At 38.9% G+C, this 123,468-nt stretch overlaps 3 protein-coding genes across 3 annotated transcripts; 1 reads left to right on the plus strand and 2 right to left on the minus strand.

Moving 5' to 3' along the window:
* Positions 1-1,199: 1,199 nt before the first annotated feature.
* LOC118569845 (cytochrome P450 2K6-like) lies at positions 1,200-18,341 on the minus strand. Its single transcript, XM_036168103.1, has 9 exons — positions 18,156-18,341; positions 15,888-16,050; positions 14,749-14,898; positions 11,868-12,028; positions 9,768-9,941; positions 9,011-9,152; positions 8,025-8,209; positions 5,041-5,182; positions 1,200-1,396 (listed from the first exon to the last, which is right to left on the minus strand). Exons 1-9 carry the CDS (start codon positions 18,339-18,341, stop codon positions 1,200-1,202), a joined length of 1,500 nt encoding a protein of 499 aa, XP_036023996.1.
* Positions 18,342-30,869: 12,528 nt separating this feature from the next.
* Rhag (Rh associated glycoprotein) lies at positions 30,870-62,494 on the minus strand. The gene is made up of 10 exons (XM_036166987.1): positions 62,350-62,494; positions 47,232-47,415; positions 46,876-47,026; positions 44,304-44,451; positions 43,926-44,092; positions 37,561-37,698; positions 36,388-36,509; positions 34,391-34,464; positions 33,975-34,048; positions 30,870-30,944 (listed from the first exon to the last, which is right to left on the minus strand). Exons 1-10 carry the CDS (start codon positions 62,492-62,494, stop codon positions 30,870-30,872), a joined length of 1,278 nt encoding a protein of 425 aa, XP_036022880.1.
* Positions 62,495-85,450: 22,956 nt separating this feature from the next.
* Positions 85,451-100,653, plus strand: LOC118570097 (cysteine-rich secretory protein 2-like). The gene is made up of 7 exons (XM_036168477.1): positions 85,451-85,519; positions 89,171-89,287; positions 93,391-93,478; positions 95,844-95,986; positions 96,468-96,565; positions 98,501-98,589; positions 100,526-100,653. The coding sequence occupies exons 1-7, from the start codon at positions 85,451-85,453 to the stop codon at positions 100,651-100,653; spliced, it is 732 nt and encodes a 243-aa protein (XP_036024370.1).
* The last annotated feature ends 22,815 nt before the right edge of the window (positions 100,654-123,468 follow it).

Consider the following 123,468-nt stretch of genomic DNA (forward strand, 5'->3'; position numbering starts at 1 on the left):
ATTGGCCAGACTCCTTGCCAACTTCCAGTACTTTTCCATGGCACACCCCACTGTGGAAAGCCTTTCCGCTTTGCTCTTCTGCACAGTTGGGCTCTGACCAAGTTCTAGCCTACTGCAATCAAGTCTTACATGAAGTCTTCTTTGTCTAGTAGGAGCCTCACTTAGATAAGAATCAGATGAGAGCAGGAAGAAGCACGTGCATGGATGGTGGGAGGCTGCAGCTGGCTTCATAAAAGCCAGAGATGTCTTTGTGTCTGGAGAACAACATGGCTTCCTTTGTTCTGCTGCCAGGGTCCCTTGTATGTGACTTCACTGGGACTTTAGAGCACCGAGCACAGGCGTGTGACTGCACATTCTGGATATGCCAGATGAATACTTTCCTTTTCAAAGCAAGTAGTTTCATTAGTAATAATGTGTGTGTGTGTGTGTGTGTGTGTGTGTGTGTGTGTGTGTTTGTGTGTGTGTGTGTATGATGTATATGTGTAGGTACACATGCCATGGCATGCATGTGCAAGTTACAGAACAACTTTTATGAAATTGATTCTCTCTTTCTACCTTTATGTGAGTTCTGGGGATCAAACTTATGGTGCCAGGCTTACATGACAAGTTCCTTTACCAACCCCCCTGCCCCACATACCCATCTAATAGAACCCTGATTCACAAATACTTTCTGATCTCAGCGAACTGGCTGTACTCACAACCAATTACCTGTTGTTAGCCACCATTTCTTTATTCTCAGAATGTAAATAATGCCTTATGTTTAGTGTGTGCATTACCAAGAGTTGAGTTTTCCTTACTGCAGTTGTGATGGTATTTGTAGATGTTATACCTTGCCCTGTACACAAACACCATCTATGACTCTTGATTGGTGATCCTTAGATGTCTCATGGATAAGAAGTCCATGTCAGTTTCATGTTTGGGTTCTTTTTTGTGAAATTATCTGGTTTTTTTTTTTTTTGTTGTTGTTTGTTTTTTTTTGTCTTGTCTTGGGCAATAGTGGTAGGGAGCTTTTTTCCACAGCAGTTAGCAGAGAATCCCATTCTGACTTGAAATGACAGCCCTCTGTGGGAAGGTGGCTAACGGCAAAAATAATCATGAAGGGTTTAGCCAAATACCATAGCTGTAGAAATGAGGGAAAGGAAAGCTTTTGTGCCAGGGACCGCAGGAAACGCCAAGAACTGGGGCAGCAGCAGTAAAACTCACAGAGCTGAGGCTCGGAGCACAGCACATATCTTATGAGGCATTGGCTGGATGGTAAAGCCAATGTCTGGGGTTAGGTCCAGGTCCAGATGGGAGACTCCAGGGGGTGGTTGGAAGGTAAACTTCTGCATGAGACTGGAGAAGAAAAGGAAAAGTTCCATTTTTGCCAGCGGTTCACCAGCACACATCCGACGACCTGGAGACACAGACACCATAGGAGGTTTCAAGGCATCAGCACAAAAACCTGAACAACCCCGGACAAAGACAAGACTAGAGCACACATTCCTCTGCTTTGGAATAAGTGGATTGGTCATCAACTTTTTCTGAGCTTTATTAGTTTTGTTTCAAAGTAAGGCCTGGAAAAAGAAATCCAACAGCAGCTTTAATGATGGAGAGAAGCAATTAAACCTAATAAGTTATCCTCATTAGTTTTTATTTTAAACGATATAACCTAGAGAATCTTGGGAAGAGGCAACATCAATTGAGGAATTACCCAGTTCAGATTGGCCTGTGGTCACATCATCTCTGAGAGGTTGTCTTGATTGATGGTTGATGTGGGAAGGACCAGCCCACTGTGGGTGACATCCTCCCTAGGTAAGTGGATATAGGATGTGTACAATATCTGGTTGAGCATGAGATAGAGGTGGAGCCTGGAAGCAATGTTCCCCAAAGGCCTCTGGCTCTAGGCTCCTGTTTTGAGTTTCTGCCTTTACTTCCCTCAGTAATGCAATGTGACCTGGAAATATAAGCCTTTCCTCTCTAAGTTGCTTTCTTGGTGACGATGTTTACCACAGTAACAGAAAAAGAAAACAACAAGAACAATATTTTAATTTGAAAATATTTGTGACAAAGTCAAGTGCAACACATGATCATGTGTAAAAGCAAGCACATGATGTGTCTTCTAAGTAAAAGCTAGCCCTTCAGACCACAAACTTAAGTTTAATATCAACAGGACAGCTACTGAACTTGGCTCAGAGTTGGCTATTGTTCTCCAGAGATTTCCTGTGTAGCAGATGACCTGCAGATGAATAGGTAATTGTAATACTGTGTCACAAGCCACGAGGAGACCTGTGGAAAGATAGCTAATAAGGCAGGGAAGGCTCATTCTTTGATTGAGAGCTTCATAACTAAGCTTTGATAGAAAGGATGAGAAATTTGCCAGGTGATGGTGAGGGAAGATGAAGATGAGGAGGTCCTTGGGTCATTCATGGGCTGGATGAGATTTGACTCTCACTACACAATGAGCACCAGGTAGATTATAATTGCATCAGAGGAAGGAGCAGGAACTAGGTCACAGTGATCTTGAAAATGATATTAAGCTCCAGAAGCATTTTGTTAAGAGAGACCCAACTGGTATAATTCTGAAATTGTTTGGGAAAATGAAATAAAATTGTAAAAGGAAAATTTTCTAGTAGAAGCTTATTAAAACAATAGGCTCTTGGTAGTTATCTGTATTTCCTAGATTGTATTGTTTGAAGAATGATCTTACTTTTAGATGAAATATAATCAGTTTTTTATTCATTTTGTAGATTGAAGAAAACACATTTGAATGAAATGTAGCATTTTACATGTAAAATCTGATTTCAGTCCTTCTGAAGAGATAGCAGGTCTATTTATCCTGCTCCCAGTGGGAGGGCTTTAACATGTTGCTTACATTATGCCCAGTACTTTTTGTAGTTAACACAGTTGTAGATCTCTGGTTTTTGTTTTTGTTTTTATTTTTTTTTTAGCATAAATCCCAAGTGTACAAAATCATGGAAGACTTCTATTTTAGAGAACAGAGGGAAAAGATGTCATGTTAACCTTTTGGTTTATTTGAGACCTACAAGGAATAGAATAGCTCTCCATATAACTGTGCATTTTCTTATTGGGCACAGTAATGAGGCAAGATTTTTATGGGGTGAAAAGTCATGGGTATTTCCCGTTCTGTTTGGAAATGTCCATAAAACAGCTAACCACTCAGTCCACAAGTAGGTTTAATGTCAATAAGACACAGGTATTATTGTGCTTGGCTTTGAGACTGCTATTTATTCTTATGGGCTTGCCTGTGTAACAAATGACCCAACAGGTAAACGGATAATTATAATACAGTGTCACAAGCTGTGGAGGAGTCTGTGGAAGGGTCAGCTAATATAGTTCGGGGGTTAGATCTTTCCATCTCCCAAGAAATAAGGACATAATTGAATGGTGTTTAACAGGATGGTAAATAAAGTAACTTGGGATGTTAATTATGACCTTCTGTTTAAGCTTCATTGACCTTCATGGTAAACTCTGAACAGCCCAACAAGATAAAGCATGTATTATGAGAGATTACAATCATAGCAAGAGAATCTTATTATACATGTAAATCTGAGAATGATCTCTGGATACAATTAAAGGCATTTAGATCACAAAAGCCCTTCAGGACTTTGAACAGTGTGGCTGCAAATGGAAATGGAAATGAAAGGAAGGGGTGCCTTCTCCACAGCTAGAGGGGTACAAGGACAGGGAGGTTACAGCTAACATAAAATTGATGTATGTTTAATATTTTTTTCTTATAGTTTAAATTTTACTTGTTTGCCTATGGCTAAGAAATAGTATTGAGCTGGGTGTGTTGGAATGTTGCACAAATACTAATTGGTTTTGTAATAAAAACCTGGAGCCAGATATTGGGGTAAATGCTAAAAGATCAGAGAGACAAAGGAACAAGCCACTAGAGAAACTTCTTACCACTACCAAATCCTCAGGTTGAAAGGGAGGTGAGATCCTGTCTCCACAAACCCTCAGAATGAATTCCTCTGAGTCCTCAGCCAAAAGGGCATGGGATTCCTCTATCCTCCTGCCTTATAGTCCTTTCTCTGCACAGCCACATCACTTCCTGTCTCAACCTTCCTAGCGCTGGGATTAAAGGCATGTGACTCCTAAATACTGGTATTAAAGGTGTGTGCCACCAACACCTGGCTCTGTTTCTCTTTTAAACTGGAGTAATCTCATGTAGTCCAGGGTGCCTTTGAACTCACAGAGATACAGATGGATCTCTGCCTCCCTCCCAAGTCCTAGGATTAAAGTTGTGTGCCACCACTGCCTGGCCTCAATGTTTAATTTAGTGGCTGGCTCTGTTCTCTGATCTGCAGGCAAATTTTATTTGTTAATGAGTACAAACAAAATATCACCACAATGGCACATGCTTTTAATCCCAGTACTCCATAGGCAGAGGCGAGTGTATCTCTCTGAGTTTGAAGCCAGCCTGGAATACATAATGAGTTCTAGGATGGCCAGGGCAACATAGAGAGTTCTTGTCTCAAAACAACAATAACAACACCACCAAAATCTGATCAAATAAAAAAGTAGTATTGTTACTCTTAGCTTTCTTTAATTGAGATCCACAATAAATTCCCTTTTTTAGATTTATTTTTAATTATGTGTGCGTCTGTGTGTTGGAGTGTAGGTATGTGCCAGCAGACTCCAGAGAGAGTGGGGACTCCTGAAGCTGGAATTACAAGCAGATATCATTATCAAATGTGGGTGCTAAGAACCAAACTCAGTTCCTTCACAAAATCTCTTTTAACTGCTGAGCCGTCTCTCCAGCCTCATAAAGAAAATTTTGATTTAACATTAAATTGAGTAAAATCCCTGAGTAGGCTCCTCATCCTGAATAAGGAGGACGGCTGCTTGTTTAAAGGTCTAAAGAGGCTTCATAGTGTGTGTAAAAGCCAGCCAGGTTTGGATACAATACTGATTACGGGACCAAAGCAAAATTGGAGGTAATTGTCAATAGTGCAAACCAAAAGACATGAGCATAATCTGGAGGTGACATCTCTCTTGCTTTTCAAACTAGCTGTGTTAAGTAAGGCTCCTTACCCACTGAAAAGGGCATGAAAGCATCTCTCTTGACAAACTTCCCCTCGGAACTGAGGAAATGAGCAGGATTAAAAGTGTCTGGTGTTTCCCACTGCGTCTGATCCCGAAGTACTGACGTCAGCAAGGTGATGACCTCTGTGCCCTAGAAATAAAAGTGCTGTTAGTGAAAAAGATTCAATTTCTTCCTAAGAGGTTCCTCTGCAATGTGTTATAACGATGGTCGGCAAATTTCCAGGTAAGGTGTGTTCTTGAAGGAATACAGTACTCAGGGAAGGCTTTAAGTTCAGTAATAGGATGTTTGTTTTAGTCACCAAAGTTTTCTTTAGTTTCTAACTAAAAGCAGGGCCTGAACATGAACCTTTAATGTGTATTGGTTATGTGATAACAGCATGCTATCTAATAGGTCCCCCTATGTGGCCCAAGATGGTCTTGAACTCACTATGTAGCTCAGGTCAGCCTCAGACTCATGATCTCCAGACTCTTGTGTGCTGGATTTACAGTATGAGCCACCACACTCAGCTTGTTAACTTTTAATAAATTCATTTCTAAGTCCACATGGGGGGGGAGTTAAATGGTCCTCACTGGCATTGTAAATTGTAGGTGAGAAAATACAAGTGAAAGAACCTGATAGAATTTCTGGAAGGTTCAATGGCTTGGTGAAGATTTGCTCTTTTATCCCCAAGTTTCATGATAGTGAATGGCAAATAAAGGAAGATTATATGGAGAGATTCTAAAACATAAGCTTCTCTGTTTTTGTGGTACCACATGCTGTAAAAACAGCTTTCTATAAATAAAGGGGGTTATTTTAATTGTATAGAAAAAGACATTCTGAGAATGAGAGTACCCAAACAAAATAAAATAATGACTAAACACAAAACTCTGAGCAATTGGCATGGTTCAGACATAGGAATGCTTGCTTGGGTATACAACATCCAAGCTTAGTCATCAAGGAATAATTAAATCAATTAAAGAAAATATTCACTACTTTATCTTGATAGCTGCATCTTTAATGAGGCTTTGGATTATAATCTCTTGGTTAGCCATTTTATCACATAAAGTCTTTGTGATTTTTTTTTTTTTATTCAAGTAGACAATTGAGTAAAAATACTTTGTTTTAAAGCTTGTGTGTAGTGGGTAACCATTCCAGCTTTGATCTGGAAGTTTCAACCCCCATTGAGGCTTAGGTAACTGTCACGCCTATAAGGCAGGGCCGAGAGAGGACCCTACAGACCTGAGATCCAGATGTGCCAGCTCTCTTGGTTCCTGGACCCTGGACGCTGGAGGTAGACTGAACAGAGTTCTCCAGAGAACAAAGCTCGACTGTGCTACATCTTTTCCAGACCCTGTTACCTATCCCTTCACTTGTGAGTTACCCCACAAAATAAACCTCCCTTTTAACTATGTGGAGTAGCCTTAATAATTTCACCAATACTTGTGTATCTATCTATCTATCTATCTATCTATCTATCTATCTATCTATCTATCTATAATTCATCTCTATATCTATTTATATAGATTATATGATGATGTACTTTCTCTGCCTCATAGAAAACATGTTAATTATATTCATTTCACCAAAGAGCTGACTGAGATGTGCCAAGACTGAGCCTATTTCTTAGTAGCACAGCACATTAATTAGATCTCCATGTACCTGTAAAGTCCTCTTGACAACAGTGTTTTACATGGATTTTAGCACAGTAGGTGGCTAAAACCCAAATCCTACCATTATTACTGTTTCTTGTGGATCACATTTAATATTGTTTTTCTGTTTTCACTTTTGCTATGATTTGAAGATGGGGAGAAACTTCACAGCTTGTCAAAAGGATGTGGTAAAACTTTAGGAGATAAAGACCATGGGGAGGTTCATCCTTATACCAGTGGAGATATTCCTTCTAGGGGACTGTGGGACTCCAGTCCATCAGTCTTTCTCTGTTCACTGGCTTCTCCATACATTACCCTCAATGTCATCTACTGTCCCCACCAGTTCAATTTCAATGGGGCTGGTATGCCTAATCTTGGATGTGAACTGGCAAAACTCTAAGCCAAATGAACTGTTTCTCTGTACAAGTCAGCCGTCTTGTATATTTTATTATAGTAATGTGAAGCTGACCACTGCCATATTGCTTGCATTTTTTTTTTTTTCTGTTTCACTGTTAATTGGGTTAACTTAGCTCAATAGTGTACCTAACATAGGCCGAGAAGAAAAGCTCCAAAGGTGAGCACAGTCTTGTTCAAAGAGTGTTCCCAGAATGGGGTGCAGTAATGTAGGGAAAAGAAATCCAAATAATCAGTAGCTTCATGGCTTTATGCAGACATGGGCCCACCAGCAGTGCTTAGACTAAGTATGGAGGAAAAGAATTGGTGCCATATGTGTATCATAATCTTCTGCTCACGCTTGACTTCAGTCTAGTTTTAGGAAGTTATACATACATCTCTTCAACTGTCCATAGGAGCTCAAAGGTTTGCATGAAGAAGGTGCCTGGGAATAAGTGTGCATGATTCCATGGGAGGATGGGATTGAAGCATGGAAATGTGGATGAAAGAGCCTGCCTGGAAAATGGTCAGAGCTCTGATCCTGACAGTTTACCTGGAATCCTGGCTCCTTCAAGGAGCAACCTTTCATCCCAGAAAAGGCTTACGTTCTCTGAATCCCACCCCCCTCCCCGCAGTTATAACATAAAATAGGATAACAGGTCACAAAGGCTTAGAGAATACCTGTCATCAGTCGCATACACACATTCTCATTTCTCTCTCTCTCTCTCTCTCTCTCTCTCTCTCTCTCTCTCTCTCTCTCTCTCATACACACACTCAGTTATCTTATTTTGAATGATGAGGAGGGAGGCAAGGGAAGAGTCAGTAAAGGAGAGGGAGCAGGGTGGAAGGAGACAGGTGTGCCAAGACTGCCACTGAACTTCAATCTCGGTGTTCCCGCCGTTGCCAGCATCTGGAACACACCCTCTTCTCTCTCCTGCGTGAGCCCTTACCTTTGGAATATAGTAGTTCTTAAATACAACGTCTGTGGTTGTCTCATGGGGTAAGCTGGTGGGCAGTATGTTAGCAACCCTCTGTATTTCGTGAACGACAGCGTCTGTGTAGGGCATTTGAGTTCGGTGCTCAATCCGAGGCTGAGCCGAGCCCACAACCTTGATGATCTCATCATGGACCTTTTCTGGGTACAATGCAATTAGAGCTTAGCGTTCTGCCTGGGCATGGATTCAAATGATGTTACACGCTTTCCTTGCACAGGAAAGTCAAACCCAAACGTTCTCCCAAGTTGAGGGCTTTTTTTTTTTTTTTTTTCTTCTTCTTCTTCAGCATCCTTCCTACTTTCCCCTTCTGTTTCTAAGGATTCTCTCTGAATGAGCATGAGAAGATTTCAGACTATCTCAGGGGCCTTAAGAGCAAGCCTTACTTTCTTTTAAAAGGTTTATTTAGTTTTCAATTGTGTGTGTGTGTGTGTGTGTGTGTGTGTGTGTGTGTGTGTGTGTGTGAATGTGAGTTCAGGTGCCCATGGAGTACAGAAGAAAGTGCCTTTGGAGCTAGAGTTAAAAGCAGTTGTGGCTGGGCAGTGGTGGCTCATGCCTTTAATCCCAGCACTCGTGAGGTAGAGCCAGGTGGATCTCTGTGAGTTCGAGGCCAGCCTGGTCTACAGAGTGAGATCCAGGACAGGCACTAAAACTACACAGAGAAACCCTGTCTGGCGGGGGGGGGGCCAATTGTGACTTGCCTGGTGTGAAAACTGAGACCTGAGCTCTGATTCTCTGCAAGAGCAGTATGCACACTTAATTGCTGAGCTATCTCCCCATCCCCAATGCTCCCTTTCTTATTCTCAAAGGAAACTAACCATGCAAGCTATTGTCAACGCTACAATTTATAAGTATCCACTATGACTGTAGAATTCTGCATTTTTGATTCCTACATACTTTTGTTTTCCTTCATTTGGATAATGCTCTCAATCTTAGTGACTTACCCTGAACCTCAGGGTATCTCATCATGAGTATAATTCCCCAGCGCAGTGTGGAGGCAGTGGTCTCAGTTCCTGCTGCAAACAGATTACTAACAAGGGGTAACAGATTTTCTTCATTGAAATAGTAAGCAGATGTATTGTTTTCCTAAAATGGTAAAATACGTCATTAGTCATGGAAGAATTTCACAAAGGTTAATTGTAAAACGTTACCATAAATTAAGAATAGCAGGTATTGCATTCTTCAACTTAGAGGAATTCCCCTTTATTACTGAACTTGAGAATGCAGAGTATATCCCAGATGCTAACAATGGTAAATAAACTAAAAATAACAAAAGCTATTTTTGTTTAGGAAGGTTACAAGTTAGTATTTAATTGAGTTATTAAAACATTTCCCACATTTTATTATAATATTGTGAAATACTATGTTCTCTTTAAATTTTTTCTCTTTAAAAATTTATATTTCTCTTTAAAAAATTTTAACAAAGTAATCTTTCTTAGATTTAGCAGATGAAATACATTTCAAGATTGTAAAAACAGAATATTTTTAAAAACTAATGTAAAAGATCTATGTATCTTTTCCCCCAAAGAATACTATGGAAAATGTATGCAAAATATAAATAAATAGCATTTTCAGATTCTTTAAAGTACACACTATTAATCTGAGTCCAGTTGTGTGTCTTCTTTGAAGGAATGTTTTGCTACTAGAAGTGATTAGTTAGTGAATATTGGCTAAAGAATCCTCTGAGAAAAACACCATTACCTCCTGCTGTCTGAGCAGAAAAGCATCAATGAGACTTCTGGGATCATTTTTGTCAAGATTATGATGGTGTTCTAGGAAGGTCATCCTTATGAAGGAAAATAATTCATCTCTGTTCCTTATGATCTTCTTGTGGCTTCTTAGGAGAAATCCCAAAACAGGAAACATATTAAAAAGCTAAAGAAATATAAAAAAGTACTTTAAATATGAGCACAAACCAGTTGGGATAATGTAAGTGATAATATTATTGAAAAATTATAGAAATAACACTTTCAATTTTTGCCTCAGCTAACAATGATAAGCAGGATTATATAATGATGCTTTTTCATTTGTCAAAATTAGGCGATCAACAGTGAATCTTGATACAGCTCATAATCTCTGTGTGTGCAGAGTATTTTGCATATTGTATCTGTGGGGTAATATAGTTGAAGATGATATTATAAGATTTATGCTAAGAGTGATAGACCCAGTGTTTTTCTCAAAAAAAATCTTATGTGAGTCCTGGTAAGCAACTTCATTATTTTAATCCTAAGCAGCACAATAAATTTACTTATGTTTCCTGTAGAATCACAGAAATACTTCAGTTTTTAATAGTCATTATCTGTAGATCTCATCAATAAGTACCAGTTAGTCAAGTGATCCCCTACTCTTAAAAATGTTCAAAGAAGATTTGACAGGGCCACTTCTTCTGTATTGTGTACTGTAAAGACATTCTTGAACTCCTTGACATAGAAAAGGTGCACCAGGTACACGATATTACTAACTTAGCTTACATATACTATTACTGGTTGGTTTGTTGTCAGTTAACCACCTCCTGGCCCAGATGCCCCTGGAAGAAGACAAGGGTGATACCGACTGACGACAACTAGATGTCAAGAGTTCTCAGCTCAGATGGCCAGACAAGGAAGGAAGAGAGCAAGGGATGCTGACAAGAGAGACAAGAAAGGTCTCAGGACTGTGCCAGATTTCTTGACCAGAGAGGCAAGGCTGAGCATAGGCAGACTGATTGCCTTTGTTTCTCTCCATCCCCTCTTTTCCCTATTTAATCTGCTGGCTGGGGATGAGATATAAGACAGATTTTTTTAAGGACGTGAATAGCTCTCTGAATAAAGCTAATTTTAAAGACTCAATACTTTTTTTTTTTTTAAATCTACAACTAGTAGGCAGCAGTAAGCTTTGACATTCTAGGTACAACTTTACTGTTTGCTAAAAATTTTCAGTATACTTATTTTAGTTAGGTGAAATCTGATATTTAGCCACCTTCTCAAGGGAGTTCGTGACTTCCCCAGATGACTTAGTGAACAAAAGAGACAAAAGATCTCATCTAAGGCTGTGTGAGATAGCTACCTTTGCCTGTCCCAAGCACCAGTATTGAGAGGTGATCTACATTTATAGTAAAAGCCTAAATTGTTCCAAAGTGAAATGATATGGTTGTCTCTACTGGTACTATTCAACATTTTACAAAACTCTTTTTTCCCCCTTGGATCTGGAAGATGAAAGATGTAAATTATACACACATCTCACATGTATGAATTTTTATCTGCATGTATATCTGTGCACCACTTGCATGCCTAGTGCCTACAAAGGTCAGAAGAGGACATCTGATCCCATGGAATTGGGGTTACAGGTGGCTTGTGGGTCCTGGGGATAGAACTAAGATCTGGAAGAGCAGCCAATGCTATTATCTGAGTAGCCATCTCTCCAGCCCCCAGAAGACAGAACTTACAATGATAAAAGAATCATTGCTGAGCCACTGTGAATGTGGGTAGCTCAACATAAATATTGAGGTAGTTTAGTTGAGCACTTCCTTTCTCTTTAATATGCTTGTTAGTTCTTCTTGTTAAAACCCTCTTTCCTAACTGAATTCTACTATACACTTATGTTTAATTGATGCTAAGTTCATATCCCATGAATAGTTGTTGGTGTAGGTAATGAGAGATGGCTACAATTACAATCCATCCATCAAGGTATTTATTGCAGTGTTTTGTGGTGACAAAACCATCAGGTATGCTAAACAAACATGTTTGTCATACCATTAACTCAGAGTGCATTAACAATCAAGTGAACCTCAGAGGAACCAAATCAAAAAAGGAAAAAAGTTACCACAATTCTCGGGCTTCCAATGAGTTTCACGTTTTCACCAATTAAAGATAAGAGTCTCAGGAAATGGGGGTCTTGGTAGTCAAACCGTTTCCCAAGCAACACGGACACAATGACATTGGCAACAGAAGCATTCAGTACTCTTTTGATCTCAAAGGGTTTTCCTAGAAGGCAATTTATCAAGCAGGTCAGGAATAGTAGTCACACACACAGCACTAAGCTACTTCTAGACTGTTGGGACAGCCTATCCAGTGAAGAGTTTCATAAAAGGATTATTTGTGATTGTGTCTTTCAAGGACATGAAGTTTACAGCTTTGACTAATGCCCGGAATTTACCACAAATGCTCAGATGGTCACAAAGAAAATTAAATGGAAATGTGAAAGGAAAGTGGGCATTCAGCTCAGCTAAAGAAAGAATAGTGAGGCAGAGGCATCGTAATATTTGTGTAGGTACCTTTGTAGTGCAGTGTGTGGAGTGGAGGTTGTTAGTACACAGTGTATGAGAAAATATCATTCACTATAGTAGGCTGCATTGAAGTTTGGGGTAGAACATTCTATACTACATTCTGATATTTTCTGCATCTCTGAAATCTATACAGCGTGAAATCAGACCTGGTTTCATAGGTTTGTATCCCTGTCATTGGAGAGGCTGAAATATTCAGGGATTCTTAGGCTGTAGAATAAGTTCAAGGCCAGCCTAGACAACCTAGTGGGATCCAGTTCCAAACTAAAAAGTAAAAGGAGGTCAGTAGCTGTAGCTTAGTGATCATGTGATTGATTGCTCAGCATACATGGACGCAAGGTTCATTACCCAGTTACATCCTCAATACATATAAACAAAACTCTACTTGGATTATGAGGCTATTAATATGTGTCAATAGGTGAACATTTATTTATTTATTTATTCATTCATTCATTTATTTATTTATTAAGAATAACATTCAGTGCATTGCAAGAGGGCTTTATGAGGTTGGGCACTAACTAGCATGCCACCTGGGAAGAGGCATAATTATCTATCCATTTATTTATTTTTGAGGCACAATCTCAGTATGTAGCTCTGGCTAGCCCAGAACTTGCTTTGTGGCCAAGCTGTCCTTGAACTCATAGAGATCCACCTGCCTCTGCTTCTTGAGTGCTGAGATGGGTCATGACTTACAGTCTTAGTTACTTTTCTGTTGCTGTGAAAACACCATGAACAAAGCAACGTTTAAAAGAAAACATTGAATTGGCTTACAGTTTCAGAAAGATTAGAGCCTATTACCAGGTCAGGCATGGCAGCAGGCAGGCATGGTGCTAGAGCAGGGGCTGAGAGCTTACCTTCTTATCCTTTAGAAATCTTAAAGTACACTCCCAGTTACCTTCTTCCACAAGGCCACACTTCCTAATCCTTCCAAGACAGTTCCCCCAATGGAGGACCAAGTATTCAAATGCATGAACCTATGTGGACCATTCACATTTAAAACACCACAAAAGATAAGTTAACTAGAGAACAACAAATTTGTTTGGTCACCATTCTGTATGACATAGGCCTCTTTAGATTGGAGACATGGAAAGGAAGGGTAAAGTATCCATTTCCCGCTTTGTTTCCATGAATCAGGAGAGTTAAGCGAAAACATGATTGGACACAAAGGGTGTGATCTCATTGTAATAGACTCAGTATTGGAAACCCAGGGAGGACACTCAGACTCCTGCTGTCCCTCTTCCTATTGCTTCTGGAGCAGAGCGTCTTCAAAAATGGGAGTCTTGGGATTGAATATCATAGGTCAGAGAATTTTCTGCATCCAACTCCAAGACAGAAAGGCCAGTGAAAGTTAGAATGATATTCCCAGTTTGCCTTGAGCAAAAGGGTTTCCTCGAGAGAATTTTCGGTTTCCATAGCATGGCTTTGAGAGGAGATATCAGAAAAAAAAAAAAAAAAAAAGCAAAGAGGCCTGGAGACTGATTGCCAGGCACCATTTGGGGTCTAGCTTGGCACCTGCTGGTACACCTCTAATGGCTGATAGTTGGCAATCATCTTTTCAAGTGCCCTGGTGTGTGATACCTCCCCTGGACAAAGCTGAGGACTTCCTTCGTGACAAGGCACCTTCCTGCATTAAAGACGAGAAAGCATTATAGCCGAAGGAAGGTCAGGTGACGTGCAAAGATAACAGTGAAATATGATACACTAGAGGATGACCTGGGAATCTCAGCCTTGAGGGGTAGTGGCTCTCAGGCATGTACTACTGAGCCAGCCTTCTCTCTGATTTCTCCCTTCATGAGCATAGCTCTACTGCCTCCTCTATCTATCACCCACCATCCTGGCAACGGCCCAGATGGAAGGCTCTACTGTTCCGTTGCCCAAAGCACCTTTTATGTGTTCTCAAACTAGCCACCACGGGCTAGTTTTTAAATTCCTTTATATAGGAGACCAAAGGCCTAAAAATGCCTCTGTGTGTCCCCAGATGCTATGTATTATGTCAAAGTTAATTTTTTTTGAGATGTAAAGATTGTATTACGGTTACGAGAACATTATTGTACATTATTTGAGAATAAAAGTACAGAATATTTTCAAAATACTTTCAGTTTAAAATTAATTTTATATAAAGTAAATTTTAATTGATTCATATATGTAGGGGAAATAAGGGAAAGAGGAAGTGAAGGAGGGAGAGAGAGAGAGAGAGAGAGAGAGAGAGAAAGAGGGAGAGAGGAGGAGGAGGAGGAGGAGAGAATGAGAGCAAATGTTTACTTTTGACATGAACAGTCAAATTGGAGTAGCCAACATTGGGATTTGTGTGCCCTTGGGATTTTTCTACAAGTTAAATTATGTCAAACTAAATGACTAAATATTCCTTTTTTTAATTTCTTTCTCATGAAAAATGAAATGGCTTTTTTTTGCTCTACACACCTTGGTGAGATTCAAAATTCTGCATGAGATGACGGCATTCCTCTATAATAGTGTCTTCTATAATCTGTTTGCCCATGCCAAAGTTCCTTAAGGTGGTCAGGCTGAATCTTCTCATTGTTTTCCAGGTTTCTCCATGAGCAAAGGCGATTCCTTCCAGAGAAAAGAGTGTGTTTAAGCTACCCCCAACAGTGTTAAATTTAATGCTCAAGGACAGATAAAAATTATAAATAAAAACTTTGATTTTTTTCCCTGCCAGAAATAAGGGAAGAATGGATTGATGGTATAGTCTAATAGTAGTTATCTAGCATATTTCAAACCCGAATGTCTCAGCAAGCTAAAAAAGAAAACAAATGAGATGCTCCCCCCCACAAAGGGTAGGAAGTCTCCGATTTTCCATTTCCTAGAGGATTTACTGGAGAAAACACCCTAAATACATTCCCTTCTCTTGGAAATACACAAAAATCTTTCTGAAAATCAAGCCATCATTTTGTATTAATGTCCATATCACTAGAATGTCTTTTCTAAAGATCCGAAGACATGCCTGAAGTGATCAGGGAGGTAAGACCCTCATTTCTCAGCTCCTATGGAAAGATATGGGCCTAACTTTAGGGGGGAACTTAGCCTAACTTGTTAAACTAGCTTTTGTCATAAATATGTAGTAAATTAATTTTTCTTGGTATGAGTCCAATGAACAAAAACAGTATCTTGAGTCTTAGTTATTTTTTTTTTTTAATCTGGAGAGCATGCAATGTGAACATCAGCTCTAGTATAAAAGGCATTTCTTCCCAGTTTTGCAGTGGCAGGTTGTGAAGCAAGTTCTTCTCCTGTAATGCTTATTCAGTAAGAAGGTGTCTTCTTCAGTCATATAGCAAGGACTTTTGGATTGAGAAAACATTTTGTATTTTTTTTTGTCAATAAATTCCGTACACAATTTTTTTGGGTATTTTATTCTTATATCAAGCTAGGTGTGAATGAGGTGTCAATGAACCACTGTAAACAGATTCACTATTTTCCAGGGAGAAAGACTAGTCCAGAGCATAGAAAACCATCAAAATAAAGAGATAGGAATACATAAATAAAACGTAGTTGATTTAATAATTTTAACCAAAGGGATATATTTGAAGTGTAAGGGTCATTACCTTTTCCATTGAAAAGTCTTTCAAATATAGGCACTCGAGAACGCTCCCCAAACTGATTGCCGTAATTAATAAGGGCATCTTTCACCCTCTCATAGCCAGAAAGCACCACCACCTTTCTCGGCCCCATGTGAATGCTGTAAATGGGGCCATATTTCTTGGAGAGCTTTGGTGTACAAGGAAAAAAAAAAGCAGAGAAACAACTCAAACGTCACAATATAATAAAAAGTGAAGGTGATCGTGACCTTGGGACTGCTTTGCTAGGGTTATGCCTCCAGTCATCAAGGCACCTGGAGCCACGCTGATGACCTTCAGTTGGTAGTCCCTGGGCTCTATTTGATTTCAAATTTGAGAGTAAGAGTCTTCTTTTACTACAGAAGGACTCATTGTCTATCCCTATTATGTTTTTGTCTGAAAACAGAAAATGCCCAGCCAGAACTCTAAAAAAACCATAAGACTTCTTTGGTACCATACTGATATATTCCATATAAACATCCTGTTTCTTAGGGTATGCTATGATGTTGGGTAGGGCCAAGTTAATTCTCCATTACTGCTAACATTTTTTTATTGAAAGAAACATTTCACTTTTCTTTAATAATTGAGAAGTAGCAGAAGCCAATGTATATGACATCCTGCCTTACTCTCACCTCCGTTATAACCTTGCCTGATGTAGATATATTATTCCTACTGAATAGAAAGGTTATTCTGTCTTCATGAGGCCACACAGTAGGTGGTGATGCTCAGCAAGGGCCACACAATCAGTGGCACACCAGCTGAGAGCCTCTGGTCTTAACCTAACTGAGCTTTGGAGAAGAGTAAGATGACAACTTGGAATACTCCTTTACATAGGAAACTTGACTTGTTTATAATTGCAACAGAAATCAAAGGATGGCTCAATGATTTAGAAAATTAGTACAATTAGAATTACTATTTCAGAAACAAATTAAAATGGGAATTTGAGAACAGAGTGTCTTGTTTGAGAACTACTTTACATAGGATAGATTAGCTCATGTCAGAAAAATAATTTAAGGATTAGTTTAATAAAAAAAGAGTATAGGTTATGGAAAAGCGTTGAAATCTCCCTTTTTGTAGGTAGAAATCATTCCGAACAATGGCATATCTGTGGAAATGAGAAAAAAATGAGAGAATATGTTGTAAAGAATTTAGGCTGGTTAATACATAAGCACAGGACAAGAATAGTCTAGAAATAAAGGTGAGGGACACATAATTAGATGAAAGGGTTTGTTGAAGAAAGATCTCATTCTTATGAGGAATTAACCTGATTTTGGATTGTAGGAGAAGGGGCCACAAAGTTGTTTTAAATATTGATTTTGTTTTTAGAAAGTGAATTTCTGGAAGTATATTCGTATGTAAAATGGAGATTAAAAATGCCATTTTATTTTCCCCCAGGTTATTTAGAAGGAGTATGTTAAATCCCCATGTTGATTTATTAAATAAAAAAGAATACAACAAATTTCAAAGTGTTTTTACTTTTGTGCTGATTGAGGTAAAGTTATAGTCTCTTTAGATTTTAAAATTAAAACGTTACAAATTCTATGAGAACTCAACCCAGAAACACTTCAGAACTTAAATTTTAAACTTTATAGTTAATTTTCCAGCTCCAAGAGTTGACATTAGCTATCCTTGTAACCAATAACTGTAGAATTTTTTCAGTGAAAAACTGGAGGAATTTAGTCCAGTTCTTGCACCAGCTCTGTAAGCTGAAAGACCGTGATACAAAGGGACAGAATCTCAACTCATTCATCACATTAATAGAAGACCTGGATCTAAACTGTTGGATCCGTAATACAGATTCCCATCTTATTTATGAAAGAGTTTTGAGTAGTTAACTTGAAGTTTGCAGATAAACCAATCATCAAAACTTAGATGTTTTATAGTAGGTCATATATGAAAAAAATCTAGATCAAAACATTTGAGGTGAAGATTATATGCCATAAATACTACAGCATAAAGTTGCCACTTATGTCCTTGAATCATGTTGGCTAATCTACACACACACACGCACACACACACACACACACACACACACACACGTACAAATTTCAATGTGTATATGCATTTTTAAGCAGCTCTGCTAATTTTGAAATCTGATGACCTCAAAACATATATATGAACTATTGTTAGCACATGTAAGCTATTAAACATCTCAGTTCAAGAATGATGTAGCAACACACACACACACACACACACACACACACACACACACACACACACCCCAAGCGAATGATCACATATGCCTTTATGTCTTACCTCCAGCATGGTTTGATATGGCCTCTTGAGGTTGAGCATGTGTAGATTTCCAATAACTGGCCAAGGTTTGGGTCCTGGAGGAGACTGTAGTTTGGATGCTCTAGCCTTAAAGACTTTACTATTTAAAATAAAAATGAGTATGAGTCCCAGAAGTGCAAGTATAGCCGAAGAATCAAACCCACTCATTATCTTAAGCTGATATAATTATTAAAGAATTAGAGATCTTCCCAATTACAGTCAGATAGACTCAACACTTCTGATGCTAATCAAAGACTTCAAGGTGCTGCTAAGGTTGCTATAGCCACTGTCTTTCACCTATTTTATAATTAAGCCGAGATAAACCCTGTTCTGCATCCTTGCCCTGTTTTCATCTTTTACCTTTCCTCTTTGCCCTTCCAGGTCAACTTGTTCTGTCCAATAAAACCTAGAAGGATTTTCTTTTCATGTAAAACTGGGATTAATCTTATGTTTCCTGATAGATAATACACGCTTAATCCCAAACACAAAGTCCACACTTCCACAGTGAGATCAATTGCATTGTTTGGTAAGTAGAGTGAAGCCTGATCTCTAAACGGGTGGATAGATGTGACAGCCACATCAAGAGCTTCAAGTTTCTTAGACTGTTATGCGATCTTATGTGTCCTTCCCTTTAAGGCCCTGGACAGGGCACTTGTTAGAAGCTTAGTAAGCACTGAGCACAGACTCTCGTTCAGGTCTTCAGTAATCTCTTCTAAAAACATTTGAGAGATTGGGGCCACTAGAAGGAAATGGAGGAAAGTAATGGTGTGTGGGTATATTCAATTTATATTATACAATGATACAGAACTTTTAAAGAACATTATTAGATATTTTATTAGTGTGTTCTAATTCTAATAATTGGCATTATTTTGATAATACACACATAGAATACAGTTTGATCATATTCTATTTCCCAATTGCCCCCTCTTTTACTTCTTCCCACCTCCTACTGGCCCCCTCCTTTTTAAAAATTAATTAATTTATTTATTATGTATACAGAAGAGGGTGCCAGATCTCATTACAGATGGTTGTGAGCCACCATGTGGGTGCTGGGAATTGAACTCAGGACCTTTGGAAGAGCAGTTGGTGCTCTTAACTTCTGAGCCATCTCTCCAGTCCTCCCCTCCTCTTTCTAAATAGTCCCCCTTTTACTTCATGTCTTTTAAAAAAATTCAGATTCTGTATACGAAAGAAAGCATGCATGACTTCCTTCAAGTTGACATTTTATTCAATTCACATAATTTTATTCTTTATATCTAAATAGTGCTTTTTTGTATATGCATATTGCATTTCTTCCTTCCTTTCTTCCTTCTCTCCCTCCTCCTGCCATCCCTCCTCTTTTTTTCTCTCACTCTCTCTTCCCTCCTCCACCCCCTCTCTTTGTCTATTTGCTTTTGCATTTTATTTATCGTGTGTGTGTGTGTGTGTGTGTGTGTGTGTGTGTGTGTGTGTGTGTGTACACACTGTGTGAAGGTCAGAGTATGGCTAGGGGCAGATGATTTCCTCCTATATGTGGATCCTGGGGTCATCACATTTGGCAGTAGGCCCTTTTACCTCCTGAGTCCTCTCACTGACCTCCACTCCATGTTTTCTTTATCTATTTACATATTTGTGGTGCGTAGGGTGATTCCACAACTCAGTTATTATGACTAATGACAACAACCATGGGAGGGATGGTAACTATTACACTCTGACATTTACTCCTTTAGGTATGCATCCAGGGGTGGGTAGCTGTATCATATCATCTTGCTATATAGCCTACACTGGACTTAAGCTGGCAACCTTCCCATCTCAGCCTCTGGAGTGCTGGGCTTACAGGTGTGCACTACTTGTCTGTTTGCATAACCTTTATTGAGCCTTTACTTCTCAGCTAACACAGAAAAACATAATGACAGCACAGCATATAAGTAACTGAATCACTTGATGAATACTGGGTATGCAGCCCTTGGTGTACATTGAAGGTTCAGAATCTGCCGTCCATCCTTTTCCTTTCACTGACCAGCTCTCTTGTTTGTGTCTTCATTCTTTTCTGAAGAGGACCTGTCTTGTTATCCCATTTGTCATCTTTCTTTGCGCTTTTAACACGAGGGAAGCTCTCTCTAGTTCAGTTGTTCAAGAAAGAAATGCACATTTTTCCTTTCTGCGTCAGAACTGTGAAAAGGAAGTTGGTTAACAGGTTGCAGCAACTAATGTTAATGCACACTGCTTCCTTGATGGCATTTCCCCTCATTTGTTCACTTGATACCTCTATAGTTCATATTGAGTTTGTCATTTTGTCTCTGCATCAAACCAAAATTCTTGAAAGTGAGTATGCTTCCTTTTTACTTTTCATTTTATTTATTTTTTGTTTTTGAGAAAGGATTTTACTTTGTGTCACTTGCTGGCCTAGAACTTTCTATGTAGACCAGGTTGGCCTGGAACTCACAGAAATCTTCTTGTTTCTAACTCTTGAGTTCTAAGTACTGCAACTGAAGCCATGCACCACTGACACTTGCTTTCCTTCTGAGAGTCTAGGATGTTGGTACATACCAAGCACGAAGTACCTTTATTACTAGTCTCTGGCAAAATTCTGGAGCACCACAGCCATAACAATTTTGGTGGTAGACTGAATTTCACAATGTTACACTTCAGTTGCTATACTAATTCACAGCTGTGAGTGTGATGACACTAAGTCTTGTAGCTCCTGCTAGCAGATCACTGAACCTGGTTGTGTTCTCAGGAGTGCCTGGGAAACAAATAAATGCTGAGGATGTGTGCTGGCAGCCTTAGGGCAGATGAAGAAGAAAGATAAGAGGGGGGGGGGAAGGCATGCTTTGATGAAATTTTTGTTTTGATACTTCTATATGTAGCCAAGGCAGAACTTGAACTTACTATGTAGCCCAGGCTGGTCTCAAACACATGATTCTTCTTTCCTCAGCCTCCCAAGTGCAGGCATCACAGATATGTGCCATCATTTCTGGTTAAACCTTAGAGGTTTGTAATGGAAAATATTATATATTGTTACCTACCTAGGGCTATTCATAAAATAGACACTAGTATACTTAAAGTAGAGATAGTAACAACTGCCTTAAGCTGTTCTTGTTTATATTGGTTCTGGAAGTATTTCTGGCTTATATTTAAACCAGGCTTCTGTTTCCTTTAAAATGTGTGCATCTGTATTTCCATACTGTTACACTCTGTGTCATGGGAGTTTAGCGAACCTTCTGTTCATCACATTCTAAATACACAACTTCACCTGTTAAATAGTAAAGTAGATGTTCATAAAACACAGGATCCTTGCTCTCCATCCCCCCTAAACCCTAATAAGACAACGGATCATTGTTTTGAAAAAGTCTACAGCTTTTATAAATACACCATACAAGAGTGGTGCTGAGATTTTGAACATCACCCAGACAACTCATCAAAATCCTTATTTGTATTTCATCTCAAATTTCTTTTGACATCTAGTAATTTTCCTTATATGATTTCTTGTGATATATATATTATGTTACCACTAATAATACCCCTGGTAGTTTTGTATTTTTATTTCCTATTAATGCCTCACAATGTAAAAATAAACTAATTTTAACTAAAAGTAAAAAGACATGCACCACTGTGCACAGCTACTTTCCATTTTAATGTTTAATGTCTTCACCACAGCGCTTGGGACAGGACTCAGCTCTTAATAAATATCAAATTAGTAGTTAGATTAAAATTGAATGAATGATGCATTTCACACTTTTTCAAGAGTCACTCTTAGTAACATTGAACTGAGATGAATCATGTGACTATATAAAACAAACTCTGCCATTGTATGGGTGAGGACAGTGAGCACAAATAGATCAGGAGACTTGGTAAAAATATGGTTAGCTATTTATTTTAGCATGACTTCAAAAACACGGTTTAATGACAAGATATTAAATATTTCTCACATATAGCTGCAAGTCCCTCTAATTGGGAAGACTTTGGACTGCTAGATCTCAGTCTCAGATAACCCCATTTGTCAAGCAGTGATGAAAATCTTCTCAATCAAGTCTTGAACATTTGGACAGTTTAAAAAAAGGCAGCTATAGGCACAAAACAAAGGATAGCACTTCTTTGTACAGAATATACTTTGTACATACAATGTTGTTATTTTTTATGACCATACTATGATTATTCAGTGTTACAAATGAGGAAATGGAGGCTTTAAGGAGTTGAGTGATTAGATCAAGGTCAGTGAGAGGATTCAAGTTCACCTGACTTGAATGCTCCAGATCTCTATGACACTTTGCTAGATCCCCACTCCTAATGATGAACACAGCTGGCTCACATCTGGCCATGATTAATGTAGTACCTGGAGACTGATTGTGACAAATAACAAAGAAATATGGCCATAACTATTTCTTAATTGTTTCTCTGAATGTATAGGCTAATTGCTGTATATTATTTCCTGGCATACATCAGTTAAGAAAGCTGGGTGTTTCATGCTTGGACTATTATTAACTCTCCAAAAAGAGAAGTGAAATCTCTGACCATAACTTAGTATGCATTCTCAAGCCTCCAAGTCAGAGAAGGTACATGTTAGTTGCCAAGGGCTGGCATAGAAAATGACAGGTACTGGTTGGAAGAAACATAGGGACATCTTGTCCATGCCTTCATGGATTCTTCCTCCATGTGTGACTGTATTCTGATCCTATAACTCCTGCCATACTGAAATCCATTAGAGGTAGTTAAAAGACACGGTCAAGTATGGAGTCATGGGAGGTCACAGAACTGTCTGGACATAAATTGGTGGACTGAAAAGTTTCAGGGCTAAATGTGGTAACTTAGGTAAAGTTGTCCAATTGTTGTTTTCCCATTTTTCTTTCTTTTTTTTTTCTTCTTTTTTTGGTTTTTCAAGACAGGGTTTCTCTGAGTAGCTTTGTGCCCTTCCTGGAACTCACTTTGGAGACCAGGCTAGCCTCAAACTCATAGAGATCTGCCTGCCTCTGCCTCCCGAGTGCCACCACCGCCCGGCTCCATTTTTCTTTTTTCATTAAAATGTATGTAAGTGATCCCAAAGTTCTTTTTGGACTTCCTTTATATGCTTTAAAATGATGTCATACTGCTATGGAGGTCATTCTGATTATTTATTAACGTGTATAATGTCTACTCACTATCACCTCTCAAACACTATTTGTTTTCTGTATTCATGAGGTATGTCCAAAAGCTTTTCTTCCATGAACTCCAAATATTATACTTTGGTAATGGTTTTTTGGACATAGAAAAGGTCTGCTGCAGCAGAGAGACTAAAATGTGACTTTTGACAGACTTGAATTTGAATTCAAATTCTGCTTTTTCTTAGGTCACTTGTGGTAAAGTACTCCACCTGTCTGCAGCTCAATTATATAATATGATTCATCCTGAATCATAGTTATCAAAACTGAAATATATAAAAATAATATAATTTACTGGCTAGTTGTCAGCCTGTGTTAATGTCTGGAAGTGTTCTATAGTTTCAGGGCACTGAGTAAACAAATTCCCAACTTAAAACATCTTTGAATCTGCATTGACTCTTAAAACAGCATTGACTCTACATCTTGGTAGGTTGTACATTATAGGTTAATTCTCTATAACATGTGCTTTAATTATTATTATTATTATTATTATTATTTGCTTTAATTATTATTAATCTCTCTCTTTCATTACATCTAAGACTATAAGTCATAGAACTCTTACTTTTTCATTTAATGAGCTACTTCTGTAAACTTCCTATATTATTTGTCTTACTGTGATTTTTGTAGCTAACTTAGAGACATGTACATGGTGGGCAAGCACTGTTAACTGAGCTGTAACTGAGGCAGGCCATCTGTAGGGGACTAAGATGTCAAATATTGTTAAGACTGGCAAGTGTAATTAAAGTTTGGGTTTTCCAGTAATTTTTAAATGTGAAGAATATACCCTGTTACTCACAAAGTTCAATTATCAATAAGCTGGACTTCTATGTATATTTGTTTACCCTTGATAAAATACCTACAAGTGTAAAGGTTTCCTTTCTTGTGAATTTTAACCTGATTTCATTAATGTAAGTACATTGCATAATCTATGTAAGCCCAACATTCAACGGCATCTATCAAATTAAAAACAGATCAATATAGTGAAGTGAGATTTTAATTATAGTGATTATTATAAAGAAAAGAAAGGGATTATTGCTGTAATAAGAGGAGGGACTATTGAAATAGGAAGAATGCTTTGACTAATGGTGTACAGATGTTAAGTAACCAGTGCAGAAAGAGTTGGGTGTACAGGATAAACCAGTAGAAAGATTGAAAAGTGGGTCAGAATGTTTGTTTGCTACCATGTGCCAGACTATTCTCTGGAGAGGTTTTATGTTAGAGCAATATGAGGAGGAGCCACAGTTTAGAGGAAGGAGAAGGGGATTATTCTAATTGATCAGTGACTTAGCAGTTCAGCTATTCATTTGTGTGGAGGGAAATTTGGGGGTATGTGCCTGGCCTTGTCATAGGTCAGCCAAGGGCCGTCTATGAAGATTATATAAGTCACAAAGGGAAAGATTTAAAACAAAAATAAGCTGTTATCTGGAACACAAAGTGTGAAGTCTTCTTCTTTATCCTCACTGTTCTCATGTGGCAATCTGTAAAATTCAGATTCAAAGCCCTGCTATCTAACCTGGGGCCTGTGAGAAGCATGTTAAAAGAAAGTAAGTAGGGAAATGAAGATCAACATGTAGGTGGGTGTTTATTTACTAATGTTGTGTACTAACAGTAATAGTCTATCTTTTGTCGTCTAAAATTTCACAAAAGAGGCATTATTTGAAGGCAATGCCTTGTTTCAAAACCTTTAAAGGTGATAAAGGAATTTGACTAGAAATCTGAATGAAGATGCCTTCTAGGCTTGTATGATTACTGTTTTAGCTGAGAGTTTCTAACGCTGTGACAAAACATCATGACCAAAAGCAACCTGGGTTTATTTCAGCTGACAACTCTCAAATCTTTACTGTGTACAAGAGATTATTCCACAGCAGGTACATGCAAAATGAATTGAAACAGGAGGTAGACCTTAAAGAGGTGTGTATGTGTGTGTGTGTGTGTGTGTGTGTGTGTGTGTGTGTGTGTGTATACATGTATACATATATAATACATGTTTATATTTTGTGTGCCATCTTGTTTGACTGAGTGCAGTTTTCTGTGTTCAGTTGTCTTTTTGGTTTTTGTTTGCTTGTTTGTTTGCGTTTTTTCTAGACAAGGTCTCTTTATATAGCACTGGCTGTCCTGCAACTCACTATGTAGACCAGGCTGGCCTTAAACTCACAGAGATCTGCCTGCCCCTGTACCAAGTGCTGAGATTAAAGGTGTTCACCATTACAACCAGCTATTTTTCTTTCTTTTTAAGAAGCTTCTTTAACCTGCATTCATGTACATTATATGGTTACATACAACACTGTCATAGAAGACATAAGCAGTGCTAACATTTGCCATGAGCAAATAAAAAAATCTCTCTTTCACAAACCTCTCTTTACAGGAGCCCTTTGCCCTTCCAGATGCAGCATTTGCCACTCTCTGATCGACTTTCTTATTTACGTATACATAGAAATATATAAATATATTTTTATAGATACATCATTGATTTTAATGTGAATACTATTATGTGATTTAAAAAATTAGTTCTTTGAGAGTTTTGTTGCACCACTTAAAGAAATAAAATCTTATATGTGTAAACACAAATTTTGTTATGCTTTCCCCCTCTTAAGTTATCAATTACATTGGGAGAAATTTACAGTTTTGAAGCAAGTGTTATAATTGCCACCATTTTGTGTGTGAATATTTAGATAGTCTGAACTAGTTGTAGCTGCAAACATACGAATATAGGTTCACACATTTACATCCTCTATTTCTGACAAAAGAGAGGACCAGGGAGAACACACATTGCAATGACAATGAGCACATACATCTTTACCTCCCCGGAGGTAAGTGCCACTTGAAGAACTGTTAAAGAAATGGCTGATTCCAGAGCTCACCTGGGCAAAACACAAAACAAGCACATAAAAGGAAGGTGTAGAGAGTGTCACGAACAGGTCTATGTTGGCCAAATCAGGGATAATTCCATCTTCACAACAATTTTATTATGTTTTGTTAAGAATTGAGTAAGAGCTGGGAATGGGGCTGGAGAGATGGCTCAGAGGTTATGAGCATTGATTGCTGTTCTTTCAGAGGTCCTGAGTTCAATTCCCTATAAACACATGATGGCTCACAACCATCTATAACGAGGTCTGGTGCCCTCTTCTGGCACTCAGGCATACATGCAGGCAGAACACTGTATATGTAATATATAAATCTAAAAAAAAAAAAAAAAAGAGCTGGGAATGATGGCACATGTCTTTAATCTCAGTACTAGGGAGGTAGAGGCAGGTAGATCTCTGTGAGTTCGAGGCCAGCCTGGTCTGCAAAGTGAGTTCAAGGCCAGCCAGGGCTGTTACATAGAGAAATCATGCCTCGAAAAGCAAACGAAAGCAAGCAAGCATAAGTCTCTATGGGTCTACGTTAACATATGAACACACAGAAAGACTTTCAAGGGAAGAGGCAATGACACAGGGACTGTGGGCATTTCCCATTACCTCCTTACAAAGACAAAGTGAGAAACTGTTGACTTATTGTGAATGTATGTATGCATGTTTGTGTAGGTGCTAGTGTGGGAATGGGTACATGTGCACAAGGGTGTGCACATCTGTGGAGGCCAGAGCTCAAGATTGGGTGACATTCCTCAAGCAGCATCCTCTTTTTTTTTTTAACATTTATTTATTTATTATGTATACAGTGTTCTGCCTGCGTGTATACCTGCAATTACAGATGATTGTGAGCCACCATGTGGTTGCTGGGAATTGAACTCACAAACCCTGGAAGAGCAGTCAGTGCCCTGAACTGCTGAATCATTTCTCCAGCCCCCCTCTCTCTCTCTTTTTTTTTTTTTTTAGATGTGATCTCTCATTAGCCTTGAGCTCAGCAAGCAAGTTAGGTTGGCTGGCCAGTGAGATCCAGGGCTCTACACACCTCTGTCTCCCAGCACTGAGATTACAAGAGTGTGCTACCACACATGGCTTGGGGGATAGAACTCATGTCTTTGTGGTTGTGTGACAAGTATTTTACTACGTTACCTGCCCAGCCTTCCCCAAACAGGAAACTGTAAGGTAGAGAGAGAGGAAAAAAAAATCAACTTCATTCGTGTTCAAAGAACAACCATTAATGATGAAACAAGTTCGAAGCCTGTTCCATTGAGGAGGATGCAATTCCGTGCAGAGTCTCACCTTTGCAATACTGGTGTTAACGTTGCACAGCCCGAAGGCAGTTTCTGCGGAAACACCAAATAAATCCAAACTGGAGACACTGTATGTGTCCTGTAGTTTTCAAAAGTTTCAAGATCATGAAAATCAGAAAAATTGGAAGGAACTGTTAGATGTTGAGGGACTGAAAAATTTGAGACCTAGGGGAGGTGGAATGGCTTAGTGAATAAAGCCATTTGTTGGACAAGCCTGGGAACCTCACTTCAACCCTCGATTTCACATAAAGGTGGAGGGAGAGACTCCACAAAACTGCCCCCTGCCCTCGACAAGTGTGCGGTGGCACATGTACACACCCACATCATATACCACATGCACAATAATGATTACTTGGGATCCATCATGGGAGTGAGATACAACTCTTCACTTGTGCTTTTCAGGTGGTAGTGAGAATTTTAATTGTTTGTGAGGCATGGGAAGGCTAGTTAGGAACATTTATTCAGACTTGCCTACTATAGGGTGTGTACAGTCTTTTGCTATTAAAGAACACAGAGATCTTTTTCTTCAGCTGGTAATCCAGGAGACTTGTATCCTGGGGACTGCGCAGATGTCTGACTTCTTAGGAAGAGAGTTCTTTTGTCCTTCACATTGTTTTGTAGTTGCAGTTGTTTTAGCGAGGGGTTTGCTTTGTATTTCAAGCTGGCTGAGAACTCATGATCTTCCCACCTTGTATCTTGAGTGCTGGGATTGCAAGCATGTGCCACCATTCCAGGTTGCCTCCCTAACTGCCATTCAATGCACCTCAGTAGTTTGAACTTGACCTCCTGGACATAGTTACATCAATAAACTCTACCTAAAGCAGCTCCCCCACCACACACCAGGGAAGATAATAAAAATAGGCAAATATTTATTCTGAGTAAAACTAGTTGGAACAAAGTAGAAGTTTTGAGAAAGCCCCCAACCCCAGCTCATTCAGCAGCTCTTTCTCATCTTCTGCAAAACCCAGCTTAAAGGCTGTGGACACAAGGGCTGGAGAAGCCTGAAGATATCTACAATTTCTCAAAGTTGTTTGAAATTGCGTTTAATAATAATGGGTCAGTCCTTCAGATTTAGTCAAGAACAAAGAATAACAAAGGCTTCCTGAAACTGATCACCTAAATAGATCTTGAAATTTTATTCACATCCATGTACTGATACAATAGATTTGATATACTGAATTTTGTTTTGGAGTTGACATGAAAGTGATGTTATTTAAGTATTTAAAAAAATAGGGTTTAGACTTCAAACAAGTTAAAAAACAATTCCTGCAAATAAACATCATTAAAGTAATTAAGTTTTCAGTATATCACATACATACTTGTGCATAACCAGACTACCTTCACATAAAATTTTGTTGGATATACAAAAATGGACATACTCTGGGTAGATGAAGTGAATAAATATGATGAAGATGGGGACGGTAAAGATTGGGAGAATAGCTTTCTATGTGAATGTCAAGATAAACTCAGAGCAGGTTTACAAAACAACAAAACTGAAGTTACTTGAGTTTTGAGTAGGGAACACAAATTTTCAGAATAAAATAATTTGCTTACTTTCAGAGAAAATAGATTTAATCTAAGACGTGTACCACAACTTTCATCTCATTTATTCATATGGTAAAGGTTCCCCCAACAAGGTGAGGAAACAATCATTTGTTTCTATGTATTACCCATGCAATCCCATCAAAGACTCAGAAAGTGATGGAACTTAGCTTGTATTGTGCGTTTTCTAGGGTCCAGCTCCCCAGCCTGTAAACTTTATAATGATAAAGGAAAAACTAAACAAATACTAATAAAGTAGTAATTATGAAAGGGATTCACTACAGTAACTTTAAATAAATTTGCTGAAGACTACACTTTGTTATTTGTTCCCAATAAAAATACTCTGTCCATCAAAAGAAAGGCAATGAACTACTGTGAACAAGAGAATGTTAACTCAGAGTTTAAACAAAGAAAATTTTAGTGTTCTAAGAGCTGTATTAAAAAAAGGTAGGCAAGAGTGCTCACAAGCCAGACATGGATGCTGTCACAACACGCTTCCAGAGAAGTCAAATCAACTCTCTTATAATTAAGTGTCAGATATTTCTTTGTGAAGGTCATCAGAGGAAGGGACAGTAGATTTTGCTTATATGACACATTTGAAAAGCCTGTTTGAAAGAGAGCCTGGTGCAAGAAGTCACCTGCATTAACACACAATGTATTTATGACCCAGAATCATTTTCACCTGAAATAAAATATTAACTAATTCATGTTTGTCTGTAGCTTCTAAGTGCTAGCCCTTCATTGTGGCAGGGCTCACAGCCTTTTGGCACCTAGAAGCTTCCTGTTAAGATTTCAGGACTAGGGGATTAAAAAAAAAAAGGCAAAATATCCCAACATGGAAAAATGTTACTTGATTTTTATAAAAATGGTTTAATGTGACTGTGCCAGCTACCATTTCTAAACTCAGTGCTTTCAAAGTTATACTATGCAAAGGTCACTTGACTTCTATAGTGAATATTTAAGTCATATATTTGAATTAGATATGCATTAAGTATGAGGTGTGTGTATATGTACTCATTATGAAAATGGATTTCAGTCATTATATAAAAGCAAGCTAGAGACAAATACCTTATTTAATAATAATAATATTTAATTATTCAAAATTTTATACAGATAGCTTTTAAGCACTTACTACAAATAATAACCATACAAGGAATTAAGAATAAGAATACGCAGCAACAGTGTCATATTACTATGACTGTTTTTAAGATTTAAAAAGGCTCTAACTAGAAATTAGTATTACTTTTTATCGAGAAGAATTTCATTTTTCTAGTATCAATTCTTTAGTATGTCATTTTATTGACTTCACCTTTATACTTTTGGAACTGAAGACATGTTATGTATATTAAGAAGCTAATGGGATGGTGATGAAATAATGTAATAAAACAAGCCATATCTAACTGGGAGAGGAAAGGGACCCAGCTGGAGGGGGGGAGTAATCACAAGGAGTGCAGCAGGTAATGGAGTGAACAAGAGCAAAATAATGACACATGTGCATAAAGATGCAGTGATGAAAACTATTATTGTACGCTAACCTAAAAAGTGGATGAAGCCTTACATGATTAAGGAGTGTCAGTTTCTATGTAAATCTATCTCTTTTGCAAAATATCAAGAATGCAAACATTTCCTTGCAACTAGCCACGAGCAAAGTCATTCCTAGAGTCCAGGATAGAACCAAATTGATGATCTGTTTTATGGGCAATTTCCTGTCTATTGAGAAATCATTTGAACATCAAGGAATAATGCCCAATATAAAGGCATTTCTTCACTGGCCATTTGGAGCCTGGAATGTATCTATTGCTGGCCCTGTGTCTCTGGATACTACATTTTGTTTGTTTCAGCTTGACTCTTCTTGATAATGCAGAGGACGCAGAACGGCATTTAGACTTCATGCTCCAAGTGATTGTGATTCATGTGTTGAAAGAAGAGATGGTCAAGTTCTCTGAACTTGGGAACCTTGAAAAGCAAAAGTGATAGTGTGACACTTCATGGTTCTTTCACTGGCCTGTCTAAAGTTAGTACTGAAGCAAAGGTGTTTTCTGTAATTAGTATCTAAACTTAGAAAAACTGAGAATAAAAATATTTGAATTAAAGAAAAATATACAAGAAAATAATTTATCTCACCAGCGTTGGTTGCATCCCCTGTTTCCTGACCCAGTTTCCCTAACAATCTGTTGAAGCACCTATCCCACACAGAGAGTTCAGGAAATGGTTTTGGAGAAAGCAACCACGGACTCAAAAGGCAGAATGTGGGGCTGGAAAGAAGCTGGAGTTTGCTAATTTTAGGACCTTTGGATGTGTGCTCTCTAAAAGCTGTCAGCCTTACACATTACATTTGCTTTTTCCTACTTGTACACATTGAATATAATAATATGTCATGCTATTGACTCGTCTTTTAATATAAATCTTTTAAAAATTGTTATAAAGAACATAAGTGGTATTTGCTGGTTAAATTCTATGTATGTTTAGTTTCTACTTTCGAAAGTATCTTACCTTTTGATGTGTATTGTTTTTCACTTGTTTACCTTAATTTATGCATATATGTGTGCCCACACACGTTTGTGTGTATCATGCATGCACCCATGGAGGTCAGAAGAGGGGGATGCTTGGGAACTGGAGGTTGCTGTGGGCCAGCTGACGTGGGTGCTGGAAATTGGACTTAGGTGTTCTGCAAGAGCATCCAACTCTCTCAATAGCTGAGTGTCTCTTGAGCCTTTAACTTTTTTCTTTTTCCTGGCACTGCTTTTCTTTCTATCTATGAGTAGAGAGTCTATGTAGTTTTATAACACATATGCTACACAAGTGTTGGGTCATAAACAAAGCTGTGCTCAGTGGAGTTGAGACAGGTGAGTGAAACTCACTTCTTCTTAGGCACTGGGGAGGTACTAAGCACTGTTTCACACTGTGAAAAAGCCGCTAAAATTTCTGTTAATGATAAATTTTTAAGGTTATTTTATAGCAATTCCTGGTGTTTACTTTTCTGTAAGTAAGCAAATACATTAGGGATAATGAATATGCGTCTTAATTGGCAGCTTTTAGGCATTATTATTATTATTATTATTATATTATACACAGTGTTCTGTCTACATGTATGCCTGCAGGCCAGAAGAGGGCACCAGATCTCATTACAGATGGTTGAGAGCCACCATATGGTTGCTGGGAATTGAACTCAGGAGCCCTGGAAGAGCAGCCAGTACTCTAAACCACTGAGCCATCTCTCCAGCCCTTTTAGGCTCTCTCTTAACTGACTGGCTAGCTCCCTTCATCAAAAAGACTATCAATCTAACAGGCAACTGATCTACACTTAGTTTTTCTGATGTTATTAATGAACCTAATTTCTCATGCACCAGCTTTCTCATGCATGCTGCAGGTGCCTTGAAAAAAACTACAGAAAGGTTGCTGTGTGGCCCCAGCCAGGGTTATTAGAACCAGTTTGCACAAAGTATTTTGCTACCAAAAGGCACAATAAATTCCTGGTGATTCTGTGCCCACTTCCATGCTGGCCAGAGGGGAAGTCTTTCCTCTGGTGCTAGCAGAAGGAATTATAATGGCTGGTGCTATGAGGTAAGGCTATGGTTTGTTCAAAACTCCAGCCTCAGTGGGCATGATTGTTGCTGGAGACAAGGCTGCGATTGAACGGAAGTGTGGCTGTAATTGATTCAATTAACCCTTCTCAGGATATGTATGTGTGCTGCTCAGCCTCACCCAGAGATCCCGCTGAGAGACACTGCTGAGTTGCCTCTCCTGACATTGTGTATCAGACCAACAAAGGGCTTCTCTTGATGGGCCCTTCTTTCAGTTAGTTCAGTGCAAGCTGAACTAATATGAAAGTAGCAACAGAGTCAGCAGAGGGCACTAACAGCAAAACAGCAGAATAGCCGTGGCAAGCGGCATGGAGGATTTTTTTCTTTTACTTTTTTTCTCTCTTTTTTTTTTTTTAAAGGTCTCTCTCTCCATAGCCCTGGCTGTTCTGGAACTCACTATGTAGACTAGGCTGGCCTTGATCTCACAAGAGATCCATCTGCCTCTGACTTCTGAGTGCCCGGGTTAAAGATGTGTGCCATCACAGCTGGCGTGGCACTGAGAATTTATCAGCTGGCCCTCCAAGCTGTGTAAGAAGCTGCTGGGAGGCTGGAGATACAGCAGTGGACCCAGCAGCAGATCCAGAAGTGAGCCTGGGAGAAGAGTGGGATTGGTAGTGCTAACCTCTACCCTGACCTCAACGCCTAGAGATGTCTGGATTCTACTAAATGACTGGTTCTGAGCACCCAGCTTTCAAGATGCTATTTTGTGTCTGGTGTCTGCTTTTCAAAGCAGCTTTGTTTCCAGAATGCCCCTAGCAGGTACCAGAAACAAAATTCCAGAGGATGACACTCTGGGTACTCATTCCAGTGGCAGCCACGTTGTTGAGAGAGTGTGTCAACTGAAGAAGGAGTTGGATAGTTCAAAAACAGCCATAGTAGAAGAAGGTGGCCATCAGAAGGAGAGAGAGAGAGAGAGAGAGAGAGAGAGAGAGAGAGAGAGAGAGAGAGAGAGAGAGAGAGAGATGGCCAGAAAACAGAGCTAAGACTAAAGAAGGAGAAAAGACTATGAGGAACCAGAGAAGGGGACCTAAAGTCACTGGTCACCAGAAGAGTTTAAACAACAACAAACATGATCAAGTCTCCTGGGCCAAGGGTCTCAGAGCCCAAAATGAGAACTGGACTGGCCACTGCAAAGGGTGGATGATTAATCCAAATAAAGGTCCCAAGACTCTAGCCCCATGTAAGGCCTGTAACACTAGAGGACACTACTTGCCATTGTTTCTACCTAGTGGCTGTTCCTGCAGGTACTACCAACCAGAACAAAGAGCAGAAATTGCTAGAGACCAGCATTTGAAGAACTCCTCCTTGCCTAACCATAATTTTGATCTGGAAGAGCTAAAGAGTCCTTGGCCATCGTGACAGAACCATCATTTATATTCTCTTTTTGAGTTCTGTACATTACCTTCCAATAAACAGAATCATCATAGCAGTCCTCATCAGGGGGCTGGTCACAGCTACATAACTTCATAAAGAGACCTGTGAGGGCAGAGGGAACACAAATACTGATGAGGGCAGGCTACTTGCTTACTAAGTATTAAAATACTGTTATGAAAATACCTCCTTTAGCTAACATAGCTAATTGCCAGAACCTTAGCCCAGTTTGGGATTTGACCAATGAACTGTGTCTTTATCATTTCTCCACAAAGTAAATGGAGTGATGGGGTACTGGCAAGAGTTCACATGGCTATTATCCCTACTTTTTTGAGATAATTTTACAGTGATCTGGAAGTCTTAATCCTTCCATGTTAATCTCCCAAGCAGCCATGGTTAAAAGCATGTACTTCGAAACCCAGCTAAATGTTCACTTTCGATGCAGACCTGTAACCAAGCCTCCAACAACTGCTGAGCCAATGGAGGAACCCAGTGCTGCTGCCTGCATGGCCACGGCAGACCTAGGGAAAGCAAATATGTAGCGTCAGTTATGCCTCTTTTCTTTTCCTTTTTTAAAACACTTGGTCATTCACTCATTCTGGTTAATGAAGCATTCTTCAGAAAGCATTTAGGACTTTCAAAAAATTGATCCTTGATTTGATTCACTCACTAAATATCTATTGAATATCAGTTCTTGAACATTTATCTCTTCCAGACAGGCTAGGTGGGATAGTGTCTAAAATAACATGGTTACCATTTCCTCACCACTTTAAATAAAACATTGTAGTGAAATTAGGTTCATTAATAACATCAGAAAAACTAAGTGTGGTCTATATGTTAGGGAGAGGGCAATGAGGACATTGGAGAATACACTTGTAATGCCAGAGGCAGTCACTTTGAAATAGAGATAATAAAATATCATTGGTTTGGGGAGAAGTCTCAGTGTGTAAGGAAGCTTGCTGTCAAGCCCCATGACCTGAGTTGAATTCCTGACTCCACATGGAGGAAGAGAAGAATTGATTCCTGCAAGCTGTTTTCTGACTTTCATATGCATACTATGACATGTATGTGTTCATTTGCATACACACACACACACACACACACACACGGCAAATAAATAAATGTAAAATTTAGGGAGGACATTATAAGTTGGGGGTGGAAGCATGTGATAAATGGCTTTGAAATATGTAAGGCTGCTAACTAAACGGCAGGTGAACGTTGTATGTAGTTGTATCATTAGCACAGTGCTTCTCTCAGTGAAGGCAGGCAATAGAGTTTATGAAAGATTAAGGGAGCAAGTCTGTTTAAGAAGGTAAAAGGAAAAGAGTCATTAATGGTATTTTCTCATTTATGTCTTTTGGAGCCTGTAATGTTAACAACAACAATAACAACAACAGCAACAACAACAAGGTCCCACCCTCATCACTGTGTATTTTCACCAACACAATTACAAAGCATTGGACCAGAGGCAAGAAACACCCATTGGCTTGCTAACAGGGAAAGACCCTAGGTGGGACTCACGGATGACCCAGCCAAGGAGAAGTGGATGAGATCTTCATGAGTGGACTGGGTATAGGGGGGTGGCAGAGGGCAAGGAGTGGGGGATGAGAGCGGGAAATGGGAGGGTCGAGCTGGAACAGGGACAGAGTGGAGGGCAGGGAAGGAGATACCATGATAGATGGAGACATCATGGGAAAAGGAAGAGGCAGGGTTGCTGGAGAGGCTCTCAGAAACCCACAAGGATGATACCACCTTGGACTGTTGGCAGTGGTCCAGAGGGTGCCTAGACCGGTATACTCTGGTGACTGGTTTAGCAAATACCCTAACTATCATTATAGAGCCTTTGTCCAGTGACTGATGGAGGTAGATACAGAGATCCATGGCGAGGCACCAGTCTGAGCTCCGGGAATCCAATCGATGAGAGAGAGGAGGGATTCTTCAGGTGGGAACGTTGAGATCACGACAGGAAGAAGTACAGAGAAGACCACCCACACTATTGGAGTCCATTGAGCTGTAGACTAGTGGCTGTGGAGCCCCCATGGGACTGGACTAGGTCCTCTGGATATGGAAGACGGTTGTTTGGCTCAAACTGTTTGGGGAACACCCAGGCAGGAGGACAGGGATCCATCCCTGGTGCATGGGCAGGCTTTTGGGAATCTGATGCTTGTAGTGTGGCGCCTTGCGCAGCCTTGGTACAGTGGGAAGGGGCTTGGACCTACCTAGGCTCAGTGTTCCAGGCTCTGCTGACTCCCCATGGGAGACCTTAATTTGGGGGATGTGGGGATGTGGGGTGACTTGGGAGGGAGGGCTGGGAGGAGGGAGAAGGTGGGATCTGTGGGTGGTATGTAGAGTGAGTAGAGAATTTTTAATAAAGAAAAATGGAAAAAAGAAGAAAAATTGATTTCAGAAAAAAAAAAAAGAAACACCCACTGGTTTTTACTCACAGATTAGACTTTTCCAAGTATACGACCACAATGCTGGCAAGGCCTCCCAACACACCAGGTAAGCCATGCAGGTTATGGACTCCACATGTATCTTTGATCATCAGTTTATTAGCTAACAGTGGCTGAGGTTGTAAAGAGAGGAAGGTCAGTATCTTGTAAGGCACACAGAACTCCCTACTGAAGCAAACAGCTGTGTAGAAGAATACATTCACAAATCGTTATCATGCACATAAAAAACACAGTGTGGTATTACACATTGCAAATATATGGTTAAGATGTTCCTATAGTGAGTCAAATTACTGGCTCCATCATGTCCACATTTAATCTATATTCATTCGTTATCGTGAATTCCAAACACAGTGTATTAAAAACTATAGTTCACATACATATTAAACTTCAAAGTTTTTTTCCCCTCTAAGTCTGCTCTCTGCTGCCCTGCATTCTACCTCATCTCTCCATTTGTGCCTCTACTCAGAAGAGGCGATTTTATCTAAGGCACAGTTTTCCTTTGATATCGAAATGCACCCATATCAAACACTTTAAATACATTGGTGATAAAACAGTCTTTAGTGGCTGGATTGGGAGGAAGTGACTTCACCTTCTTACCTTTATTTATTCTAATAAAATCTCAGATGCTTCATTAGAATACAAAGTCCATAAACAAACAAACAACAAAAATAAAATATTCAGCTGGTGGCGCACGTCTTAATCCCAGCACTTGGGAAGCACAGCCAGGAGGATCTCTATGAGTTTGAGACCAGCCTGGTCTACAAAGTGAGTTCCAGGAAAGGTGCAAAACTACACAGAGAAACCCCGTCTCGGGGGAAAAAAAAAAAAAAATATATATATATATATATATATGTGTGTGTGTGTGTGTGTGTGTGTATACATATATATATATAAAATTTTATATATATATATAAATTTGTTTTTCCCTCGGGAACTTCTCTAAAGGAATTAGCATAACCCATGCTAAATTACTAATAATGAGTACCAGATTCTCCCCTGCCACACAGACATCCAGAAGAGGAGAGTGGGTGCATGGCTGCAATGTGAGTAGTATTTCTAAAAGGAAGACAAATGGCCTCCAATGAAAGGTATATAGGGAAGGAAACGCCACTGATCCCACACGAGAAGACAGTGATACAGATGTACTACATCTACCATACATACACTAAGGAACTTGTATCCAAGCACGGAGATGATTCCTGCAACGCTTCCAATGGTCATAGCAGCGTAGGGGGGGATTTTCATGTCTGCACATGTGCCCACAGCGACACCTCCTGCCAGAGTAGCGTTCTGAATGTGAACCTGAATGGAGGCGGAACCATGAGTGAGGAGTGGGAAATGAGGCAATGTCAAAAAGTCAGGAGGGAGGCAGAGTCCAGTGGACCTGCATTAGCCATTGGTTGAAAGACATGCTTGTACACACACACACACACACACACACACACACACACACACGCACACCCTTTCCCCTTTCTTTTTCTTTTTCTTTTTTTCTGAGACACAATCTGGCCAGAAATGTCAGAAGCTGGAGAAAGAGAACTAATTTCAGCTTGCTGGAATTCTCAGAAGCCACAATCTGTCTGGTCCACCCAAAGAGTAGTAGGCTATCTGTCATTTTAAAAAGTAAACCTGTTGAGTATGATCTTTTAAAAAAATGTATTTGCAGTTTTCTCTTATGACACAAATTGTAAAGAGCTGAAACATATGGTCTCAACCTTGCTTTAAATATGCACTATAGGGGTTTCAGAGATGGCTTAATATTTCAGGGCACTGGCTGTTCTACCAGAGGACTCTGGTTCAATTCCCATAACCCACACAGTGGGTAATAAGTGTCTGTAACTCCAGTTACAGGAGATTCAGTGTCCTCCTCTGGTCTCCATGGACACTGCATGCATGTAGCACACAGATATGCTTTCAGGCAAGATATCCATAAACAAAATAAAAACACATAAATCATATATACATAAATACAGTACAGCATTCATTTCCTCCCTGCATTGGAATCTGAGTTTTTATTTTTATTTTCCCTGTGTGACCATTTATTTAGCTCCCAGGCAAAAAACTTAAGGCAAGTTGGGTTGAACTTAAAAAAAAAAAAAAAAAAGATGTTATGTTACTTTTTGGGTACATAGAAATTGCAAAAATTACTTCAGAGAATTTCTAGATATTCCTTGTCTGTATCGCTCCTGTGTCAGCATCTTGCACAAACAGTAAAATAAAATGATCATTATTTCAATACTACTAAGGATCTCTGTAGCTGGAGACCTTCTCTCCAACTCCCGCCAAGCCCTGTTAGTTTGACAGCCCACTTATAAAATAAACACACAGACACTTATATTATTTAAACTGCTTGGCCATTAGCTCAGGCCTACCATTGTCTAGCTCTTACTCTTATATTCAGCCCATTTCTTAGTCTATACTTTGCCACGTGGCTTGTGCCTTATCGGCACCTTACATCTTCCTTGTCCTGGCAGCCCCTGGCAGTGTCCCCTCCTGCCTTCCTGTTCTCCCAATTCTCCTCTCTCTTAGTCCCTCCTATACTTCCTGCCTGGCTACTGACCAATCAGTGTTTTATTTATCAATCATCCACAGCACTTCCCCTTTTTCTTTTTTCCATCTTCCATTTTTCAGATACCATTGTATTCCTTCTCAGGTCTTTAATGAGATTGAAGACAAGCAGTTATAGTTATAACTTAGTATATATATAATATCTTAGATGGAACATATTAAGTATTAGATTCAGGTTCTTTAGGATAGGATACCTTTTGGAATGTTCTTTGTAACATGCCATTTACCCACGCTCTAGACTTCTCTGGATTTTAGTATGTGTTTCTTGCTTGATATTGTTCACATTGATTGTAGTTCCGTCTTACCTAGGTCATTATCCCTCATTACTTCTGGACAATATTTGAAAACCATCCCTGTGTATATAGTCTTGTATTAGGTTAGAACCTTCTTATTTAGACAAAAGGGGGAGAAGTAGTGGTTAGCCATTCCAGCTTTGACCTGGAAGTTCCAACCCCCATTGAGGCTTCTGTAATGGTCACGCCTACAAGGCAGGGCTGAGAGAGGACATTGAAGACCTGAGTTCCAGATGCTGGAGTTCTCTTGGTTCCAGGACCCTGGATGCTGGAGGTAGACTGAGCAGAGTTCTCCAGAGAACACTGCTGGACTGCGACATACCTTCCCCAGACCCTGCAACCTAACTACCCATTCATTTGTAAGTTATGTCACTAAATAAACCTCCCTTTTAACTACACGGAGTGGCCTTATTAATTTTACCAATAGATCTCATTTGGATTTTTTTAATAAATAATTTTTTCTTTATTATTATGTGTTTTAAATTTTATACATCAGCCATGGGTTCCCCTGTCCTCCCCCCTCCCGCCCCCACCCCCACCTTCCCCCCAGCCCCTCCCCTCCATTCCCATGTTCTCCAGGATCAAGGCACCCCTGGGGATTCATTTAAACCTGGTAGATTCAGTACAGGCAGGTCCTGTCACCTCCTTCCAGACTGAGCAAAGTGTCCCTGTGTAAGCCCAAGGTTTCAAACAGCCAGCTCATGCACTAAGGACAGATCCTGGTCCCACAGACTGGATGCCTCCCAAACAGATCAAGCTATTCAATGGTCTCACTTATTCAGAGGGCCTGATCCAGCTGGGGGCTCACAGCCTTTGGTTCATAATTCATGTGCTTCCATTCGTTTGGCTATTTGTCCCTGTGCTTTTTGCCATCTTGGATTCAACAATTCACGCTCTTGCAGACCTTCCTTTTTCTCGACAGTTGGACACCTGGAGCTCCACCTGGGGCCTGGCTGAGGATCTCTGCATCCACTTCTGCTGTGGATATTGCTCTGTGTAAATAAAGTTCTGATTGGCCAGTGGCCAGGCAGGAAGTATAGGCGGGACAAGAGAGAAGAGAATTCTGGGAAGTAGAAGGCTGGGGAGACACCACCAGCCGCTGCCATGAGAAGCAACATGTAAAGGCATTGGTAAGCCGCAAGCCATGTGGGAAAATATAGACTAACAGAAATGGGTTAATTTAAGATAGGAGAAGTAGATAACAAAAAGCCTGCCACGGCCATACAGTTTGTAAGTTTCTATGTGCTTTCTTGGTTGGGTCTGAGTGACTGTGGGACTGGCGGGTGAGAGAGATTTGTCCTGACTGGGCCAGGCAGGAAAACTCTAACTACAAGTGGCGCCCAACGTGGGGCAAGAGTTTCCACCTAAAACCTGAAAAAAAAGATTCTAAAACAGAGCTAAAAACAGCTTCCTAATTGTCTCTCTCAAGTTAGCGGCAGCCTGCCGGTTTGAGCTACTGTGGCGGGTTCCTGGCGTGTGCGTCTGACCTGCAGTGCGGCGGGAATGAGGAATCTACAAGTGGCACTTTACTCTGCTGCGTGGTAGATTTAGCCTTTGCTAGTTTAAAAAAAGAAAAAAAGTTTCTGGGCTATGCACTGCTTTGATAGAACTGCTTCTGATAGTTGATGGTACACATGGCTCCAGACTCTGAGCTGTCGGTAAACTGTACCACCGCCATGTTGAAAAGCTGAGGTGGGCGGAGCCAGCAGCCACAGCAACATTTCAGTCTTACAAAGATGGACATTACACAGAGAATCTGGTTTGTCTTGTCTTTGGGATTTTTAACTACAGAAAAAGATTTGATTGTAAAAGCTGTTGAGTTAAATAAATATGTAAATTTTAAAGGTACCTTGACTTCAAAATTTGGATATAAGGATATGTTGCTTTGGAAAGGAGTCTCTGCTTTTGTTTCCACAGAAAACCAGAGGCTATGGATTTGTTCCAGATTAAGATACATCAGGTTTGATCAGCCAAGACCACCTGAAAGGTCTCCAATGACACAATGGCCCAGATGATCCGACATCCAAAATGGTTTCAAGGCAACTGGCTCAGAGGTTTACCCTCACAGACTACTCCATAATCCTAAAATTTTCTTTATGTCCCCATAAGATACAGTGCTCCCCTCCAACAAAAAATAGTAAGAAAAACTACGCCCACATTCCCGAAATTATCAAGCTGGCTTTGGAGATGGAATTGGCTCACTCCTTCTCTAAACCCAAACATATTGCTAAAATAAAAGGTTAAGAGATTCTTATGTCCCAAATCATAAGAGCCCTCTAGTGTGGGACAAAAAAAACCCAACATTTTTATTTAAATCAGGTTGATTATAAATGCGATCTCTTTCTAAAGAAGAAAAGGGGATAGGATAAAGTTATAATAGAAAAAAAGGGTAGATTAATAAACTTACTTCTAAAGAGCAACAACTTGTTTAAAATGTTTTACATTGGTATAGATTTTAGTCTATTGATACAAACTTAAAGTTAATTTTGTTATACTGTGTGTATATTTCTAATCGTGTTTAAGGTATTATGTTTGTATAGCTCATTTTAAATTGTAATGGATAATTAAAAATAGATTAATAATTAGTCATCTATGATAATCATACTCGTAGCTATGTTAGTTAAGTCTTCTAGATATACATAGACATATTTCAGATAGATAGGTAATCTTCAAATACTTCAAAGACCTACGGAATATGGCATTTAAAATACTTTTAAAATTTAGACTTTCTGGACAGTGAGACATATCTGCTCCTGGCAGCACCGATTTACTTCAAAAAGGAGGATGGGCATTGAAGACACTTCATATCTTATCTTCACCTTGGCAAAAATAGCCATTTGGACAACAAACTGTTCTTGCCTGGACTGCTTGATCGACTGGACATGCAGGACCCATAGAAAGGTGACCACTAAACTTTGCTTGAAAAAAAATGGTCCTTCAGGTTCCTGCTTCACAGAGGAAACTGCCCGACATTCTACAGGACACAGAGAGAAGTGATCGAGAGACTCTAGCCCTGTGGGCTGAAGACAAATGCCCCAACTTTACAAAGGAACATTAGGTGACTGTCCGGGCTGCCAGCTGTCTCTGTCTACTCTTGGAAGACTCCTGAATAATGCTTACATCCTTCTCCCGGTTCTCAGGTAATATTATATCCTTCTGAGGTCTTTGATATGGTTAAAGACTAGATAGTTATAATTTCCTCAGTTATGATACAAGATAAGTTAGATATAAAACCTTAGACTCACAAATATAAGATAGATAGGATATCTTCTTTAATACTGTAACTATAATTCTTGCTTGATAATTGTTTTGTTATGTAATTGTACTATGTAAAAGTTAAAACCTTCCTTAAAAAAAAAAGAAAAGGGGAAGTGCTGTGGATATCGCTCTGTGTAAATAAAGTTCTGATTGGCCAGTGGCCAGGCAGGAAGTATAGGCGGAACAAGAGAGAAGAGAATTCTGGGAAGTAGAAGGCTGGGGAGACACCACCAGCTGCCGCCATGAGAAGCAACATGTAAAGACATTGGTAAGCCGCAAGCCATGTGGGAAAGTATAGACTAACAGAAATGGGTTAATTTAAGATAGGAGAAGTAGATAACAAAAAGCCTGCCACAGCCATACAGTTTGTAAGCAGTTTGTAAGTTTCTATGTGCTTTCTTGGTTGGGTCTGAGCGACTATGGGACTGGCGGGTGAGAGAGATTTGTCCTGACTGGGCCAGGCAGGAAAACTCTAACTACACACTTCCATCAGTTATTGGATGAGAGTTCCAAGACGACTGTTAGGGTGTTTGGCCATCTGATCACCAGACTAGGTCAGATCAGGCTTTCTCTGGACCATTGCCAGCAGTCTACAGAGGATGTATCATTGTGGATTTCTGGGGACCTCTCGAGCACTCTGCCTATTCCTGTTCTCATGTGGTCTTCATTTATCATGGTCTGTTATTCCTCATTCTCCCTTTCTGTTCTTGATCCTGCTGGGATCTCCTGCTCCCCTAAGCTTTCTTTCCCTCAAATCTTGCCCTTCATTACTCAAATTGTCATTTTCCTTTTCTAGAGTTATATTTGGGATTATTGTTTATGTTTTTAAAATCTTTCTTAAAAAACATACATGTCCACAGTGAAATATAATCAAAGCTACCTCTTGCTTTCCTCCTCCAACTCCCCTGTATTCCCCTAACATACACCCTCCCTACTTCACAATTTTTCCATCCCCACAAAGTCCAGTTGGTGCTGCTCAAACATGGGAGGGTGTGGGGCCATCCTCCAGAGGAATGAACTCTATCAGTGACTACACAGCATAGTTATCACCTGTGAACACTTGCAGTTGCAAAATAGAACCAACACCCACCATCCTATTCTTTGACAAGTCAAGTATTGAGGGAAAATTTCTATGGAGTTAAGAGCAGTTAGTTTTAGTATGAAAGAAAAAAAAAGCCTTTTATGTCTGAGTTTTACATGGCTGCATACCCGACAAACTGCAAATTCCTTGTCTTCAATTTAGCAGAGTAGATAGTAAGTGAATTAATGAAAATTATTTTCAAAACATTCTTTGAAGTCTGTTGTTTTGTAGTTTGTCCTAGGATCCCAGCTCAAAAGCATAATGACTTTATTATCCAAGCAACTGTTGATAACTAATGAAGCTTCCATTGGTTTAATATTGACACTTACCATATCCAGCCTCCCTCGGCGTTCAACAAGGCTGGACAAGGCATAGGCTACGATCACACAGGCAGCAAGGGACAAGTATGTGTTGATAATGGCCCTATACTGGTTTTCTCCAGGTTCAGCAATGGCTGAATTAAAGCTGGGCCAAAATATCCAAAGGAAAAGTGTTCCTGTAAATCATAAATGGTATTAGTTATTATAGAGAAGATCATGTTAGAGGGTACTTTGCTCTGGAATTTGATGTCTGTGTTTTTAGCCTTCATCATCATCAGCCAGGAGAACAGGGAATACTGACCCACCATAAAACAAAGTGATCACCAAAACAGGCCTTCTGAGCATCTTTGGGTACAGATAAGCATCAGGTAAGTTCATTCTACTCACCAATCATGGCAAACAAGTCAGAGTGATACACAGACTCTTCATTTTTATGTTCCCTTCGGAGGCCAGGGCGATATAAGACACCTGCTACAGCTAAGCCAAAGTATGCTCCAAAAGCATGGATTGTCATTGATGCCCCAGTGTCAGAGGCCTGCAGGGACAAAATGAAATTTGCATAAATGGAGGTGAAAATGAGTCTCCTTACAGAAAGCAGAAAGACAATGAAATAATTGCTTGGGGGAGATGTTAAAGAAAAGTTAAAATGAGGTAGTAAAATAAGAAAAAAAATATGGCAAGCTCTTGAGACATGCAAAGGTGAAGTACTTCTTGGGATGTGATGCTAAAAAATTACTGAACATCCATGAACTTTAGATTTTATAAAACTGGGATAAATTATCCACTTAATAGAATTGTGTTGGTGCTTAGGTTAGACCATATTCCTAAAGAGCCAGGAATTTACTGGGCATGCAGTATGTGCTAGGCTATTTCAGGTTTAAGAGAAATTCAGTGAACTATGAGGTATTGCACCTGATACAAAATAAAAATGATCCATATTTATTTGGCTTTGTAGCTAAAATTCATTTAACTATAACTCAGACTTGAACCTTAAAAAGGCCAGTCCTGCCCACATGGTTCTACTTTCTGTTAGGTACTACGTGAAGACCAGCTGAATTCCAATACTGACTTGAGAGGCATTTTGTTCCCTTTTTAGGATCTGATATGAATTTAATCAAGTACTCTCTATTTTGTGCTTCTAGAGAGAAAATTCAGGATGCTAAGCCAGGAGCAAATTCTTATGTAAACTAAGGTAGAAAAACGTCACAAATTTATTTAAGAATTTCAAAGTGGTGCAAGTAGAAGAATCTCCTGGTTTGCTCCATATTTGACTAGACAAAAATCCAGTGCCCTTAAAGAGCAGCTTCATCCATTTGAGTTCAGTCTTCACTGTAGCACATAAATGTCTTCAACTTTCAGCTTTGCTGAACACTTCCATACAGAAACCTTTCTTCTCTTTACCATATGTCTCCAGGAGAGAGATAGGGGACCATTAATTATATTTGGACTTTACAAACACTATGTAAGTCTGTGTCCCTCCATAAATGCTCACATATTTGTAGTAAAAGAACCCTTCTCATTTCCTTCTCAGAACCTATCAAATTAGTTTTCACTTCAGCAACACATTGAGCATGCAGGGCCTCTTTCTGTTAATTTCATCTTCTTACCTTGGTAGCTACACCAGTGTCTGGCCAACTATGCTCATCAATTGTAACTCAAGCTCCTCCTGGAGCTGTCCCCTACCAACGAGCCTCTGTTCTTGAACTTCCTTTGGCATTCAGTGCATGTCCCTTCCTTAGTGATCTGTAAAACTCTAACAAACTAGTGTTGCTATCACTTCCTCAGAGAATTCTTTCCTTGATTTTCAGTCTATACTCAATAGCTTTCTCAGAACCCCCATTTCCCACTATGTATTTTCCATGTCTTTGAGTAAGTGGGCATGTTGCAGTTTAGATATGCAATGTCTCCCAAAGGCTCATGTGTGGGGAAGCTTGGTCCCCAGTGAAGTGGTGTTCAGGGTTGTGGCTTTGGGAAGTAATATGAAGGAGATTTGGTATCTTCAATGGATGTATTGACTGAAGGGTCTATAACTGAGTAGGCAATTTGGACTTGGTGAAAACTGTAGGAAGCATGTCATTAGGAGAATGATTTTGTCCCCAGCCTCTTCCTCCTTGCTTCCTGCCCACCAGGAAGTGAGCAGCTTCACTCTAGTGCACACCACCAATGTGAGGATCTGCCCACCTACGGGCCCAGAAAACAAAACAAACAAACAAACATAAACAGAGCTAATGGTCTACTGATTCTGAGCATATGAACCAAAGTGTTTCTTTCTCCCCTTAAGTTTCTCAGACAATTTATCACAAACATAGAATTAGCATAGAATGGATATATAATTATTTGGCTTTTGTCTAGCTTACTATACTTTAAGCATTGTAAAGATAGAAATCTTAACTAATTTTTTTCTCGTAAATCACTAATACTTAGTTAAAATATTAGCTCTTGAATCAACACAAGTATAAATAGATGAAAATGTACATCAGTATAGTCAGAAATAATCTATTATCTTTGAGGGAATCAGTAACATTTTCATAGAGAAGACAAAAATTGAACCTATAGAAGGCTTTATATGGCACTATTTATATAGTCATTTAAATATAAGTGGGAATTATTTACTGATATGCAACACAGTGTAGTAAAATGGGTGACAGAGTTAGGAAAATGTGGCTTAAATCCAGACTCAGACTCGGGTGAATCTTTTAGCATCTGTGATCATTTGACTGTGGATTAATAGTAGTAATAATAACACCTACCTTCTATGGCTTTGTAAAGATGAAATAAAATAATGTGTAAGTTGCCCCACTCCATTTTACAATAAGAACCCCAGAAAGAGTGGTTATTTTTTTTTTTTACTACTGCATCTGGTGGCACTCCTGTAGACATTTACCCTTATTTGGAGTGGGCTCCCATAGCACATGGTAGCTAGCACTGATAGTCAGAGCACAGTAACTCTCACCCTTACCTTAAATTCTTCAGTAACCAGATATTCATTGCCAGCAAAGACAGCAATTTCTAGAATTGTCATGACCAACATTTGGATGGGGCTTGTCTTTCCCAGGACAGCGCCAAAAGAAATCAGAACTGTGGCTGTACTGAAGTCTGCATTTATCATACTGAGGGCGAAAGGAGGAATAAAGTGAATGAAGAGTGAATTCACATTGAAACGGTGCAGTGTATTGTAGCTTTGAATGGGCATTAATCCCACAACATCATGAGATTTTTGCCTTTGGATTTAATTGTCTCATGATTTAGGAGTTAAGATTTCAACGTATGAACTGGAAGGCAAGGGCACAAGCAGTCACATTCAAAGATACTCACGTTTTGATTCCAATGTGAAAACTTTTTCCTTTGTTGTGAAGGATTCCCTGTACAAAAGTACCCCACTGAAGGCCCAGAGCAGCAAGAAAAAGATTGAAACCAACACCACTGAAGCCATATTTCTTCAGGAAGGTCATGAGAAAACCAAACCCAACAAATATCATGACATGCACATCTTGGAATACTGAAAAAGAGAAGGGGGTGGGGAGAAAAAGCTTTGAATAAAAAATCCCAAAGGGTTCTGTTATAGTAGAAAATGTTCTCACCTTTGCATAAACTGCAAAAGGAGATCACTGTCTCTGTTGGTATAGAAAGCAGGCTGAGCAAACCATGGAGAGTAAGCCAGTTGGTAGCCATCTCCCAATGGCCTTGGCTTCAGTTCCTGCCTTCAGGTTTCTGCCTTGAGTTCCTGCCATGACTTCCCTCAGTGATGACCTGTGAGATGAAATAAACCCTTTCCTGCAATTTCTTGACTCAAGGGGTTAGGGTGTCTTCATCCTCTGTTTCCATGAACTTGAAGTAATGACTCCACATATAATAGACAACGTAGTAAAAGTCTGATGAAAAAAATATATTTGAATGAACTAGTCTCCATTTTTCAAATTTATATAATGGTATATACATTTTTGGCAATTTCAGCCAAACAAGAAAATAACTTTGTAGCATTTTTAAGTCCCCTCAAAGCACTGATTCAACATGCAGGCTTTTTCCTCTTGTGGAACAAATACTTGACTTGTCTGGAGTTCAGGGCTTAGCCCTCCCAGTTCTATTGTGTGGCTGCATGATGTTGCACAGGTTATGTAATGTCTGGGAATTCCAGTGTTACATCTGCTAGGTTGAAAGACCCTACTTTACAGGCTTATTTCCAGTGTGATGACTTGTTTTTAGAAGACTCATATAGTTCAAATGAATCATAATCAAATATAATACAGCCAACATCCAGATTTTGTCCTCAAGAAACTTATAGGTGGAAAATATAACATTTGAATGAACCATATAAAATCAATTTTAAGCAATGAAATTAATATTGCTATAGGATTTTTTGTAGACCTTTTGTTCAATATTGCTCTTTGTTTGGGTATTTTTTTGTCACCCTGGTTTGCTTGTATATTATCATTTCTGATTTTGTGTTTTTGTGCGTTTTTTTGTTTCTTGTGGGGTTTTTTTGGTTTATTTATTGTTTGCCTGTTAGTTTGTTTTCTAAAGAGAGAAAAAGAAAGGGAATGGGGTTGCATGAGAGAGGAGTTGGGGAGAACCTGGAGGAGTTGGGAGAAAGGAGTCTGACCAGAATCTATTGTATGATTTTTTTAAAGTAAAAGAAGAAATGACATTGATAATGTTAGGAGTATTGGCAATTTCTTACCATTCAATTTTATATATACAAAATAAATCAATTAGATAAAATCAAAAACATGCAAAAGCAGAAAGAGAAAGTGAAATATTTAAGTGATGGATGGGCATGAAACATTTCAGCCAAGATTCAAACAGAAATAGGCACACAGAGAATATGTGTCTAGAAATCATGTCTCAGAGAAAGCTCATATTAGAGACTAATTAACTTACAAAAATGATAGAGTCAATATTTGAATTCAGGCCTGAGTTTTCCCATTGCTCCATTGTTTGAGCAAGGTAGGAGTGTCAAGACACCCAAAGCAGAACACTGGCTTTTTAGGAGTGCAGAGATTCCTCACTGGATGTGTCTTCTTTCCTCCATTCTACAATCAAACTCAGAGGCTGAGAGTGGGAGACCCTGGTCTCCATGCATGCTTGCCTACTCTGTTGAGGTTGCTAAGTGCTGTCAGATTCACCATTTAGAAAGGCTTTTATCTCCCATTTCGCCTGGTTCCTTTGACAGAAGCCTCACATTCTGCATTCACTCTGGAAAATGCTCTTATCTTGTTGGAAGACACAGCCCTTTCCAGGGCAGTGTTCCCTGAAGACTTATTCAGGAGGACATTCTTTCTTCTTGGGAGGGAGCAGACTACCTGATGTTGTATGAGCCCTATTTTAGAGCCTGCTGTGGGATTAACGAGGGCCCTTTACTTCCCAAATTTGTCTCCTGTTGTTACTGATCTTTTCTGTACTGTCCTCACTCTGTACTTTTCTTAGGAGCCCCAGAACCTGGATAATTACTGCTAGACAGCTGTCAATGAGTATCAGTCTGTGAAACATTTGAAATATAAGTGACCGTGTGTATGCATTTTTAAAAGTTATCTTACCACCAGTTAACTCTTCTATGTTTATATTTGATCATAGACTCCATTGGAGTGCAATTAGAAAAACAAAATAAAACCAACCAACCAACCAAACAAACAAACAAACAAACAAACAAACAAAAACTTGCATGACTCTTCCTAACCATGACTTTGCCAGATCTTTTCTGGAACTATGTTACCTCCTCTTTTAAGGAGGGTTTGCATTAGATATTGCCCAAATGGTCTTCTAGTCCTGCACTTTATTTATTATATTTTGGTTTGTGATTAGGGGCACAAAGCTCAGTTAGATTACTTGTTTGGAATTGTAATGCTAGAATGAACCAATCCAGGTTTATTTATTTAAATGGTTCGTCGGTAATTGCAATGTGAATACAACATATCTAAGCCACATCAGAACTCCCTTCTTTATGTTTTTCTTCTTCTTTCTCCCTTTCAAATAATGCATTGAGTCCCACTGTTGTAGGGCATTGCCCGCTGGACCATGGACAACCCACTATGGGTCACAAATAAGAAGAAAACTGACTTTTCCTCTCCTATGTACCATCAACTGTAGGTAGCTCCTCAGCTGGAGGTGGGGGGGCCATGGGTCCCTTCCCTTTTATGCTGTAGTGTTGACTGGATTAATTTTATGTAGGTCTGTGCAGGAAGCCTTAGTCACTGTGAGTTCAAAACTGCAAATGTCATGTCCTGAAGACATTGTTTTGAAGCAATCTTCTCTCCCTTCAGGCTCTTACAATCTTTCAATCCTTCTTAGGTGATGTTCCCCCTTTGGGAAGAAGGCATGCTATACAGATGTCCTATTTGGATACTTTACTGGTGTTTTAACTCAGTGTTCAATGTTTTTCAACATCTTTTATGTTTTTTTTTTTTTTTTTTTGCCTTAGAGTTCTTTTGTTTCCTTCTGTAATCTACTAGCTTTAAAGTGTTCAGGAACCAACTCATTAAAAATATTTTATTTAAATTTTTAGTGTCTCCCGTTGGTAAGAATTATCCTGCAGGCTCTATTTTCATTCCCTTCTATGGTAAACTAGACATTTTATGTGTGGCAAAGGATTTCACATTTGGCCTCCAATTTGTGTTATTACTAGTTCCTGCCACAAGAGGGCAAAAGCACCTCGTCTGATACTGAAATCGCTAAGGCACTAATGGGGTCCACAGTACTTGTTTGATAGGTCCAGATCAAAGCAGGTTAGGTGGTTAGGATTGCATTTAAGAGCTTGCGAATGGAAACTTAGTTTTATGCAGCAAGGCTCTGCCTTTAAAACAATAAAGTGAGCACTCTGTGGCGAAGGATGGGGGTGGGATTTATTCAAGGATTTGCAGGTTGGGGAGATTATTTTTCAACAAGTTCTAAGAGTTTCCTAGCTGTTTCTCAATCAATAGCTCTCTGCATAGGTCTGATTTTGTGCTGAAAGAGCACTGGTCAGTATTTGGCGACATATTTGGTTGTAACGATCTAATAGAGTGCAGTGAGGTACAGTGAGGCAGAGACTGGGACCGCTGCCAATCATGCTACGTGCACAGATCTCACCACAAAGTTTTCTAGCTCAAAATTCTAGCTTACGCCACTGTTGAGAAACCCTCATTTGAGTTAAATCAGATAAAAGGTAGTGGTGTTGTAAAAGTTCCTTTTTGTTTAAAGCGGAAGTGCGCTGTCTTATAGAACCCAGGATTACCAGCCCAGAGATGGCCATATCCAAAATGGGCTGGCTGGGCCCTCCCCCATCAATCCCTAATTATAAAAATGCCTTACAGCTGGATCTTATGGAAGCATTTTCTCAGTTGAAGGTCTTTCCTCTAGTTTGTGTGTCAAGTTGACATAAGATTAGTCAGCACAGATGCTAATATCTCATGTTACATTTGAATTTCTTACTAGCTAAGTGCCCTTGCACATTCAGTAAATTTTCCTAAGCCCAGGTTTCCTAATATGTAAAATGGAAGTAATTTCACTTTATAAAACTCTGCATGGGTCTGGATCTGGCTTTTGCTTATCTCCTGATGTCTCCAGTACTTGAGACATATTGCATGTTAAGTACTGAATGAGCAAGTTAAACTTGTGAGTGCATAGGACAATAAGCTTTTACTCTTTAACTTTTAACACTGATCTGTATTAAGAAGATACTACTCCAGGGTCATCCTTAAAGGAGGTTAGAATATTCAAATATTTTCAAACAATTAAGTCTGTTTCTTTGTCCTGATAGATGTACTGTTGGAGATTTAATGAGTTAATTCCAGTAGCTACACTTCCCCCACATTGCTTCTGTGACTTTAAGCTGACAGTGATTTTTCATGGGTATCTCCAGCAACTGTTTCAAGCTCTGTTACATTGTTCAGAATAAAGGGAAATAAGACATTTCATCATATTTCCATGGAGTAAACGTCTTATCCCATGGAGAACGTATTTTTATCCCTTAGAAGTTGGTTGACCCCAGGCTGGAGAAGACAGCACAGTTGTCAATGTGCATTCTCTACGACCACAGAGATTTGAGCTTGCTTCCCCAGAACCCACATCAAAACCGGAATGGAGCAGAATGTGCTGATAAACTCAGCTCTGGAATGGAGGAGACAGCAGACTCTTGGGGGCTCACTGGATAGCCAGCCTCATCAATGATTCAGGGAGAGACCTTCTCACTGAACACAAGGTGGAAAGAGACAGGGGCAGGAGACAGACAATGGCAATGTTTGCCTGCAACCCTTCCTTCAAGAGGACGAGGACCGCTGCTGGTGGAAACCAATGTTTTGTTAATGACTTTGTTGGAGACAGTAGGCTTATGTTGATAGATGAATCCTGCATTCTAAATTGAAAGTTCGTACTGGGTATGTACTGTGGTGGTTTGATCATAGGCTTTAAAGACAAAAGCAAAACAAAACAAAAACCTAGTGTTTGATCCCAATTAACCTTCCTTCCACCAAACATCTGACTTTGGGAAAACTGCTCAATAACTTTAATTCCAATGTTATTAAAGGCGTTTGTAACATGTGTACTAAGGGTCATTTTGAAGATGAGTGAGTTAAGTGCTAAATTTGCCTTATACCTTGGCCAAATTCAACTTTGTTCTGGTATTACTATTTGAAATTTACTTATTTTTATTTTATGTCTGTGAGTGTTTGCCATCATGTGTGTCTGTATACCACACGCAGGCCTAGAGTCTGTGGAAGCAAGAGAGGGCATGAGATACCCTAGAACTGAAGTTGAAGAAAATTCTACACTGTTCACAGGTAGTTGCTGGGAATCAAACTCGGGCCCTTTGCATGAACAAGTGCTTTTTGAAGTTCTATTGTGTGGACTTTACAGGTCGTTGTTATGACTTAAGCTTTTTTCTAAGGAAGATGGGACACCATAAGTGGTTCTGAGCAGAAGGAAGAAATGCTCTGGCTTTTACTTCAGTGGGATTACTCAGGCTTCTGTAAATAGATCTGAGGATTGGAAGGCAGCAAAAAAGAGGGAGGCCAGTTCAAAGGTTCTTTCTACCAGATGCAGAAAGTGATGGCATCTTTGACCAGAACCGAGAGAGATTCAAAGAACTCCTAGGTGGGAACCAGTTGGTGACTACTCCACTCTTACCATGACAAATGCTGGAGCATTAAGTCTACTACAGACCATTCATCTGCCACAGTGCCCTTGCTACATCACTCTTCTATTGCATTAAATGCAGTTCTCTTGCCCCTCATATTTCCTTGGCCATCCCATCTATTAAATGCATTAATACCACTAAGGAAACAAATTCTTCATTATCCTTTTTCATTTTTTCTCATCTATTCATAATTCCTAATCTTGAGTTTTTTTTAAATTTAATTTTAAAAATAAGGTTCCAAATGAAACTGTGTTGACATACTAATTGTGTCTTGTATCTTTTAATACTTTAATATTTTTTCACTTAACATTTGTGACTTTCTTCATAAATTAAACTTTGTCATTTGTATTTAAAAAAGAAAATGTGCTTTTAACCACTGAACAATCTATCTAGCCTCTACTTATTACTATACATTGGAATTTTGGAAGTCTATACATTGCTTCAAACAAAGGGTTTGGCTTTGTGGTTGGCACCAAAACCTGCCAGAATACAGCCATCCTATTTGTCACCATCATCTCCACCTCCATCCTCCCAACCACAGTCATCGCCATCACTACCACCATCATGACTATCACTCATTACTAACACCACCAGCAACAGCAGGCACAGCAGCCTACCTGTCATTACTAGTAATTTAGCAGCATTCTATTTATTTTGTTAACTTGGCTCTATTTTACCTCCATGTTCCCTTTGTAGTAGGATATCTTACAAACCCTGATAGTCTAACAATTTAAAAATGGAACTTGTTCTAGCTAAACCTATGCCACCCAAACCAAACAAGATGAGTTAAAGTCCTCATTTTCCTTAATTTATATGCATTTTTTTTTCTTCTCAGAATGTCCTCTTTGTCCTACACCAAGCACGTCTTTTCCTGGAAATATTCTAAATACCACTCAAGAATTAATCCTTTTCTCAGTGCAAAGGTGCATAGCTATTACTTTTTACTGTATCTGTTTTGTTTATATTATTTATTTTTTTCTGCTTTGTATGTTCACTTATCATTTTTCAAATAGACAGAGCCCATCCAACTATATACTCCTTCAGGAAATGTAAGACAAGTCTGATTATTAAAACAATGGAGTGAAATCTCAAACAGATACAGAACACCAGGTACATGACATAAAAAAAGGAGCAAAAATTTCTTCTCTGGGGGCAGGGCAAAGTGGACCAAGAGAAAGAAGGAGAACAAAGAGGAGACCATTTCTATCCCTGGCCTCAATACCCCACTACACACATGTGACTATGTACTCCATCTGTGTGTATATGTGCATACATCCAACAAACATGATTCTCAAAGTACATTATATACTTGTATGAAAATGTTCTTCTGTTGTGGGAATATACTGAAAATACTTCTTCCCTTCATAATTTGAATTTGCAACCAAGTTAATAATGTGCTTTGGGACCATTTAAAATATTTACTTAATCTGCTTTCCTAGTGTGTACTCAGCCTATTTAAATTTAATTTGCCTTTAAGGAAACATTTTGGGTCTGTGCACTCAGGAGGTAGAGGCGGGTGGGTCTCTGTGAGTTTAAGGCCAGCTTAGGCTACAAATAAATAAATAAATAAATAAATAAAAAAGGCTGCCTTGGTTCTGGGGGAGCCAGAGCTGTTACACAGAGAAACCCTATCTCAAAACAAATGAACACCCAACAAACAAACAAAACAAAACCCTAAAAACAAACAAACAAACAAACAAGAACATTGTATTCAATTTTCCCTGTAATCAGCTTTAACAACCTAAGTTAAATGCATAGCTTTAATTTAAAAATATATTTTTCCATGCTGCTGACCTGAAATGATATATCTGTGAGTGCTACAATAATCATTTGCTGAAAGTTCCAACAATTTGAAAGCAACTTTAAAGAAAACAAATGTCCCACAAATATTGGAGACAACATGTGGATATGGGTGATAATATCTGTCTGAAGTTTTGAGTACTATTCTGGGTCAGTTGGGGTCAGTAAGGCAACTTACGTTGTTGTGGTGGTTTCAATGAAAATGGCCCTGTAGGCTCTTCTATTTGAATGTTTGGTTCCTAGTTGGTGGACTGTTGGGAGAGATAGGAGGTGTGGCCTTATTGGAGGAGGTGTGTTGCTGCTGGTAGGCTTTAAGATTCAAAAGCCCAGGCTCTCTCTGTCATTCTCTGTCTTTGTCTCTTCTCTCTCTCCCTCTTTCTCTCTACTGCCTTTGGATCAGGATGCAGCTCCCAGCTATTTCTCCAGCACCATATTTGCCTGCTTGCAGCCATTCTCCTTGCCATGATGATAATGAACTAAACCTCTGAAACTTTAATCAAGGCCCCAATTAAATGTTTTCTTTTTATAAAAATTGTCTTGATCATGGTGTTTCTTCACAGCAATAGAACACTAAGACATTTGTAAAACCCTGTTAAAGATTTCTGTAAAAAGAAAAAGAAAAAAAAAAGAAAAAGAAAAAAAAAGTCCCATTCCCTTCCCATATCATGCTTTCTGCAGACAGACTTCATACAGACAGACAACAGACAGGTTTTGATTCATAGACAACAGAAAGACAAAGGACACAGTGAGAGAAGTAGAGAATTCAAATTTGGGTTTGCTCTTGGTCTAAAGTTTTCCAAGACTTTCGACCAAACTATAACCAAATAAAAGTGCGCGCGCACACACAGACACACAGACACACAGACACACAGACACGCGCACTCACACACACACACACACACACACACACACACACACACACAGAAGTACGTGGAGTCTGTTATACATTGGTCAATTACTCCTGAACATGAGGCCTACCCCCAGTAGTTAATATACTCAGTGCTACTCCATTGAAACAAACTGATTTTTCTTTTCCCAGCAGGTATAAATGATTGTTCAGTTGTTAACCTTTTACTAGTGATTAGGTTTTCATTAATTCATTCATTTAAAAGATATAACAAAATAAAATATAATAAGATAAAGCAAAAAACGATCATATCCAAGTTGGACAAGACAAACCAACAGAAGGAACAGAGCCCAAGAGAAGACACAAGAATCAGAGACCCACTCATCCACATGTTCAATGAACTACTCATCTTTTCTGAGTGAATAGCATTCTTAAAGAATTATTATCTTCCAACCACCTCCAGATATTACATTTCAAACATCTCAAATATTTAAAAAATATGGTAAAATGAATATATACATACATACATACATACATACATACATACATATGTATATAATTAACCTGAATTTATGTTAGTAATATTCTCTAGATTTGCTTTTTGCTAATTCTACAAGTAGGGATACATGTCCTTATTCTCAAAATCTTAAGCATTAGTTTTTGTGTCTCTCTATTGGTGTCTCTTTAGATCATTTAAATTTTGAGCAATAATCCCACACGCCTTTAATTGGTGGTTTTATTTAGCTGTTCATGTAGCATACCCAAAAACTTGGACACATTTTGGTATAAACTGTAATTGAAACCATACTAAGTATTTTATCAGTGATATTATGCAGGTGTACATTACACATTGGATCCACTGTAAGACAGCATTTGTAATGGTGAGTTAGATCACATGGTTAAGCAGATACTGCCAGATCTTTTTATTATATGTGCTCCTTTGTCTTGTAAGTAGCAGGAGATCTTGACAATGATTCCTGAAACTATGTGAATAGAGTACTCTCCATCAACTTTCAAAATTCACTCCTGGCTTTGGTGGCATACACTAGCACAGTGGTAATGCCCAAATTGTGGTTTTCTGTATATCACTCCTTAATACCATTTAAAGTTGCATTTTCGTTTATCTAATATTCTCTCTCTGTTACTCTCCATCTCTGTCTCTGTCTGTCTGTCTGTATATCTATCAATGATGTATCCCATTGTGTGTGTGTGTGTGTGTGTGTGTGTGTGTGTGTGTGTGAATTTTGAACTTCTGATCAGTTTTCTTTTTCCACCCTGGCATGCCAATCAGTTGTCAGGCTTTATGGCAGGCACCTGCCTGATAGAACATCTCTCTTGCCCCATGTCACTTTTTTTATATTTAGGTGGTATTCTCCCTTAAGTCAGTGTTCTGTCTTCTTCACTGTCTTCCTGTTATAGAAAATTCCAGTTTGTTTAATGCAATCCTCTTCCAGTTCCTACTCCATCTTACTACTTCTGCCATCCTATTCAGTCTTAATTGGAACAAGTTGGTGCCCAGTGAAGAAGCTTTTAGGTTTCTTTAACATGTTCCCATTTCTCTTTGTGCACTTGCTTACCTTGTGCTATTATTGCTTTAATTTTAAACGAACAGTTTCATGAATGAAGCTGGAGGGGGTAAATTATTCTGCAATTAAGGTGTGAGGTCTAGTTGTGCCTACTGCTTCCAGCCCTTGCGTGAGGATGGAACTGTTCAGTTTAAAGGTGGGACTCAAGTTTGGCAATCCGGCACCATATTCTCCGGTCCTGTGTGGCCGACTGTGTACTCTCACAACAGTTCCAGTAAAAGACATCAATGAGTAGTTCTCTGGGATAGTTAATACTGGATGAAAGAGGTGTTCGTAGCTTGGGTTCTGCTGGTGGCAAAGGAAGGGAACCCTCTCGGAATAAATATAGGAACAAATTACAACATGTTTATTTTAAACATAAATCACAGTTTTATATATCTTTTGCTAATCTGGAGAGTCAGAATAATTTTGAATGCCGGGTAAATCCTTTGGTACTTGATGCCTTCAGCGTTTCCCAAGGGTGATCCACAGACATCCAAGTGCCTGGGAGACACACTCTGAGAGTCTGAGAAGGTAAAGCTCTTCTTGCGACAATTTAAGATGCCATTTTCCCACATATGCTGCTCCCTTCTCTCCCTCGTGGGCTTGAATGCGGAGCTGGACCCAGGCAGAACAGCCTTGGACTGTACCTGGGACTTCAGGACCCTGCGATAGATCTCTCGTGCTGTAGTGAGTCTTCCTCCATAATAAATTCCTTGGTCCTTTGAGCAGACTCCTTGGATTTCTTGTAATAAACTTCATAAACTAATGACCCCCTCATACATGTGATTTTAATATTTTATGTGAATCGGTCTGATGACATGTAAGTATTTGTAACACATCCCTGAAATGTGATGGCAGAAGACACAAAGTGCTTTTGTGATTGTTTTGATGTGAGCTGAGTTAGCTTCTAATGAAAGAGAAGCTAATAGTTATCTGAAAAGAAACTGTCCTGTGATTTATAACTCTTCCTCAAGTACTTAGCAGGTATTTTGTTTGTTTGTTTGTTTTGTTTTGTTTTCTGAGACAGGGTTTCTCTGTGTAGTTTTAGTGCCTGTCTTGGATCTTGCTCTGTAGACCAGGCGGGCCTCAAACTCACAGAGATCAGCCTGGATCTGTCTCCTGAGTGCTGGGATTAAAGGCATGTGCCATTGTTATATTTGTGTAAGTGAAATGGTAGCTACCATTTCATTGAATCAGATTGTTTTGTTGTTGCTTTGACATAAAACCTTTTAAGTTCCTTGAAAAACTAGAATTCTAAGTAAAAATTTGGGAATTTGTATCTGTTACTTTTAACTTACTGATTGCCCATGACTGCTCAGGGCCTGTAAAATTGTTGGTGATACTACTAATAAGCAAATGTTGGAAGGCCCTGCTGATCAGAGGTTGCAGTCTATCATGGCCTGGCAGCTTTCTCCAAGCTCTGCAACAAGTATAATTCCCTCCCCAAAGCAAAGGTTTCCTGTTCTCTGCCCAGCCTTATGTAGAGGATGTCTCTAGGACCAGGATGCCTGACTTATCACAAGAGTGACCCTTGACACAGTTACCTGCAAACTCCCTTACCCTGATGGCAGACACGGTAATTAGGCAAGTGCTCTAGCCATTTTGATAGGACCCCACTGCCACATACAAAGCCTTGTGATAGCAGTGTGCCACTTAATGCAAATTAGAGTTTGTCCCCAGGCTCCCTAATCCTATGTTCCTTATACACTGGAATAAAGTTGAGCTGATGCACTGAAGTCTGTCTCCCAGAGGCCTGTGTCTATTCATGCTCATGGGCAGCATACAAAGCTTTCCATCCCCTTCTGCCTCTTTCCCATCTCAGAATGATGGCTGACAGGCTGAGAAGGAAAGAGGACCTCCGCCAGTAAATAAGTATATATTTTTTTATGTGCAGTGTGTCCACATTAGTATAATATATGGAGTCAATACATATTTCAAATGAATATTGCATTAAAATGCAGACTGTTCAAAATGACCCACAGATACTTAATCCACTAAAACTGAAAGTAAAAGATTTTAGTGTAGCAAAGCAGAAAAAGATCACCGATGTGCTTTAAATGTCAATTAGGCAATAAGGCCCTTGCACTTGCAGAGTCTCTAAATGAAGTATCCAACCCTCAAAGGCCCCAGCCTTTTAAATTCTAGCTTTCACTACACCGTTGCCAAGCTTGACTTACCAATTTATGTCCCTTGACAAAATGACCAACACTTCTTTATGTGTCTTAGAAGCCCAACATACAGAATATATAGTATTGCAAATTAGCATATCAGAAACATGACATTCAGATGTGTGACACACTTCTGTGGTGTGTTTAGGAAAATGTGCAAAATCAGAGGTTACATGATATCACACTCTACCCCACAAAAATCCTACTATGCACAAGTCCAAGGAGAAGAAAATACCCCCTCCTCGCTGTGCACTTTACTAACAATGCAAATTGCCAGCTTACCTCACATATTTGTGAGGAATTCAGAAGCTTGCAGCATGCTGACTGAGAGCTGTAGAGGAGCTTAGTAGGTCTTACGAAATTCTGCTTTCTCTGTCATAAATCCTAGCACTTGTTACAGTGCGTCATACCAGGAGAGCACCCACGTGTTTATTAATTTGACTTGAATATTGTTTCTTAACAATGGACACTGACAATTTGTTTTCTAATGAGTGACATTTAATGCACAAGCCCTGTAATGTCAGTTGTTTGAAATTTAGAGCAAACGTGTACCACAAATCATGCATTTTCTCAGACCATTCTATGAATTATTTTAATAAGGGTCATGTAGCTATTTGAATTTGTTAGAATCTTGACATGTGAATCGTCCAAAGAGAAAATAGATTTAAAATTGCATGTCAAACAGGGAATGTACAAACATTGTCCTCTAAGATAATTTATATAATTTTAGGTAGGCATTTTATTAGCATCTAAAATACACACACATACACAGACACACACAGACACAGACACACACACACACACACTCCCCTCTCCCACTGAGACAAATATTTCATGAAGATACAGACTGTACCCATTTTGTCTTCACATTTGCTACCTAGTTCCTAAAGCCTAGAATATTCTTTACAAAATCAGAATAATAATATTTCTTAATGTATTATAATACTAATGAATTTCCCTGTTCTCAACAAATAAGAAGAATGTTGTAATAGTTAATGAATGTTTTTAAAATATCATTTTTTGATATAACCAACATATATAAACACATATTGCATATGTATTAAGGTATATACATGTTACATGATAATGAAAATTAAGTCAATTAATATACCAGTTACCTCTACATAGTTGCAGTTATGTATATGTATGTGGTGAGATTTGAGATGTATGGGCTTAGAAAATTGCAAGTATAAGATGCAGTGTTAGCTCTCGTTGGCAGACAGTACCCTAAATGGCCAGAAATTAACCACCTGTTATTAAGTAAGGAAATAATTAATTTTCAGTTACTTCCTCCACCTTGCCTTTTACCTCATTTTGAACTGAAATTTTGCTTAGAATCTTTGTCACCAGGCTCACTGCTTCAGCTTGAATTGTGGAAATGATTGTATTCCTAAGATCTTGATATGATTTTATTTGAATAACATTAATCTTGGAGAGTATTTTTGGCACCTTGTGTTGTGTGTTGTCCTGCACCCCCTTGCTCCCATATGCAGTAGAGTGGTGTTTCACTGTAATGGGGTTGCAAATGATTCATCTTTGAGTATTTTTTTTTTTTTTTTTTGGTTTTTCGAGACAGGGTTTCTCTGTAGCTTTGGAGGCTGTCCTGGAACTTACTTTGTAGACCAGGCTGGCCTTGAACTCACAGAGATCCACCTGCCTCTGCCTTCCTAATGCTGGGATTACAGGCGTGGGCCACCAACGCCCGGCTGAATAAATTTTTATAGTATATTCTTGCTCCTTACCAGATTTATTCAGTGAATGAATGAATGAATGAATGAATGAAAAAATACTATGTATATTGGCACAATATTTGAAATAATCCTATCTGTTTTGTCTCTAAATTGAAAAATATAAAATTTGATCAAGAGCACTATCAAATATCTGTGAGTGTAAAGGCAACTGAGTTCAGCATGTTGCCTAGGATCCTAACTCTACTCTGAAATTTGAATTTTGTAGTTTGCTGAGTCATCCTTGGTCATAACTCATTAATGAGAAAGCTTCTACTGTATTTACTCCTGGAAAATACAGGCATGAAAGCATTATTTTAAGAAGTTTACACAGGTGTTATAAACAATAATAACAATTGCTATTTTAAATGATTTAAAAAAAATTGAAGTTGTTTGAGTGTCATTTAAAAATGTAGAAATAATGGTGCACTTTATCTCTCTTGGAAGGTGAGCTAATGACTGTGTCAGGGTCATGATAACCCCTCAGCAAATGGTGCTTACTGTATATTCACTATTTCCTCTAATGGTCCCCCTCAGCAAACGGTGCTTACTGTATATTCACTATTTCATAGTCCTTCTTTTCTGAACTAGAAGTGCAATTGTTCTTTTTCTTCAGTCTCTGCTCTCAGTGAAGGATTCTATTTTTAAATCAAATATTCACCATTTTCAACTAAAACACCAAAACAAACTGTCTTTTTTGTTAATCCTACAAAACCTAGAATACATTAATGAAAACTCCTGTAACCTCCTTCATCTGCCTAAATATCCCTTCTTATATCTAAGGACCCAAGGTGAATTCTGGCTTCCCTTTCTTCACTCCATTTTACCTTTATCTTTGTCTGACAGCATTTGTCTTTGGCTTTTTTTATTTGAGGGAAGGTGACCAACACCTTCATTTCTTACAGAATAAGTAAAGAAACCCAAACAAAAAGATGATTATTTAGTGTTAAGGATGTGACGAATTAAAAAAAAAGGACAGAATGTTAATTTTTAGCTCATTATTCTGACATTTGAACAAACACAGATTCTGTCCAAACACTTTTGTCATAAACAGAAGACAAGAATGTTCTAATGGAGACATATAATTCCCATGACAGTCAAAATACTAGACAATTCTAAGAGTACCTCAAAAATGTATAATGTTATAGTATTTAAATATTTACATTCTGAGACCCTGAGGAACCCAAAGGAGTATAAGAAGTACATTGTTTACTCACAGGGATACAACTGAAAAAATTCGTCCGTCTTTGTTGATGCTGTAGCATTGACCTGCTGGGTTGTCTCATATTCAACAAAAAATACAAATAAAACAATCATAAAAACTTCAAGAACTATGGCCCAGAGAGGGAATTTGTACCTCATGACTGTGGCAAAGCACATAGCTGTAGTGAAGGCTTCACAGACTGTGTTGGGTTGATAAGAGCAGAGGACTGCTCTGTGTGTGGAATTAGGTTGCACGTTCAGAGCTCAGAGCACTCCAGAGACAACACACACACACACACACACACACACACACACACACACACACACAAAGGGGCAAGACTAGTTAAAATTCTCCACCCACTGGAAACATATTAAGTTCTGTAATATAATTATTTTGAGTGTTGAGGAATGTATTACATAGATTGTGAGAGGCTACTGTTTCATACAATGTACAATGCAGGAAGTCAAGTGATATACTGTATATGTGTCTAGAACTGTATTTAACCTACTTTCATAGACAGTGCTTTGGTGCTTATTATGTGCTAAATACTCTCCTAGGATCCATAAAAGATATAAACTTAAAAAAAATATAGAATGGGCCTACCAATTTCCCAATTTCCTTTAAGAAGCTGGGAATTTACTTTGAGAATGCAGAAATATAAGCAAGCAATTGTATGAAAATAAATACAGAACAAAATAATAGTTACATGATATATTTAAAAATGACCAGAAGAGTTCAAAATTCTCATCCCATTCAGTGAGTGATAGACAAGAGTTGGAAATACTTAGTGTCTCAATTAGATTAATATGTATAGCATATAACAATTGTACATGCATTGAGTTACCATAATATACCCTATAAAGCATAAAATAAAATATTAAAAAATGTAAAGGCTACTGTTACATTTAATAATAAGTAATATGTCTATGGTTAGCAAAGTATTTGGAGAATATATATTCTATCAAAGCATAATTTTCTTCTAATATACTTTATCTTAAGATAAGATCATTGTCTTGTAAAACACAGATGGGACAGAATACATCTTAGAAAAACACAGCATATTTGGCATACAGGAATTTGCTAAGCAAACTTGTAAAATACTGGGATTGGGATGGAAGAATGGGGTGGCTAGGATTAAAACTGTCTTGTTGATTGGCTGTGTAATCAAGGGCCCTGCATCCAACATTGAGGATGTTGGGCGTTGTTTAGCATCTTGTTGACTACAAGAAATATATAGTGCAATAAGAACCAGGTTTGCTGGTTGTTAAGTTTTTGTTAATTTACCCCTTACACTGGGTTTTAGTTACTGTACTATTGATGTGAAGAGACATTATAACCAAGGCAAATCTTTTGAAATAGAGCGTTTAATTGGGGCTTGCTTACAGTTGCAGAGGATTAATTCATAATCATCATGATAGGGAGTAGACAGGCATGCTGATGGAGCATTAGCTGAGGCACATACTGAGCCTGGCATGGGCTTCTGATATCTCAAAGCCCACCCCAGTGACACACTTCCTTAACAAAGCTACAACTATCCCAACAAGGCTATGCCTCCTAATTCTTCCCAAATAGTTCCACTAACTGGGGACCAAGCATTAAATATATGAGCCTTTGTGGGCCATTCTCTTATATTTTTGGTTGTGAGCCTAGCCTTTAATGGCTGAGCTATCCCTCCAGCCCATATTTTTTTTTTTTTGACCTGAGGATTGAACCCAGGGCCTTGTGCTTGTTAGGCAAACACTCTACCACTAAGCTAAATCTCCAACTAGTGCCATTCTCATGCAAACCATAACACACTAATTTGCACAAATGTCGACACAGAAGATACTAAAAATGTATGAGAATGTATATTTTCATCTTATGATAGGAGTGAATGTACTTAATCAGAAATAGCTGATCTTGACAAATCACTAAGTTAATAAATAATTCAAAACTACCATGTGGATGGGAGACTTTTCCTCCTACTTTTGATTGTTCTCCTAGTATAATAGATCTTTTTTGAGAATATAGAGACGAACATTAAATAAAACTACTGTCTGTAAACCCCATTTCAAAAGTTTCTATGGAAAATATGGAGGAAAGCATAAACGTCTGATAGATCATTCATGTCTACTTCAGGACAATTGTTTGCTTTTTACAGAGCATAGTTTGGGCTGCTGGAAGATGGTTCAATGGATAAAGCATTTGCTATGCAAATATGTGGACCTGAGCTCAGTCTTCAGCATCCACATGAAAAGTGGAACATTAAGGCATGCACCCACAATTCCAGCACTAGTGAAGAAGAGGTAGGTGGGTCTCTGGGGCTTGCTGGTCAAACATTAAGCAAATACCAATCACTAAATTCAGTGGGAGATCCTCTCTCAAAATGTAAGTCAGAGATTGATGAAAAATGACAGTTCAAGTCCACTTGTGGCATGCCCTAGCACATATGTGCACATATACATGAACAGATACACACAACAGAGCCAATACATGTTTGTGCATGTGTATATATCCCTTTAACTGTTCCTATGGTAGAACATGAGATCTCAGGACTAAATTACTTTTGAAAATTTGTGAATGTCCAACTTGAAGACATGGAAAATATCTATTTACCTTTTACATTACAGAAACCACAACAGGACTGTGTCACATGTCTGATTATGAGAATATATGTTCACCCCACAATTTGATTTCTGATTTTGTGGTGACATTAAGAGTGTTCATGAGATCCCAGTGAGTAATAAAGCTGAAGTATTTATGCTAATAAACCATACAATTGCTTTAGTAAACCAAGTAACAAATTATACATTATTAGGATGTATAAATATCACATATATAAATATAGTGTGGTTCTAAAACTATATAACAAAATGGAAAAAAATGTGTTAAGTAATACAGCACCCATCATGATGTTCATTCTTATCTAGTAAGAGTTCAGAACAATGGGAACAAGATCTTTTACCTACACAGTACTGAAGGATTTGTCTTCAGTGGTTTACCTGGAGGAGTTCCAGCTTGCTGCCCTTGCTCTGTATGCTGTGCATTGAAATAAACTCTGTCATGAGCCACCTGTAGGAATCTCCTCTCTCATGTTATACACATGACCTTTTCTCTAATTGATAAAAGGTACTCACAGTATTTCTTTTTCCACTCATGTCATTTTTCAGCACTCAGGTTTCAAAATGTTACTTATTCAACAAAATCCTTACTCTGGTATTTTCCCTTTTTATTCTTTGATTCATTTATTTAACATTTTTTCATTTATTTTACATACTAACCACAGTTTCCTCTCCCTTCTCTCCTCTGGTTCTGTCCCCCATTCCCATCTATCCCTCCCCATTCACCCCTTCTCTGTCTCCATTCAGAAAGTGGCAGGCCTCCCATGGGCTTGAGCAGAGTGTGGCATATCAAGTTGAGGTAGGATGTTGTAGAATATTATTTTAAGGTGTGTTACTTTGTTTATGTTGCATTTTTTTTTAACTCTGTGAAGCTGTGTTACTTTGCTGCCTAAAACACCTGATGGTCTAATAAAGGACTGAATGGCCAATGGTGAGGCAGGAAAAAGGATAGGTGGGGCTGGCAGGCAGAGAGAATATATAGGAGAAATCTGGGAGAAAGAGAAGTAGCCAGAAAGAGGAGGACTCTAGGGACCAGCCACCCAACTACACAGCAAGCCATGGAGTGAGAGTATGATTTACAGAACTAAGAGAACAGGAAAAGCCCAGATGCAAAAGATAGAGAGGGCAATTTAAAGTTGGGAAAAGCTGGCAAGAAATAAGCTAAGCAAGGTCAGGCATTCATAATTAAGAATAAACCTCTATGAGTAATTTATTTGGGAGCTGTGTGGCAGGCCCCCCAAAAAAGTAGAAAAAACGAACAACAGTAGGACCAAGCTCTTCCCCCTACATCAAGGTTGGGCGAGGTAATCAAGCATAGGGAACAGGTTCCCAAAAGCCAGATAAGCCCCAGAGACAGATCATGATCTCACTGCTAACAGCCTTATAAACAGACCAAGCTATGCAACTGTGACACACATGCAGTGAGCCTAGGTTGGTCCAATGCAGGCTCCCTAACTGTTGGCCCATAGTCTATGAGCTTCCACAAGCTCATGTCAGCTGTCTCTGTGGATTTCCCCAGTCATAACCATGATCTCTTGGCTCTTACAATACCTCCTCCCTTTCTTCAGGAGGACTCCTAGAGGTCTGCTCAGTGCTTGGCTGTGGATCTCTGCATCTGCTTTCACCAGTTACTGGATACAGGCTCTCTGATGACAATTAGGTAGTCACCAATCTGATTACAGTAGGTGGTTAATTCAGGTACCCTCTTCACTATAGCTGAGGTTATCATTGTGGATTCCTGGGAGCTTCCCTAACCCCCAAATGCCTCCCCTCCCCATCAAGATTTCTCTTTCATTACTCCCCCCTCCCCTTCTGGTGCCCAGTCTGCTCAACCAGCTCCCTCAAGTTCCTGTCCCCCCACCTCCTCTCCCCTCCTGCCCCCAGTTTACCTAGGAGATCTCTTCTACTTCCCCTTCCCAGGCAAATCTATGCATCCCTCCTTGGGCCCTCTCTGTTATTTAGCCTCTCTGGAGCTGTGGATTTTAGGTTGGTTATCCTCTTTACTCCTAATATCCACTTATGAGTGAGGAGATACCATGTTTGTCTTTGTGGGTCTGGGTTACCTCACTCAGAATGATTTTTTCTAGTTTTGTATATTTGCCTGAACATTTCATAAGGTCATTTTTTTTTACAGCTGAGTAATACTCCATTGTTTATATGTACCACATTTTCTTTATCCATTCCTTGGTTGAGGGGCATCTAGGAGGTTGTTTCCAGGTTCTGGCTATTATGAATAATGCTGCTATGAGCATAGTTGAGCATGTGTCCTTGTAGTATGATTGAGCATCCTTTGGTATATGCTGAAGATTGGTATAGCTGGGTCTTGAGGTAGATTGATTCCCATTTTTCTGAGAAACTGCCATATTGATTTCCAAAGTGCCTGTACAAGTTTGCACCCCACCAGCAGTGGAGGAGTGTTCTCCTTACTCCACATTTTCCCCAACATATACTGTCATTAGTGTTATTGATCTTAGTCATTCTGACAGGTGTAAGATGGTATCTTAGAGTCATTTTCATTTACATTTCCCTGATGACTAAGGATGTTGAACAATTCTTTAAGTGTATTTCAGCCATTTGAGATTCTGCTATTGAGAATTCTTCTGTTTAGGTCTGTACCATATTTTTTAATTGGATCATTTGGTATTTTGATGTCTAGTTTCTTGAGTTCTTTATATATTTCAGATATCAGTCCTCTGTCAGATGTGGGGTTGGTGAAGATTTTTTTCCCATTCTGTAGGCTGCTGTTTTTTCTTATTGACAGTGACTTTTGCCTTACAAAAGCTTATCAGTTTCAGGAGGTCCCATTTATTAATTGTTGCTCTCAGTGTCTGTGCTACTGGTGTTATATTTAGGAAGTGGTCTCCTGTGCCAATGTGTTCAAAGGCTACTTACTGCTTTCTCTTCTATCAGGTTCAGTGTAACTGGTTTTATATTGAGGTCTTTGATCCACTTGGACTTGAGTTTTGTGCATGGCAACAGATATGGATCTATTTGCAGTCTTCTACATGCTGACATCCAGTGTGACAGCCCAGCGTCTAGGGACATGATTCTGTCTCTTTTGCATTCTGCATGTATGATATCAGTACTGTACCTAACAGTATAAAAATGGATCAATATCATTAAGATGAACTGAATTAGGGATGGACTTGAAGAAGAAAGAAGGGATTAGAAAGCAATCCAACCCAGGCCACTGGTGGCACATGCCTTTAATCCTAGCACTTGGGAGGCAGAGGCAGGTGGATCTCTGTGAGTCTGAGGCCAGCCTAGGCTACAGAGTGAGTTTCAGGAAAGGTGCAAAGCTGCACAGAGAAACCCTGTCTCAGAGAGAGAGAGAGAGAGAGAGAGAGAGAGAGAGAGAGAGAGAGAGAGAGAAAACAATGAAAAAAGAAAAGTAGTTCAAATGGTCTGAAGAAAGGAGATAGACTGACCATAATGATTTCAACATTAGATTATCGATTGTAGGATGTCAGCAGTAGCTTAAATATTATAGACTCTGTCACTGTTTCAATAGCAAGGGCTTGTCATCATAATCTTCATGCCTGGACAAAACTGATCACTCGACTGAGTCAGGATACTTGGAAGGACGTGAGATCTGACTGGAGGCTAACAAGACAGTGTGGGTCTGGAGACACTGACTACCTTTTACAAAAATCACTCTCTGAAGATGTGAAGAGAGCAAGGTGGAGGACTGGGGTGTTTTCCTGCACCCTATCTTCTCAAACACAGAATTGTTCTCTTCTGATACTTTTTAACACATGAGGTAAAACTGCCAATTTTCATAAGTAAGTAGGCTAGTCCCTAGCTAGGGGAAGACTAGCCTTCACCTGCTATGTGGCTTTAGGAAAATGACAGAATTACTTCATCTCAATTAATGAAAATATGGAAACTGCATTAACAGTGGCTGTTGGAAGTTTAACTATCCTAAATTAAATGAAAGAATAAAGGGTGAGGAGAAGGTAGAGAAAGAGAAAGTGGTAGAGATGGAGGGCAGGCACAGACACTTGCTTCTGGGTTCCAGAGATACCCACCTGATTAGAGGCCAGGCAGTTGGCACCTGGGTGTATTCATCTTACCCAGAGGGAAGCCATGTACAGCAGAGGAGATCTTGTACAGCTGCTTTTCAAAGATAAGGGAGGGGCAAAAGGGCTTCTTGGAAAATGCCAGGTCTTTACTTTTTGTTCCTTCTGAAACTTAGTTTCATTCTTCACTGCATTTCTCAATGTGCTTCAGCTTGCTGAGCCTAGGCATGGGCATGGGTTCGACATCTGATGACCTTACAATTGGGCCATGGATTGCTTGCTAAAGTCTGTTGCCAGCTCAATGATTATACTACCTAACTTCAAAAGCCAATCTTCCTCGTTCTAAAACCGAATGCTAATTGAATTTGGAGCTTTTCTTTCTTTCTTTTTTTTTTTTTTTTTCAGAGCTGAGGATCGAATCCAGGGCCTTGTGCTTGCTAGGCGAGCGCTCTACCACTGAGCTAAATCCCCAACCCTACTGAGCTAAATCCCCAACCCTGGAGCTTTTCTATGAAGTGTTTCAAGTACAATATCACAGAAACACCAATTAAATGCATAAATGAGTTAAAAATAATCAATAGTACACAAAATAAATATAGATATCTACTCATTCTACGTTTGTGCCAATAGTTTGATATTAATTTTTCTGGTTTCCTACCATGTATTTACATACAAATATGTTGTCTCATACATTTGTCTTTTTTTTTTTTTTTTTTTTTTTTTTGAGTTGAGGATCAAACCCAGGGCCTTGTGCTTGCTAGGCAAGCACTCTACCACTGAGCTAAATTCCCAACCCTTCTCTTGTTTTAAAACATGAAAATACAACCTATTTCTATATCTATTAATCTTGCTATTTTTTCTTTTTACCAGTCTGATCCTCTTGCCTCAGCCTCTTCAGTAACTAGGATCAGAAGCCTATATCATGACATCTGGCATCATGTGTATATATCAATCAAACCCAGAGGGCATGGTGTGTAGACACTCTTCCACTACACTACATCACCTGGGTACAGCGTAACATGTAGAAATGAGAAGAGGTATGGGCAACTATTAGGTGATGAAGAAGAACTGGATGTATGTGGTGGGCACATGAACCATGAAGGAGGACATGAAGCTATTTTTTTTTTTCTAGTTTTAACTCTGTCATGGAGTTTTTTTTTTTTCCCTTGGTGGAAGCTAAGTGTATATCAAATATATATTTGATAGTGAATGTATAAAATCCAATGTGAAGTTTCAGCATGGCTAACTGAAGTTCATTGAGATTCATAGACTTTGTGTCTGGTTAAATTTATGGCATGATCTTTTTTTTTTTGAAAGTTCTCTAGCATAAAAAAAAAATCCCACAAACAACAAGCAACTTACATGCCACTGAAGATTTTTATTTATAAGATTATGGCTCAAGGGATAAAAAGTAGCATTTTGAAACCTCATGCATTCAAACCTATGTGGGAGGGTACTTTGGAATATGCTGTATAGAACAGAGCTGAGAATGGTAGCCCTGCATCCAGATAGCAAAGCCCAACTGCAAACTCCATGTTGGTATGTGGACTTGGGAATGTAACAGTTTCTGTCAGTGGACTTTTTTCTCTTAAAATTGGCGCTAAAATTACTACATACAGTCAAAATTATTTATTGTAAACATCAAAATATTGGTATACATTGAAGTCTTAACAAATTACAAGATATATGGGGAAAAGTCACTTTAAGCATTAGCCTTACATTTGTCATTTTTGTCTATTCATAGCCAAAATTATTTTGAAGAAATTTTAAAACAAGGCATTTGCTCTCAATGTGAGCCATCAGGTTGGGACCCACATTTCCTATCCTTTCTCCACTTGGATTCTGTCTTGGTCAGTTGAATTCTAGGGTTTATAATTTGCAGAATTTAAGGGGAAGCTATACAAATATTGCAGTGCCATGACATCAGATTCCTTGGTGGAACTTTCCTTCCTGTCTTTTGGCCTTTGGTTGGTTCTGTGAGCTTCTGAGTATCCTTCCAAAAAAGTCTGCTTCTTCCTCAGAGATGATGTGGTTCCTATAGTTAGTGATGGAGGCTTTGATGTCATAGCATCCTCCCTGCACCATTCCTGGACTTATTATTCACCTATAGCATTGTTGAGAACTTCCCATGTACTGACAGAAAGCTACATGAGCTGTATATCTCCCTGATACATTTGGAGACATGCCCAGATTCAATGCATCTCTTCTCATTTATCCTGAGCAGATGGCCAGAAATTACAGGATCTGACATTGAATGTAGAGGGCGTTTATAAACCAGAACCATGATATTACATCCACACAGACATTATTTCTGGGGCAAAAAAGAAATTTCCCCACCCCCTTTGGCTCTTACACTCTTCATACCTCATTTTGAAAATGATCCCAGAACCTTAGAATAGTGTGTGTGTGTGTGTGTGTGTGTGTGTGCGTGCGCGCGCGTGCGCGTGCAATTTAGTGTGTTTATCTCATGGAAACAACCCATTCTATTGGGCACTTTTACCTGTGGATTATTATGAAGATGATTTCTTTCTAAGCTGCACTATCTAATTGTTAACAATATTGTTAGTTTAAATAGTAGTTTTGATGATTAAAAATAAATACAAGGAAGAGTTATGAAGCTAGAGCCTATGAGTTTCACTTAAGGACCTGGACAGATCACAGTTGAAGTTAATGACTAAGGAAACCAATTGAGTCCCAGGAGCCATGCTTTTAATCTTAATGTTCAAAGATGCATTCACAGGTTTCAGTGTGCACCATGGCTGAAACAAAGCCTTAAAATAACTTCAGGTTAGGCCCCAGACTCCAGCCACTTCCTGAGACTCAGAGACCAGCCGCCAGCTCCCATCCACCCCAGAACTCCCATCTGGACCAGAGAGAAACACTCCGGTGAACACTACAACCTCAACACCTTGCCCCCACACACATCTGCTGGAGACCCCAGCCACTTCTGGAGACGTAGAGACCAGTGTCCAGCAATCCATCCTGCCCCAGATCTCCCATCTGGACCAGAGAGCCCCCAGCTCCCATCTGCCCCAGAACTCCCATCTAGACCAGAGCCTCCATCCTGTCCCAGAACTCCCATCTGGACAAGAGGAGCTCCCATATCAACAAGATAAGGAGACCCCAGGGACTTCCTGAGACTCAGAGTCCAGCCCCCCAGCTCCTATCTGGTCAGCACTCTCATCTGGACCAGAGCTCCCATCCAGCCCAGAGCTTCCATCTGGACCAGAGAGAGGCTCCCTAAATCTGTCAGCTCTGTCTGGACCAAGTACACTGATAAGACCAAGAACGAACCCAAGAGGAGATGGGCAGACACCAAGGCAGAAGTACATACAACAAAATAAAGAGCAATACAGCATCACCAGAACCTAGCCTTTCTCCAACAGCTAGACCTGAACATCACAGAATGGAAGAAGAAGAAGAAGAAGAAGAAGAAGAAGAAGAAGAAGAAGAAGAAGAAGAAGAAGAAGAAAACAACCTTATAAGTAATATCATGAAGAGGCTAGAGCCTTATGTAGAAGAAGTAAAAAATAAAGTGGAGGAACAGAAAAACAAAAAATGGGAAGAATACTATAAAAACCTAGAGGAAAGGACAATTAAAGCAGAAGAAAACAATAAGTCCCTGAAAGAAAATCATGAAAAAGCAAGAGAAACAGTCCAAGACCTGAGGAGGGAAATAGAAAAAAATGAAGAAGACACTAGCAGAAGGAATGCTGGAAATAGAAAATCTGAGTAAACAAACAGGAACTTCAGATGCAAGTATAACCAACAGAATGCAAGAGATGGAAGAGAGGATCTCTGGTGTTGAAGATACGGAAGAAGAAATAGATTCATCAGTCAAAGAAAACACTAAAACAAACAAAGTCATTATCCAAAATGTCCAAGAAATTTGGGACACCATGAAAAGACCAAACCTTTGTATAATAGGGATAGAGGAAGGAGAAGAATACCAACTCAAAGACACAGAAAATATATTTAACAAGATCATAGAAGAAAACTTTCCCACCTTAAAGAACAAAATGCCTATGAAGATACAAGAAGCCTATAGAACACCAAACAGACTAGACCCCAAGAAAAGTCCCCTCGCCACATAATAATTAAACAACTAAACGTACAGAATAAAGAAAGAATATTAAGGGCAGCAAAGGAAAAAGGCCAAGTGACTTATAAAGGCAAACCCATCAGGATAACACCCAATTTCTCAATGGAGACTTTGAAAGCCAGAAGGACCAAGACAGATATAATGCAGACACTAAGAGACCATGCATGCCAGCCTAGACTAATATACCCAGCAAAACTTTCAATCATCATAGATGGAGTGAACAAGACCTTCCAAGACAAAACCAGATACAATACTTATCCACAAACCCAGCCCTACAGAAAGCACTAGAAGGAAAATGCCAACCTAAGGAAGGCAGATACACCCATGAAAACACAGGCAATAGATAACACCACAGCAATAAACCCCAAAGAAGAGAAGTACACATACACTACCACCAAAAAATAAAAATAATAACAGAAAGGAACAATCACTGGTCATTAATATCCCATAATATAAATGGACTTAATTCATCTATAACATTCAGACTAACAGAATGGATATGAAAACAGGACGAATATTTCTGCTGCATACAAGAAACACACCTCAAATTCAAAGACAGACACCTCCTAAGAATAAAAGGCTGGGAAAAGACTTTCCAATCAAATGGTCTTAAGAAGCAAGCTGGTGTAGCCATCTTAATATTCAGCAAAATAGACTTCAAACTAAAATCAATCAAAAGAGATGATGAAGGACATTACATACTCATCCCAGGAAAGATCCACCAAGATGAAGTCTCAATTCTGAACATTTATGCCCCAAACACAAGGGCACCCACATATGTAAAAGAAACATTACTAAAGCTTAAATCACATATAAAACCCCACACATTAATAGTGGGAGACTTCAACACCCCACTTTCACCTCTGGACAGATCGGCCAAATTGAAACTTAACAGAGACATAATGGTCTTAACTGATGTTATGGCTCAAATGGACTTAATCAATATCTACAGAACATTCCACCCGAACAAAAAAGAATATACCTTCTTAACAGCACCCTATGGAACCTTCTCCAAAACCGACCACATACTAGGCCACAAAGCAAATCTCAACAGATACAAAACAATTGGAATAACCTCCTGTGTTCTATCAGACCACCATGGTTTAAAGTTAGGTTTTAACACCAGAAAAAATTACAGAAATCCTACAATCTCATGGAAACTGAATAATGCTCAACTGAATCACCAATGGGTTAAGGAAGAAATAAAGAAAGAAATTAAAGACTTCCTAGAGATCAATGAAAATGAATACACCACATACCCAAACTTATGGGACACTATGAAAGCAGTGCTAAGAGGGAAATTCATAGCGCTAAACGCCCACATGAATAAGCTGGAGAAATCTCATGCTAGTGACTTGACAGCACACCTGAAAGCTCTTGAACAGGAAGAAGCAAATTATCGCAGGAGGAACAGATGCCAGGAAATTATCAAATTGAGAGCTGAAATCAATAAAATAAAAACAAAGAGAACAATACAAAGGATTAATGAAACAAAGAGTTGGTTCTTTGAGAAGATCAACAAGAAAGACAAGCCCTTATCCAAACTAACCAAAAGACAGAGAGAGAGAGCATCCAAATTAACAAAATCAGAAATGAAAAGGGGGACATAACAACAGACAATGAGGAAATCCAGAGAATCATCAGGTCATACTTCAAAAACCTCTACTCCACAAAACTGGAAAATCTAAAAGAAATGGATAATTTTCTGGATAGGTACCACATACCTAAGTTAAATCAAGACCAGATAAACCATTTAAATAGTCCAATAACACCAAAGGAAATAGAATCAGTCATTAAAAGTCTCCCAACCAAAAAAAGCCCTGGACCCGATGGTTTCACTGCAGAGTTATACCAGATATTCAAAGATGACTTAATACCAATACTCTTTAAATTGTTCCACACAATAGAAGCAGAAGGAATATTACCAAACTCCTTCTCTGAGGCTACAATTACCCTGATTCCTAAACCAAACAAAGATGCAACAAAGAAAGAGAACTACAGACCGATCTCCCTCATGAACATTGATGCAAAAATACTCAATAAAATACCGGCAAACAGACTCCAAGAACACATCAAAACAATTATCCACCACGATCAAGTAGGCTTCATTCCAGGGATGCAAGGGTGGTTCAACATACGAAAGTCTGTCAATGTAATACACCATATAAACAAACTCAAAGGAAAAAAAAACACACATGATCATCTCACTAGATACAGAAAAGGCATTTGACAAAATCCAACACCACTTTATGATAAAGGTCTTGGAGCGATGAGGAATACAGGGAACATACCTAACATAATAAAGGCAATTTACAGCAAGCCAACAGCTAACATCAAATTAAATGAAGAGAAACTCAAAGCAATACCACTAAACTCAGGAATAAGGCAGGGCTGTCCCCTCTCCCCATACTTATTCAATATAGTACTTGAAGCTAGAGCTATAAGACAACATAAGGAGATTAAGGGGATACAAATTGGAAAGGAAGAAGTCAAGTTTTCCCTATTTGCAGATGACATGATAGGATACATGAGTGACCCCAAAAATTCAATCAAGGAACTGATACAGCTAATGAAAACCTTCAGCAACATAGCAGAGTCCAAGATCAGCTCAAAAAAATCAGTAGCCCTCCTATATACAATAGACAAACAAGCTGAGAAAGAAATCAGAGATACATCACCCTTTACAACAGCCAAAAATGATATAAAATACCTTGGGGGTTACTCTAACTAAGCATGTGAAGGACCTATATGACAAGAACTTTCAGACCCTGAAAAAAGAAATTGAAGAAGATGTCAGAAAATGGAAAGACCTCCCATGCTCATGGATAGGCAGGATTAACATAGTAAAAATGGCGATCTTACCAAAAGCAATCTACAGATTTAATGCAATTCCCATCAAATTACCAACACAATTCTTCACAGATCTGGAAAGAATAATACTCAACTTCATATGGAAAAACAAAAAACCCAGGATAGCCAAAAGAATCCTGTACAATAAAACAACCTCTGGAGGCATCACAATCCCCAACCTCAAGCTCTACTATAGAGCTACTGTAATAAAAACAGCTTGGTACTGGTATAAGAACCGACATGTGAACCAATGGAATCGAATTGAAGACCCTGACATTAACCCGCACACCTATGAACATATAATTTTTGACAAAGAAGCCAAAAAAGTACAATGGAAATAGGAAAGCATCTTCAACAAATGGTGCTGGCATAACTGGATGTCAATGTGTAGAAGGCTGCAAATAGATCCATATCTCTCACTGTTCATAAAACTTAAGTCCAAGTGGATCAAAGACCTCAACATAAATCCAGTTACTCTGAACTTGATAGAAGAGAAAGTAGGAAGTAGTCTTGAACACATTGGTCCTGGAGATCACTTTCTAAATATAACACCAGTAGCACAGACACTGAGAGAAACAATCAATCAATGGGACCTGTTGAAACTGAGAAGCTTTTGTAGAGCAAAGGACACGGTCAACAAGACAAAGTGACAGCCTACAGAATGGGAAAAGGTCTTCATCAACCCCACATCTGACAGAGGGCTGATATCCAGAATATATAAAGAACTCAAGAAATTAAACATCAAAATGCCCAACAGTCCAATTAAGAAATGAGCCATAGAACTAAACAGAATTCTCCACAGAGGAAGTTCAAATGGCTTGAAGACATTTAAGGAATTGCTCAACATCCCTAATTATCCAGGAAATGCAGAGTATAACGACTCTGAGATACCACCTTACACCTGTCAGAGTGGCTAAGATCAAAAACACTGAAGACAGCTTATGCAAGGGGAACTCTCCTGCACTGCTGGTGGGAATGCAAGCTTGTATAGCCACTTTGGAAATCAATATGGCCCATCCTTAGAAAATTGGGAATCCATCTCCCCCAAGACCCAGCTGTAGCACTCTTGGGCATATACCCAAGGAATGCTCAGTCATACCACAAGGGCATTTGCTCAGCTATGTTCATATCAGCATTGTTTGTAATAGCCAGAACCTGGAAACAACCTAGATGCCCTTCAACTGAAGAATGGATAACGTAAATATGGTACATGTACACAATGGAGTACTCTTCAGCAGAGAAAAACAATGCCATCCTGAGGTTTGTTGGCAAATGGATGGATCTAGAAAAAATCATCCTGAGTGAGGTAACTCAGAATCAGAAGGACAAACATGGTATGTACTCACTCATAGGAGGATACTAGATGTAAACAAAGATGACTGGACTGCTACACAACTCCATGGAAGCTACCTAGAAAATGGGATCACCCAATGACAGAGAGATGGATGAGATCTACATTAACAACCTGGATGACAGTGGGAGTAATGAAGGGCAAGATTTGAGGGGAAGAAAGCTTAGGGGAGCAGGAGATCCCAGCTGGATCAAGAACAGAAAGGGAGAACAAGGAATAACAGACCATGATAAATGAAGACCGCATGAGAACAGGAATAGGCAGAGTGCTGGAGAGCTCCCCTGAAATCCACAGTAATACATCCTCTGTAGACTGCTGGCAATGGTCCAGAGAAAGCCTGATCTGACCTAGTCTGGTGATCAGATGGCCAAACACCCTAACAGTCGAGATGGAACTCTCATCCAATAACTGATGGAAGTGGATGCAGAGATCCTCAGCCAGGCCCCAGGTGAAGCTCCATGTGTCCAATAGTTGAGAAAGAGGAGGGAGTGTAAGAGCGTGAATTGTTGAGACCAAGATTGGAAAAAGCATAGGGGCAAATAGCCAAACGAATGGAAGCACATGAATTATTAACGAAAGGTGTAGAGCCTTCAGCTGAATCAGGCCCTCTGGATAAGTGAGACAACTGAATAGCTTGAAGTGTTTGGGAGGCATCCAGGCTGTGGGACCGGGACCTGTCCTTTGTGCATGAGCTGGCTGTTTGGAACCTTGGGCTTACACAGGGACAGTTTGCTCAGCCTGGAAGGAGGGGACTGGACCCGCCTGTACTGAGTCCACCAGTTTTAAATGAATCCCCAGGGGAGTCTTGGTCCTGGAGGAGATGGGAAAGGAGGGGATGTGATGGGAGTAGGGTGGGGATGGGTGGGGGGAGGACAGAGGAACCCATGGCTGATGTGTAAAATTAAAACACAAATATAATAAAAAATATTTCAGGTTAGACTCGATGTTTTGATAGTAGCCTTGAGTTGAAAAACCCTAGAAAAAAACCTAAAGTTCACATGGATGCATAGCTGAGTTATAGACTGATTATGTTAGGGTAAAAAACACAAAGCAGCCCAAATTGTTACTAGCTGATTTACTCTTCTTGCTAAGATTGGTTGGTGATTATAGGTGATGATTAATTCCTTGCACCTATATTTGCCTTCAATCTCCTGATATAAAAAACTATAGATGAATGGGTATGTACCCTAAAGATTTAAAGTAGAGCTGACTGATGGTTTTTCCTGTATAAAAGTTTAGAATATTGATTCTTTTAAGATTTCTTATAAGATTATCTTTTCAGATAAGTAATAAAGTGAATGGTCCTTTCTTTGTATCCACAAAACCTAGTCTGCCAGTAAAGAATACCTTGCTTGCCTTCATTGTTAGTCCATAATAAGTTGCTTAGATATGAATGTATATGGGTTCTTGGAATGACTTTGTTTTAATCATGTAAGGGAGATGAAAACCGTGTTTCTACCTGTATTCATTGTAATCATTCACTTGAGAAATAGAATGTAACCACATTGCAATTTTATATTGCTTAAAGAGATTTTGTCAGGGCATATAAACTGTAGAGAAAAAATAAAGAGCATAAAGAAGGATAAAGGTAGAGTTAGAAGGAAAACATCAAGAATGAGAGAATTAGGAGGATAATATTAAGACACAATGAAAACATCAAGAGAGACAGAAGGGACATTTCTGGATAGAATTAAGAAGAGAGAATGGAGAATACAGAAGAAGAATAAAGAAGGAAACCATCAAGAGAGTGTGTGATGGGGCTGGAGAGATGGCTCAGTGGTTAAAGGCACTGACTGCTCTTCCAGAGGACCTGGGTTCAATTCCCAGCACCCACATGGCAGCTAACAACTCTCTATAACTCCAAGATCTGACACCCTCACATAAGACATACATGCAGGTAATGCACCAATGCAAATAAAGTTAAGAGACAGAGAGAGAGAGAGAGAGAGAGAGAGAGAGAGAGAGAGAGAGAGAGAGAGAGAGTCTTTTCCCCTTATCCTCTCAGATAAAAAGGTGACATTATGCCAACTCTGGGGGTTCCCTTTGAGTCCTGTGCTGCTGGAGCCTGGCATCCCAGGCGGTGAAATAAAAATACATTGCTTCATGGTAAATAAAAATCTAAATATCTATCAATCTGTGTTCTGAAAAAGTATTCTGAATCCAATATGTGTTACTATTTTTTTTTGCAATAATTTTTACACACAGGGAAAAGAAGATCAGCAGGGAGTGTCTAAGTATAAAAAACTTGGTAATTTCTATTTATGCTGTGTTTTCTTTTTGTCTCACCCAGGCTTTGATCACCTGGGTCTTATTATGCAGCCCAGGGCTTTGAACTCTTGATGACATTCCTGCCTTTGCTTGCCCAGATCTGGGATGCCAGGTGTGCGGCTAGCTTTTCTAAGGATACCCTTCCAAACTGCCATTGGGTTATTATTATGACTAAATCTTTCATTCACCATGGCTTAAGCTTTATGAAATACATCTGTTTACTTGTTCTGACCTAAGTCAAATCCAACTTCTTAATGCAGTGATATAAGACTTTGCTTGCTTTGGCTTCAGATTCCAGCTTGAAGGATCAGCTCACTTAGAACCTAACATTCCACGAAGATTAACTGATCCACCCATTTAGGTGCATTTGAGGCCTCAGATGAACAGCCTAGCTTCTTGAGTTCTGATTCAGAAATGACTGCAGTGAGAAGGGAGACTCTCATCACATCCCTACACAGTGCCCACAGGCAGAAAGAAGCATGCTAATGAACATATCCTAAGCTATTAAAATTATATATTGTTACAGATACAACTCTATTGACATTTTGGCATGGGTAGGGTGATTAATTTAAACACACAAGTTAATTACTAAAATTCTACTATAATAAACTCTATTAAAAAAACTGGCTGACTGTTTCAAGATGTGGTGATTGGTCTATGACTCGCTGTTCTTGCCAGAGGCTATCTGGAAGAAGGAAATTGGTTTTGAGAAGCAGGGTTTAGGGGAGAAAAGCTTGGCCCAGTACCAAGTACCAGGAAAAAAGGCAAAGAGAGGAGAGGAAGGGAGAGAGACAGGGAAGGGATTCAGGGAGGAAAAATGATCTATTGTGGCTAATAACATGTCCATCCTTCAGAATACATAAACACTCTTAGGGAAGATGTCACATTTTATTGAGTCTCCATAATTCATCCCAGTGTCTACTTTGCAGTATGGGTTCAGTTGCAATTTGTCAATGTTTAAGACATGTGAGGGAAGAGAGAAAATACAAACAAACCCGGCAGATCACACAACACTGACATTATTATATCACCAGATCCTGAGCTGAGACTCTTAGGTTAAATGTTAAAGAAACTTTGTGTTGGTTCTTTCATAGTAAAACGCCTCTAACAATCAAGTGGCTCAGGGAACCATTTATATCTTGACCAGATATAAAGACAAAAAGTATATAGTATATAAATGACTTCCTTGCCTAACTGCTCAGGGCTGATTATTGCATTATGAAGCGGTCTGAGTGATGATAATACTGCTTGAAATTGTCTGACTTCACCTTGCATATGATTAGACTTTTACATTATCACATCACTACAATATTATGTGACTACTACATTGATCCTGACATCAAAATTCCTGTTTGTGTGTAGTCACAGAGGATTTTAGTTACATTGTGTATGTCCCTTATTAAAATTATTTGCTTCTGTGACAAGCTGAGAGATTTCTGGGACCCATCTTTTATTGAGGATCCTTCCAGAGAATATCATAAATTTCTAATTCCCTAAACTGGTGCATAGCAAGATATTAAATGTGTGATCATATTTTGAATGGTGGGGCAAATTCCATCAATCTGGAACTGATGTTTGATATTTTGTTTCGATTAAGTGTAGCCTTGCACTACTTTATAAATGTCTTTGCATTTAAAATGTTTTCACACCCATGCAGTGCTCATTCAGAAAAATCATTCAAATCATTCGAGTCTATTTTGAAACCTATATTCATAAAATGAAAATCTACAAGAAATGGATAAACTCCTAAACACATATGATTTACTCCACAAATTCCAGGCCAATTAGAAACTCTGCCTACAAAAAAGGTGGCTAGCCTCTGAGAAATGATACTCAAAGCTATGTACACCCATGTGCACACACACACACACACACACACACACACACACACAATTCGATAAACAGTGCAAATACAGTCGGGACAATAAATGGTAAATCTCCCAACCTCTTCTCCATGAGACACAGAGAAACACGTGTGAGGCAACTTAATTGATTTGACATGGTTAATCTCTTCCTTTAAGTAATGAGCTAACTGTCCCTTTTTTAAATCCACTAGGCATGTATCATTTATAGTCCTGTTGTGAAGACCACACATTGTCTACTAATGAAAAAAAGCTAGCTGCTCAACCTGAATGTAGCAACCTTTGGTCAGAAATCTCAGGTATTCAAAAGTTGATCCAGTTATCTTGAATTTTCTGACTACAAAACTTCGGCCAAACACAGATAAAGATCAGGGAGAATTTGTAAACAAAAACGCAGAATGCTAACTTCTTGGAACTGGATGTATTGTTGGCGCCGCACTGCCACGGTTCTGAAATTTTAAGTAAACCTTTCAATAAGACTTCCCCGATCTTAGTTGTCAATTCTGAAGCTCTTCACTCAGGTTGCATCCTGGAAATGAAACGCTCGATTCTCTATCTCCCTGAATGTTCAAAATCCTGATGTATCTCCTTTTTCCTCTTCCTAGAGCCCTGTTGTGTAAAGAAACATTGAATCCCCTCAGCTCCCAACAAATGACAATAACGAAGTAGGACTTCACTTTTCACAGGGGAAAATTACTCAAGAACTTGCCGGCGACCTCCTACAGAGAGATGGTTGAGGGAGGGCTGGATTCTATGAAGAGGAACACTTATTGAGGGCATAAAGCTTCGTGACGTCGCCTCCACGTGGCGGCAGGAGGCAGTTACCATCGCCTAGAGGGGAAGGGCAGCAAGAGCCCTCTCTGGCTCCCTCCGACAGCATGAAGATCTGTGCTGTGAAGTCCTGGTAAATATTAGGGTGGCCAGGGAGAGTGGATGTGACCAAGGTAGGGAAAATGGGTGAATCTAATGTAAATAAAGATGTGTGAGGTGAGGGGCCGTCGGCAGATTCAGGGACAATTATTAGTGTACTTTCTTAGCAAGAATCTGCTAGAGATTTCCCATGACCTTAAAAGAGATATCGTCCTGTCTATAGGATTTCTACAGAGTCAGAGAGGTAGCTTAAAGCCATGTCTAAGTCTGGCTTTTCTGCGGTCAGATTTAAAGTGTCAGTTTTTTAAAAAAATTGTTTGAGTGTGCATTTATATGACGATAGCAATTAGATCTAAGGTTATTCATTCTTCTGAACTTTCTGTTACTGACTTCCAGATGAGAAGATGTGAAGCTATATTGACCAAACACCAATGCATGTAATTAACACTGTTGGAGTTATAGACAGCATCTTTTGAAGAATATGAAGACTGAGCACTAGATCAAAAGGGACACTTTGTACATACTTCAGTATTCTAGGGTGGTAGCCAGCCAATGGGTACTGAGTTTCTTAAGAAGTAGACTTTTGATCTAGTGTGTGAAGGAAATACTAAGCCACAGAAGCACAGTCTGGCTCCCAAAGCATATTATAGTGTTAATAGTGACATCTAATAGTGAAGAATTAAGAGGACATTAGTGAACAGTCAGGTTTTAAGTTTATGACAGAGTGCTGACAATATCTATAAGGATATCTTTATATTGTTGTTTCAAATGTTGTTTTCATCTTCTAGAACAATGAAAGCACACATCATGCCCCTGACATCTTAGAAGAACCATGTCATCCTGATCTTAGAATATTAAAAGAAAGGACAAGGTATTGTTCCATTCACATGTAGGAAGGGTAGAATGATGGTCAAATTTTCACCTAAGTATGAATGTAGGTGTCAAGAACAAAACACAAAGGGAGGGAATGCATAAAATATTTTTTCTTGAACAAATTTTCAGCAATGGTGTCCTTCAGACTTTGTGAAGAAGACTACCATTTGGATTGGTAACAACACGGGAGTGGAATGTGTGGCCTCCTGGTCTACTAGACTTTGCAATTATGGGTCATACAATGCAGACACACTGAGTGACTTAGCTGTATAAAATCTTCAGGCTCATGTATATGCCCCTTTCAATGAGGATACAGTTAGTTCATTTTTCTTATGTTAAGGATGACCAGGTCTCCAGCATTTGAATCTCTTATAGACTATATTGTTTTTTTTCCCTGTGACACCAGGAAGAAAAAAAAGTTTTAAATAATTTTGAAATTAACATTCAGTCAGATCACAAATTTTTATGGAAATATCTGATGGGGTTAAGCCAAATTTTAGACACTGCAAAAGACAATAAAATACTCATGTTATCCATTTATGGCTATACATATTATATGAGGACTGTATTAGTTTTTTTACATAGTTATGTCTTTGGTTTTTTTTTTTTTTAAGTAAGACTGTAGAAATTCACATTTTGTGTAAGAGAAAACTGAAACTCTGGTGGATTTCCCAAGCCTGATGGTTTCCAAAGACTGTATCTTAATGAACATTAAGCTATGGATCAGAAATAAAAGTCTTAGAAAGTTAATGCATGAATGTGTTCAGCTTTAAGATATGCCTTACTTCTCTTGGATGGTCAATATAGAAATACCAGGCTCCAAAGACACTGTCTAGATTGTAATGTGCTTAAGAACTTAACTGTGCTTACTCATGTTAGTAGTTTGGATGGGAACCAAATGAAAGAAAGCTGGAGGTGAAATTTGAGTATGTTGGTGTGAAAAATGCCATTGCAGGGCAATGTTGACTGAAACTGATGTGTAGATGCAGAATGTGTCCAGAGACAGTTGTGATGTGTAATCTATCCTCTCCCACCTTCTGTCTTGACACAGGAAAGGCAGATATTTCAACTGTCCAACCATCAGTAAGTGACCATTCTAATGTGAGCATTTTTTATCATGCCATTAACTCTAATGTTGCCAAGAGTAAAAAGATATACTTAATATATTTACCTGTGGTCTTAAGAGTGATATGAACAAAACTCTTAAGCAATGCCATTATAGAAACAATGGTATCAATTTTATATGTATATATGAACTTTTTGTATGATTACATAAACAGATAGCATAACTAATTCTCATGTTTTTATTTTGTCTTCCACATTAGACCTATGTTTATTGGGAAAGCGAAAAATGTGGTATTTGTGTATATGTTTCATCTCAATATGTGATTATATGATAAGAATTATTAAAATAAGGATAAAGGGGCCCTATGAAGTGGCATTAATGACTTGCTCTTTCCAAAATGAAACTATTTTTTGTTTTTCTATGAACAATGTATTTGAAGTCATGACTGGTGGGTAGTGATTGGAAGGTAAGTTTTTCCCCAACTGAACTGCTTTTAATATTATTCTAAGGACCCAATATGTGTCATCCTATTTAGAAGAAGCAATATGAGGATGAGCAAGGAGGCCTTTTGAAATACAATGATAATATTAAAATCCTTTGTTCCAAATCATGACCAGAACTGAGAAGAGTAGGCTTTTAATTCATTAACTATATATTTGTTTTTCTATAGCAGAACTTTTGACAATAATACAAGCCTGAGGAAAATAAAACACAGTCTCTAATTTCTTTCTCTGAGAAATAACCATGCCTAAGCTGTTTGATCATTTATGTTGGCATAATCCCAGCCCTGAAATCTTGACTGAATTCTAATGTAGAAAGATAAATAGTTCTCTCTTTATTGAGAATAGCAAGTTGAGAGGTGGGACACAGTGGAAAAACTAAACCCTTTCCCCCACAATGAGATGGATGATGAGTGTTAGCAACCTAATTAGCTAGGGAGAAATCTATTTGTTCATTTTCCCTTTTAGATGAAGAAAAGGGAACAGAAATTTGCAGGAAGATGCTAGGAATTCCCAAGTCACTGCACATACAAGTAAAGGACAATCATCAAATTCTTCAGTTCATGTCCCTTTTAGAGACAAGGGTTTCACTGTGATTCTATTTGCATATAGTGACTCTTCAGCTGTTACATTGTTAGTGAACTAGAAGTTACAGGTGCTTGGCATACCTTAAATCACCCAATTTCCTCCATCCCGAGTCCCTATACTACTGACTTCAGTGAAGATGTTTTTTTGTTTTGATAGCTTCCAACCATGGCTTCCTTCCAGGTGATGCTGGTTCTCTTTGCTTTGCTACAGCAATCATTGCCCACTAAAGGAAAGGTAAGTTTAAAGTGGAAACATCCTCTCAGAACACTCTGACAAACTTTGGAAAAGGGCAGGCTACTTTGAGACCCCAGGAATCTAGAATATCTGACAGGTGACAAAGTTCACATAGCACTTCATATAGAAAAGGAGATGGGGACTAAGCTTATTTGCTCCATCATTCATGGCTGTGGTGGCTGCCTGTCCCATGTGCCTATTGGATACTTGAAAAGACAAACTATATTCCAAGAAGAAGGTTTACAGGCATCAGCAACATAATACAAGTTAAGCAACAAACCTTATTAGTGTTCTTTGTTAAATTAATAGGTAACAGTATTTTCTATAACTGGTTAAGTAATATATTAAGTTCAGAGCACTGTTGTTAAGAATAACCAAACACTTGCTGGCTGAACACAGTAGAAATGTATTTTCTATAGCTGTTGGGGCTAGAAGTCTGAAATTGAGGTCTCTCTGGCAGACTTAGGAAGGGACCCTTCCTTTCTATCTTATAGTGACTTCTGCCAATTGTTGTCCTTCAACAGATGACTGTGTCTTTCCAACCTCCTCCTTCATCTTAACATAATCTCATCTATGTTTCTCATGAAATTGCTTGGCCCCAAATTCAGGTTCCACTTGGGTACTTTAGGTGTCAAGATTCTCAACTTGATTAATTCTGTAAAGACATTTTCTTTTCAAGTAAGACTATATTTATAGATCATTTGAATTAGGATATGGAAATATCTTTAGGGGGCAATTACTCAACTTATCACAAATAAATATATTGCTGGAATTCACTTCTTTTACATTTTAGTAGGCCATTTCCAGTTTGGATCATATATCACTCCCAAATAATATTTTAAAAAGATAGCATGTTATATGGGTTTAAAGAGCTAATTAATTAAGGATATTCTGCTCAGAGTATTTTCTGCATCTTTATTTTATCCCATTTCCATATGATTGCTCAGAAATGTAAGAATATATAATCTTAAATTTGCCTTTTCTTTGCCTCTATCACTACATTTATCTCTTGTTATTGTTTACAAATACCTGGACTTGTTTCTAAATTGAAAACAAATCTGATTCTAAAGTGTTTATCAATGATCATGGAATTAGCACATAAAACATTGTTACTCTGTGGAATCTTGAATTCAGAACCCCCTATTTCACATATGATTTCAATGCTTTAATGATCCAAGATCAAGGCCAGTCATTCTTGTCAGTAAGTCTCACACATGGAGTTCACCTCCTGGCCTGGACACCTGTGAGTAAGAAGTACTATTGTCACTGTTGTATGTTCTTATACTCTGCTTTGATTTTTAAATCTCAATGCTAGCTAGAAATGAAGAGTTTGATATTTCTTCAGGTCTTATTAGGCATTTATTACTGTAACCAATCTGTTATAATAGTCAAATTCTTAGACCAGAGAGAATTTACTTTTTACTCCCCAGGGCTTTATTATTACAGTTTTCCATCTTTACTCACTTGAATGATTTGTCCTGGACCTTCATAATTCTCCTTATACTTCCTGGTCCAACTCTTGGCCTTCATTCACAAAAGTCATTACAAAGTGAGATGTTGTTGGGTTTTAGGCACCACTAAATGCTCACTGATTACCCCTTTCAGCATGACTCTCTGTGCTTTTCAGCAGTCCTATGAACACTATAAATCTTTTCAAATCCCAACACAGAATCATCTTTTGTGAACTCTTAGTTATCCTCAATAAATTGATCTCTCCTCATATAGACTCCACCTATCAGGTTTGAGGAAGCCATATGTTTTTCTTTAAAATGCATTATGAACTCTGTAAGGATAGATTTTTTTTTGTTAACTTTAGACTTTATATGTAATCTTACTTCCTGGCCTCACAATAAAAGCTCTATTGATACTCATCTAAAAATAATATGAAAAATTACAATAAAAGCTCTATTGATACTCATCTAAAAATAATATGAAAAATTAATTATATCTATACATAGAATTTTCACATACAAAACATAATGGTATAAGAATCCAGAAAATAATTTTTATATCCTAAGAAACAAACACTTTTGTATTTAGAAGTTACTTTAAGTGACATTTTGAGGATAATAGAAACATGGGAATGTCTGATAATTCAGGGATTGGTCATTGCTGATGCTTGCCTTGTGCATCCACTGTATTGTAGGAATCTGCAACTGTGCTATATCTATTGATTCAGGGCATTATATAATCGTCTCTGTTCTTAGGAATATAAAGCAGAAGACAGACATGGAAAGAAAGTAGAAAATGGCCAATGCTGTGTGATCAGAACTATGAAGGGAGAAAGTTGAGAGTCTTGAGGAAACTCAGTATGGTGGGGAATAGTTGAGTAACTTATCCCAAAGTATCAGGAAGCCTGCTATGAGCAATATGTCTATTAGAAATACTTCAGAATCTTGCTCACACCCATGGGATATTGCATTCTTGTATACATTTAAGCTTAGAACCTGTCCAACAACCCAAAGCCACATTCTGCTCTTAGAATTAGCTGACATATGTATATAATCATCAAGATAAGCTGAAAATATGAACTCTGTACCAAGTACATTTTACTACTAAACTGAGGAAAGTGGGGAATATTCCATTCAGTAGATGAATGTATTGCCCTTGAATTGTGTAGAAAACATTTAAAAATATTTAAAAAGTATGTATTGAGCAACCTTAGAAAATATGCTGCCTCATGGCTTTGCTCAGGCAAAAATCCACTGGGATTTTTGTTTGGTGAACCTCTGCAGGTCTTTTGTGTATTGCCACAGTCTCTGTGAGTTCATATGTGCATTAGTCTTATGCCTGGAAGACAGTGTTTCCTTGGAGTCACCCATCACTCTGGACCTTAGCATCATTGTGTTCCCTCTTTGGCATAGACCCTTGAACCTTGAGGGTGAGGTGGAGCTTTGATGAAGACATCTCCTTTAGGTTATCTCACTTAGGACTCAGTGCTCCAAAGTCTGTCACTCCCTGCATGTTGTCCAGTTGTGGGTCTCTGGGTTAGTTCCCATCTATTGAAAGAAGAAGCTTCTCTGATGAGGCCTGAATGACGCACTGATCTATAGCTGTAGCAATATGTCATCCAGAGTCATGTTATTGTTATGTTCCTTTAGCAGAAGAATAGTAGGTTTTCCCCTAGATCACATGTCCTATATAGCCAATTTAGCATTGTCAGGTATGGGTTCCAGTTCAAGAGTAAGCCCTAATACCAACCAAAAAGTGGCTTGTTATCTTCATAATATTAATGCCTTATTGCACCAGTATAACATGCAGGCAGATCACTGTTTTAAGTCTCATGGTTTGTGCTGGGCTGATATTGATTACCTTTCTTCTTTGGTTACATGCAGATTCGCTCCCAGAATCACCTCTCATAAGACTACATTAAAAAAAAAAACATAATGAAAGCTGAATTAAACTCAGAACCTAGCATTTGTGGCCTCAGAGGGATTTTTATCTTGCAGTGAATTACTACTCATCATTTCCAAGTCTCCCGTCTACTTATTCCTATTAAAATTAAGTGTTGACTCAGATTTATTGGCATTGCCAAGCAGCTAACATTTTCCTTTTCTATTTGTGTGATATTATGTGATAATAGTTTTAAAACTGAAGTTATTTCTTCGATGTCTGTGATCTACAAAATTGTTAAAAGTTATTTTCCTTCAGGATCCAGCTTTCACTGCATTGTTAACCAACCAACCGCAAATTCAAAGAGAGATTGTAAATAAACACAATGAACTGAGGAGATCAGTTAACCCCACTGCCAGCAACATGCTAAAAATGGTAAGAGACTGTGTTGGAAATGATGTGAACCAGCTGTGGAGGGAGAATCCAGTTGTAGGAGGGTGGGGAGGATCCAGCTGTGAGGGGGCAGCTGTGGGGGGAGGATCCATCTGTGTGAGGAGCAGGTGTCCTAGGGGGGAGATGGATGTGGAGAGAGGGGAAGCTGGTGATGGCTTAACATTATGGTTTAAAATATTCCCTGCTGCTGTAAGGACCAGGCTTCAGCGGCTCAGCAATTGAGGGGGAGCCATAGAGTCAGTGAACTAATCACTCAATTTTACTTTTCTATTGGAGGGGGTAAAACTTAATTTCTGGGGCCATCCAGTGTGACAAAACTTAACTCTCTGTGGCCAGCAAAAATGGGAAACACACACATACACACACACACACACACACACACACACACACACACACACAGACACACACAGACACACACAGACATCCCCCCCCCCACACACTTACACACCACACACACACACACACACACACCCACACACACAGACACCCCCCCACACACACACTTACACACCACACACACACACACACACACACACACACACACACACACACACCATTAGGAACTCTCTGTTATTTCTGTCTCACCTTTTTATTTTCTTACCTCTACCCAGATGCATCCCTTCTGTGTATTTATTTTTTCCCTTACAGTTTATATACCACAGCAGACTACTTCAAGCAATATAAAAATTACACTGTGGCTACATTCTATTTTTTAATTGAATGATTACAATGAATACAAGTAAAAAACAACATGTTTCCCATTACCCGTACATAATTAAACATTTTAAATATTACAGGTAAAAAACAAATTATCCCCAAGAACCTACATACATTCATGTCTAAGTAACCTGTTATAGATTAACAGAGTGTAAGGAAGCAAGTTGTTTTTCCCGGCCAGTTCTTTCACTAGCAGGTTGCATTTTGAGGTTACAAAGAAATGATCAAACATTGTGTTATTTATCTCAAAAGGTAATCTTATAAAAATGTTAAAAGAATAACAAATAAAACTTTTATATATGAAAAGCAATCAGTGAATCTACTTTGAATCCTCAGGGTGCATACCCACTCATCAACAGTTTTTTATATCAGGAAGCTGAGGGCAGAAATGGGTTCAAGGAATTAATCACTACCCTTGATCAGCAACCCATCCTAGCAAGAAAGGCACATCAGCTAATAATAGCAGGGCTCTTATTGTTCTTGTTTCTTGATGTCAGAGTCCCTCACTGAACTATATGCCTTCCTAAACTTCAAATTATTTCCCAAGACTTTCTACCTCAAAGTCATTAACAAAGGCATCTTAATCTTAGTCATTTAAAACTTTGTTTTAGCTCTGACGCACACTAAAACCCATGAACACATCTCCCAATACTAAGATGAAAAGAACTTGAGCTAGCCTAGTTTCTGGGACACAATTGTTTTCCTTAATCTAAGCCACAGTCTGTGTGGCTCTTCAAAAGAAACTCATAAGTCCTAGCTATGTGACACTTCCTTATTCTTATTTACTACCCTCTGAAGCTCCTGCTTTATCAAGGGTGGTAGCAACATCATATCCTGCCTTTACCCACATTAATTTACCCACTAAAATAACCTCTATAATAATCTCTTACTATATTTGTTAAAAACCCTTAGTCATCAAAATTCTATTTAAACTAACACTATTATTGTATAAAATCACTGCTTCAATTAAATAGTGCAGCTTAAGAGGAAATCATCTTCACAATAATCCATAGGTAAAAATATCCAGTAGAATGGGATATTTCCATGAGATAATCACACTACATTAAAAGCAGTGGGGATCCCCTCATACCCATTCATATCATGCCGGATACCAGAGAAAAATGGCAGCAGCAAACATGTAAAGGCACAGCACTAGCAAGAGATGTTCTGGACCCGAAGCCCATGGTGACTTGACTATCTGAGATTCACCCATCACTGTCAACAAATTGTCACAGCCAGGGGACGTGACACTGTACCTTGGCCCACCATGAGCGACATGAACTAGGAAGGTGCTTTTAGCTACATTTATAATCTCAAGCTCTCTCAGCTTTTAGGTGGAAACTCTTGCCACCACATCTGGTCACCATTTGTAGATAAATTGCTAAAGGTCTTATTAAATAAAAAAGATGGAGCCAGATATAGGGGTGAAAACCTGAGAGATCAGGGAAGTAGGAAAAGCCACAAGCTAACCTCACCTCACAGACACCTCAGTCTCAAAGAGACCTACTTCCTGTATACCCACACCCATATTCCTTTCTGTTCTGCTCACTCTTGGCTCTCTCAGCCCAGCTACATCACTTCCTCTTCCTGCCCAGCTCTGTTACTTTCTGTCTGTCTGTATAGACCTCCAGACCTCTATGGTTAGTGCTGGGATTAAAGTCATGTGTCACCACATGTGGCTCTGTTCCCCAGTGTAGCCTTGAACTCACAGAGATCCAGACAGACCCCTGCCTCCCAAGTGATAGGATTAAAGGCGTGTGCTATCATTGTCAAACTTCTATGTTTACTTAGAGTGGCTGGGTTTTTCTTCTGATCCTCAGATAAATTTTATTGGGTGACACAGTATATTGGGGGACACAATATATCACCACACATCAGTTCTTTGCTTCCATTGGTGGTTCTTGTTTTGATTTTGCTATTTTACTAAAATTTTATGCTGGAAAGGCTATATTATTTTCATTTTTAACATGGTTAAGTGACTTATCAAGTTTTGGGTCTAATAAGTTAGAAGCAGAAACCAAATCTTGGAGCATCCTGTATGAAGCATTTTGTTCACTTTCTTAGTCATGTACCAAGGCATTTTCTGTCTTTCAGGGTTTTACTTCTTGAAGAGAATTTTTTTCTATGTTTCTGTGTATGAGTGTGGACATGTACACACGTGTGTGGGCACCTGTGGAGACCAGAGGCATTAGATCTCCCATAGAACGTGGTTTATGGACAGCTATGAGTCAATTGGCAGGAGTGTTGGGAATCAAACATGGGACCTCTGCAAAAGAGCAGTAGGTTCTCTCAACCACTGAAACGTATCTCCATTCTTAATACTATACCCTTATTTTTAATTTTTTTATTAAGAAACTTTTATTCATTCTATATACCTTCCACAGATTTGCCCTAATGCCTCCTCCTGCTCCCTTCCCTGCAGCCTTCCCCCCAAGCCTAGCCCCCATTGCCTCTTCAGAAATGCTATGGCCTCCTATGAGGAGCTAGCAAAGCCTGGCACATTCAGCTGAGGCAGGTCCAAGCCCCTCCCCCTGCATCAAGGCTGTGCAAGGTGTCTCGCCATAGGCAATGAATGGGCTCCAAAAAGCCTGTTCATGCACCAGGTATAGATCCTATTCCCACTATCAGGGGGCCTTCAAACAGACCAAGCTACACAACTCTCTTGCCCGTGCAGAGGGCCTAGTCTAGTCCCATGCAGGCTCCACAGCTGTCGGTCCAAAGTCCATGAGTTCCCACTAGCTTGATTCCATTGTATCTGCAAGTTTTCCCATCATGGTTTAGATTACTAGCAGTGGTGGAGGGGGTGCCTAGCTGTCATCATAGAGCCTTCATCCAGTAACTGATGGAAACAGATGCAGAGAGCCATGGCCAACCACCAGGCCAAGCTCCAGAAGTCCAATTGGAGAGGAAAGCAAGGGGCATCAAGACCATGATGGGAAAACTTACTATACCCTTCTTAATGTAAAGTATTTCCCAGGATACAGGGCTAACATTCCTTTATCTTATTCAAGCCTATATTTTCCACATGAAAGCAATAGGCATCAAAGGACTTTGGAACAACTCAGAGCAGCCTATAATATTAATATTATTAGAATGTCTCACATGTATTTATATTTAGCATCATTCACAAACATTGTAAATGTGGCTTTATTGTTAGATATTTTGCCCTTATACACATCTCTGATGGACTTCTCTTCATGTGGAAACTAGCACACAAAAATTAAAACAAGCAAAAGAGGTATTTTAATATCAGTGATAATTAGAAAATATCTCCATGGGAGTTTTATAGTTTTGCTTGCCAATTGAATTATATGCTTTCATTATGGTTGGATCATTAAATTTAGTTTTCTTTTTCTCTTGACATTTAGGAGTGGAACATAGCAGCATCAGGAAATTCTCAAAAATGGGCTAACAAGTGTATTTTAGAGCACAGTAATTCCCAAGACCGAAAACTCAGTACGTACATTATATATGGCTATGTAACAAGTGAATAACTTCAATACTAACAGGCTTTTGTAGGATATAACATTAAAATTTGCACATAAATGCTATTCATGCTATCTTTCAAAGTCATTTATTTATGATTTAGATATAATTATAATAACAATGTGGTTCATGTTTGTTTATATTATTCAAATGTTTCATGCAATGTATCATTTGTTCTCTCCAAACTCATAAGCAAAGTAGATCATGTGTCATCCTTTTTTAACAAAAATTCTCAAATTAGAATCACAACATTAGGAAGAAAATGGCAGGCCAGAGAACACATCAAGGTCATGTCATACTAGATGTTTCTTTTTCATGATTTTTCAAATCTAATTACCTGCCCCCTCATTTTGATAATAAACTGTCCAGGGTTTTGATATCTATTTTTAGGATATATGTAACTGTGGTCAGTTATTGCTTGTTTTTGCCACAAAATACTTAATATTCAAAATCCATGTAGGCTGAATATTTTGAGAACGATTTTAAATTATGTAAAGCAATGAAGTTTTTCTTTTCTTTCTTTTTTTTCTTCCCCTTCTCTTTTGGTTAGGTGGGACCTCACTATGCAACTGTTGTTTAGTTTTTACTCTTTTGGGGGGCCCACCATCCAGTTCCCAATTAAAACACATGGAGGCTTATTCCTAATTACAAATGCCCACCTTAGCTTGGCTTTTTTTTTTTTTTTTTGCCAGCTTTTCTTAACCTAAATTACCCTGCTTACCTTGTGCCCCTGGGCTTTTCCTGTTCTCTTACTTCTGTAAATCTTACTCTTACTATGTGGCTTGCTGTGTAGATGGGTGGCTGGGCCCTGGAGTCCTCCTCCTCTGGCTTTTATCTCCTCCCAGATTTCTCCTTCTATATAGTCTCTCTGCCTTCCAGCCCCACCTATCCTTTCTCCTGCCTCACCATTGGCTGTTCAGTTCTTTATTAGACTGTCAGGTGTTTTATACAAGCAAAGAATCACAGCTTCATAGAGTTAAACAAATGCAACATAAAACAAAAGCAACACACCTTAAAATAATATTCTACAACATGTGACCCTGGCTGCACTAGAACTGGCTATGTAGAACAAGTTGTCCATAAACTTTCTATGATCCTCCTGTCTCTAACTCCCAGTTCTGGGACTAAAGGTGTGCAATGCCAAGCCCAGCATGTGTGTTGTTTTCTTTTTTGTTTGTTTGTTTTTTGTTTTTTCCAGACAGGGTTTCTCTGTGTAGCTTTGTGCCTTTCCTGGAACTCACTCTGTAGCCCAGGCTGGCCTTGAACTCACAGAGATCCACCTACCTCTGCCTTTCGAGTGCTGGCATTAAAGGTGTGTGCCACCACTGCCCGGTGTGTATTGTTTTCTATGTTCTGAATTTGACTGATATGTAGATTGCTGTGGTAGACTCTAAGGAACAACAGGACCCATTTTATTGTGGAGCACAGATCCATGAGAGAGGAAATTTGATACACAGACCTCACACAGGATGTTTACTAATACATTGAGGCACGTGGAGAAACCCGCTGTGAAAGTGGTTAGTCATCCTTGCATGGTTTCAGTTGATCTATTGTTATTGTATCATTGCTGCTATAACAATAAAATAACTGTGAAGAGATGATCAGAGTCAGTAGAAGACTGAAGCAGTCTTGGAGATCAAGTGGACTTATTAGATTGTTACTTTTACCTTCACTATTAATGGGGGTATCTTGGCATGTTTGATATTCATCGCATGTAGTATAGACATGGCATTTCAAGCTCATACAGATTAAATGACTTGGCTGTTGTAACATTTGTCCTGGTTGTGTCTGGCTCTCCAAGAAAGAGGATTAAGTCTGTGAAATCATCTTTCCTGCTGACAGTTGTCTTAAAAAAAAAAATCTGTCAAAAATGCCTTCATCCTCCTTCACAAAAAAATTCATGGACTTTTCTTTAGGGTCTTTTTTGTGTGTGACAGAGGAAAAGACATGCAAGTGCTGGTTACTTGTCTTTACTAAGCCTGCATCACAAAGTACATGAGACATATACACATGATGATGATATACCTAGATGAGTGCAGTTTTGAAAGTGCAAATGGAGAAGGCCTTTAAAAGAATGGATTATTCACAGTCTGTTCAAGTGTTTGCATGCTTAGGCCAGTTTGGTGTGTCAGATGGCTGTCTTCTCATCTGATTAATCAATCCATTAATTAATTAATTAATCTGAGAAGCAGGCACCCTGCTCCTGCCTCAACCAACAGTTACCCACCATAGGCCGGCCGTATGGCTGAAGTACAGCATTTTGCATTCATGTAGTCAATTTATTTTGTGATTGAAAGTTTCATTGCTTTCCTCATAAAAAAATGTTCCTTTCCAGATACAAAATGTGGTGAGAATCTCTATATGTCAAGTGACCCTACTTCTTGGTCAGCTGTAATTCAAAACTGGTATGATGAAAGTGAGTTTTTTACTTATGGTGTAGGAGCAAAACCCAATGCAGCTGTCGGTCATTATACTCAGGTGAGCAGGTGGATGAAGATACTGGAGTAATAAACACTGTAATTCAATTACCAAAGCTTTGCCAACCACTGACCCATTCCTATGTTCGGTTTGAGACAGACTGAGTAGGTATTATATAATTCTGTCATTTGAGTGATACCTTAAGATATATTATATATCTTATTATATATATATATATATATTATTCCCAGGATCTGAAGAATTTCATTGTATATGGGCAAAATAGTGATCCCACATGACATATTTAGTTTTAAAAGGTATTAGGAATAAATTTTTTTTTACTGTGATTCCCAAAGTAGAAATTTTATAAGGTAAATGTTATAGACTGTAGTAGCCACATGTTTATGTTATATATATATATATATATATATATATATATATATATATATATATATATATTTATTTTTGAGTGTTTTACCAGTTTGTTTTTTTTTTTTTTTTTAGTAAACAGCCATTCTTTTTATCTCCCATGGACTTATAGGTTGTTTGGTATTCATCTTACAAAGTTGGATGTGGAATTGCTTACTGTCCCAACCAAGACATCCTAAAATACTTCTATGTTTGCCAATACTGTCCTGCGTAAGTATGCACTTCAGAATTAAATGTGTCATTTTACCTGCAAAATAACCTGTGAAAGCTCTTATATAAAGCAAACCAGAATCACAAGGGTAGCTCCATCCAGGGAAGGGCGAATGTCAGGGTTTTTCTTTGAAGATCTAGCCAATGTTAATTTATCAGAGAAGAGTCAGTTCCCCAGTTCTGAATGTGAAGAGCTAAGATCTCCATCTTCACTTAGGAAATGATACTGTTTCATTCAATTAGCCCTCCCTAGGTCCCTCATTCAAGAACCATTCACGCTGTGGATTTTTCTGAGACTTCATGTTATCTATTTTGATAATTTTGCACTTCAGGAATGTATAAGTTTAATGCTAGGACAAATGATTTAAGCTGTTAGCTTGAAAATGGGATGATATACCTTGATTGAAGCTTCTTTTCTGTTCAAATATTTCCGTTGCTCGTTACCTACAAAAGAGAAAAATCTTACATTGTTCCCACAAACTTTGCTATTTGACGTGTGTAACTACAACATAATTTTTAGTCTTAATTATATTTACTTTTTGAAAGGGGTGGGGACCACACTTCCTGTCAGTCTTGCTGAGAGATGGTTACTCAGTTGACAGAAGACTCCAGTAGGAGAGATGTGAACTCAGAATTTGTTTTTCTGCAAGTACACCTTCAAGCATTTACTAGAGAGAATTCATAGACAAGGGAAATATATATATCTAAATCTGTTGTTTGATCATAAAAGTATCCCATGGGCAGGCACAAGAAACAATATATGGAATAGATAATGAGAGGAAGCTGAGGAATGAAGCTACAGAGCATTTCTAGAACCCTCATGGTTTGTTTCTCTAAATACTCACTCAATACACCGAGACTCAGCTGTGTTGCCTTGGGCTCTTTTCCCACTTGCACAATTAACATTTAGATTCCTTCATATTTTCAAGTTCATAACTGGCCCATGTGGTAATGATCATTATGAGTCATGTTAATTCCTGTAGGATAGTATACCCTGGATGTTGACACACTGGCATTCTTTTCTTAGTAACCATAACACTCTCACACATTCTTTAAATACTAGCTAGATTTGCTTAAGTATATGCTACTAACCACAATATAATATAATGCACAAACAATATAGATTCACTCTCAGCAACCAGAAACAAAGGCAGGAACTTTGCTTTCCATTTTAGAGGAACCGTGGGATCGCTCAGCTTTCAGATAGAATATATTTAGTAATGAACAGTTTTCCATTACCACTACTATTTATGAGATATTCTTTTCTTGGAGTGATGTGCTTCTGTAACTCACACCTTGCAGGGTCTTGCCTTGGTAACTATTTCATCTATCTGGCAATAAAGGGGAAAATTCTAGATGCCAGTTGCCTCAGTTTCCTTACTTAATTTGGTGAATTGTGGTCAGAGAGATGGCATGCTATTGCTAACCTTGGTTGTTGCCTTGACACAGCGGGAAGGAACCTCAAATTAAGGACTTCCTATATCAAATTGGCCTGTGTCTGTGAGGCATTTTCTTGACAGCTAGTCAATGGATGAGGGCCTCTTGCTGGCCATGTCATCTTTAGGTGGTTAGACCTGGACCATGAAGGAAAAGCAGCTGAACTTGAACCTGGGTGCAACTCATAAGCAGCATTTAAATCTTCACTGTATCTGCTTCAGTTCCTGCTTCCAGGTTCCTGCCTTGGCTTCCCTCAATGATGGATTATAACTGGTGACCTAACCCCCTCCACACACACCCAAAGTCACTTTTAGTCCATGTTTTATCTCAGTCAAACTAGGACAAATGCATTCATGCTTGATGTGCTGCTTGCTTAATTGTTATTGTTGTCAGTAACAAAATTGAAAACCATGTACAACCGTGTATGTATGTTCACTGATGCTTAGGTGCCTAAAACAAGAAGCTAAGGAAGAAATAATGAAATGTTTCAAATTGCAGGGGTAACAATGCGTTGAAAAAGGGCACTCCTTACCATCAAGGGGAAGCTTGTGCTAGCTGTCCCAATAACTGTGACAATGGACTATGCAGTAAGTGTGAAGGGGACCACTGATTGTTCCTTATATAGACAGTGTTTTATTTTATTCAGTGACCTGTAAAATCAACTAAATGATATAATCTTAGAAGAAGAAAAAAATCTACTCAAGAAAAGCATTAAAATAAGTATTTTATACACACTATTAACTTTCATTTTATTTATAATGAAAAGAATTTTACCTGTGTTCCCTAACAGAACATTTATCCTCAGTGACTGTGATGTGCAGAGACTATTCACTGTGTGCTTCATTCATAAGTTGTTCCTTAAACTTAATATCAATAGGCCCAAAGTAGCATTAAAAAAATCAAAACATGGTCCTGGAGAGATAGCTCAGTGATTAAGAGTATTTGCTGCTCTTGTAGATGACCTGGGTTCCATCCCCAGAACTGACCTTGAATTCACAATTGTCTGTGACTCCAGTTTCAGGATATCTGATGTCCTCTTCTGCCCTCTACAGGCACCTGAAAACAGGTGCTGGACATATAGACATGCAGGCACACATATACTCATAACTTAAAAAAATCAAATTGCATATACCTACATGAACTGAAACCATATTTTGCCTGTCTTACGTCCCATAATGCTAGTCTTTGAGTTCTCTATGTTGATTTTCTCACTTCTATAGTATACTGAGAAATGTATTGTTTACATTTAAAATTATCACTTTTCCTATGCTTAGGTGATAGTTTTTGTACAAATGTTTAATCACAATATCTAATCTGCATAGAGTATTGGCTTATAGAGAAAATATAGCTGCAAATGAAATAATAAAATAAATGTCATGTATCTTATTTTTTCATTAGTAGAAACAGGCATAACTATTGGGTCTTAGTATTTAAGATTGTTTTTTGTTTGTTTGTTTGTTTAAATTACTATGAACAATAGAATTGAATCACTCAATGAGATTTTTACCTTTCAAGTGTGTTCACTTTTATTTAGCATCTTTCCTGAGTCAGTTGTGTACCTATAATTTAAAAATGTTAGTACCAAAGCTACAAACTAATAAGAAAATGTGCTGAATACCTCTGCAGAATTCTACTTGCTAAACAATTTGGAGTATGTCCTATTTTCTTATTTGGAATATATGAGTATTCAATAGGAAATTTTAAACAAGAGGGAATGCCAGTCATGTTTCATGGCACCAGGATACAGAAATCATAAATGGCAGCGAGTTCAGAAGCAGTGTGGAAATAGTTCAAATACCATGGGTCTTATTGTACTATGAAGCAAATGGGCAGTGTTTGAGTGCTGTTTGCATGCTTCTCACAAGAGAAGGGACTCCGCCAGCTTGCTTCTTGCTCCAGACTCAAATACAGAGTTGTTGGGAGTCTGTGTCTTTGAAATTGTAGGAGGGCTGTAAAGAGACCACACCCATGAACAGTCAACTTTGAGGGTCTGAGGAGTTCAAAGAAAAACATGGCACACTGCTCTTGTTTCAGTCCACCCAAAGGGCATTTACTCCTGAAAGGGTAAAGTTGGGTTTCCAACATGAGAGATGAGAGGAGTCTCTATAACGCTTGTCTTAGACATTAGCCACGAACGGGGCCTTGGGGACTTGAAATGGGCTAGTTAGGCTAAGAAGCTAATTTAATTTACCATGCACTAAAATAGCTACATTTGCTAGTGGGTACCACATCAGATTCAGCAGCTAGAGATACGTTATCTTTTGCTTTCTCTTTGACTGCCAGGGGATATAAGTAAGTCAATTCATTTTAGAAATATACCATTGAATTGAAAATAAGAAAAAGTGATGGGTGAACCAGTAGGCTCAGCCAAGTTTCCTACCCAGGTTACTCAAGACCACCACAGTGGCAAGGATGCTAGTGTGTTTCTCCTTCCTACCTCTCTGTGGATGTTTTAATGGGTGGACTTTTCTGCTGCTACTTCAGATAATGGCAATAAGATAACCAAATCTGCTTTCATTGCAGCCAATAGCTGTGAGTATGAAGATTTGCTTAGTAACTGTGAGTCCTTGAAGAGCACAGCAGGCTGTGGACACGAGCTTCTCAAGGAAAAGTGTCAGGCTACTTGCCTGTGTGAAGGCAAAATTCACTAACATGTCCAGTGTGTGGCATCAAGGACTACATGACAAGGGGAAGTGGCTTTTAGCTGAGACATGCCAGGCAAACCTATTGGAGATAAGTGACAAGTCGGATCCCAAATGATAAGGCTTCTTCCCTTCCAGGATTTATACAGAAATCTCTTTTATACAGCCATTAAAAAAAGTGTCATTTAGGATGACAACTTTGGTGCTTTAAACGTAGTGAATTGAATTGGTGGAAAATTTTGAAAGTTGTATGAACACAGGTCATTCATCACTAGAACTTTGAAAAAAAAAAAAGTACTGTATGTGTCCTAAAACAACATGCAATGGAATAATAGGCTGTAGAAATGTCACCGTCAACCTACTGTACAGTGTCTACCAGGATGAAGCTTGACATCTGTATTTGTCTTATGTCCTTTCAATTAAACACAAGTAATCTTTTTCAATAAAGAACTCAAGCAACTACATGATTCAGTTTTCATGTAATATTTATTTAGCATGTCTTTTTAACTGATAATAACTAAGCACAGGCAAATAATTATACAGGAAAAAATCTATTAAATAGATTACTAAAGTTTAAACAGGAAACATAATTACATCTTGATTTTATTTTATGAGTATGTAAGTAATCACTATGTAGAGGATGTGGTTCAACATAATATACAAGCCTAGTCATATGATGAAACAATTAAGATTAGTGTATGTCCTAGAGAAGTTAGCATTCATAATTCTGTACATTTCACTGAAGATTGTTTGACAATGACATGTAAATCAGCTCACTTTTTGTAAGATTAAATGTAAGTACATTAAACATCCCAAACATTAAAAGGTTATCAGAAATAGTAAAAAACTAGGTCTGATTAGATAGATGGTGACATACCATGAACTACCAAAGTCCCCAATATGAAATAGATATCGGAATTTTTCTTCACCATTGAAGAAAATGAACTCACAACTCTAAAACCTCTAAAAGAAAATTTCCAGGCCTATGTGCTTTTATCACAGAATTCTGTCAAAAAAATAGAAAAGTATTTAGAATAGCTGTACACAGTCTGTTCTAGAAACTGATTGATAGAAATATTTATCACTACATTCTTTGTGATTTTATCATCATAATACTAAAACAAATTTAAGGTGGAAAATACAGATATATAACTATCATGTGCATGGAAAATCCTAAAAGAACACTTAGTAAATTGTCCAGTAGGAAAAGTCCAGTGGATATTGAACTAAGACTTGAAACAGGTTTCTAGAATAAATATCTAGAGAATTCATGGACATTGTCGAATACATTCATTCTTGTCTCAGACCCATGAGTGTCTGTGGAAATCCACAGAATCTTTCTTCATTGTAGCTTTGAGAAATCAATTGTCTCATAAGCTGTTTTCTGTCAATTCCCCTTTTCAAATCATTTTATTCAGTGTCATAATCGTACTCACAAAATTAAGTTTTAATTTTACTTTGCCAAAAGTCCTGTATTAGTCAGGGTTCTCTAGAGGAACTGATAGAATGCATCTATATTTATTAAAAGGCAGTTTATTAGATTGGTTTATAGGTTGTTGTCTAGTTAATCCAACAATGGCTGTCTACCAAGAGCCCAAGAATCTCATAGTTGTTCAGTCCACAAAAATGAGTGTCTCAGCTGATCTTTAGTCTACTTTGGAATCTCTAAGAAATAGGTTCTAATATCAGTGAAGGAATGCCTCAGCAGTATTCATAGATGAATTTTCCAGCACAAGAGTGAGGGCAAGCAGGCAAAAAGCAAAACTTCTTTCTTCCATGTCTTTTATGTGGGCTGCTACCAGAAGGTGAGGCCCAAATTTAGGGTGGGTCTTCTGAACTCAAATGACTCAGATGTAGTGTGAGTCTTTTCACCTCAAATGATCAAATCAAGGAAATCCTTTACAGTTTTACCTAGCTGCTTGGGTTTTAGTTGATCCCAGATGTAGTGAAGTTGACAACCAAGCTTAGGCATCACACATCACATTTAGAAATGTCTCCAAGATTCTTCCATGACTCAGTGGGAGTCAGGGAGACAGGATGGCTTGTCCTTTAATTTAGTAAAGACATTCAATGCACTAAACATAGAAAGGCATGTTGCAAGTGTATGTTAGATCCGTGCTAAGCAGGAAACATCACTACCAGTTGTTCTGAAATGCCTTAAAGGCCTCTCACCTCACATATCCTTCTCTCTAATTGCTTGCTAGGGGAACTTTATAGACTGTATTCTTGCATCACTTGTACATACATGTGTACTTCATTCTGAAGGCTACTTGAGACTGAAACACCCTTGTGTTCCTGGATAAGAAATCTGACAAGGTGCTGCCTAGTAATTTCGTTTGGGGGCTTTCTATTTCCCAGTTCTAGCACTTTCAACTTCATAGAACAAATTGAGTTTCTGTGTTCTCTGGTTTCAATCCTGAGCTTAAAAACCTATCTTTCTCTCCCCTGCTCATGGATAGGCAGGATTAACATAGTAAAAATGGCAATCTTACCAAAAGCAATCTACAGATTCAATACAATCCCCATCAAAATACCAACACAATTCTTCAAAGACATGGAAAGAATAATACTCAACTTCATATGGAAAAACAAAAAACCCAGGATAGCCAAAAGAATCCTGTACAATAAAACAACCTCTGGAGGCATCATGATCCCCGACCTCAAGCTCTACTATAGAGCTACAGTAATAAAAATAGCTTGGTACTTGCATAAAAACTGACATGTGAGGGTTGGGGATTTAGCTCAGTGGTAGAGTGCTTGCCTAACAAGCACAAGGCCCTGGGTTTGATCCTCAGCTCAAAACAACAACAACAACAACAACAACAACAACAACAACAACAAACTGACATGTGGACCAATGGAATCGAATTGAAGACCCTGACATTAATCCTCATACTTATGAACATACAATTTTTGACAAAGAAGCCCAAAATGTACAATGGAAAAAAGAAAGCATCTTCAACAAATGGTGCTGGCATAACTGGATGTCAATGTGTAGAAGGCTGCAAATAGATCCATATCTGTCACCATACACAGAACTTAAGTTCAAGTGGATCAAAGATCTCAACATAAATCCAGTTACTCTGAACCTGATAGAAGAGAAAGTAGGAAGTAGTCTCAAACACATTGGCATAGGAGATCACTTCCTAAATATAACACCAGTAGTACAGACACTGAGAGAAACAATCAATCAATGGGACCTGTTGAAAGGGAGAAGCTTTTGTAGAGCAAAGGACACGGTCAACAAGACAAAGTGACAGCCTACATAATGGAAAAAGGACTTCACCAATCCTACATCTGACAGAGGGATGATATCCAGAATATATAAAGAACTCAAGAAATTAAACATCAAAATGCCCAACAGTCCAATTAAGAAATGGGCTATAGAACTTATCAGAGAATTCTCAACAGAGGAAGTTCAAATGGCTGAAAGACATTTAAGGAATTGCTCAACATCCCTAATTATCTGGGAAATGCAGATCATAACGACTCTGAGATACCACCTTACACCTGTCAGAGTGGCTAAGATCAAAAACACAGAAGACAGCTTATGCTGGAGAGGATGTGGAGCAAAGGGAACTCTCCTCCACTGCTGGTGGGAATGCAAGCTTGTACAGCCACTTTGGAAATAATATGGCGCTTCCTTAGAAAATTGGGAATCCATCTCCCCCAAGACCCAGCTGTAGCACTCTTGGGCATATACCCAAGGAATGCTCAATCATACAACAAGGTCATTTGCTCAGCTATGTTCATATCAGCATTGTTTTATAATAGCCAGAACCTGGAAACAACTTAGATGCCCTTCAACTGAAGAATGTATAAAGAAAACGTCGTACATATACACAATGTTTTCTCAGCAGAGAAAAACAATGACATCATGAGGTTTGCAGGCAAATGGATGGATCTAGAAAAAATCATCCTGAGTGATGTAACCCAGACTCAGAAAGACAAACATGGTATGTACTCACTCATAGGAGGATGCTAGATATAAAACAAAGATGACTAGACTGCTACTCACAACTCCAGGGAGGCTACCTAGAAAACAGGACCCTAAGAAAGACACAGAAATTGCTCAATGACAGAGAAATGGATGAGATATACATGAACAACCTGGACAAGAGTGGGGGTAATGAAGGGCAAGGTTTGAGGGAAAGAGAGCTTAGAGGAGCAGGAGATCCCTGATGGATCAAGAACAGAAAGGGAGAACAAGGAATAATATACCATAATAAATGAAGACCACATAAGAACAGGAAGAAGCAAAGTGCTAGAGAGGTCCCTAGAGATCCACAATGATACATCCACTATAGACTACTGGCAATGGTCAAGAGAAAGCCTGATCTGATCTAGTCTGGTGATCAGATGGCCAAACACCCTAACTGTCATGCTAGAACTCTCATCCAATAACTGATGAAAGTGGATGCAGAGATCCTCAGCCAGGCCCCTGGTGGAGCTCCAGGAGTCCAATTGTGGAGAAAGAGGAGGGATTGTAAGAGTGTGAATTGTTGAGACCAATATTGGAAAAGCACAGGGACAAATAGCCAAACTAATGGAAACAGATGTATTATGAACCAAAAGCTGTTGAGCCCCCAACTGGATCAGACCCTCTGGATAAGTGAGATAATTGAATAGCTTGAACTGTTTGGGAGGCACCCAGGCAGTGGGACCCAGACCTGTCCTTAGTGCATGAGCTGGCTGTTTGGAACCCTGCGCTTATGTGGGGACAGTTTGCTCAGCCTGGAAGGAGCGGACTGGACCTGCCTGTACTGAATCTACTAGGTTGAGCTGAATCCCCAGGGGAGTCTTGGCCCTGGAGGAGATGGGAATGGAGGGGAAGGGCTGGAGGGAAGGCAAGGGTGGGTGTGGGAGGGGGGAGGACAGGGGAAACTCATGGCTGATATGTAAAACTAAAACACAAATATAATAAAAAAAAAGAAAAAAAACCAACCTATCTTTCCCACCATTAAAAAACACTTTTCTGTTATCCAGAGGGCCTGCTCCAGCTCGGGCTCCACAACCTTTGGTTCATAATTCATGTGCTTCCATTTGTTTGGCCATTTCTCACTGTGCTTTTCTAATTTTGGTCTCAACAATTCACACTCTTACAGTCCCTCCTCTTTCTCAACAATTGGACCCCTTTAGCTCCACCTGGGGCCAGAATAGCCAAACGAATGGAATCACATGAATTATGAGCCAGGGGCTGTGGAGCCCCCAACTGGATCAGGCCCTCTGGATAAGTGAGAAAATTTAATAGCTTGAAGTGTTTGGGAGGCACCCAGGCAGTGGGACCTGGACCTGTCCTTAGTGCATGAACTGGCTGTTTGGAACCTTGGGCTTATGTGGGGACACTTTGCTCAGCCTGGAAGGAGGGGACTGGACTTGCCTGTACTGAATCTACCAGGCTGAATTGAATCCCCAGTGGAGTCTTGGCCCTGGAGGGGAGGGGCTGTGGGAAAGTTTGGAGTGGGGGTGGGAGAGGGGAGGACAGGAGAACCCATGGCTGATATGTAAAATTAAAACACAAATATAATTAATTAAAAAAGTTGTATCTGATAACTTCATAAGTGGAATAAAAGGACTAAACTGGTATTTGGCACCAATTTAATAAAGAAAAAATTAATAAAGATATGAAATACAAAAAAACTACTCTTCTGTTCTTTATTAAGTAGATGATGGCCCATTCCATTGTCTAGAGTACTGACCTATTCTGATTTGTCTTCCCAGGTGTTGGCCCATGTTGTTTCTAGTCTAATATACTTATCTGTTTTGGCTTGTTCATTATTGTGCCTTAAGTGACCTCAGATATAAGGCATCCATCTATTTGGCTTTTTCTTTCTGGGTCTCACCTTGTGGCTACTTCTTTCTGACTTATTTCAGTTCTGATTGTGAGAGTAGGTTACACAGCCTCCGTTCCTGGAACCAGCTCCATGAAGCATGTTCTGGTAAATCAGTGTGCCTTTGCTTGTGATAATATGAAGAATCAACTCTTTGGCTATCTCTAAATGCTTTAGGAGAGCAGATTCCTCCATAGATAAAACTGTAATTGTATGGTTAATAGGTAAAGAACTTAGGGTTTATGTATTTTTCTCTTTAGTATGCTTGTAAAGTTCTGTGTTTAAGCTATTATATCCCGTGATATTAAAAAAAAATAAATAGAAGGAAATCCAGAAAGCAGAACAGAGAGAATGGTTGCAATGATGTAATTATGAAGATATATTTTTGTTAAAATGGTTAAAGGAAAAAGAAAGATAAATTAAAAAGATTAGATTAAAGGTCAGACTTGTCTTAAGACAAGAATATTCCAAAAATGATAAAGATAAAAATTCAATTATGAAGTCAAACTAGGTTGTAAAATGGTTATGAAGATGAAAACAGAGTTATAATTATATTGATGATAATTACAGGATTTTTAAATTTTTCAGATCAAAAGTCAATACACTGATATATACCTAAAATGTGGTCCTCTGTATGTCACCTATATTCTCTTAATTTTAGAAGGCTCAGAAGTAGGCTCAGTGGTTAAGAACATTTGCTGCTATTCCAGAGAACCAGAGTTTGATACACAGGAGGTCATAACCTCCATATTACAGTTTAAAAGAGCTAATTTAAATTTCATACATCGAAGATGCTTCTTTAGATTTCAAAACACCTTTAACCATACCTCTTTCTTGTCTCCTGGTCCCCATGAGCTATACTGAGACAAATTTCCCACTTTACTTTCTCTAATAAAAACATATGTATAAATATAATTAGATAAAGAAGTTCTTTTCAAAAACATTAAGGAATACCTTGGAATTTAGAAATAATCTTAATGCATTTTACTGTATGATGGATATAATTTCTCTTTTGCAGTATAGTTGGCATAATAACTAACTTCTGTGATGCAATGTAATCTACCAAGTTTTATTTGTAATATTATTTATTTTTGAAATTTATTTGTGTGTGTGTGTGTGTGTGTGTGTGTGTGTGTGTGTGTGTGTAGTGATGACTATATGGCATACTATACATGTGGGTGTCAGGGGACAATCTGGATATCCATAGTTTCCATAATTATTTGAGTGAAAAGGGTCCTGCTAGGCCCATAGTGGGTGACATTATTAGGAGGTGTGGCCTTGTTGGAATGAGTGTGGCCTTTTTGGAGGAAGTGTATCAGTGGAGGTGGGCTTTGATGTCTTGAATGCTCAAGCTAGGCCAAGTGTCTCAATCTCTTCCTGCTGCCTGCCCATCCAATTCGGATGCAAAACTCTCAGCTCATCTCCAGCACCAGGTCTGCCTACATGATACCATGCTTCCCACTATGATGATAATGACTAAACCTCTGAACTGTAAGCCAGCCATAATTAAATGTCTCCTTATATGAGTTGCTATAGTCATGGAGTCTATTCACAGCAATAGAAAACCTCTAAGACAATCTCCTTCCACATGTGGTTCCTAAGGATTGAACTAAGGTCAACAGGTTTGGCTGAAAGCATCTTTAATACATGAACTATCTTGCTGACCCAAATGTAATTATTTTTATTTACAAAAATACCAAATGGAAAAGATATGTAGATATAAAGCATTTTTTTTTTGATAAAAGAATGTTAGTATGAAAGAAATATTTTTGATTGATGGATTTATTAGGGAGAATTTATAAATCATTTTTACTCATGGTTTTAATCAGTATTATGAGAATGAAATTAAACAGAAAAATAATATGATTAAACCCAAGTCATCATGAGGTAACTTATTTTCCATCTTTTTATTTAACATAGCTTTTTTCTAATCTAATCTAATCTAAATACTATTTCCTCTACCTCCACTCATCACAGTTCCTCTCCACATCCTTTTCTATTCAGTTCACTCCCTTTCTGTTTCTCTGTAGAAAAGAACAGTCTTCTAAGAGATAACAACAAAACTTAACAAAATATAAGTTAGAATGAAAACTATCATATCAAAGCTGGACAAGACAGGCCAAGAGAAAAATAGAAGAGCCCCAAGAAAAGGGACAACAATCAGAGACTCACATGTTTGCATATTCAGGAGTCCCATAAAAGTACTAACTGAAATCTATCGTACATATGCAGAGGTGTAGACCTGTTTCCATCCTGTGGTTCCTGTTTCAGTCTTTGTGAGTTCATATGAGCTTTGCTCAGTTGTTTTAGAGGGCCTTGTTCTTCTAGTGTCCTCTGTCCTCATTAGGAGGTACTTTACATGAGATAAATGAATTTTCAAAATTGGTTACCTTTCACAGTAAATTCCTAGGAAATGAAGTAAAAAAGATACTTTCCTTAGTTAGAAAAGATTCCCTCAAGCCAAAGCAAAAGACTCTACTTGTAGGATTTTTTAATTCTTTGTATATTCTTAAATGGTAAAAATTAAACTAATTTCAATTAGCTTAGCTACAGGTGAAGATGACATTGTGTCTTTACGTAATTTGTGGTTTGGTATAACTGTTGACTTACTCAGACATCCTATGTCACTAAAGACTAGCCATTGTCTTTACAGGATCTTTTCTACCAGGACAGAGGAAGAAGGTTAACTTGGCAATGTGAATTCCAATCCACTTATTCTAGTTGGGGATTACCCAATGGTTTTTTTTGTTGTTGTTGGTTTTCTTTTTCCAGACAGGGTTTCTCTGTAGCTTTGGAGGTTGTCCTGGAACTTGCTTTGTAGACCACGCTTGTCTCTAACTCACAGAGATCCACCTGCCTCTGCCTCCTGAGTGCTGGGATTACAGGCATGTGCCACCACTGCCCAGCTCCCAATGGTTTTAAAATAACTCTTGTTAAGTCTAATTTAAAATTCTTACCTCCTTTATCTGCTACCTTTACTTTTAAAGATTTACTGTGATCTTTATTTATTTTAATTTTAGACACAGTACTTCATGATGTCATATGTTAATATATTAGATACAGAGGATAAAACAGTAATCAGTCTATATCACAATGGTTAGCAGATCAATATGGTCCAAGTATTTCTTCCTTCATTGCTTTGGTAATTGTCTGTTTCTCTCAGAGATCTACCTTCATGTTGATGGGCTGTGAGAGTATACAGCAGGTGATAACTGGTGTTCATGTGTCAACCCACCAAATGAATGACTCTTTGATGGGAAGCCTCACTTGTCAGGGCCACGAGGTTACTGACTATAAATGACCAGTTGCTCCTGTCTGTGTTTCTTTCATGTGCCATTTCATTTCTTCCCTAAGAACTTCATTCCTTCCTTAAGAACAGAATGATATCTCCCATTTAACATGAATTTCCATGTAATGTGTACATGTAATCTCTTGATTACATCTTAATCTTATGGGCACATATAATGGTGGATGAATAGAAACATACTAAAATATGCTTCGTAACGGTATCCATGTGGACTGTAGACACTTAGAAGTCTTGTTCTCCATCCTTAGCAACTGACAAGGCAAGCTGGCCAAATGAAGTGTCCTTGTGGAATTTCCATAGAGTAGAATTGGAGGTGCCTGGCCTTGTTGGATTAAAACCCTTCAAAAGAATTATAGCTAGCTAGAAGTGATAGGGAAGGTGTCTGGTCTTGTTTTGTCTTAGTCTTTCAAGAGATCAATAACACCTATGTTTCCTTCAGCTTCTTCCACTGGCACCTCCCTACTCTGATTCAAAAATCAATTAACACTTCGTATTTATTTGTACACAAGTTTTTAGTGCAAGATTTCAGGCCTAGTAGACTAACTATGTTTAGGTCCTGAGATTCAGGTAATTAACAGAAAAAAGACTGTTACCTGACTAACCATGGCCTGATATTATTAATCATACTTAGGAAATATAAAATAGTATACGTATTCTTTGGCTTTCCTTACATCTCTCGTTGCCTCAGTTTCTTCACTTGCACCCCTGTAGCTGTCCCTCTGAGAGATGAACTGAAATGCTTTAAGATCTGCAGCTGCTGTCAGTCACCAGTTAAGCTGACCAAGTCTTTGCCAGGTGTGACTCTTCTCAGAATGCTTGTCCCTGAGAATTAGCTATGTAGTTTTTAAAAAATTACTAACAAGTTGTTAATGAATGGATATATGTATATGTACATACATACATACATACATGCTTGGGAATTTGATTTGTGATGGGTAGAAGAATAAAGATGTAGAGAAGAATAAAAATGAAGAGAAGAAAAAATATAGAAGAATAAAGGTGGAAGAAATGAACAGCACATATAACGAAGAGCATTTGCCTGTGTGAATGAAATTATTATAGAAATCTCTCACTTTTCCCTCGCTTCTGAGAAGCATTTTCTCAGAGGTCCCTGGGCAGAGGCTGAGAACCAACCAATATTTGTTTAAAGAAAGAATCATTTATGCTGGAAACTATTGATACTTGATACACATGACTCACATTTGACAGTTTATTGTCCTCAAGGTCTGGGAGAAATGTAATCCAGTTGAGTTGAGGCACCTGAGAGAGAATTTTAAGATATTTTGTAGACAAATGAAATGTTTTTTATTGAACCAAGAGAAATATTCTTAGTTTTGGTTTGTTTTAAAATGTCATTTTCATTCTAGAGTATTCTTAGATTTACAGGGATTTTTCCAGCACATTATGCCACAATACCAAGTGCTCTCTTTCACTGCCAGTTTATTGGGTTAGGTAATTGCACTTTAGCTTGGCATGTCTGCTAAGAATAAGGATCTAACAATAAAGCTCAAAGGATTTTACATTTCATTTGTATTTTTTTCCTTTCTTTCTTTTTTTTTTTTTGGAGCTGAGGATCGAATCTGGGGCCTTGCGCTTGCCAGGAAAGTGCTCTACCACTTTGTATTTTATCCCACATGTTATTTTTTTTCCTCTGAGAATAAAATCCAGAATCCCATCTTAGTCTTTTGTTGCCTGCAAATGTTTTCCAGACTTCTTTACTTCTCTGGAGGTTCAGTGTTTTGTGCGGTACTCGCATACTTCAGTACTAATGTGAAGAAGATCCCATGATTTGAGGATGACTGTTGATTTAAATTATAATTAGATCCACAGTGCCTCAGTTTGCCAAGTACCTGGAATTACAAAGGTAATTGCACAAGGACTTGGGATTAAGAGGGGAACAGTGAGATACAGGAGATAAGAAGTGGGAATCAAAAAAACAGGGGAGTGGGCTCTAACTAGTGTTGGGTGGTCAGTACGGAAGGAAACAGAGCACAAGGAACAAATAACACAACACATACAGTGTTATATTTTACATTTAACTAGAATTATGCACAATTCATATAAGTATGTATATGCATATAGATCTGTATGTATATATACAAACATAGGTGTGTGTGTGTGTGTGTGTGTGTGAAATGAAGTTATGCCTCCAAAGAACCATAGACTAACAAAGACCCCAGTGTCAGGCATGAAAAATCTTTTGAATGGTTGTTTCTTCATGTTAGTTCAGATGACTCCCAAGGAAACAAGGACTGTTGGTGTGTCTCTTGGTTGTCTTTAAGATGTTGAATGTGAGGTAGTATTTTTATTTTGAGACAGGGTTTCTTTGTGTAGTTTTAGTGCCTGTCCTGTCCTGGATCTCACTCTGTAGACCAGGCTGGCCTCGAACTCAGAGATTTGCCTGGCTCTGTCTCTTGAGTGCTGGGATTAAGGCGTGTGAAACCACTGCCTAGCTTTTTTTTTTTTTTCCTGCAGGGATACATGTAGGCAGAACACTGTATATGTAATAATTAAATCTTTAAAAAATTATATAAAAAGAGTATTTTTGAAGACAACTCATGCTTAGAACACAGGACTCAGATAATTTGAGTTGGATCAAACTTGAAAGACTTCATCCTGCAGTCTAGCTTTCATGGTACCAGGCATACTGTATAAGCTTCTAAGGGAGGTTAGGCAATCAACTGTCCTACCCAGTTGCAACACCACCTTTGAATCAGAAACAATTATCACCAGGGAAAAAATATCCATAAAAGTCCAATAAGTGGTGCTTACATGTTTGTGGTGGCAAACAGTGGTCTAACTGGACTTAAGGCCCTCTCAACAGGAGGGATATCATGTCTAGACATGTAGACAACATTCCAGAAGTAGTGTGGTTGTGGACCTAAGAGTCTACATAAGCAAAATGAATGTGGGGGGTAATGGAGGGCATGGGTAGGTGGAGGGAAGAGAGCTTAGGGGAGTGGGAGGTCCCAGCTGGATCAGGAACAGAGTGGGAGAACAAGGAAAGAAATACCATGATAAATGAAGACACCATGGGAATAGGAAGAAGCAGAGTGCTAGAGAGGTCCCCAGAAATCCACAAAGATACCTCCACAATAGACTACTGGCAATGGTTGAGAGAAAGCCCCAGCTGACCTACTCTGGTGATCAGATGGCCGAACACCCCAACTATCATGATAGAACTCTCATCCAGTGACTAATGGAAGCAGATGCAGAGATCCATGGCTAAGCCCCAGGTGGAGCTCCAGGAGTCCAATTGGCAAGAGAGAGGAGGGATTATATGAGCAAGAGATATTGAGACCATGATTGGAAAAAGCACAGGGACAAATAGCCAAAGTAGTGGAAACACATGGACTGTGAATCAATAGCTGAGAAGCCCTATGCAACTGGATCAGGACTTCTGGATAAGTGAGACAGTTGATTAGCTTGAACTATTTAGGAGGCTCCCAGGCAGTGGGATCAGGACCTGTCCTTAGTGCATGAGTTCCCTTTTTGAGACCAAGGGCCTATGCTGAGATATTTTTCTCAGCCTTGGTGTAGGGAGAAGGGGACTGGACCTGCCTCAACTGAATCTACCAGGCTGGGCTGAATCCCCAGGGGAGACCTTGCCTTGGAGAAGGTGGGAATGGGGGGTGGTTTGGGAGGAGGTGGGAGGAGGGAGTACAGGGGGATCTGAGGGTGCTATGTAAAATTAAACTAATTATAAAATAAAAATAAAAAAATCTACTTCCTCTACTTTGTTAGACTAGCACAAATCCTTGCTGTATTCTAAATCTTATCTTTATATCCACAGATAAGTTTTATAGCAAATGGATGCTATCATAGGTCATCACAAGTGGATTCAATACAGGAATCAAAATATTGTGGGGATCCTAGCCCCAACAGATAACATCTACACTTAAGATCCTGCATATACATCTTAGAGAACATCACAGCATGGAGGGGCAAAAAGATTTTAAGGTCAAGAACACCAGGAAGCCTGTTGTAATCTAAATTATAGGAATTCTATTTCATTTCAGATATCAAAGGAAACTGTACTTTTCATAAAAATATAATCCTCTGGTTATTTTTATGTTTTACTGTTGTTACATCCTGTGATAATATCTTATTGTAACTTCTGAAACCAGCATGAAGTATATACAGAATGGCTTTTCAAGAATGAATACTTGGAAGTTTGAGTGAGAAGTTAATTGACAATAAGGGAAGGTTTGAAACCCTCCTAGGATATAGTTAATGCAATTCACAGAAGGTTTTAATCTTTAGGAGGAAAATTATTTCATTTGGCTTCTTACAAAGAAGAGGATGATGACTGCTCTTCACACACAAACCGTTAGTTATTAGCTTTGATTTCCTTTTGCATGCTTGGAAACACCACAGTCCCACTCCAATACAGTTTATTGATTCACAGAAACTAAAATAAAATAATATGTAAAATATATTGATATAGTGACCTACAATGTGCCATGTTCTATGACTCTTAAAGACACTGTAAGGTTTGAAATAAGGAAGGTGTTTGGATTGAAATTCAATTTGTAGAAAATGAGTCAAATGAAATAAATTTGCATTTCCAAATTTTAGTTTGCTTTCACAGAAAACTAAAAAAAAAATTACTCAAGAGTCCTAGTTCTCATGACTTGTGGGCCAGATTCGGTAGTACTGCATTGGCTACTCTTCTCAGCAGAATGATGGGATTGCAATTTCGCATGGGTTCTGTATCTTGCTCATCTAAATATTTAAGACAGTGACATTGGACAGCAGCCCTGAGTAATTTCCCAGTGTCTGCTTGTTGGGAAAATAATCTACTCTTTGGTGTTTGCTCCTAGAGATTTCCCTTTTCTCTTTTTCAAAGCAAGAGATGTGGAGAGGAGACTGGGACTCTTTCCACTCTTTGTTTATATTATAACTCTATTAATATTTCTGTATTTTATCCATTCTTGCTTATTGACTGCAATGGTCATTTGCAATTAGGTGCTTCTCACAGTTTGATTACATGGATTATGGGTTTTTTTTTTTTTTTTTTGGATTTGTGGAGACTTAGTAGAATATTGCTCACACTAATTTTACCATTGTATTGATATCAAAAAATATTTGTTGAAATAATGATTTAACCTTCATATTATTAATGAATCTTAATATATTACATGTAATTCAGATATGAGAGTTCATTATTATGATATGAAAAGTACATGGGAAATATAACAGAATAAAATGGCAATTCAATTGAGGAGTTGAAGAACATGGAAAAAGTCTGAGAGAAATACCAGGGTGTTTTATATAAAACATTAAATGTTTTCATGGAACTAAAGTAAATATTCTTATTTTTGATTCATTTAAAATATCACTTTCATTTTTTGATTAGTCTTAGATTTAAAGGGAATTTGCCAACACATTACGACAAAATACCAAATGCTTCTCATTCACTGTCAGCATGTTTGGTTAAATGATTTCACATTAGCTTGGCAGGTCTGTTAAGAATAAGGAATAAGAACTCCCATCTGGACCAGAGGTGAGTGCCTAGGGTTATAGTCAGAGAGGCAACTGCCCCTGGGTCCCACCTCTGGACTCAGGCCATCCCTGGAGGACCTGGCCAATTGGCCTGCCCTGCGGGAAGGCTCCCCTTTTCCAAGACTGCAGGCAGACACTGCAGTCTCCATACCCTGCCCCCACACACATCTGCCAGAGACTCTAGCCACTTCCTGAGAATCAGAAAACAGCCCCCAGCTTCCATCCTGCCCTGGAACTCCCATCTGGACCAGAGACCAGAGGAACTCCCATCTGGACAAGAGGAGCTCCAATCTGGACAAAATAAGGAGACTCAGAGTCCAGCCTCCCAGCTCCTATCTGGTCAGCACTCTCATCTGGACCAGCACTCCCATCTGGCCCAGAGCTTCCATCTGGACCAGAGAGAGGCTCCCTAAATCTGTCAGCTCTGTCTGGACCAAGTACACTGATAAGACCAAGAATGAACCCAAGAGGAGATGGGCAGATGTCAAGGCAGAAGTACATACAACAAAATAAAGAGCAATACAGCATCACCAGAACCAAGCCTTTCTCCAACAGCTAGACCTGAACGTCACAGAATGGAAGAAGAAGAAGAAGAAGAAGAAGAAGAAGAAGGAGGAGGAGGAGGAGGAGGAGGAGGAGGAGGAGAAAAGAAGAAGAAGAAGAAGAAGAAGAAGAAGAAGAAGAAGAAGAAGAAGAAGAAGAAAACAACCTTATAAGTAACATCATGAAGAGGCTAGAGCCTTATATAGAAGAAATCAAAAATAAAGTAGAGGAACAGACAAACAAAAAATGGGAAGAACGTTATAAAAAACTAGAGGAAAGGACAATTAAAGCAGAAGAAAACAATAAGTCCCTCAAAAAAATGATGAAAAATCAAGGGAGACAGTCCAAGACCTGAAGAAGACACTAGTAGAAGGAATGCTGGAAATAGAAAATCTGAGTAAACAAACAGGAACTTCAGAGGCAAGTATAACCAACAGAATGCAAGAGATAGAAGAGAGGATCTCTGGTGTTGAAGATACGGTAGAAGAAATAGATTCATCAGTCAAAGAAAACACTAAAACCAACAAAGTCATGACCCAAAATGTCCAAGAAATTTGGGACACCATGAAAAGACCAAACCTATGTATAATAGGGATAGAGGAAGGAGAAGAATACCAACTCAAAGACACAGAAAATATATTTAATAAGATCATAGAAGAAAACTTTCCCACCTTAAAGAACAAAATGCCTATGAAGATACAAGAAGCCTATAGAACACCAAACAGACTAGAACCCCAGAAAAGTCCCCTCACCACATAATAATTAAACAACTAAACGTACAGAATAAAGAAAGAATATTAAGGGCAGCAAAGGAAAAAGGCCAAGTGACTTATAAAGGAAAACCTACCAGAATAACACCTGATTTCTCAATGGAGACTTTGAAAGCCAGAAGGACCAAGACAGATATAATGCAGACACTAAGAGACCATGGATGCCAGCCTAGACTAATATACCCAGCAAAACTCTTAATCATCACAGATGGAGTGAACAAGACCTTCCAAGACAAAACCAGATTTAAACAATACTTATCCACAAACCCAGCCCTACAGAAAGCACTAGAAGGAAAATTCCAACCTAAGGAAGGCAGATAAACCTATGAAAACACAGGCAATAGATAACACCACAGCTGTAAACCCTAAAGAAGAGACGTACACACACTACCACCAAAAAATAAAAATAATAACGAATGAACAATCACTGGCAGTTAATATCCCTTATTATCAATGGACTTAATTCACCTATAAAAAGACACAGACTAATAGAATGAACATGAAAACAGGATCCAACTTTCTGCTGCATACAAGAAATACAACTCAAATTCAAAGACAGACACCTCCTAAGAATAAAAGGCTGGGAAAAGACTTTCCAATCAAATGGTCTTAAGAAGCAAGCTGGTGTAGCCATCTTAATATCCAGCAAAATAGACTTCAAACTAAAATCAATCAAAAGAGATGATGAAGGACATTGCATACTCATCACAGGAAAGATCCACCAAGATGAAGTCTCAATTCTGAGCATATATGCCCCAAACACAAGGGTACCCACATATGTAAAAGAAACACTGCTAAAGATTAAATCACATATAAAACCCCACACATTAATAGTGGGAGACTTCAACATCCCACTTTCACCTCTGGACAGATTGGCCAAATTGAAACTTAACAGAGACATAATGGTATTAACTGATGTTATGGCTCAAATGGACTTAATCAATAGCTACAGAACATTCCACCCGAGAGAAAAGGAATATACTTCTTCTCAGCACCCCATGGAACCTTCTCTAAAATTGACCACATACTAGGCCACAAAGCAAATTTCAACAGATACAAAACAATTGGAATAATCTCCTGTGTTCTATCAGACCACCATGGTTTAAATTTAGATTTCAACAACAGAAAAAAACTACAGAAATCCTACAATCTCATGGAAACTGAATAATGCTCAACTGAATCACCAATGGGTTAAGGAAGAAATAAGAAAGAAATCAAAGATTTCCTAGAGATCAATGAAAATGAATACACCACATCCCCAAACTTTGAGACACTATGAAAGCAGTGCTAAGAGGGAAATTCATAGCACTAAATGCCCACCACATAAATAAGCTGGAGAAATCTCACACTAGTGACTTGACAACACACCTGAAAGCCCTTGAACAGGAAGAAGCAAAGTCTCTCAGGAGGAATAGATGCCAGGAAATTATCAAATGGAGAGCTGAAATCAATAATACACAAATAAAGAGAACAATACAAAGGATTAATGAAACAAAGAGTTGGTTCTTTGAGATAAACAAGATAGACAAGCCCTTATCCAAAATAACCAAAAGACAGAGAGAGAGAGCATCCAAATTAACAAAATCAGAAATGAAAAGGGGACATAACAACAGGCAATGAGGAAATCCAGAGACTCATCAGGTCATACTGCATAAACCTCTACTCCACAAAACTGGAAAATCTAAAAGAAATGGATAATTTTCTGGATAGGTACCACATACCTAAGTTAAATCAAGACCAGATAAACCATTTAAATAGTCCAATAACCCCTAAGGAAATAGAACCAGTCATTAAAAATCTCCCAACCAAAAAAAAAAAAAAAAAGCCCAGGACCAGATGGTTTCAGTGCAGAATTCTACCAGATCTTCGAAGAAGACTTAATACCCATACTCTTTAAATTGTTCCACACAATAGAAGCAGAAGGAATATTACCAAACTCCTTCAATGTGGCTACAATTACCCTGATTCCTAAACCATCAAAGATGCAACAAAGAAAGAGAACTACAGACCAATCTCCCTCATGAACACTGATGCAAAAATACTCAATAAAATACTGGCAAACAGACCCCAAGAACACATCAAAATAATTATCCACCATGAACAAGTAGGCTTCATCCCAGGGATGCAAGGGTGGTTCTACATATGAAAGTTCATCAATGTAATATACCATATAAACAAATTCAAAGAAAAAAGCCACATGATCATCTCACTAGATGCAGAAAAGGCATTTGACAAAATCCAACACCCCTTCATGAAAAAGGTCTTGGAGCGATCAGGAATACAGGGAACATACCTAAACATAAGAAAGGCAATCTACAGCAAGCCAACAGCCAACATCAAATTAAATGGAGAGAAACTCAAAGCAATACCACTAAAATCAGGAATAAGGCAAGGCTGTCCCCTCTCCCCATACTTATTGCACATAGTACTTGAAATTCTACCCAGAGCTATAAGACAACATAAGGAGATTAAGGGGATACAAATTGGAAAGGAAGAAGTCAAGCTTTCCCTATTTTCAGATGACATACATATTTTCAGATACTATACATGAGTGACCCCCAAAAATTCAACCATGGAACTGATACTGCTAATAAAAACCTTCAGCAACATAGCAGGATACAAGACCAACTAAAAAAAAATCAGTAGCCCTCCTATATACAATAGACAAACAGGCTGAGAAGGAAGTCAGAGCTACATCATCCTTTACAATAGCCACAGATGATATAAAATACATTGGGGTTACTCTAACTAAGCATGTGAAGGACCTATATGACAAGAACTTTAAGTCCCTGAAAAAAGAAATTGAAGAAGATGTCAGAAAATGGAAAGATCTCCCATGCTCATGGATAGGCAGGATTAACATAGTAAAAATGGCGATCTTACCAAAAGCAATCCACAGATTCAGTGCAATCCCCGTAAAATTACCAACACAATTCTTCACAGATCTGGAAAGAATAATACTCAACTTCATATGGAAAAACAAAAAACCCAGGATAGCCAAAAGAATCCTGTACAATAAAACAACCTCTGGAGGCATCACAATCCCCGATCTCAAGCTCTACTATCTCTATACTGTTTTACAGTAGTAAAAACAGCTTGGTACTGGCATAAGAACCGACATGTGAAACAATGGAATCGAATTGAAGACCCTGACATTAACCCACACACCTATGTACATATAATTTTTGACAAAGAAGCCAAAACTGTACAATGAAATAAAGAAAGCATCTTCAACAAATGGTGCTGGCACAACTGCATGTCAATGTGTAGAAGACTGCAAATAGATCCATATCTGTCACTGTGCACAAAACTTAAGTCCAAGTGGATCAAAGACCTCAACATAAATCCAGTTACTCTGAACCTGATAGAAGAGAAATTAGGAAGTATTCTTGAACGCATTGGCACTGGAGATCACTTTCTAAATATAGCACCAGTAGCACAGACACTGAGAGAAACAATCAATCAATGGGACCTGTTGAAACTGAGAAGCTTTTGTAGAGCAAAGGACACAGTCAATAAGACAAAGTGACAGCCTACAGAATGGGAAAAGGTCTTCCCCAACCCCACATCTGACAAAGGGCTGATATCCAGAATATATAAAGAACTCAAGAAATTAGACATCAAAATGCCCAACAGTCCAATTAAGAAATGGGCTATAGAATTAAACAGAGAATTCTCCACAGAGGAAGTTCAAATGGCTGAAAGACATTTAAGGAATTGCTCAACATCCCTAATTATCTGGGAAATGCAAATCAAAACGACTCTGAGATACTACCTTACACCTCTCAGAATGTCTAAGATCAAAAACACTGAAGACAGCTTATGCTGGAGAGGATGTGGAGCAAGGGGAACTCTCCTCCACTGCTGGTGGGAATGCAAGCTTATACAGCCACTTTGGAAATCAATATGGCGCTTCCTTAGAAAATTGGGTTCCATCTCCCCCAAGGCCCAGCTATAGCACTCTTGGGCATATACCCAAGGAATGCTCAATAATACCACAAGGACATTTGCTCAGCTATGTTCATATCAGCATTGTTTGTAATAGCCAGAACCTGGAAACAACTTAGATGCCCTTCAACTGAAGAATGGATAAAGAAAATATGGTACATATACACAATGGAGTACTATTCAGCATAGGAAAATAATGTCATCATGAGGTTTGCAAGCAAATGGATGGATCTAGAAAAAAAACCATCCTGAGTGAGGTAACCCAGACTCAGAAGGACAAACATGGTATGTACTCACTCATAGGAGGATACTAGGTGTAAAACAAAGATGACTAGACTGCTACACAACTCCATGGAAGCTACCTAGAAAATGGGATCACCCAATGACAGAGAAATGTTTGAGATTTACATGAACAACCTGGACGACAGTGGGAGTAATGAAGGGCAAGGTTTGAGGGAAAGAAAGCTTAGGGGAACAGGAGATCCCAGGTGGATCAAGAACAGAAAGGGAGAACAAGGAATAACAGACCATGATAAATGAAGACCACATGAGAACAGGAATAGGCAGCATGCTGGAGAGGTTTCCTGAAATCCACAATGATACATCCTCTGTAGACTTCTGGCAATGGTCGAGAGAAAGCCTGATCTGACCTAGTCTGGTGATCAGATGGCCAAACACCCTAACAGTCAAGCTGGAACTCTCATCCAATAACTGATGAAAGTGGATGCAGAGGTCCTTGGTCAGGCCCCAGGTGGAGCTCCAGGTATCCAATAGTTGAGAAAGAGGAGGGATTGTAAGAGTGTCAATTGTTGAGCCCAAGATTGGAAAAAGCACAGGGACAAATAGCCAAAGAATGGAAGCACAGGAATTATGAACCAAAGGCTCTGGAGCCCCCAGCTGGATCAGGCCCTCTGGATAGTGAAACAATTGAATATCTTGAACTGTTTGGGAGGCATCCAGGCTGTGGGACGGGGACCTATCCTTAGTGCATGAGCTGGCTGTTTGGAACCTTGGGCTTACACAGGGACAGTTTGCTCAGCCTGGAAGGAGGGGACTGGAGCTGCCTGTACTGAATCCACCAGGTTTAAATGAATTCCCAGGGGAGTCTTGGCCCTGGAGGAGATGGTAATGGAGGGGAGGGGCTGGTGGAAGGTGGGGGTGAGCCGGGGAGGGGGAGGACAGGGAAACCCATGGCTGATGTGTAAAATTATAACACAAATATAATAATAATAATAGTAAATAAATAAATCTATAAAATGCATTTGAAACTACAATTTATAATCCAAAATTAAAAGCTGATTACACTGTTTCCCTATGAAATATGGCTTGGTAGTTGATACCCTGCCCTGCCAATTCGAAAAAACTCAAAGTAAAACGTAAATAAGTACATCATGATAAATCACTGTCTAAGAATTGGACGGGCCAGGTGGTGGTGGCGCATGCCTGTAATCCAAGGAAGGCAGGTGGATCTCTGTGAGTTCGAGGCCAGCCTGATCTACAAAGCGTGTTCCAGGACAGCCTCCAAAGCTACAGAGAAACCCTGTCTTGAAAAACCAAAAAAAAAGAATTGGGCACAAGATACAGATCATAACAAATTCAAATGGCAAGGGCTCACCATCAATAGCTTTATGGGAAGCAGTACCAGATTATGAATCCTTCATCTGCTTTCAGGACTTTATGCTATAAGAGTGTCAAGGAGATCCATTCTCTGAGGAAGACCCCCCCAACACTTTCAAAGCTTTCCCTTAAGTGTTCTACCAGGTATGCACGGTGAAGATTTTAGGGTCATATAACCCTACCAGGCCTCCAGGAGAAGGTGGTGGTGATGCAGGAGCAGCCATTTGTAATTTAATTCAAAAACAAGCACATTACCAGTCCCGTATCTGAGGTTTGTAAGAACCTAACTGACTTGAGTGAATATGAACATCCAGCTCAGACTTAAGACCTCCCCACGATCGCCCCTGTGCCCGTGTTCTTTCCCGTCCCTCTCTGGCTATGGAGTGTGCTTGCACATGCGCTGTTGCCGCTGGAGGCTCATCCGGTTGGGTCCATCCTGTCCTCAAGTGAGAAAAAGTGTCTTCTCTAGCGATCCGAGGAAGGGGCGTGCTTTTGCGGTCTTGTTGGGGTTCCCTCCCGCATGGTTCCCCCCCACAACCGACTGCCTGCCGCATCACCTGGTGTGCCCCCACTCCTGTCTTCGGGAGAACCCAAGTGTTTGTGCTCCTTTGGCCTACAGTGAGTGCCCTGTGCCTCCTTGCTCCGAGTCTGGGGAGGGATCATGTTGGGCAAGAGGAGCCAGGGGTTCTCGTGCTTTAGGGGACGAGGGCCCGGGTGTAGGCTCATGTGCTGACTTTATTTTTTGTCCACATGGAGAAAGGGACACAGGATTGCAGGAAAGGGCCTGGACAAGACTGGGCTTGTCAACATTCAGTCATAGACGGGGGAGGGTCTCATAGGCCCTAGGCCCTCTCTAGGAAGTATTGGCCATTGGTAGCTTCTGGAACAGAGGAAGTCATCTTCAGTGGCTTAGCCATTGGTGATTTACCTTTGCACATGACCATGTGTGTAGCTCAGGTCAAACCCTGTGGTTCACTAACAACCAAACAAAAAAGACATGAAGCAGGAGAGTGAGTTATTGTGAAAAGAGTTTATGATTCATGGGAATTGGAGGGAAATAAGAGATTCTGAGATTAGGTGTCATCAAAATCTATCATTAAAGGGAAAAATCATGTTAGTTAATAATTTATAAGCACAAAGTTTCAAGGTCTGAAACATAAAATGTTTCCACTCACTTTTGATTAGACAACTATGAGGAAAAGTGAGTGGCCCATGATGATTTTACTGGGAATCCTGCCATGAAATAACATGTGCATTTAAAGAAAGAACAAAGTTGGGCCATTACTTGTGAAGCGATGCTAAT

This window comes from Onychomys torridus, chromosome 18, assembly GCF_903995425.1.
Source record: "Onychomys torridus chromosome 18, mOncTor1.1, whole genome shotgun sequence".
Classification (NCBI taxonomy): Eukaryota; Metazoa; Chordata; class Mammalia; order Rodentia; family Cricetidae; genus Onychomys; species Onychomys torridus.

Coding starts and splice junctions, on each gene's coding strand:
- LOC118570097 (XM_036168477.1), top strand. CDS start 85,451: ATGGCTTCCTTCCAGGTGATGCTGGTTCTCTTTGCTTTGCTACAGCAA. Junction 85,520..89,170: donor CATTGCCCACTAAAGGAAAG/GTAAGTTTAAAG, acceptor ATTTTCCTTCAG/GATCCAGCTTTCACTGCATT. Junction 96,566..98,500: donor GTTTGCCAATACTGTCCTGC/GTAAGTATGCAC, acceptor TTCAAATTGCAG/GGGTAACAATGCGTTGAAAA.
- Rhag (XM_036166987.1), bottom strand. CDS start 62,494: ATGAGGTACAAATTCCCTCTCTGGGCCATAGTTCTTGAAGTTTTTATG. Junction 44,452..46,875: donor TGGTTACTGAAGAATTTAAG/GTAAGGGTGAGA, acceptor TTGTCCCTGCAG/GCCTCTGACACTGGGGCATC. Junction 30,945..33,974: donor ATGATTCTGTTTATTGGAAG/GTAATGTACAGA, acceptor TTGCTTTTCAAG/GTTCCCAAGTTCAGAGAACT.
- LOC118569845 (XM_036168103.1), bottom strand. CDS start 18,341: ATGAGTGGGTTTGATTCTTCGGCTATACTTGCACTTCTGGGACTCATA. Junction 12,029..14,748: donor GAATTTTGAATCTCACCAAG/GTGTGTAGAGCA, acceptor ATTGCCTTCTAG/GAAAACCCTTTGAGATCAAA. Junction 1,397..5,040: donor TTTCATGCCCTTTTCAGTGG/GTAAGGAGCCTT, acceptor CTGTGTCTCCAG/GTCGTCGGATGTGTGCTGGT.